General features: G+C 38.0%; 5 protein-coding genes across 6 annotated transcripts in view; 3 read left to right on the forward strand and 2 right to left on the reverse strand.

Moving 5' to 3' along the window:
* Positions 1-29,897, reverse strand: part of adck1 (aarF domain containing kinase 1) — a 140,106-nt gene extending 110,209 nt beyond the window's left edge. The window contains exons 1-4 of one of the 2 annotated variants that reach the window (XM_077239251.1): positions 29,814-29,897; positions 29,418-29,532; positions 28,994-29,133; positions 28,228-28,311 (exon numbers count right to left, since the gene is read on the reverse strand). In XM_077239251.1, coding sequence (XP_077095366.1) covers positions 28,228-28,311; positions 28,994-29,125 — 216 coding nt within the window. In that variant the 5' untranslated portion in view covers positions 29,126-29,133; positions 29,418-29,532; positions 29,814-29,897. The remainder of the gene's footprint in view (positions 1-28,227; positions 28,312-28,993; positions 29,134-29,417; positions 29,533-29,813) is intronic. The other variant, XM_077239253.1, reaches the window with a different exon arrangement.
* Positions 29,898-31,093: 1,196 nt separating this feature from the next.
* Positions 31,094-32,016, reverse strand: slirp (SRA stem-loop interacting RNA binding protein). Its single transcript, XM_077239219.1, has 4 exons — positions 31,910-32,016; positions 31,676-31,734; positions 31,485-31,592; positions 31,094-31,378 (listed from the first exon to the last, which is right to left on the reverse strand). The coding sequence occupies exons 1-4, from the start codon at positions 31,980-31,982 to the stop codon at positions 31,310-31,312; spliced, it is 309 nt and encodes a 102-aa protein (XP_077095334.1). The 5' UTR covers positions 31,983-32,016; the 3' UTR covers positions 31,094-31,309.
* Positions 32,017-32,202: 186 nt separating this feature from the next.
* Positions 32,203-40,372, forward strand: alkbh1 (alkB homolog 1, histone H2A dioxygenase). Its single transcript, XM_077239218.1, has 6 exons — positions 32,203-32,340; positions 32,831-32,939; positions 33,557-33,719; positions 34,122-34,212; positions 37,009-37,202; positions 39,295-40,372. Exons 1-6 carry the CDS (start codon positions 32,203-32,205, stop codon positions 39,716-39,718), a joined length of 1,119 nt encoding a protein of 372 aa, XP_077095333.1. The 3' UTR covers positions 39,719-40,372.
* A 16,480-nt stretch (positions 40,373-56,852) lies between these two features.
* Positions 56,853-82,474, forward strand: sptlc2a (serine palmitoyltransferase, long chain base subunit 2a). The gene is made up of 12 exons (XM_077239220.1): positions 56,853-57,113; positions 58,696-58,890; positions 59,678-59,832; positions 60,190-60,338; positions 62,437-62,561; positions 63,971-64,064; positions 66,589-66,694; positions 66,899-67,118; positions 68,399-68,525; positions 75,749-75,884; positions 76,845-76,974; positions 80,762-82,474. Exons 1-12 carry the CDS (start codon positions 57,000-57,002, stop codon positions 80,879-80,881), a joined length of 1,671 nt encoding a protein of 556 aa, XP_077095335.1. The 5' UTR covers positions 56,853-56,999; the 3' UTR covers positions 80,882-82,474.
* Positions 82,475-83,560: 1,086 nt separating this feature from the next.
* Positions 83,561-120,782, forward strand: ism2a (isthmin 2a). Its single transcript, XM_077239221.1, has 6 exons — positions 83,561-84,348; positions 92,092-92,334; positions 95,108-95,393; positions 102,164-102,301; positions 105,267-105,335; positions 117,343-120,782. Exons 1-6 carry the CDS (start codon positions 84,220-84,222, stop codon positions 117,858-117,860), a joined length of 1,383 nt encoding a protein of 460 aa, XP_077095336.1. The 5' UTR covers positions 83,561-84,219; the 3' UTR covers positions 117,861-120,782.
* Positions 120,783-124,455: the final 3,673 nt, after the last annotated feature.

Below are 124,455 nucleotides of genomic sequence, written 5' to 3' on the forward strand. Positions count from 1 at the left end.
CCAATATATCGGTTATCGGCTTTCAAATACAAAGAATTATCGGTTATCGTATCGGCCCAAAATGTTCATAACATCCCTGCAAAAAAAAAAGCACACACAAAAAAAAAAACTGTCAAACATTATAGGATCATTTGGTGGATTGGACTGATATTACAGCATTAAAAATGCCACCAAGAAATGTATCTGACCGAGACAAGTCAATTTATACAGGGATACCACATTTTGAACGGTTGTTCTGACTATCCCGAAGTGAAACATCACATTTCCCTTTTGCAGCACTTTTGGCGTGTGCAGTCTGTCATCGCCGTTCTGTGGAGGCAACGAGGCCCTGCACAATTAATACTAAACTAGAGCAATTCCCTCTACCTCCCCATCACCTCCTCTACTGTTCTCTTCTTCCTCCCCAAAAGCCACTCTCTCTCTCTCTCTCTCTCTCTCTCTCTCTCTCTCTCTCTCTCTCTCTCTCTCTCTCTCTCTCTCTCTCTCTCTCTCTCTCTCTCTCTCTGTCCTCTCTCTCCTCTCTCTCTCTCTCTCTCTCTCTCCTCTCTCTCTCTAACCCTTTCATCCGTGGACAGAGCGGCACAAAGCCGGAGCTCTGACAACTCTCGTAATTGCCACAGACATTAATGACATATTTCAGCAGCAGGCAGAAGCCATTAGATGGCCTTTGAAAAATGCTTTGTAGGACCATCATCAGAGCATGTTATTGCCAGGGGACTAATGGGGAGACAGCAGAGGTTCCTCTTATGCTGTTCCTGCTCTCACTGTGCACAAAACACCAAAGAATAATGATCAGTCTTACATCAAAGAAAACATGAATTAGCAATACTGTCAAAAACTTGACATGCTAAGACAAACTGTTAACCTCGGCGCATCAATACGGCAAAAGTGCCAGGTCACAAAAAATAAAAAATAAAAGATTACGATGCAATTTAAAATACTGAAAATCGAATAAAATGTTATGATACAAAGATGATCGCCCAGCATAAATAAATGAATAGACAAATAAATAAATACATAAAATAAATAAATAATCATATGCATGGTAAATAAGACACCATGCACTACAAATAATCTAAAGGCTATTAGTGTAAAACAAACACTGGCATAAATATTCCAGACACTCTAATTATAGACAGAACAATGTTTCTGGGTCTCAGGGTCTATAAAATTATCGTTATGGACATTCTGTCACTGAACTGAAATAATAAGACAATTTCTTTATTACTGAAAATATAGAATAAAAATGGCAGATAAAACTAGAAAATATTGCCCTATGTTGTTGTTTTTTCTCAATTCAAAAATCCATACATAACTCCAGTCTCACACTGAGAAGATACATTGGTGAACAATTAATTGACTCAAAGCCTGTTTGGCGCAGCGAAAGTATTTTCTAAAAGGAACTAGCTTAGTGTAAAACGTTCATCCTTGTAATCAATATTTACACTTCAAATATCTTATGACAATATATTCTTGTAGAGCTTTTCTTAAAAAGGTAGCACTATGCTAAACTAGTATGCCAAGTTGATAGCTTGCTAACTGAAAACACAAAAAAGGGAGAGTGTTCAGGTTTAAAACATACATTTTTGGCATTTTGTCCATTCAGAGAAAAATGCTTCACCAATAAAATGTTACACATAAGGCTCAATGCAAATCAATAATTGAGAAGAATTAAGATAACTTAAGCTCTTTACATCTAGTCAACCTTAGATTCTTGAGCGCTAGCAGATAGCTTCTTTAGATAACTACTTGAAAGTGAATAAAACATCCAGTCATGTAGTAATGCCACCTTAGAGAGAGCAGAACTGGTATGGGGTTACAGCTTGCTGAACCACTCATTTTAAGTGAGTGTCGCATTGACTTTTTTCTCATATGGCAAACATGTTTTGGGGGTAAAAGCACAAATCAATGACCTCTAAAATGCTAGAGTCATGTACAGTATTACAGCCCTATTGATCAAGTAACCAAAGAATCACACCTCCAGACAGAAAAGGTGTAAAAAAGTGATAATAATGGTCTGTCTAACCATTTCTCTCTCCCTTACTTGTTTAATAAAGTGATTTCATGTACATGAAAGATCTTTCATGTACTTTTCACGTACCTTGATTCACTAATCAAGGTCTTCACCTTTCTGTGAAGGAAAGCCGCAAAATGGCGGCTCGTTCTTCTGTGATCTCTTTCGTTTGAGGTGAAAAGATGCTCTGTGCACTTCCATCATTACATGGCGGCTTAGCCAGTCACTCCTTTTGTAAGAAAAGTGGAGCAACATGCGTTCATAGAAATTGTATCTATTATTGCCAGGCAATTATTGCTTTACATTGTGACTTCATGAATAACTCCGAGGGAGCGGGCAATTTAGCGGCTGCCCAATCACAGAAAATTCCCAGCAGTCAATAAATGCACACTAGACCATTAAAAAGCCCCTCTTATTCACCTCTCCCCCCACCTCTGCGAGCAGTACCTACTACCGCCCATCTCAGTTTGAAATTGCTTGGCCAGATGGAGGGCTGAGGGGTCTGTTTGGCTAGCTCCTGGCGCTAGCAACAAATTAACATACAGTAATGAATTGCCCGAGTAGAACAGAGATGCACTTAGCCCTTTAGAAGTGATGCCATCGAACAAATGGAAACATATCTCATTCGTGACTGACCTAAAGCAAACAAAGCCTTCATGAGACTTTTCCCTTACGATTTACACTTCTGCTTCGTACGGCGCCTCTGTCCAGTCTCAGTGCAAGTGCTACAAATACTGGCAGGTATTATTTAATAGTCTCTTAACTTTAGGAAGACAGGAAGGCATGCACTACCAAATTTACGGCCATGCTGTGAAACCGCTTTGTAACTTCTGAAATAAGTCTCATTCAGCCTGGTGGGTTTTCAATGGAATAAAATTAGCTTGCTGTTATTCCAGACAAGCAACAGTGATTCCTTAGTCATGATGTTAACTGGCCGATTTGCCCAAATCCACCAGAAGAAAGATTAGCCCTGATTAAAAGGATGAGATGAGGTTGGGTTAAAGAGTAACATCTGGAATAAATACAAAGCACCTGAAGCGTTTGCTTGCAGAGGGTTTCGTTTATGGCTGGTGACATAAACATTAACTCTTTCCCCGCCATTGACGGAAATTTCAGGATTTCCATTTTATCACTGTTATACGGTAGGTGGCGCTATTATGCAGAGTACTAAATTTCCAGATCTAAACACAGAAATAAGAAAATAAGCTAAATAAGCGTCATCATCAAAATAACGTGATCATCAACATTAACCAGCATATAAAACCAATGTTTTTAAATTAAAAACTAAATTAAAACCACCTAATGTTACTGAATGAAATGTAGACCCAGGATGAGCTATAAGACTGTGAAGCATTAGGGGTGTTAATGGACTCGCTCTACGATTTAATCATTATTCTAAATCCGATCTTGATGTAGTCTTTGAAAAAAACGTGATTATCTCAGCTTTATGTTAAAAAATGTTGCTTTTTTTTATGAAACTTGCCCACATTCAGGTGTTGATAAAAAAGGAATACATGAAGCTAGAATAAAACAGGTTTTTTTATGTTGTTTAAAAGCAGAGGATATGTTCTTTCTTTTGATATATTGCATATTCAGATCATACAACAAAATATTCTGGGGGCCATGAAAGTTTTCTGAAAATGATTAGAAAATGCTGGAAGTGGCTGGCAACTTTTTTCAAAAACACTGGTGGGGAAAGAGTTAAAAGTCCACTTTGTCCAACTTGTGCATTCAAAATATCCAAAAGTAAAACAGGGAAACACTTTATTATGTCCTTGTTACACGTTATTGCTAATAACTATAAATTATGCATATGTGCAACTAAACCAACCCCTAATCCTAACTCTACATGTAGTTATTTAATATTACTCAGTACTTAAATGTATAATTACACTGTAACAAGGACACCTTAAAACCAAAACGGATTTCAGACACTAAATCTTGGGTTTAATACTTTCAAATGGCATATTGGTTGCCAAGATAAATGATAACTATTAACAATAAAGTCATAGTAAACATTAGTTAATGCATTAACTAACAATAGCAATGAGTAATAGATTTGTTACAGTATTTATTGATCCTTGTACAACTATTTAACTGCACTTGTTGGCTCAGGTCAATTAAATAATTTTAACAGATACAACTTCTGATTTTAATGTATAGTAAATGTTGGAATTAAAATGAACGCTTTAGAATTATTTTTCATTGTTAGTTCATGTTAATGAATAGATAAAGATAAATTACTAGTTTGACAGGAAAGAAAATTACTTTTGAACCGACGGCTTGCATTATAAATTATGAAATTTATACTATAATCTTAATAATAATTCATTATATTTATAAAGCATTATTGATTAAAATTAGTACAATACATGTATTACATTTTATTGCATTTCCATCCAAAAAAAAAAAATCATAATGCACATGATACTTTAAATCAAATTCATGTTAGGCTATATTTTTGGTTAAAAATGTTACCTTGATACCCTTAAACAATCCCTTATTCTAAAGGTTCACTGTATTTACAATCAAAAGCATGGAGAAAACAATTAAAAAAAAAAACCTTAAAAGAGACATCAGAATCTGATAGCGGCTGAGAAATGTTCATAGCCTACAGCTCCCCCAGCCCTCAAGAATAATGTTCCATTTGCAGTAGCCGCATTACGTTCAATTAATAAAAGCAGACATCCCAGATTACATCTGCAGCATAGGGGTTGAATTATGCAATCCCACACTTCATTACTGAAAGCTCTGTGAGCCAAATCAATACACTTTCTGTCATATCAGCTTCCCTTTCCCTTACAGAGGCTGTGGAACTTAATGCTGAAGTTTTTGTTAATTCATTTATTTAAAAGGTGTGATCGGGCAAATGTAATGTTCAACATTGTTACTCCTCCTGTCACCTTACTACCCCACCATCCAAATTATGAACGAGCAAGCTATGTGGAAAGTTAGAAGACTTCAGCAAAGTGCACATTATTAATACTGTGATGCAATAAGCGATCAATCAGCCATAATCAGTGTGAAATACTACTGATCATTTTTGTCCATGTTCAGCTTTTCAGGGGCCCTTCATGCTCACTGAAGTTTTGATTGCATTAGTTTATGACACAACAGATGAGGCCCCATAGTATAGCTGACTATTGCTTTAAAAAAAGAGTGAGAGATAAGGTAAAGTTAATGTACTAATAAGTACTAATGCAAAAGTTTTAAATCTTTTTTTGAAATCTGAACCAATTTGACGCATCAGTCCATCGACCAACAGCACTCACTTTTTATGATGGCCAAAAAAATATATATTCTTCATAGAATTTTACAGAATTTCTTACTAAAGCCCCTTTTACACAGCCCGTTGATCCCGGGAAATTGCCAGCACACCTTCTGTGTGAATGCAAACACGACCCGGGATTGATGCCGGGATCGTTCCCGGGTTGGGGACCTAGTAACATTGCCGGGATCAGTCCCGGAACGCGCGCTGTGTGAACAAAAGCCGTAATCAATGCCGTGTCGTAATGATGAGGCTGAAGTGAAGTGAAAGCAGGCTAATGAAACGGTACGTAATGCGCTAGTTTATGATCGAATCAGAGAAAAAAATGCACAAGCATGGTTTCTCGAGAGAGAAATCGCAGCTCATAAGCAAACTAGACGCTGCTGAGACATTACATGTCACACCGATGTCACGTGTCTTTACGGGATTTTTACGGGTTGTGTGTGAACGTGCTCTCTGATTCCGGAAAATCACTGGCAGTGTGAATGAACCAAAATCAAACGAACCCGGGTCAAATACCGGATCACTTTATCCGTGTATTTTCCGGAATCTCCGTGTGAAAGGGGCTTTAGACTCTTTAAAGATGAAACATGTAATTCCTGACATGTGCATCATCAACTTAAACTGCAAAAATAATGAATGCATAAGTAAGTTTACAGAGAAAACTACCCAGTCTTAACATTGGTCAAACAAACAGGTAAGACAACAAACTCATGCTACTGGTTGAATCAAAAATGATAGACAACCAGACGTGGGTTTGAATCACAAACTAATGTCACTTATTAATCTCTTTAAATGAGCAAAAAGCTACAATTATGATCAAAACCACAATATCCAGGCACACATATCAGACAATCATTTTCAACACGAGTTTTTAGTGCTGGAGCTGGAAAAGTCCTCTGAAAACTTCATTTGGAGCTGTCTATTTCTTACTAGCTTTGCTGTGATAAAAATGCAATTTGCATTTTAGAATATGAGAGAGACGATTATCAGAAGTGAGAACTCAATAGAAGAATCGTGACAGAGGCTAAAGCATGCTAATGTTCTGGCCGCAAATTCATTACTGCAGCCATTTCATGCACTGGTGGAGCTCAAGCAGCGTCTGATTTACTGTTCTCCTCTCTCACAGGCGGCACACCATTCCGTATCTCTTCGAATCTCCAGTCCACTGCACGGAGGAGAGCTGAGACGCCATCTTTTTTTCCAATGCTAGATATAGTTCAATATCAGAACTGCAAGTAATCCCATCTTTAAGCAAGATGATGTTCATGTGATTATAGAAACAACTCACAATTGCATGTGTTAATGGATATTTCATTTGTAATTTGAAGTTTAAACAGTCCCAGTATCTATCCCAGCATATAAAAGTCAATGACCAGTGAACAAACAGGAATATAGAGAGTTCACCATTTGTGGAAGGAGACATCAGATTTCATTTCATTCCATATTTAAAAATAAAATAAAATAATAAAATAGGTTTATAAATAAATAATAATAATTATTTAAAAAAAAAACATTGGAGCCTAGCAAGAGTTAAAACTTAAAGTTAGTTTGGAGACATTTAAACCGTCTAAAAAAAGAGAAACAAATGAACAATAATAACAACAACAAAAAATGTGCTACAATATGGACTGTAACTAATTCTAATAAATGTTGTTCAATATATCGGAGTAAACACTGGTCTATTTTAGCTGTCAGCCTTAGGGTATAATCATCCGTACATTCACCAGAGGTGCTAAGGTTGCTAAATATGACATCCAAGCTGAAATACAATTTATTTTGTCCTAATAATGTCATTCTATGTTAATCAGCATGTCCTTCCCATTTAAAACACAAAGCACTCCAGAGATACAGACAGTAATCACAAACTTACAAAAGCACTGAAACACAGAAAATGAGTCTTGTCTTAGACAAATCAGTCTTGTCCAAGTATATCTGAAAGCAGAAATTACTCGGAAATTAATAGGTTTGAATATCCCACAAGAGGTGATTCATGAACTATCACCATTGGGCCCTTGACCAATCCACTTAACCCAAGGCTACTCCAGGTGGACCCTATAATAAACATAGTATAAACTAGACCAAAGCATCTGCTTAACAACTACTAAATAGCAATGCTGACAAAACATTTACACACCATGGAACTTGGTATTTTTGTTGGTAATTATTACACTTTAAAAAATAAAAACAAACTTTGATAACACTTTATTTTACAGTGTCCTTGTTACATATACTTACCATAGTAATAACAGTAAATGATGCATAATTACATGGAACTAATCCTCAAACAAATACTAATCCTACCCTAACTCTATACTAAGTACATGTATTTAATTATTATTACTCAGTACTTAAATATGTAATTACACTGTAACAATGACACCTTAAAATAAAGTGTAACCCAAACTTTGAGTTTCTACATTTCAAGTATGATAAATATTTGGGTGCACATTTTCAACTGTCACAACATCTCGCAAAATCTTTCCATAGTGCTCAAAAGCTACAAATTGAACCAAAAAAATGCAGACAGTCCAAATGAACATTTAGCCATCCATGCTTCTTCTGCTGGCCAGCGCAGATTGCCTGCCGCCAAGAAACAGTAATGGACCTTTACAGGACTTTTTCCCATCACGAGAGACCGCCATTAATTAATGTAGAGTGAAGCTAAAAGCCAGTAACTACAATGAGTGCTTTCTCCCTCCATTGCAGCTAATTATCTGCCTTTTATATAAAAGCTTTGAGATAATAAATTCCAAGAGTGTGTAGATGGATGTGCAGACCAGACCTTTCAATCGTTCACAGTCACTGTCAGCGTACAGACATACTCTACCACCATAAACCATAGAGCTTATATTACATGCGATTCACAGTGGACCACATATAGCAACCGGTTTCCTAATGCAAGGAGTAGATAAGGAACAGAGAGAGAGAGCTGGAACATAAGGCAATTTAGCTTTCAGCCAGGTATAATTTTCATGTACGGCCCCACCATGCCTCAGTAGTCCACAGCAGATTTGTGCAGTGAAACATTCTCTGCCACTATGTTGTGGTTTCAGTGACTTCCAAACCTGTCCAGGAGGGCCAGATCACATGACAAAGCATCTAAACGTCCATTAGGGCTGCAATAAAATTGTCAGGCAGGACTATTGATGGTACGCCATCCAAATTGTGATACAGATCTAAATGACCACGATATCATTATCCACCTAGAAAACTAAATTGCTATGCAGGCTTATCCTTACCTCTCACGTTTCAAGTTAATTTGTCACTCCAGACAGATACACGAATACAATGGAACAAAATAACATTCATTCATGTTCATGGTGCAGTTACAGAAAGGACATTTTATACAACAACAACAAAAAAAGTTACATGTGACTTCTTGTCAAGGTTGACTTCTTGCTTCAAAGTATGCAATGCTTCAAAACACTTCTATTCCTTTCACAGAAGTAATTCATGACAAAATGGCTGTTATTTTGTTTTTGGAGGTACTTTCCCATTATTTGATGCTATTACCAATTTGCTATCCTCTTAGTAATACTAACCATGTCTGGCAAAACTAATGGCTGCTGCTAAATTATACTTAAACGTGGCAACAAAACAAAAAAGTTGGCTCAGTTTCAAACACAAACTGAAGTGTTATACCCCACAGTTGAAACTGAGCTGCATAAATTTTATCCATCCGATGTCCATAAACCGAGCCGGGTTGCCCAAAAAACTACTGTTTTGAAAAGCTCTCAAAGCTAAAAGCTCAAAACAATGGCGTTGATTTGACATTGGTTGATTTGTTCATAGAGTGGTAAATTATTGGTCATTTTAACTGGTCTTCAGAAAATAACATCTGAGCCAAATTACTAAAATCCAGGAAATCAGAGTAGTTTAAACTCGACTACTCCCCTCTGGCAACAAAATTATTATGCTACTGTATATTATTAGTGTGCATGAGCAGTTATTCTACGCATCACTCTGAACAGGTAGTTAAAGGTGAAGTATGTAATTTCTGCGCTACTAGTGTCACCAAACGTGATTTCAAAAATAATGTTTTCTAACCATCTGCCATTGGTCAAGCAAATAGCTAGTCCCGCCTTAAACTCAAACCATTGTTTTTTGCTAGTCAATGTGATCAAACAAACAGATCAATAACAAACGCATATGATACATATTATTAAATTAGTATCATACAAAAATGACAGACTTTTAAAAATACTTGCTGGCTTTGTAAACAGAAATGGGCATCACCTGCCATCTGAGAGCAGTTTGTTGCTGAACAAGCACACAATGTGTTTGCCAACTGCATTGTTTAATACATCTGCATTTAAATACATCTACAAAGCGATTTATACAGATTGTCCACTTAGTTCTAATCAAAACAAAGTTATAATGGGTGTCAAATGTAAAGCAGGACAGGCTGGTGTGTGTGTGTGTGTGTGTGTGTGTGTGTGTGTGTGTGTGTGTGTGTGTGTGTGTGTGTGTGTGTGTGTGTGTGTGTGTGTGTGTGTGTGTGTGTGCGTGTGCGTGTGCGTGTGCGTGTGCGTGTGCGTGTGTGCGTGTGTGTGTGTGTGTGTGACTAGATGGCTCTCTAAAACCCCCTGAGAGCAGTGCCAATGTTAATAACGACAAACAGCAACAAAGCCCATTATGAAAATGGGATCACCCTCTGTGCGGTGAAGACTCCCTGCCAAGAGCCCATACAACAGGCCCCAGGCAGAGTCACACATAGACCCCGTCACCTCTTCCTCCTCACTGATATGCTTCCACAGATCAACGGCAGGGTTATTGGCCTACATACTTACTCAATACTAGAGCAATTAAAAGACAAATAAGAGCAGACATTACATTTCACTTGACAAGACTGTACTGTATTGTTTAAAAAAAAAAAAAAAGTTGGCCAAATGATCAACTTTCTGTCAACATCAGACTGGGTCAAATTTGCAGGGTCATCAAAAAGAAATAAGCTTCATTGTACTTAAAGACAAACAAAGCCTACGTCAATAGCCATTCATATTTTCATCAGTTCCACAATGCAGAAAATAAATAAATACATAAATCTTATTGCCATAAATGTATTGTGAAATAAAAAATAAAAATAAAATAAATAAAAAATTATATATATATATATATATAATAAATATATTAGTCATGTGCATGTCAATGCAATAAATCTTAATAGTCATAAAACGTCATATTTGTATGTGCGCAAAATGTGTATCACCTTAAATCCCCTTTTGAAAGTAACGCCGTTTCAAATAAATATTGTATTAGTTACATCATTACACAGTAGGTGCCGACAAGTGATTGTTAAAAATGTACTAGTCATTGAATCAATCATTCATTCATTCAAAAGATTTGTTCAAAAACGTTGATTTAACAATTAAATAAAACAGTGAAGTCTTAATGAGTGAGTCATCGAATCATTAATTCAAACTGTTTTTTTTTATATTATATAATTATTTGTAAATATTTTTGTTATTTTGTTTAGTTGTCTGGTTAGAATCGAGAGTCGTGAACTCGATTTTAAACAACAACAACAAAAATGGAATTCTCAATCTATTCAGGATTGTGCAGCCCTACAGGAAAGATTTTTACATTTTTACACTAACATTAAATTAAAATTAAAATCTATTCCACATAAATGCTGTTCTTTTGAACTTTAGTATGATTTCTGAAGGATCATGTCACACTAAAGACTGAAGTAATAATGATGCTGAAAATTCAGCTTTGCATCAGGAATAAATTACACTTCAAATGACTGAAAATACATTCAAATAGAAAACAATTACACATTGTAATATTTCACAATATTAATGTTTACTGTAGTGTTGATAAATCCAGCCTTTGTGAGCAAAACACTTTTTTCAAAAACATTAAAAATCTTAGACCCCAAGCTTTTGAAAGGTAGTGTAGATTTTATTTTTTCTCTACAGGATATGCTTTTGTGAGATTCACCCATATGTTCAATGCTTCTGCCAACACTTTACAACCCTACAGGACACGATCTTCAGCACACGCTCTAGAGCAGTGAACTGGCTTGAGGATCTCCAAAATCCAGGGCAGTATCAGGTGATAAGAGTGAGAGAGATTGAGTTGCTGAAGCAAGCCGCAGCAGATAGCAGGGCACTGAGCATCTGTGGGGTTCTCCAGGAGTCTTTCATCTCCATGAATACCCACCAGACCTTGAAATTTAACACCACACTTCCCGCGCACAAACACACATACACACCAACCATCAATCTTCTGTGTTTGTCACACACCATGCTAATGGTTCCCACAGTTAACAGTGATATTAGAGAAACACCACTGAACCATTTATAAGAATCTGAGTGAAACCAGTATGAGGTATAATAGTGTTGGTCACATTTCTGGACATTTTTCACTGACATGACAAGATGCTAGAAATGGATAGCAGCGTCCAGCTTGCTGTGTAAAAACTTTTACACAGCAAGCAACAAAGACAATAAACAGACATCAGAGTATGCCAGAGTAAGTCTTTGAGGGATGAAAATGTTGCAGAATTTATTCTAATAATCACAAAATATTTTCAATTACAGTTGATACAAATAATGTATGTATATTATGCATACTAATATATACATGTATATATATATATATATATATATATATATATATATATATATATATATATAAATAATGTGTGTGTGTGTGTGTGTGTGTGTGTGTGTGTGTGTGTGTGTGTGTGTGTGTGTGTGTGTTACATTAAACACTATTTTGGGAAAAAAATATTAAACATTACACTGTGAGAAATCTGTGAGAGGGCGGAACATTCGATTATTTCTATTTCTCCAAAATGCAAACTCAGAATCAGGGTTATTATCCATAACTAAAACTATTAAAGACATTTTTGTTCATTGAAATAACGCTAAAATAAAATACAAATATTTATATTTATATTAAATGAAAAACTTAAATTATATACGAAAAAGAGAAAAGTTGCCTTGGCAACTAATTGATATTAGTTTAAGCAGAAGTACTAAAACTACCAACTGGAAATATATGAATTAAAAACTAAAATTTCACTAAAACTAAAAATTAAATAAAAAAAATAAAATAAATTAAACATAAAAAGGAATATTTAAAAAGAAAATGACTAAAAAAGGACACCAAAATCTAAATGTAAACTAAATATATGAAAATAAAAGCAAGTTCATAATATTAATAAAACCATATTAGTACACAAATAATGCTAAAATAACACTGCTCAGAATGAGATAAAATTATATTAAAAGTTAAAAGTCTATAACATTTAATTTTCACATGAACAGCATGCGCACTTTAAAAGGTTATCGTGCTACAATAATAAAGAGAATCAGGAGGAATATAGTTGTGTGTTCATCCAGACATTGTTTAATCATCATAATTCCACTCATAAATGAAATTATTCATATTTATACAAAATGACAAACAAAAATTAGGTTGGACCAAAATACAATCAGTTTTAGGGGTCCATTTATTAAAAATGAACAGAATGTGTGTAAATTATTCATAAAAATATTTGTATGCAAACAGTGTACCCAAGAACGTTTTCACGTTCGATCTACAAAATGTGAACTAATAATAATAATAATAATAATAATAATATGTGAACTAATCGCCACGATAATTTGACATTGAACAGACTTTCTGTATTATTCAGATATTTCTATCCCAGCAGCCTCATTTTCATTCACACTAAATTAAATACGGTGCCTCTGCCTAGTCAATATCCCTTATAACCCTTATATACTGTCCTGAGACACACTCGACATCGTCCAGATAATATCCGTGCTTAAAATGCAAAAGGCACAGGAATGGAATTAGGGGAAATTAGAGTTAATATTAATTAATGCCTTTTTTTGCTAATTATTGAGTGAATGGAGGGTAATAAAAACAATTAGATATTTAATTTTGAGGTCCATTTTAAATCTTTATTACAGGAGGTCTTCAGCTTTTCTGTAGCAGTTGTGTTTCCACAGCACACTGCCAAACCTCAAGCTAAGACTGACAGCATAGTGAACATGACAGAAAAATTAAGTATTTATGTGGGCTGCTTGAATTGGGGCTGTCAGCATTCCTACAGACTCTGGCCGTGATTGAATGAAAATGTTAAACGCCTCAGTTTCTCCTATCATATTCCCAGAGGGATTCAAACTTTTTTTTTTTACCCAGAATGCCACTGTGAGAAAGCCTTGAAGGACTTAAGTTATGTATACCCATATTTACATATGCCCCTCAGAAGCGTTTGTTCTTTTCATACTTATAACATACTTGCATAGCAAAGACTAACTTCACTCGCCAATGAGACAGCAGAGGGCCTTTAGCCAGTGCTGCCATCTAGTGCATGCGATGATAATTACAACCCAAATTATACAACAACAAAAAGATCATTCCAAAAATACTTACTCATTCCAAAAAAAGGCTTAAAATAAATCATTCTAAACATAGATAAGCTATTTATAAACCACAATTACCACATAAAATAAACTGATGAAATAACAAGTTTAGCCTCACTAATTAGCTTCAGGAATAATCACAGTCTTACAACATCTACGCCTCGATAATGAAATTTTGCTCTCTATGCATTTATAAAATTATACTCTAAAAAAAAATTTTATGGTACATCCATAATGTGCATAATGTAATACCGGATTATACAACAAGTCTTGCACTATATTCTTTAAAGGAGAAACAAGGTTGACTCTTCATCTGCAGGTAAGAACTGGTTAGTTTGTCAACAAACTGCTCGATCTCATAACAAAAACCCAAAACTGATAATGTATAAATGACAGAAGAAAAGCATGCACTTAAACAGGTCCGAAAAACACAAAATACATTTACATATATTAAACTAATATATATATATATATATATATATATATATATATATGTTATTATGTATTATATGTATTATTATGTATTATATATGTTAAATCACTACCTTAAAATGCTCCTAAATCAACCGAATATGTGAATTAATGTCCAAGCAAGGACCCATTATACCATATTCTAGAATTTAATATTGTGTGTTTCTAGCATAATCTGTTTAATAATTAAAAATTCTTCGATGCTACTTCAAAGTAATGTTTCTGGAATGCTGTATGCATTTAGGAACCCTTTATTCCCCATATCCTCAGCGGACGCATCTGCGTGGCGCGTTCCAGATGTAACATGAATCAGACTATGTGAATACCGCCTTAAATGTGTTTACAATTCCTTCGTTCTTAATGGCACAGATGAGAAACTCCTAAAATCAACACGGTTTGTCCTCAATCCATGGACACATTCTCTTGCCGCCTGATATTTGGCTTCATTTTGAAAAGATGAGCACAATGCAACATCTGTGTGACTTTTGGCATGCTCTCCACCATTTCCTGACAGTGAATCAGCATCTGATCGTAATGAAATGCACCGCTCTCCCCCCGGCAGCAGCCATCAGCTCCCACATTATCTGATACTCGGCTAGATCATTTGTAGCACTATTGAACACATCATCTGCCTGAATCTCATGCTTGTCACAAAGTACAAGGACACCAATTTGTTACCATGTGCCCATAATGGTAATCTAGGCAGATCGTTCTACGCAGTTACTCCATCGCCCCAGGGAGAGTTCCTGACCAGCAAAACCCATCTGAAGTCTATGTATTTGTTAGAAAAAGCTGGCATAGTCAGTGTTGGGGAAGCTACTTTGAAGCTACTAATAATTTAAATGAATATGCAAGTAGTTATCTACTAACAAGCTACTAACAAAAACATTGAACGCATTTAATAGGGCAAGTATATACACATACTTATATATATATATATATATATATATATATATATATATATATATATATAGTCATTTTAGGTAGTTCTTATCACTCAGTACCGCACAGACTCTGGCTCCAAATTACGTAATAGCCAATAACCATTTCTGGGATATTTTGGCTTTATTTTTCTACAGTGGAAGGAAGGGGTGACAAGCTTTTTTTTTTACAATCTATGATTTGCATCAACCTTTGAGGTCACTTCGCTGAAATGATCAGCTGTGTCTGGCCGTTCCTCGATCTCGCCTGAAACGTACATTTTCGGTGGCAGCTCCTAGACTTTGGAATGAGCTTCCATTAATACCACAATAGGGGCATTTCAGGGGGCCTTAAAAACCAGTGATTTTCTTTAGCTTTCAAAAATGTATTATAAATTGTACTGTCATTTCGTTTTTCTGTCTTCGTTCTGTTTTAATTGTATGTTTGGCTCCATGTAAGATTACATTTATAACCTCTATGTACAGCTCTTTGTTACCCATTGTGGTTTTTTGAAAGCGCTTTAGAAATAAAGTTGAGTTGTGGAGTGTAAATGCAATAAAATAATGCAAAATATGGTGAAGTTGCATTCTGTAATGCAACAATGCTATTCTTTGAAAACCGTAGGTCATTACAGGGACTTTTTTTTTTGAAAATATCTGGACTACTATCAATGCTATTGAGATATGCAGTTGCTCCCCTGTAATGGACCCATTCAAAGAATACACTAATGGATCTTACTCAAGTGATAGACCCCAAAAGAAGGAAAACCTCCAGCAAACAAAAGCCAGAGGAATACCTCATTTCATTCATCAGAACAAGACGTCATGTTTAACATCCAATAAAAAGAGATTATAGAGTACAAAACTACTTGTATTGCTGTGCAGCAAAAACAGGAACTCGCACATCCTTCAGAAATTATCAGAACAGATTTAGATCATGTTGTTTACAACTAACAGCTAATTGGCTGCTGGAATGACACAAGGCCTACGTAAAACTGAATAAGCTCTTACCCCATGGCTGTACACAACAGGGTTAAGGTGAAATATACTTGTTCTGATTTCACCGGAACTGAGATGTTTTGAAAGGAAGAATTAAAATAGAAGGCATTCACTTGCAAGTGTTATATTGTTCTGCTCGTTACTTAGTCATGAGGTCGCCTGGGGGAAATAAACACGCACGAAATATGTGGGCCTCTGAAAATTCGGAGCAGGAACTTAAAAATAAATAAAACTCGTAGCACTTTGACTCAGTCTTACTTAAAGTGCAGCTATTTCCACATGAGTGTCCATCTGGTGTGCAATCCTTTTTATTGACGACACATTTGGTGCCCCATTACAACTCATTCTGCTTTTCCCAGCCTACATCTGGCTTTCTGGCTGTTGTTTTGTATTTTTCCCCACTTTGTCATTTTTGATGAAGCCGTTTCAGTTTGCAGTGTGATTCAGTCCACTTAGAGTTGAGTGACATTGCAGAAAAAAAAAGATAGAAATCAGCTTTTCTGTTGAAGTGCAAGATACCCAGTACGCAGCGCCCTGGAAAAACTCCCAAGTATAAACCCATTTAGCAAACACCTTTATCCAAAGTAACATCCCCCCTGGAGCAACTTATAGGATTAAGTGCCTTACTCAAGAAAGGAATGGTGATGGCTTACATAGGTTTCTATGATTTACGGAATCACAGTATACAGTCATAAATATGAAATTTACTGTATAACATGGAACGTCACGGAATTTGGCACAAATTTGAATTAATAAATCAAGAGTAGGGCTGCACACTTAATGATATCATGATGTGGACAAGTCTCTGTGAATTTTAAACCGCAAAAAGAATGCTATTGAAATCTGAGACTGAAGCCTTTAAGTTCTAGGCGTCTCAGTTTTGTCTACTACACATCATCAAGCGTGCGTGAGGCTCGTGGTGTTTTCAGCGTCTGCCATCTCACTACGACACTCCACATGAACTTCACCTCCAGAGCTGCTTTGAGTTTACTTTGAGCATTTCATTTGATAAAACTACTCAAAGGTCTTCACTACAACCCAGAAAATCCAATGTTTCTGAGTAAATTATGAGAGAAAATGTATCACTATTGCATACCATAATGAAATAATGAAACAACAGTAGTTTATTAAAACATTCATATATAAACATTATTACCACACAATTGTTTGTGGTTTAAATGCAACGGTTAAGCTCCGCTGTGCAGCTCTTTATTTGTCAAAAATTAAAAAATTTTAAAGTTTTATGCATTCTTTTTATTACCACTGTTTTTGATATCACATTCGTATTAAACCATAAAAACAAAAACGCTCAAAAACAGGATTTTGAAAAAAAGTAACATTTCATAGGGCACTATTATGGTAAAAATTTATTAAATTGTACAAGAAAACAGAATACAGAAATTAAAATGGAAAACAGAAAAAATATAAAGGAATTTGGCAAATAAATAAAACAAACTTGGCCTTACTTACATGGGTTCAAACCAGCAACTGTTTGGTTATCAGAGGATCTTAAACCACTCTGCTACACTATCCTCCAAATTTCCAAGTCATAAAGCCGTTGAAATTATTGGCTTCTCTTCTATTTCAGCAGTCTAAAAGATGTGGTCGTAAAAGCAGAATCGAATAGTTAACCAAGCCTTTCATTCAGTTCCTTTAGTCGTCCTCTCTGACATTGCAACCCCTCCCATGTCTCCTCCTATAACGCCTGCACTTGTCAGCATGTCCATGACGATCTGATATGCATTATTTATTAGGGTTAAGTAAGCTACATTTAATTTCCAAATCAGCTGCTCACATTCCCTTTAATGATATGCTAATAGCTAAGGAGACTCAATTCCCTTAGCAGCAGTCCCTCAGACTGGGAAAGTGTTTAGGATTGCATAATCACACCACGATAAGCGTTGCATTAGCCTTTATGTTTTCCTGTCTGTCGTGTCCTGTTCTATCTCAGTCAGCTGAGTTAGCAGAACAATTATCTCTTGGAAACATGAGGTGTGCTAACGCACATGCATATATGTGCAGAGCTAAGTGCTTTTTATTAGCTTATAGGTTTTAAGCTTCAGGAAAACAACTCTGTTCACCGAATATATCATACTTTAAAGCGAACGGGAACTTGTAAAGCACAGGTTAATTTACATTTCAAATAAAGTGGCTTTGATTTTAGCCGAGCATTGTTACACAACTTGAAAATGTTTGATCTTCTAAACAAGCCAGTTTCTACCACACCAAAGGTGTTCTGCACATATGACTTTCTTTCCTTCAACCGATCCTTTTCTTTGATATGCCTCTGGACAGCCGAGAGAGGGATACAAGTTTTGATAATGCAGTCTGTTCCATTTTCCGTGTGTGTGTGTGTGTGTGTGTGTGTGTGTGTGTGTGTGTGTGTGTGTGTGTGTGTGTGTGTGCACGTGTATTATATATATATATATATAGATAGATACACATACACACACACACACACATATATCTATAATTATCTACATCAATAATTTTTTTTGCTATTGTCATGGTAAATACACAATAGTAACATGAACTGTTAATAAAACATATGTAAACTAATCCTAAATAGAATGAACTTAATACCTGCATGCAAGTCCTTGCCAGCTAACAAACGACATACTAGTTACATAATTTATTGGTACTTTTTGGTAATTTCACAACTTACTTGTAACCTGCTTGCTCGCAGTTCTAACCGCAAAAACGTGTTTCTTTGTGAACCGGCCCTAACAACATATGAAAATAACTTGTTATATAGAAAAGAAAGACACCAACATCTAGCCTGATATCATCTCATCTGCCAGCAGATTCAAAGCCACTTGAAGACAAGCCTGCAACCTTAGCCGAAAAAAGTGTAACGCCTTACGCTGCTGTATGCAGGGAAGGAGACAAGAGGCCTTTTTTTTTTTAATGGATGTCAATGGAGGAGAGGATTCACTACACTAAATAAACTGCTTTTGTGAGGAAGTAGCTTATTTAAAGAATCAATGGCTAATCTTCAACATGTCTGCTCTAGCAACTGCCGTCGACGAGTCTGAAAACAAAACAGGGTTCACAATCTGCAATCTACAAAAACCTATAATCTATAAAATCGCATCTCATTAAGATATCACAATGTTTGAACTGCTTTAATGTTTTTTTGTATCATTTTCGTTAAATATTTGAGTAACCAATACTTACATTTCATTCAACTAATCCGGCAATTTCTCTCAAGAAAATCCAATTGTTAATGGCGCACAATGAATCTTGGTGTAGGTTAGGCTGCGAAGGGTCCATGGCCTGGGAAATGAAGGACGCATTTGCAGGCCGCATTCGAAAGAGCCTTCCAATTGGGACAGCGTTGGTCACACCGGTGTCACGCAATCGGCCTTGAATTGGGACACAGCTAGTGTCTTGCAAGAGAAACAATGATTTGGAATAGATGTGTTGTAGTTCGGTTTCCAAACATACTAGTCCTTCTAACTTTCATAAAGGCAAAAGTTCCTAAAAAAGGCAGCAGGGTTTTTCCCTCAGAGCTTGGGAAATTAATATATGGCTCATCCATATGTTCACTTTTCCAGGCTGCAGCAAAACCATGAACTGATGAGCACAGCATTGTTCCTCCATGTGTGCAATCCACTTCTGCGTCCTTCATTTTCTCTCTATTTCCCAAAAGTAATTTCATTAGTTCAGATCTAGAGATGATGAATGCCACCTGTTGCACTTTGAAATATACTTTCTGAAACTTTTTATAATTAACTGCCCACAAACCCTTGTTACTACCACCCGATGAGGATGTTTTCAACAAATGGAAGAAGATGCCGATTTATTACTTCAATGCGTCAAGCGCGGAAAGGGGTTTTCCTGTCCTCAAGCGAACTTTAATGACAACTAACCGAGTCGATGGAACTGCACGCCACAATTTCAAGCTAAATCATAAAGAAAATCAAGAGCAACGGTGTTCACAAAATCAATTTTATGCTAACTTCATTTGCATGTCCGCAGCAGCCCATCCTTCTGGCTGCGATTGAAAATACAGTATCAGTGCAACCTAAAAAACGATGATGAATTAGACGTCTAAGAGAACGCCTGAGCTAATGATAATCCGAAGGAGAAAATCTGAGATGACCTTCAGCGAGCACCTGCACATTAATCATCCAGTGATACGGCCAGCCTTTCATTATCAGCCCCCGTATGATGGTTGCTTTCCTAAACGCCTGTGATCTATTACATCATTGCAATTAAAACAGTGTGGGCTAGTGGAGAAGCAGTGAGACTTGTGGGCTAGAACGTGGCGTTACAGGTGGCCACGTCAATGAGGTTGAGGGTCTAAACACACATTGCATAAAAAAAAAAGTGTGCAAAGAATAACATTTATGGACTCAGTCAACAATACTCTCCTTCAGGAGAAGGAAAAAAACAGTATTACAAACCCTCGGCTGCATTCTGTTAGAGTGGCTGATTTTCTGATTTTGTTAAGGACTCTGCCAACCAACCCTACAGGCTTGATTTTCTCTCCAATGCTACAAGCCAAGATGCTGACTTACTTGGAACAACAACCTGTGCGAGGAACAGATTAATCATTTAGACAAGGAGGAAGAGAATGGTTGTAGATGAACGTGAAAAGAAGGGAAGTGGGAAAAGACTGCTTTCTCACATCAACAGTGTTTTCCCTTAAAAGAATGTCCCAAGCCAAACTCAATCCAAATTCCATTTTTCCCACAATCAGATTACTGTCAATCCTCTTTCTTGCTGCTCACCAGAATCAGGAAGTCTCGGCTACAGCGTCGCTACATCAATGGTGCCACTGCTTTGTTTTTTTTGAATGTTCAAGGAAAGAAAGTTTACAGTCCAACCCAAAGCAGACCACCAACATACTGGTTTTTGTGAGTAAATTGTTAAGTCATCAGCAAAGATAACATGATGACAATAAGAGAGCTAGGCTATAGCTGTTCTAACCCTGTAATCAGTCTCAGACCCCGGTACCGCTCTGCTTCAGCAGGAGGGTCATGAGAAGGACGTTGAGGCTTCTCTGGAGGAAGTCATGTGGAATAAGCCCTCGCTAAAGTCTAATCTGCTGTGCAAATGCCTGTGAGGGCTGTCAAGGACTTTGAGACCTCTGCAAACAATCACACTTGTACATACATAAACAAGATGTACAAGCCAAAAAAGCAAAGACGCAGCAATCTAGCATTCCAACAACAGCATAAAATGTACCTACAAACATATACAGTGCCTTCATATCATTGCTCAGTCAAACTCCCTGGGCAACAGGGGATGATGGAAAGTCATCCTTAAATAAATGGGGGGGAAATGAAAACAGCCTCGGATAAGATTACAGCAGGTTGAAGGACACCCTTTTGCTAAAACACATTTTGCTAAAGCAAAAAAAAAGTTTTTGAACAACTATGTAACTTTTTTCAACCTCAACCAAGGGGTCACTAGTGGGTCTCAGTAAACTAGCAAAAGGGCAGGAAAAAAAGTATTACAAAAAAATATATATTAATGAGCTGTATGCTCAAGCTATGTAGCAACAATGTCGATATAGCAAGTATTTTTACAGCTTGTTCAAATTACTTAATTGAATTTAGCTAAAGAAACACAATTGCTATACACTACAACTTAATCTAATTGTGTTCAATCCACTTAAATATTTAAAATTAAAGTATACTTTATCCATTTGTGTTGGGATTACATGAATGATTTTTGTGGCAACTGAAACTGAGCGGAGGATTTTTAGTTCCCAGCATTCTTTGCATATGGCTGGATCAGGAGAGTAAATGTGAAATGATTGTGTTATTTAATATGTTTTTGAGTGAAGGGAATACCTGTTAATGTCAGTAACGTTTGACATTTAAAAGAGTTTCCATTATGTTGAAACTGTTATGGTTACCACCGAAGAGTTGAGCTTATGGTTAGGTTGTGGATGGCTGCATGTAAGACTATAATGCTACGTCATCCAATGAGCAAAAGGTTTGCTAATGCCAGTGCAGTAACAAGTATCGGTTACACTTTATTTTAAGGTGATATATACATTGTACTATAACTCAAATAAGTACTGAGTAATATTGGGGATAGTGATAATTCACTTAAAAATCTAAATTCTGTCATCATTTACTCACAGTCAAGTTTTTTTGAACCTGTTTGAAATTCTTTATTTCTGCTGAACACAAAATAAGATATTTTTGAAGAGTTTGAAGAATGTCGGTAACCAAACAGTTGATGAGCCCCATTGACTTCCATAGTATTTTTTTCCTACTATAGATGTCAAGGGGTCCATCAACTGTCTGGTTACTGACATTCTTCAAAATATCTTCTTTTGTGTTCAGTAGAAGATAGAAGTTCATACATGTTTGAAACAACTTGAGGGCGAGTAAATAATGACAGAATATACATTTTTGGGTGAACTATTCCTTTAATTAACTTATTATACATGTTACGGTTAGTTTTTTAGGGTTAGTTACTTGTAATTATGCATAACTTACTGTTATTACTATATTAAATACATATAGTACAGTGTAATTTCGTCACCTTAAAATAAGGTGTTACCCAAATATCTTTCTGCTTGTGCAGTGTGAGCTGCAGACAGTCTTTTACTTGTACAACATAACTGAACGTCAAATACAAACAGGTCTTTTTCAAATACTCAAAATCACAGACTAGAATATATTTGAAATACTCATCATATTTGAACTTAAATAACATTAAGTTCAAATAAATGTTTAAAATTAAGATAAATAAATTGTGTAACCACTTGCCTTAAAAACTGAGTAAAATCAAAATGCCTTTTTTTTCAGAGCAGAAATAATTAATTTAAAAGTTACCTCATGTGAATCTACCCAAAATGCATTTCTAATGCTGGTTTAAAATATAAGGGGGGTTACAAACCACATTTTGTAAGCCTTGTTCATCATAATTTATATAAAAAAGTCAACTAAAATCAATTCAAACTTAAAATAAAAAAGAAACATCTTTAACTAACAAAGTTAATGTCTAAATATTTTGATACCTTTGATACCATTGATACCATGCTTTTAGCATGTTTCACCCCAAAATGCTTAACGACCCAACAGTTGAGAACCACTTGTTTTCAGTGCTGATTCTGACACTTTGACACTTTATCTGTGATATTCACGCAATGATTCACATCATCTCCTCAGATTGTTCGGAAGGTATTCTGTCAACCCCGATAAGACACATAACCTCTCCTCAACGAAGACCCCACACAGGGCAAGATATCATAGAGCAAGACTATTTTCTGAGCAGTGGGTAGAAAAAGTGCATTTTACAGCAGTGCATCTCAGCACCAGGGAAAACATATTACATCCGTTTGTGCTCCGATGCCCGCCTGACAGCAGCAGTGCCTGGTACACCTGCCCTCCAACTCTGAGTGCATGCATTATTCAGCATCGCTACAGCTCTGCATGCCACCGGTGTTGTCGTCTAAAACTGCAGGCGTCCATGTGCCGTAATCAAAGCAGGCCAGTGAGCAGCTTGTCTCGCTGCGATATCCTGCAGTTTCTACATGATAGATTTGGAGAGACTAGGAGGAGGAGGAGGGGGTGGCTCTAGTTTACAGATTCACCTTCATTTTTGTGATTTAGGTACTATAACTGCCACTGGTAGTTGTTTTAAAGTGCAAATAATAACAATAAAAAAATGAAACTTGATAACTTACTTTTTCCCCCAATATTTCACTTACTAATAGTAATACATAAATAAAATCACTGTTAATAATCACTATAAATAAATGATACATCATTTAAATATTTAGAAATTAAGAAATCATATACAATGTTGTCTGTCAATCTAGAAAATTGTGAAATAATGCAGAGTTCTTGTCAGCATGGAGTTATACATAATATTCACTAACTAAATGTATGTCCATCATTAAAAACATTAGTTAACTGAAACAAATGAACAAATGCTATTTAAATTAGTTTTACATTAAGTTTTAATGAACCATTTACAAGCGTCCAATCTTTAAATGGTTCTCTAATTCAAAAAGAAAGGAAATTATCATAGTATATATAGTATGTGTGTGTGTGTGTGTGTGTGTGTGTGTGTGTGTTCTTGTATAGATGGCTTATGAGGACACAAATGTGTATAATGGCACGGGTTACAACATAAATTTGTCCTTTCTGTGTCCATGTAAACCAAATGGCTTTAAAAAAAAAAAAGAAGAAGCCATTTTTAATTCAAAAACTGCCAAACGTTTTCTATGATGGGCAGATTTAGTAGTAGGGTTAGAGGGGGAAAGAATACCCAGTTTGTACATTATAAAAACCATTACCCCTATAGTCTCCGCAAACCACATATACGTGTATATACACACACATACACATATGTGTGTGTGTGTGTGTGTGTGTGTGTGTGTGTGTGTGTGTGTGTGTGTGTGTGTGTGTGTGTGTGTGTGTGTGTGTGTGTGTGTGTGTGTGTGTGTTTATATAAGGTGTTACTAATCAGGCAAGCCACTGCAGTCTTGAGTTTGGGTGTCACCAGTGTTCTCAGGTGGTCTTTCCACGGGTAGATAACAGACGTAATCTCTCTCTCATCTGGCTCTCACTGCTGGGCTCTTTTCTTTGGGGCCACCCTGACATTGCAGGAAAAAGTGTTTTTCCTTTCTATTCATAGAATACATTATCAGGAGACATCAGCTGTGGGTTAAAAGGGCCAAAAGCATCTATTTAAGAAATGCCAAACTGTGGACACAGTGATTTCTCACTCTCCAGGAATACTTTCTATAGTCCATTTTGCCACCTTTGACTGCAAATTATGTGCCAGAGCAGTGGGAGAAACTGTGGAAAATGCATGCACATTTATCATGCAATATCCAACAGCAAAAATTAAGTGACAGAAGCAGCAGAGGATCGCCAGAGCTATAGGTTTCAGACTGCATATAAAGCCAAATTGTGTTTGTGGTCAAAACTTCTGCAAACTGATTGCTGTGGACTATCAGCTATAATAGGCTTATGTTCAATGATGGGGGGGGGGGACAAATCAAACAAAACATTACATTTTAAAACCACTTTATCTACTCAATGGTTTACTGTCACAATAAATGTAATGTTTTAGGATATTGATCATATTTGAATGTACTATGTCGTTCGACTGATCAGTTCAAAGATCTAATCTGTTTAATGAGCTACAGCATGGAAACAAACTTGATTGATATGTAACAACCTCCTCAACCTCTGACATTACTTTCCTTCACAGCTGATGTCACAAAGCCCATTTTTTTTTAACCCCACTATTCACAATCCACTCACTTTTCTCAACAAGTACTCGCAAGTAACATCCTCAGTATAATACTATTGATTACAAAATAAAATAAAAATATCACTTAAATACACAACCCTTCAAACATTTGGGGTCTTTTTAAATGTTCTGCAATGCTGCATTTATTTAATCGGAATACAGTAAAAACAGTAATATTGTGAAATATAAATTGAAAAAAACTGTTTTCCTATTTTAATAAGACAAAAGTTGAATCTTAAGAAACCATTATCCCTTCTTCAGTGTCACATGATCCTTCAGAAATCATTCGGATTTGGCGCTCAAGAAACATTTATTATTATTATCAAGGTTGGAACGGTTGTGCTGCTTAACATTTTTGAGAAAACCGTGATACAAGATTCTTTGATTAAAGGGATAATTCACCCCAAAAATGAAAATTCTGTCATGTATTTGTTTCCCTCCATACTATAAAGTCAATCATTTGTTCTGTTAAACAGCATTTATCTGAAATAAAAATAGTTTGTCACTTCTGATCAGTTTAATGTGTCCTCCTTGCTGAATAAAAGTATTGATTTCTTTCCAAATAAAGAAAAAAGTACTGTCCCCAAACTTTTGAATGGAAGTCTAGGCCACATTCATGCTGACATGATTATTATAAAGCACAAAAAGTAAAACTGTCTAGTAATAATCATTACGTCACACAAAAGTGAGTAGTGATTTAATTGCTGAGATGGAAAGCACTTGGTAGGCATAAAGAGCAGGTGGTCTGGTCTGCAGAGAGCAGAGGCATGGTTAACTGTGTGGAACGCTCCTCATTACATGAGTCACACGCTGTGGCCATTACAGAGCCGCAACACCTGGGAGCTCCCCCATTACCCTTGCACTGTTCTCATGGAGCAATGAGACATGCTTGTCCTTCCGCAAATCATCTAGTGAGTGCTCCCCCAAAAACCATCCCCCTTAACAAATTTTAGAGCCGAAATATTACAATGCGGTGATACCAAACTAGGAGCACACCTCATTCATCTCTAGTTCCCTAGAATTTGAATCATGAAAATGCACTAGCCATGGACCATGATCAGCTAAAGAACACTGAAAAAAGGAACAAAAATTGTTTGAATAAATTCAAATCAGTTTGTTTCTATCACAAAAAAACAGACTCACAGCAGAAGGTATGGAAATCCATATCAGCTTTCATTGGCCACAGACCGCCCAGAGACCATCTGATTGATAGGTACAGTAAAGTAACCAATCACAGTTTGTTTTGTTTAGCATCATGTTTAGGGGCGTGAAAATGTAAAGGCAAGGTCCCTGCAATAACACACTGACATGTAAAATTCTTGGATGTTTGTTAAAGAGTCTATGCCGTGAACTTCACATAATCCAGCATTTAGTTGATCCTGATAAGTCACAGTAAACTCAATGGCTTTCTTCCAAGACTGGGTCTGGCATTTCAGCGTTTTTGTTTCCACGGACCGTTAAAGAACCCGACACACACGTCTCCTGGAAATACTGCAGAATTCAACCAATCCGATGACGACTTTTGTTTGCCTTATATATTAACCGTCTGTGGGCATGATATCTGAGGCTAAGACTAGTAAATTGCATACTCAAAAGTGATGTGTCCAATGGTAAAAATATCATTTAAAAAAATACCATGGTACTAAATGACTAGCATAATTCACTTACTATGGCATTTGCATATTCCTGCAAAAGATACAATGGTGCATGTCCAAAATACTGAGGTATTACTGTGGTAAATGTGCAGAACAACAGAATAACCATATTATCATGTCCAAAAAGCATGGTAGTATCACAGAAGATCAAACGCCCACTAAGACAATTATTTTTAGGTGTACACTATTTAAAAGACTTTAAACCTGTTCATTTGTACAACTGTCCACAATGCAGTAAAACATTAAATGAGAAAAATCTCAGCAAGAATGATCCGAAACAACCTACGACCAGTGAGCTGAATCACCTAGTGAGAGAATAATTAGAAGCCAAATCTCCCCTCTATATTAAATCAGGGGCCTGCATTAATTCTAATCAGCGTGTGTAGCCAGGCTTGACTGCGGGCCCCGAGGGGGAAGGAAAACGGCACCCTATCCTCCGTACCCGGGCCTGGCAGAGAGTGCATCTGGCTCGGACCCTGCTCTTCAGGGTTCAGCGCTTCCCTCCAGCGACTGCCATCAGCGCTCAGACTCACACACACACAGGTGAGAGACTGCAACCTTTCCCTGCACCAGCTGTTTAACTGTACCTGACGGAGCTGTTCAAATGGCCTTTATACACAGAGGTGGAAATGGCACAAGAATTATTGCCTGGCATTTTGAAAGTTTGATCAATGCATCAATAATGAGATTGCATGTTGGTTATTGACTTCAAGTCATATTGGTTTGAGTAATGGATGACATTTAATAAAATATGATTGCTTATTATACTACATGTAATTTGAGATTACATGAACACAAACACGGCATAAAAGAGTAAAAATTGTTGTGTATGTGCAAGGACATCGTTAAAAGTCATGGAGCCTGATAAAAAAATATATTGCACACTGCTTATTTCACTATATAACCATACAACACAGTGGCTCCTGAAACAGGGTACAGTAGGTTAAGATTGTTCAGGCCTTATCTGGATCTCTTTGTAGTAATAGTAAATTATGCAGTTCATAGAATGAGCACATATTTAGTGCACTTTTAAAAGCAAAAGCACAACATGACATGCCCATTCATCTCTAGGACCGTTTTTATACAAAAGGACCACATCATTTCTTTCTTAAAATGAGGATATTCAAGAAATAGTCAGACCGGGACATACTCAAGGGGACCCAGACTTTCCAGTCTACACTTTCCTATCAAATTAAGCCCAAAAGAAATAAAATAAAATGTCCACACAGCAGAAATTCCTGGATATATATCCAGTCACCACCAAGACAAAGAGTTTTACCTTTGATTTGACAGCCCAGTACTCCTCCGTCCCATACTGTACGTCTCTGAGAGTGGTGAGGTAGTCATAACTGATGACAGCTGTCTGAAAACATTCATTCCAGAGACAAAGATGAAAACTGCGAATAAAAACTGCACACTAGACAGAAAAATTTATTAAAAATACACTGTATTTGCACTATTTTTAGTAATTCACTTACTGCAACTCAAAAGCAAAAAGTAAATGTATTTAATATAAAATAAATATTGAACATGAAAGTAATTTTTAGTCTGTTAACTGTCAGGCCCAGTTTACACCTGGCATTAAGATGCATTTTGGTTTATCGGCAGTTTCACGGTAGCTTGGCATGCTTTTTTATTTGCCTTTTTCTCCATCACATATTTTAGTAATCACCATAAATTAGGTATCATATTCATCCTGTGAAACCATTTTGAAATCGAACATTGCATTATCATGGAAACGGTACTTTAAAACCTATTAACAGGCTCAATTTGTATGATATCAAATTGGAACACAACATGGTTAAACGTGTGACTGATTTTCAAGCAATTGTTTTGTAAAATACTTTTTTTGTATATATATTTTTTTTTTGTTCAGAATACATTTGAATTAAAGTAAACAAACTTAATCACCTTTCTATACTTTCATTTTTGAAGCGGCTTTAACATTGATGTCTTTGAAAGGAGACAATCCTTAAGTTTGTAGTATTCAGAATTATTAAAAGTTTAATGAATTAAAAGTGCGAAAAATATTTATACATGTTTACCGTTGCAGCTGCCCTCCCAAATCTGACAATGCTGAGATCATTGAAGTCCACATTTTTGCTGTACAGGTAAAATCCTGATGATGCGATCACTGCAGTGGCAACAGATGATACCTTCAGTAGCCGAACAGCCATGTGAGGAACTGCAAAAAGACAGAGAAACATTATCCATCACCATTAAGCAGCTGTCCTTGTAGTAAGCATACTCAAAACATCAGCAGATTTAAAAACAAACAGTAAATCCCACACAAATCAATATTAGATTCTGATTTGAACAACGGATTAACTGATATTTAATTTATCATACTGTCTCGTCATGTGTGTCTTCCCAAACAGAGTTTGTATATAAAATTAAAAGTATCATTAATGAGATACTAATACAATTATAGAAATAATACATACTAATAAACTTTGATTGATTATTTACTTTGATGAAATTTGCTGCAGATAAACTTTGGGGGCGTGGCCGTTAAGTTGTGACGTCATTGGTTTCTTCAAGATCAGCTTGGGCTCATCATGATGCTTTTTTGGTAAATGCAGCCCTGGTTTACACAAATTTATAAATGAGGTAAACGAAACACCACAGCAGCACAGTTTAAGCAAAGCATATCGAAGCACAAGTAAACCACTTTCATTCATAATGTCAGTCGGTGTATTGAAAGACGAGGTCAGCTGATCACAAATATTGCTTGTTATACAAGCGCTTGCGTAACACATACAGAGAATATAACTAAATAACCGACACCATTTTATCGCATGGTGTCAGAGTTAATAACTATGATTATGAATTTTTAGAGAATCATAATACAGCAGATTGATTTACCTTCATTGACTCACGCTGTCATCCACTAACCGGTGTTGCTCTATGACCTTTCAACTCTGGCGTCTCCGTTGACGTTTGTGGCGCAAAGCATTATGGTCATTGTAGTCTATAAATAAGCAGTCATTGGTGAATCGAAACGAAAAAAGAACCCCATCTTTGCCATTTGACAGTTAAATAAACGTTAAATTAGTTATTAAATATTATAAACTATTGATCCATTTTAATGCATGTCTTCAAGAAAATCTGAGAAGCCAAAACAGTTCTGATTTGATTTCTTACACATCAACATTTTCAGATAAGTGCCATAACATTAAATTATGGTTTGTAAGTAGATGCAAGTACAAAATGTAATAACCACAACCCTTTTTTTTCTATTAAGCGATATGATTGAGCAGATGTTCACAGCAATAAAAATTATTACAATCACATTCTTTTTATAGAAAGAACCTCAGTCAAAAAGATTTAAAATGTATTCCGTAAACACATTATACTATTTTTCTTTGAGGTGAAGAGGACAAGGTAGTGATGGAGCGTGACCAGATTTAACATGACATGAGCTCGGACGGATAATGTGACCGGAACATTGGCAGAGTCATTTTAGATGCAGCCTTGATTAACCTCTAAATAAATTATCCACACTGATGAAATATTTCATGCATCTGCATACCTCAAGTTATACATAAAACTCTCAAGTTATTACTCAACTGTTACATGTAAAAGTAATAAGGAATTAAGTCAATTTTGCTCAAGCATCACTAATTATAATATATTTTTAAGTTATATACCTTCTAAAATTAAACTTGTGTGTGTGTGTGTGTGTGTATATATAGCAGTGCTGTCAAATCAATTATATATATTAATCACAACTAACATAAAAGTGTGTGGGTGTAAAGTATATATACATATATAAAGTATATATATATATATATATATATATATATATATATATATATGTAAAGTATATATATATATATATATATATATATGTAAAGTATATATATATATATATATATATATATATATATACACACACACAAACTCGCACATATATATATATATAATTTAAAAAAAGGAACATTATATAAACAAGAATGTTAATGTTAGATGTGATTAATCGATTTGACAGCACTAATATATCTAAAAAAAAAATAGATTTTTATTTAGCTTTTTTGTAAAAGGCAAATTCCCAAACATATTTCGAATTATAATGGATAAAATAATACTAAATAGTACACTGACAAAGAAAATAATAATAATCATTTATAGCCAGCACAACAAAAGAATTCAAAACATCCCAATTTATTTGACTCACATTTCTTTAAATTTCATTGGACATTTTATAAGGAAAAAAAAAAACTAGACAAGCAGTCAATACAACAATAATCAAAACTCATTAAAGTTTGGCTTCTTGAAAACAAGTGTGCGAGTGAAGAAACAATAAATAAGAGTTTTCTGTTACTGAAGACACAACACTTGAGACATGAAATCAGAACTCTTCAGACATCCTCTGCTTCTTTGTTTGATTTTCTTCCAGAAAATGGCTTTCTGTTTTTTTGCACCTGGAGCTACATTAAAAGAAAATAGAAAATTACATTTTGATACAGATGTTCAAAATACAACATTTACCCGAGACATAGGGCAGGTTCATCCAGTTCCCAACTAGAGGCTCACCTTTGCTCCTTCGATTAAATGAGGATCCTTTTGTAATGCATTCTGCAGTCCTTCCTCTGAAGTGAACCCTATCCAGCAAAACCCCCGATGAAAACCTGTCTCTTTATCCTGCAAAACAAGAGAAAACGCATCTCAGCATGACGGGCATATTAAGAAAAATATGAAACACAACATTGTATTTGTATTCTTACAAATGGCAAGAGACACTTCTTCACTTGGCCAAACTGGCCAAAGTATTCTCTAATCTCCTCTGAAACACAGAACAATAACATGCATTAGACAATTATCTGCTACGTAAGCATCACTGTAGTTAGCCTACTATTACAGATATACTTATGATGCGTTATGGATAATGAATGCATTCATACACGTATTATTTAACAAATTGATGTAAAGTTATTGATCCAATGGCATCCTTTACTCACTCGTTGCGATGGTCCATGGCACTTTTGACACAAATACTTCAAACACCTTCTTCCCAGTAGCTGTCGCTGCCATGTTTCGTCCTTGCCGAATGGAGCTTACGGTGACCCTGACCACGTGACCAGAAGAAAAAATATGTATTACCTTAAACTATACAATTTTGTAACGTTAAATTTTGCTTTGCGATACCTTTTATGTTATTGGTTGTTATTTTATTTGCATTGAGTAATAAAAAAAAATAAAAAATCAAATCGAAGCTTTGTATCATTGGCGTAAGAAATGGAAAGGTCACATGATGACGACAAAGATGGCAGCCTCCATAATGGAGCATGGAGAAGATGCTTTTAGAAAATGTTTTAAGTTTTACAGGAGGAGAAATCCTCCTCCAGACTTCAGTGAGGTCATTAATTTCTCCAAACCTTGTAATGACAAGGTGAGGCATTCAGACTTGAGAAATATTGCGTGTTCATTAACATTATGACGCTATAAGTGTTTCCTAAACAGTTTTTTAAATATTATTAGAAATCAGTTATTATAATATTTATGTTCTATATTTATTAAATAATCTGACTATAAAAAAATGTTTATTAAACCGAACCTTGTAATGACAACAAGATGACCCATTCAGACTTGAGGAACATTGCCGTATTTATGTTTATGATTATAATCTTTCCTAAACCGTGCATATTAATATTATTAGTATGACTATTAACCCGTTATAATAACATTTGTATGATTTGTGGTTTATTAAAAAATAACTTGGCTATGAACTATGTTTATTATTAATCTACAACTACTATTATTAACAGTATAATACGTCATGCTTACAGAACATGCACAGCTTTTTGTCATAGTAATTTTCTATGCCGTTATACATTATTCAGTTTTGTGCTTCTAGTAATAAAAATGGTCTCATTGTCTAGGTTTTTACCTGTGAACTTAACTCCACTCCTATAAGTATGGAAGATGTTTCTAAAGCTGGTCTTCGGCCAGTAACAGACTGGAAAGCTTTTGGTTTGCATGGATATCCAGGTATGGTTTAGATTGGCTGGTGGCAGTTTTAAATAATTGCCATACTGTATGTTCTGTAGAATCTAAAGGATTTTATGGGTTTGATGATATAGTGACAGAAGCCTATCATTAAATAAATTTTATGTAAGAAACGATTGTCAAAATCTCCTGCATTGCATAATCCCAATTTTAATTTATTATTATTGCCACTTTGATGCTATATATCCAAATAGGCCACGTTGAATATATGGTAGCCCATTAATAACCAAAGTGAACCAAAGACATTCTCAAAAACACGGTTCGAACAAATTCCGTCTGCATGTGATCATCAAAGAGTGGATCTCTGAGTTGGTGCGAGTGAGTGGAGGCGGGGACAATTTGTATATTCATAGAACCGTGTATACTAAATGAGGCAAGGGTGTAGATTTACATTAAAGCTATTTAAAGCATGAAGATTTTTTTTCATGGAAAAAACTTTTAAGATTTATAATATTGATAATCAAAGATGAGTTTTTAGGGATACAATTATTGACTACAGGGGGACTTTAAATCTTGCTCTTTAGCATACTGTTATGGAAAACTTCCATGTTTACTTTTAATGAGATTAAATTAAATATATCATCACTGTTGGAACGTAGGGTTTATCTTTATATCCAACCCATTCCTGCCGGGTTCTCAGCAGTACTGGGTAAAGCAGTGTCTGAAGATCTATCCACAGAAGCCCAACGTGTGTAACCTGGATATGCATATGTCATCTGTGGAGACTGAAAACATCTGGGAAAGAAGCATAGATGTTATTCGGTAAGTCAAAGATCCTGACATGCATTGGCAGCTTAGTAGAATCTTATTTTATTGTATTATTTTGGTGCATTTAGACTTTCTTTTTTTTTTTTTTTTATAAAAGAAATGCTATATTTGTATATTTTGAAGGATTTGTGGCAATTATTTGAGTATAGATATAATATAGGTGTGCTGGCTAACTCCACCTTCTGATACTGAGTATATAGCAGCCTCATAGATGCTTTCTTTGTAGCTAGGTTTGTTCTGGTAATTTTACTGTGACCTAGATGGTAGATTTGAGGTATTGCAGTTTGTTAGGCCCCCTTTATCACACAACATTTGTGTGAATGGTTTGTGCTACTGCACCACACCTAATCTATCTCACGCTCTTCCTTATCTAAACGGGTCTGTGTATTATTGCAGGAGGAAAGGCTCTGGGAAAAGAGAGGCCAAAACTCTGCTAGAAAAACTGCGCTGGGTGACTCTTGGTTACCACTATGATTGGAACTCCAAGGTACTACGGTCACTCTCTAATGTACTTTGTGTGCTTTAGCAGTGTGTCTAACACAAAATGTTATTATAATGCTGGAGCCGCCACCCTCGTGGGCAGCGCTCCAACATTTAGTGCAGTTGTGCTTCAGGTGACCCGAGTTCAAGTCCCGAATTGGGGTCCCTTCCCGATCCTGCCCCACTCTCTTCCACTTTGTTTCCTGTATACTCTATACCAGTGTTATTGAAATGGCGAACTGCGGGACATAATTGCACCATTTTACCGTTTTAAGTGAGCAACGCGTCAAAACAACGGTTTAGTTCACACCACAAGCACTAATTGTTGTTTATGGTAATGATCTTTCGGAGCTATATCTATAATATTTTAATCTAGAGCCAAAAGTGCTTCATTCAAGCCCTTTAAGCTCTGTGAGCGTTGCTTCTCTCTCTCCCTTGCTAAAAACGTAAAACGCCACATTAAAGGGATAGTTCACCCAAAAATTAGAAATTAGCCTATGGTTTACTCACCCTCAAGTCATCCTAGGTGTATATGACATTCTTCTTTCAGATGAATACAAATCGGAGTTACATTAAAAAATGTCCTGGCTCTTCCAAGCTTTATAATGGCAGTGAATGGCCGTTTCTGTTTTGAAGACCATGAAAGTTCTCCATGCAGCTATTTTACTTTATGAAGTTTTAAATATGGATTTTTTTTTTTTACACCAACGCCTCCGGCCAAAAATGAACCTAAGGCTAAATAACACATGGGTACCGAGTCGATCGTTCTCCAAACCACGAACGCCGTGCTACGTGAGCTAACCTGTGACTATCGACCAGCACATAGCACGGCCTTCGTGGTTCGGCTGGTCGAGACTGTTTTCCAAAGATGGCTCCTGCTTGTATACGCGAAGTGTACTGTCTTTTATAAAGTATCTTATTATTAAACTGTCTGTACACTTACAAAGTTCTCAATGCTTCGGTTTGCAGGTAGGGACCCTCATTTATGCTACATTGTTAGTGTGGGGCTATTTTGAGCCTTGTTTGTTGTATTAACTAGCGATTCTTATTTTTACTTATTCTATGCCCTATACACTAGCGTTATAAGCTATTCTGTTGTCAAACTAAAACTATTGCTAAAACTGGGTACATTCGATTATCATGAAAACGCATCCCAGAGAACGGTCGACTCAGTAGCCTACCCATGTGTTATTTAGCCCTAGGTTCATTTTTGGCCGGAATTGTCCTTTAATAACCAGTTGGGAAAAATATTTACAAATGCATATATTTTTTGGATGCATTTGTGTTAAAAAAATTCTTAGACATCACTGTTTGGCTCTCCAGGTCCAAGATTCTCATCTTTGATTACTATTTTTGAGTGTTTATTTTATTTTTTTATTTTTTTTACAAAGTATTATGGCTGCCTCGATGGAAATGTATAACTGTTTCAAAAAAGTATTGTCCGGACCTCCTCTGGGAAGGAAATATAGAGACCGGACCTCTTGGAACTTTAGTTGACTTTAACTTTAGTTACTCTATACTATCCTATTGCAATAAAAGCAAAAACATGTTTTAAATGTTATGTCATTTTAACAATAAGTTCGACCATGCAACAAAGAGATTTTTTTTATTATTATTTAATTAAATGAATGTTTACTCTCTACTGTTCAAAAGTTTGAGGTCAGTATGTTTTTTGTTTTTTTGGTGAAGGAAATTAATACTTTTATTCAGCAGCAATAGTATGCAATAAATTTATCAAAAAATGACAGTAATGACTTTTACATTGTTACTAAAATTCTAATAAATACTGTTCTTTTAAACTTTGTATTCATCAAAGAAACCTGAAAAAAAAATATTTTTTTTTTTTTTTTTTTTTTTTTAAATGTTTCTTGAGCAGCAAATCAGCATATTAGAATGATTTCTGAAGGATCATTTGACACTGAAGCCTGGAGAAATGATGCTGAAAATTCAGCTTTGTGGCATTGTTTTTCCTGGAGGGAGAGGAAGGTAGAAAACATCACCAAGGATCTTATTAGCATTATTTGCTCCTTTCAGGACATTTCATCTCTAATTGTACAGGCCTGATGTCTGCCTGTCTCGTTTTTATGCTAATTACATAAAAGTGTTTAGTCTTCTGTCCTATTAAATCAGTCAGGAGGTGCACACCGGATTCATTAGCTCTGATGTTACTTTGACACCGCCAAACGTCTGACGGCAATCAGTGAATTTTAAGCAGAGACTCTTTCCACCTCGCTTTAAGTAGAACTGAAGGCTGAGGCATTACATTTCGCACGGATCAGACGTGTAAGCCGCTAATTCAGCCCTTTGGAGAGGCTGTGCTTATATGATTGCTCATTGATTACACTTTCATGTATAACTGCTGACAATGACCCACTGTGAAAGCCACAGAGCAGAAAGAACGCTGCAAATGCTCTTTTATTAGTTATGTCAATCATTATGTTAAAGTCGGCATGAAACAGAAGTTGCGATAGTCTTTTCTTCCTGTAGTGACGTATATATGAGTGAAACGGCTATTAGAACAAGAAAAATGTAGGGTGGGACTTGATTTTGTCCATCGGAAATTGATTGGATCGTCTGATAATTGTGGTTTGCTATTGCTGTGATCTAATGTGAGTGACAGGTTGTCCCGCCCTCAGACCTGTAAACATGTCATCAGAGAAGAGAAGAGATGTCACTTTGAATAAAAGCATTTGCTAAGTGACTGCCTGCTTACCTCCTTTAATGAGAGGTAGTTTTACTCTATAATACTCTATGATGAGGCATGTAAGCTGCCATACTATTCTGATATACTTTTATTCCGTAGACGTACTCCCCAGATCACTACACTCCTTTCCCGGAGGAACTTCACTCACTTTCTCACAGAGTGGCGGCAGCCTGTGGCTTTCCTGGTTTTAATGCAGAGGCGGGCATTCTCAACTACTATCGATCTGATTCGTCGCTTGGAATCCATGTTGACGAATCAGAGCTCGACCATACCCGACCTTTGTTGTCTTTAAGGTGAGGATTTATATGAACTACTTATAGACAGCCTAATTTCCTCTCCTTCCGGTGGACCACCATGGGACCTTATTTCGGAAAAATATTGTATGGTAGTCAATGACAAATATTTGCATCCCGTTTGAATTGTGCCCTGAATTACACACATGATGTTTGTCAATGTAAAAGATACATTTTAAAGTCAAGAAAGTCGCAGTTTGATGTAAAACTGTTGAGGTATAAGACTGTGAAAATACGTAATTACAAAGACTACAAACCCAAAAGGCGCATGTGACGTCATACCTTTTCTCTCAATGAATGAAGCTAACTTTACTGAAGCTAACGTCTGTCATTTTTTCTATAGTCTAACGTTATAATCGTAACGTTACGCCGTCATGCCTGTGTGTTTTGTACCAGACTGCACACATACGAGCTTGGTGACGTACATAGTGCGAGACGAGAGATGTAGTTCATTGAGCGATTTTCACATAAAACTAAATGTTACTCTTCTGTTTTATGACAACCTGTGACTTTCTTGACTTAATTATATCATAATTATCTTTTAAATTGACAAACATTGACCATTGACTACCATACATATTTTTTCCGAAATTAGGTCCCATGAGCCGGAAGCGGAGGGGAGGGACTTAGGCTCTCTATACTGATTAAGTTTGCCCTGAGCATTCCTAGAAAATATGGTCAATATTACATGATGGTGTTGTTCATGTGCGTTCATCTACTAAATACGATCATTCCGATTTTGATTGGAGATACAGTTGTTGTCAGTAGTTATGTTTCCATCCAAAGTTGCAAATATAATAAATTATGCACAAAACAAGAATAGCCTATACTATCGCATAAAACATTTGCGAATAAAGCACTGTTTTCATCCAGTGAGTCGAAGACAACGAGATATCACTAAGAAAAGTAAGAGAAGCCACTGTATATAATAACTTTTGTATATAATGAATTACTTGCGTCTCAGAGCACGCAGATGAAACATAATAAACGTGTTATCTTGCTTTCGGAGGCAGATGCTGCTGTTTGGGAACGCAGTTATGTAAGTTCTGGGTGGTAACTATACAAAACCACTTTGACGACAGACTTTGCTCAGGGGTTTCAAAATAGAGTGGTGCATATATAACATAGCAAATAATAGCAACTATTCTATTTAACAACACTAAGTGAAAATAGCATATTTTCTTAGCGATAGATTCTATTTACACTAAGTACAAATATTTATAGCTGCTATTTACACGGTTTATAAAGCAATAGATTCTATTTACACTAAGTGAAAATAACAGAATTTTCTTAGCGAATGCTAATTACATTAAGTAAAAATAGCGGTAAATTCTATTTACACTTTGTAGCAGTATTTTCTTTGACATAAGTGTAAAAAGTAGTTATGCTATTTATACTTATAAATAGTGGAAGATACTATTTGCACCTCAGTGTTGTTGTACATTAAACGGTATGCAATAATAACATACAGTGTAAATACTATATTTATTAAAATTATGAAATGGATGCCGCCTTATTCGGACAATAAAGCCCTTCCTGACCCTGACCCTAACCCTAACTGATTAAAACTGTATTATTAAACACACGTTAGACACTTTATTTCCACTTTTTGAATATTTTCTTATATCGCCTTTCCGGTCTGATATGTGATGGGAAAAGAGGAATTCGAACTTGGGTTGGTTTGCGTCAAAACTTTCTGCCACGCGCCTTACCCTTTAAACTATTGCTACTTTTGACAATTCAGCGTCTTCCTTGTCTGACCCAACCAGACGTCAGTGGGCGGAGTTAGTGTAAATAGGCTCTGCCAACAAGGCTAATAATTTGTGCTATGCATTGAAGATGAAGATTTGTGCTATCATGTGAAGAATGATGGTAAAAATAACCACAATTCTTAGCAAATAATGAAAAGTGCATGTAAATGGGACTAAAGAGGTTTGCTCATATAATGTAAACACGATGTATTGGTGCACATGTAAGCATTGTCATTGTCAAATATTACTTGGGTATTTTAGAAAAAAAATATGTTCATGTAGCATTTTATCCATACAGCATAAGAAATGCATTCATAAAAACGTTTGTCCTTTGATGTCAGTTTTGGGCAGACTTCCGTTTTCCTGTTGGGCGGGACTAAGAGAGAAGACCGTCCCACAGCCATGTTCATGCACAGCGGAGACATAATGGTGATGTCAGGACCCAGTCGCCTACTCTATCACGCAGTACCCTGCATTGTCCCCGCCCCTGCTGGAAATGTCCTGCCAACCTGCCTGGGCCAGAGACCAGAGGCAGAGGCGCAGGATGATGACATCATCCAAACCGTGTCAGAGGAGGATTGGGAGGTTTGCTCCTGGTACCTGCAGACGTCTCGGGTAAATGTGACAGTCCGACAAGTACTCGGTTCCGGTCAGGACTTCCTGAGTGCACAGGCGTCACATTTATCAAGCTGTGAGAAATCAGAGGAAGAAACTCAAAAAAATAAGAAGAGGAAAAGCAAATCAGGCTATGAGCGTGACACTTAATGTGTCTGTCTTGGATGGGATCGATGTTTGATTTATTTAAAATGCACCCGGTATTAAAAACTGTACATATGACTGCAAATAAATGCATTATTGTGATCTCTTCCCAGGTAATGACTGTTCGTTCCAGAGCAGGTGTTGGAAATACGCAACTGCTTATGTGCCACGTCAAGTCAGGCTGGCTTAAAGCATAAACTTAATTTTACCCTGTCATGACCAACTTCACAAACAATGCTTCTCAGTCTGTAGAACAGCAGTGACATTCAGTCCAGTCTGTTGTGAGTCGTGACAATTTGCCAGGCGCAGGTCTGTTTATTTAAGGCTGGTTGCCATGTTTGCTCACCCTGGGCTGTAAGACTAAACAGACCTGACCTTCAGAGGAAAACCAGGGAGACGGCGTATAATCTTTTTAATCTGGTCAAGCGGTGTCACGACACGTCAAAGCCAGTGTGAGATTGCCTATGACAAGTTCCCTGAGGGACCCAGGTTGACACTGCCATTGTGACTGAAAACACTGGGGGCCTGCGTTACCATGGCGATAAAACACTTCTGCCTCTAGTGAAACACTATCAGAAGTTCACGTCTGCATGTGAGATGTGTTAGATTAATGTTTCTGGTCTTTTACATGCTGTAAAAACATAAATGCTCGCCAGTGTTTATCGGTCTGTCTTTTGTTGTCATTGTAGTTTCAGAGTTGATGTGAAATGTCACCTGGTTTGCCAAATCCAGAGGCTTCCATGGAATCCCCAATCCCCCATAAAAAAAAAATCATGTCATGGTATTTTTATTCATATCGAAAGTGTACTGTTGCGATACGATTACATAACAATATGGTACTGAAATTCAGCTTTGCCATCACAGGAAAATATATTCAAATAGAAAGGTTATTTGTAATAATATGTAGTAGAGATGATAGTAGAGGGGTATATCGACTTAAAGAACCATGGTCACTTTGTAACACTCCAGTTTGTTCAATAATCCCTAAAAGTACATCAGTGTTTACAATTCCTGCTGTATTTCCCTGCATGCCTTGTAAAGCGATAAACGATATTCCTTTGTTATTAATCCAGCTGTCCTTCTGAGACGCCAAAGCTGTTTTGCGAATGTGCTGGATTAATTACCTCCTGTTTTTGCTTATTGTATGACTGTGGGAGGTAACTTAGAATATTGTATGACTGTGGGAGGTAGAAGGAAAACGTAATTGGTTTTCGCTAAAGGCCTTTTCTGCCGGCCCTTTAAGAAAGCCACACAAACACCGCTCCATTATCCAAAGCAATTGTCACTTACGCAAAGACATTCCGCTGAGATGGTTCCACCAATTGCGCAATGGTGATCATCCTATTTTTGGGTTCACGCAAGTTCCTGTATAATCACATCAAATGAGAATGTATTTCAATTCAATTGTCTGAAACCGAATGATTCCCTTGCTCCGTAAAGAATTATAGCTGCCTGTTCTATAAGTGCCCAGAAAGCGAAATTCTCATGTTTCCTACTAAAGTCAAAAGGTCATTGAACATAGCATTATGTAAAATGCTATTAAACACCCACAGCCCCCGGAGAAACATCAAGTATGTATAAGAGCTATCGTCGAGTGAAGATGAGGAGGCTTTCCTCTTCTAGCACCTCCACGCACGCCAGACCGGTTAGGTACCACATCCATTTCTAAGCAAGGAGAAAGGCCCTGCCCTCTCAGATAAAATTATACACTGACAGGATGATGTATGTAGTCATATAATTTTTATTGCTGCCACTTTATCTGCTCTTCCTGCTGGCACCGTGTTTCTGCCCTGTTGCCCTCCCGTTTTCCCGCGTCCCTCCCATTACTCTGTCATTACCAGTCACTGGCAGGAACCAGCGGCAGGTGCAGGAGCGCGAGACCCGCTCGGCCCTCTACCGCTCTGCCTTAAATCAGCAGAAAGAACGATCACGTTGTGCATTGAACCAACGCAACACAAAATGTACAGCAAAGTCAGTCACACATCCATCACAGAGGGAGATGGAGCATTGCATTAGATTACAATGTAGGCCATTTGCATGAAACCTTTTAAATATCCTGAGGGATTTTCCTTTAGTGTTTATCTTACAAGGTGAACTATGACAGAAATATGAAGCTTGAAGTACATTCTTGCATTCAGTAGCTACAGTTGTTTGAGTGTGGTAGATTTATTTGCAGATATTTGCGTTATATATAAAATTATATTTATATATAAATGTTTTAATTTATTTAATATTATTTTAATATACTAAAATGAAATATTTGTCTTAAAATGTTATATAATTATAATATTATATATTTACTGCACAGACATACCTGCACATTCTTTTTAAACAGTTACCATACTGAATGTAAGAATTCACTTCAAGCTTCATATAACAATTATATAAAATAATAGTATTTTGTATAATAAATAATATAATATGAATACTATAAACATTCACAGTAATTTCTGTTTCTATTTTGTATTTTTATATTTAGTTTGAATAACATGTTTTAGATTGAATACATTTTTATATGATATATAAAATTGTTACTGTACACATATACATGCAGAAATATGCAAACAATTATATACCAAATATGCAAACAGTTATATACAAACATACTAAATGTAAGAATTTATTTCAAGCTTCATATTCCTATTCCGCACAAATAAATAGTTCAATAAATAGTATTTTAATAAACGATGTGAACACATAGGAGAAATCAGAATAGCATCTACACTTAACATAAACAATACCAGATGAAGAACTGAGGAAACAGGGCTTATGAAGAAACATAATCAGGATGAAACAGAACAGGTGTGTGGGACTAACAAACGAGGAAACAAACTAGCAAATCAGGCAAACAGCAACAAATCAAACAGTGTGAAAATGAGACTATAACAGGACATAACTGAGCATAATCGTTATTGTAATATTGTATAAATATATATATATATATATATATATATATATATATATATATATATATATATATATACACACACACACACACACACACACATAAAAGAACTTAAGACGAATTGGTTTGGTACATTTATTATTTCATGTTGATAAATTAGAAATGGAAAAATTGATAGATAGATAGAAGTACAGTGATGTTCTCAGAAGCTAATCATTTACAACCATGGTAAATGTCTAAAGAAAGTTCATGGAAGGATATGTTTTGTATCCATATTAGATTTACCATAGTATATATAAAAAACACCATGGTATTACTGACTGATAGCATCACTAGTACCATAGTCCTTTCTGAGGGAGGGAGCAACACTATCACATTCACGTCTGTGCACTTATAGGTAAATGCGCTTGAGTACAATGATTTATCCTCAAGACAAAGAGAAAATGTGTTTTTACCTTCAAAAGCCCCCACTTTGGGAGCTAATTAAAGAACATTTGCATTTGCAAATTGGGGCAAAATTGCGTTTGCTGTGTCATTTTTATAATCACTGCCATTACCAATAATTACTGCAGCAGTGGCATTGAGATGCAGGACAGTGGCTCATGGGAACAGGCCTGTACCCTCATTCCCTTAGCAAAACACTCCCCCTAGTGCCTCCAAACATGATCATTTAACCAAAATCAACACTTTTCCTAAACATTGAGCACAGCTTTCAGACCAGTACTCCTTTCTTACTTGATTTCATTTTAGGCTTCCATCTGGATTAAGTTGCTGAGCTTCCCATTGACTGCAGTGTGAGTCATCTTGTCTACCTTTACTGACTGATGGAGTGGGGTTTCCACACCATTAGCATGCTTAGCTTTTGGCCTTTCTTTGTGGTTTAAAGAGCACCCAGAGCTTGTCAGAACAGCTGCTTAGAGTCCTGTGAGCTGATCAGAGACAACATTTCCGTGGATAGTCCGGATAGTCCACCGTGGATAGTCCGGAATGACAGCGCCGGAATACCAAGTGTCTGACAAAATGAAAGATGTTCCATTCCACAAAGTGAAATGCTGTGCAGACAATTTATTTATTAGCTATTCATTAGAAGCAAAATGTGATGCTGAATGCACAATTCATCCAATCTTAAAAGAAAATTAAGAGGGCAATGAAATTTAAATGCTTCTGTCACTTTGTGTGATGTTCCATAGTTTTATGGGAGCAAATGTGTGCTAAATTTTCCAAGTAACATCTTTGTGACAAGTAGTCATACTGTATATTAAGAGTGAAAAATCATTTAGTATTGACAATGCAGCATTGTTTTTTCAGCATTGGCTAATTACTTTTAGAAATCCCCAGTGTTAAATGAACTCTCCTGGTGTACATATAGGTCCACGTGGATCTATATGTACACCAGGAGAGTTCATTTAACACTGGGGATTTGTTAGATCTTTATTATTTGTATATTTGTGGTTTAGGGATAACATTATGACTGTATATACACACTTTTTTGAAATAATGATATATTAAATATTTATGTATTATGTATTGTATATATTTATGTATCATGCCATGTAGAAAACAGTAAATGTGTGAACAAATGACCAATTTTAGCCGCAGATTCAGCTTCTATTATAATGTAGGGGGCGGGCCTTTAGATTCTAGAGTGCATTTGATTGGACAGAAAATTTGATTGGACAGAAGGTGAAGTGCAGAGTGATGTCATCAGAATTGATGACATCACTATATTACATTGATCCATATTGGCAGAAGTGAGAGACTGTAAGTTTTGAAAGCTTATATCGTCTAAATGCGAATTTTGTCATTGTTTTGATGCACACTAGCTTATAGATAACAGTAAGGCTAACATATTAATACTAAAAGTAAAAAAATATATATATTCATGGGGACTTTAAATATGTTTTGAAATACCATAAAAAATATATTCAGTTTTTATTCAGTGTTAATTTTAGAATAATACATTGAGAGACCATAATGTATTTTGCTTTTTCCAACCTGTTTCTTTTTCTCAACTCTGTTTTTAAATGCATGTCTCTCTTTGTTCAACTACTATAGTGTATAGCTCTACTTTGTAGTTTAAGCTTTCAGACACTTCATACGCAACCAAGTGTTTGAAATGTCACTGAGTGCTATACTTTCCAACACAATTTAAGCCTTTCAAAGGTCACTCTATTCAATGGCCTGTGCATTCTGTGAATTTGTTTCTTTTCTTTTTCTTTTTCTTTTTCTTTTTTTTCTTTCGCTTTGGATGTGAAGGATGACAGATGAGTTGTAGCACGGTTTGTCTCATCACACAAACTCTTCTCCCGTTGTGCCAGAGTAACTCGGTGAGCTCCGCACTTGTGTTCTCTCATGAACGACGCTGATGGCTGTAGCTTGGAGACATGTTTCTCTTTTTTATTTCCTGCCTTCCCAAGCAGCACAACAAATAAAGTACAAAGTAGAATATAGCCGAACTCTCGAGTGTTGAGATAGGAGAGGCCATAAATACTGTTTTGTTTGCTAATGCATAAATCACAGCTCACCTCTAGAGTAAACAGAGTTATTTTGTGAAACTCATCTGTAAAGATATTGGATAGTCGGCGATGTGGCACAGTGGTTTATCTGTCAACATATAAGCAGTTGTGCTCACGGGGGAGCTGGTTTGTATCTGACCTTTTTTCACCTTTCTTGCAACCACTGCTGTCAACAGGTAACCAATAGACCCCTTTTCAGTTGGTAAACATGGTGACGTTTTTTTGTGGGCGGAGCTTAGGTGGTTGCAGAACGATCACTCTGGCCGCTTCCCTAACGTTAGTTTGCAAGTTTTGTTAGCTTGTTTTTTAACAATGACTGGAGAAAATCCGATTTTATCTTAATGTGCAAGGTCACTCACTGTCCAGGACCGCAATTGTTATTTGCAAAAGTTAATTTTACGGACGGAACCAGATTGGCCGACCCGTACACACTCACTCAATGGATGGACGATCTGACAGGATTAACGTTAACGCCTGACTTATACACCTATCTGATAGAGAAACCGAGCGTAAAGAGTAACTGAGGGCATATAAATCTTTAGATCCCTATAACTATGTGATGAATGGTCATGTACAAGACTTGTGTGGTACGATCCACAGTTCTGCCTAGTCAGTGCCAAGAAGACGATAATGTAAAGAGTGACATTACGGTGAAATTTTAATTATGTGAATATTTTCTAGAAATAAAAATTCCAGATACAGCATATTCATTTTTCATTGATTCTTGCACCCAACAACACAACAAGAAGACATTTAATAATAATAATAATCATCATTTAAGCTCCTTGTTATGTAGCCGAATCTGTGCTGGATTGTATTGGCCGCCTGCAGTTTTCTCTTTGTTTTGCCTCCAGCTAGCGCCGTGACGTAACTGTGACGTCGGCTCGAAATTGGTCTATTAACACGTTTAAGGTCTGCATTCAGGTGGAACATGGTTCGTGGAGCATTATTTAACACCAAGTCAAAAATAACTAAATACTCTGGACTAGAATAACACGAACCGAACAACCAACAATATCTGACGAGAACAGGCAATGAACACCAATCAACGAAATGAATAACAGGTGCACATGATAATAAAATCAACAAGAAACCAAAGAAAATAACTGAGACACAGGAAACTGAACTGAAACATGTGTCAAACCAACGGAAAACAGAAACAAACACGGAATTCATGTAAAATAGTTTTACGAATAGTTTTACGTAAAGTTTTACGAATCACCACAACATGATTTTGTTTTATTTGAAAAAGATTCAGAATAATACAAAGACAAAAAATTCCAAAGGCAAAAAATAACATAAACATGTACTGTATAAGTCCTCACCCGAATTGCGGCCCGAAAAACCTCTCCAAGGCTTTTTATACTAACCCTGTTCTAGGCCGCCTTCTATGGACTGTCATTATAGTACAGCCAATTCCCTTATAAGGTAAATAATTTGACTTATCCTAGTCCTTTATTAACATAAGCTTGCATAAGCACATATTCAAAATATCTATTTCCTTTACACACCTATTTTATGCAGCACATACACAAAAAGCTTAATTTGGTAAGTTTTTCTATCGCAGGCCTTTTGACCTTTCTCTAGTTTTACACATTTTCTATGTCTGAGGCAAACGATGTTCACTCACAGTTCCCTTTAAAAATACATGTGGTCCTAACAACCTAAACATGTTGCATCCACATACACTCACACACATAACATATCTAACAATGACCTTAAGTTCGCAAGTCAAGCTCAAATTATGCTTTAAGTAATTTGAGCTTGTCCTGCAAATTCAACACATCCTCATTTGAGCAGTCCATTTCATTTTCAACCATAAATCCATTTACAATGTGTATTATTTTCCGATTTAATCGTTCGACTCATCTTATCATTTTTATTAACTGCTGTGGACGATGAATCAGACCATTCCGAGGGAGTTGAGCCTTAGTGGAAGATCTTCGCCAGAACCTTTCTCTCCTACTTATCCATCTTGCGAGTTCTCTTTGCGTTGTCCCTCCGGAGGATGGGCTTTTATTCGTCCATAAAAATCTCAACCTTGTCTGTTACATTAACATTTCTTATTTCTGGGTCATCTCCATCCGTTACATTCAAAGCATGCAGATAGTCTTTAATATATAACATTTCTGGGGGTTTATCAGAAGAAGATGATTTATCAGAAGAATTCATAATCATTTGTTCTCCATTTCCAATATTTATTACAACATAAAAAATTACAAATAGTCCAGGAGGATGTGAGAGGGCTTAAGTGGGGGATGCAGAGCAGGCATAAGGGATGACCACTGGAGCCAGGGAGGAGCAGACAACATGAAGAGCCATGAGAAGACGACAGAAGCAGAAGCGAGGGAGTTATCAGTAGAAGGAGCCAGGGTGGATCTCCCAGAATGAATCCCAGGACGTAAGCCCACAGCGGAGTCGATAGAGAGAAGATCCATGGTGGAGGCTTGGCAGGTAGAAGCAGAGGGACGACTGACTGAAACAAGGCTGATAGTGATGGAGATCCAGACACAGAAGTTCCTGGAGACCAAGGCGGAGCTGCGGGGACAAGCCCCTGGGCCCAAAGACTCAAATGGAGCTGGAGTGAATGCGGGGCCCGACAGAGCCAAAGGGGTGGAGGGACAAGTCACAGATGAAGGGGCGTAAGTCCATGGCAATGGCAGAGTCACGACTGACCGAGATTGAGATGAAGAGCCACGGTAGAGCTGACTGGTCAATGGCTGAGGTGGAGTGAAGGGCTTGGAGGTTCTTGGCGGAGCAAACAGGTCGACAGTCCAGGGTCAAGCTGATGAACAAACAGTCCAAGGCGGATTCACAATGTACAGAGCAGACAGTGTATGAAAAGACGAAGGGCTGATAAAAGACAGTGAGGGCAGTGCAGCAGGGGATTTATAAACGGCCCTTCTGCCCAATACAGAACAGGAAGACTGAGGAACGGCCCTCATGGTCAACGTCGAACAAACAGACATCTCAGGAATGGCCTCCTTGGCCGATGCGGAACAGTACTTTCTGTCTCTCTCTGTGTCTTTCTTTCTCTGTCCCTCTCTTTTCATATCTCTCCTTCTTTCTGTCATAAAATCACAGATTAGGTGAGCAAATGTTCAGACACACTGAGGAGTACCAGCTGCTGTTGTTATGGTGATGTGCGCTTTCAGCAGGCAGAGCCCCTGGCTTCCCGGTGTGTTGATTATGGCCCATTATGTTATTTGCGCAGACATTGTTTTTAATCGGCCTGCACACGTTGCCCCAGCAACGTGGATGGGGCAATGATTTTGAGGGGCTGGGGTCTTACAGCTTGCTGCTGTTTTATACGCTGTTCTTTTACTGGTCACATATTTCAATGTTGTGGTTAGAGGTGAGATATGAGGTGTCTCTGGCTTGCACCCTGAGATGATGTGTGTGTGTGTGTGTGTGTGTGTGTGTGTGTGTGTGTGTGTGTGTGTGTGTGTGTGTGTGTGTGTGTGTGTGTGTGTGTGTGTGTGTGTGTGTGTGTGTGTGTGTGTGTGTGTGTGTGTGTGTGTGTGTGTGCATGGCGCTTGCCTGCTGTTGCTCTCAGTACAACCCATTAACACCAAAGCCTGCATTAGTCAAATGTACTACATTCTATTAATGTTCAAGCACAGCGATCTTAACCAACCTCAAAATTTCAGTTCCCTCAGATTCAAGTCAGAAATTTCACTTTTCACAATATTCCATAATAATCCTCAGTATCTTGAAGTACTATAGTACAGAATATGAATATGGTAATACATGCTAATCATTCTTTTAGTATATAGTAATCATTCAGTATCATAGATTACTGTCACTTTCAAAAAAGTTCCATGGTACTACCTTGACTTTTAGACATGTACTATAAAAGTACTATGGTATAAGTACACTCTTAAAAATAAGGGGTTCAAAAAAAGGTTTTCAAAGTAATGTCATGAAAGAAACATTTTTTAGTTCCCCAAAGAACCGTTTAGTGAAAAGTTCTTAAAAGAACAATTTTTCTTAGTGAAAATCATTAAAAAAATCTAAAGAACCTTTTTAGAACCGTTTTTGCAATGAAATGATTATGTTGAAGGTTCTTCTTGGAACCATTGATGTCAATAAAGTACCTTTGTTTTTAAAAACGTGCATTTACTTGGAAATCTATATTCTACAATATTTACATAGTAAAAATATGTCCAAAGAGTACTATGGTATTAACATTTTTTTTAACCATTATATCACGTAGTAATACCATGGCACTTTAAAAAATAAAGTTTGATTGAAATTCATGGACCATGGTATTTACATGGTACTCCAATGTACTTCCAAAATACTATAGTACTACAATGGTAAATGTCCAAAAATATGGTAAACAGTACATGTTCAAAAGGTGAAGGTTAGAAAAATGTCAAATAAAAAGTTATACCTTTTTTAATTTATTCAACTGTCAAATAAAATATTTTCTCTATCGATATAAATAATATAAACTAGATTTTGGACAAAAAACTATTTATAGTCACTGTAAAAAATAAGTTGCTGCCTTAAATTTTTAAGTAAAATCAACTTGGATGTTTAAGTCATTTCAACTTAAATTACATTAAACTGACTTTAAACTAAAAAAATGAGTTGAATCTTGTATAACTTATAAAAAAGTTGAAAATTGCTTAACTTATTTTGATGAATTAAAGCAATGTAAAAACATGATGTCATAACTTATTGATCATATGATTTTTTACAGTGTTCAATATCATTATGCAACTATTTTGCACCATTTGTTATTTTTAACATTTTCACTGCATGAAGGAATTAATGAATGTACAAACAAATGAAGGCTCCATAATTCCATGACTTCGCATGTCTGTGTCTGAAAATCATTGTGAGTCTTAGGAATTGGATTGTTTGGGCATTAATGTGATATTTCTAAATGTGAAAAGACAATTGTTTACATTGGATCTAATATCTTGCATGTTGTGGAGAGCAAAATGGTCTTTATTTTCTCTGTCTCTGTCTCTCTCTTTCCCTTTTGGCAGCCTGTAATTTTTCTTTTTCAATCACACTGGCTCCCATGGCAACTCTATCTGCTGAGTAGCCACACAAGCTCTGTGAAATTGTTCCAGGGCCCCTGTAATTGGGTCCAGGTTAGATGCAGAGAGTAATGTAGTGCGCCAGGAGCATTATAGACACAACAGTTCTTTTGATAAAAGGCTCTAAAATAAAGAAGAAAAGATTTGCATAGCTCCTATGTATGTTATGAAAAATATGCATCTATTATTATGATATGATGGTGAAGAAAAGATAAGATTTTTTGGCTTCACAAAATGTTTTAGTTGATTGAGTCAAACTGAATTATTTTGCACTTCAACAAAATACATTTAGATATTATGAAACACATTTTCAAGGTTACTTGACAAAATTTTAACTTTATATCGTACCTTTTGCTTCATTGTAAATCTGTAATGAGACTTATATTGTAGAAGTTGTGGGGGAAAAGCGTTTAAACTTGTTTGGATTTACAGCAAATCCTCTCATTTGCAGTTTCCTTATGTTTTGAACTCTCATTTGCGAAATGCATTTAATTTTATAAATGGCAAGAAAATGATCTGCCATGCTGACTGCACTCATATTTGTGTGTGCTGAGTGCTGTGGTCCATCAGCGCCCCCTAAAGGACATTTAAAGCAAAATCTTAACAGGTGCTCTTATTAGACGTCTGAGCTTTATTGTGCACCGAGAACATGCAGTTTAAGCAAAACATGCTGACACGCATGTTTGAGACAACGCTGTTAAAGAATGAAAATAATAATAATAATAATAATTTAGATAAGATACTTTAAAGATTCTAATTCTCAGCTCTAATGGAAATGTTTCCTCCTATACCGTTCAGCCTAAACATCATTCATCCCCTTAACTTGGGCATACATCATTTCTTATAAATCAATATTGTCTTGTTTTCCTGTCCTGAAAATAATATAAACTTACTGGAAAAGGCTCATTTAGAATAAAAAAAAAAATTCTTAACCAATATTATACAATTATTTGTCCTTTTTTTAAGGATAAACTTCACAAAATTTTGAAGGATAAAAAAAAATGCTGTAACCTTTCTTTGTCTGAATGTATAATTTAAATAAAAATACTGTAATCTTGTAATTTAACAAAACAAAACCACTAACTCCTTTTTTTATTTTTATTTTTGTATAGGCTCGGAGGCTCACAGTCGTCTGCATTGTTTTTCCAAGGCCCTGTGTGTCATCATCTGATAAAGGGAGCCAGGAAGAGAAAAGTTCCCTTCCAAATGTTCTAAAGCAAACAGGAAAGCCAGAGGAAAGGAAAGCTGGAAAATATGTATTGGGGAATCCAAAACACTTCCAGTAGTTCAGCAGGATCTCCAATGTTGTGCTGGGAAAATCTGTTCCAGCTCTTTCTTCCTGTAACAAGAAAAGAAGGATCTGGAGGTTGGAAGAGAGGAGAATCCAATTGGATGAGCTCGACTGTTGACGATCCTTCATTTTTTCCTATTCAGTTCAGTGAATTCTCTGTTTGTTGTAATAGGTTTCGGAACGTGGTTTGTAATGTAGTCCTTTTTTTCTGGCGTCACGTGTGCTATCCCGAGAGCAGCAGTGAGGGGGCTGATAACGGGGGTTTTCCACGTGTTCGGAATACTCATCATCCATATGACATGTTTCTGGCATTCGACATCATCGCTTGGAACAGTCTATCTCCATGTTTATGTAACAGGGGTGTGAAACTACACACAACATAAATCAACAGAACATCAAACATCACTATTATAATTGCTCATACTTAAGATTAGGGATTTAAACAAACCCTGCCCTATGTCTACAAACTACAAACATGAAAAATACCTCAAATTGTGCAGCTGATTGAGAATAGTGTGCTGCTATTATTCTATTATTCTCATTGTATATATATATATATATATATATATATATATATATATATACACAATTATATTAATGTTATTTATATATATATATATATATATATATATATATATATATATTTGAAAATATATTTCCTTGTTTATTTCTGGGCCATTTTTAAAAAATATATATTTAGAATATATATATTTGACATTTACCCAATTGAAGATTTAAATGAAATGTTTTGATATTTTTAATTTGAAAATTTTTCTTAAGCTTTGCTGTTTATGGCATTATAAGATGGAGGCGGGAACCGACGAACATTCAACAAACTTTAATTCCAAAATGAACATACAACAAAACGAAAGTAAAGCGGCAGCCCCTTACGGACGACTGCCACATATAAATATAATAAAAACGACATAAATGTCCCGGGCCTGATCCTCTCTCATCCTCACTCCTTTTATCCTTCCAGAGCTCCTCCGTGGGACTCGAGACCGGTGTGGCGCACGTGACGCTCATTAACAATCGAGCCACCGGCCTCGCTCCGTTCCTGCGCCCTGTTCGCCACAGGCATATTTTTAGCATTCATTTGAAATATATTTTGGCCAGAACAATTTTTTTGGCATGTGGGAACATTGATGTCTATTCTAACACATTTAACAGTCAAGAACATCTTCCTGGTACACAAAATGAGCCTGCACTCTTAGTATTTTTTTTAGCTGGGTTCTATAGAACCCTATGGGTTCTTGACTCATATAATATCTTAAATGATTGCATACTTTTATGTTTAACAGGTTGTTTTTTTTTCTAATTATGTTAAAGAGCTGTCCCACATGAAAAATGGCGATTTCTATGGTCGTGTCTCCTAAACGGTGGTTCTGCGTCATACAGTGAGAGAGGCTCAAAGATGGCCATTGTCACGGCTTGCGACCACTGAGAGCCTGCCACCATTTTCTGACAGTGTCAGAAATGTAGCGTGAACATCTTGCTATATTTACCACTAGCGCATACTGATGAAGTTTTATTCTAATCTATAGGCTACTAACTTGCGTCCTACGATTTAATAGATCACCATCGTACAGTCTACATACATGTTGTAGTGTATTCGTTTATTAGTTCATGCCGAAGTTTATTAGATCCATGTCGTACAGTGTGAATTGCAACGATCTTATAGGATTGCCGAAAAACGCACAGTGTATAACAGTGTGACATGAAGGGTTTTTATTGCTTCAGAACATGAGATGAGCATTTTGAAGGGTGACCTCAGTAACTCAGTCCAGCTGATAAACATGAAGTAGGCCTAGTTCATATACTGTAAACACATCTCATTTTGATCTCCTCATCTGCTCTGCGACTTAAGAAAATGGCTACCTTTACTCAGTTTCCCTCTCTCTCCTTCCCTCCTTTTCTCTCTCCCACTCACTTTCCAACTCCAATGCATTTGGAGCCAGTAGCAAACATGAATCTAAGCAGGCGGAGAGAGATATAGAGGGAGCGCAGAACGTTGTGGTACCCCTGCAACCCCCCTCCTCAGAAACGCTTTATTCCCATCAGCTGCATTCCTCTTATCACTGCTTTCCAGATGCACGTCGGGCAAGAGGCTCCATAATTAGGTGGCGAGATCTCGGTCTCCGATCACTTTGGTACGTTATCAGCGCTGACACCAATCTCCTTGAGTGACATTCTACCCAAACGGTTATATAAACCACAGTCCAGGATCAGTGTGTGAAAAGTCAATGCAGCAAGAAGATGAAGGGGGGCTCGGGGCAAATGCTTTCCTACACTTCTTTCCCTTATTGTTTCTTTTTTCTTAATTGAACACAGAGAGGTTTCCGTGGAAAAGAAGGGAGAGCGGAGATAAAGGGCTTGTGTATAATGTTTTTGGCAAAGAATTCTTGGTGGAGCTGAAAAAAATTCCAAGTCTGCCTGGAAGGGGAGAGTCAAGATAGTGTACTGAAACATAAGAACATAACAGAGTATTTGTAGAATTGATTTGCAGAATGCTGGTTTGACAGCTTCTGGGTAACAAAAACAACTCTCTTTATGCATTGGATCTTTTCCCCCTAAAATAATTTTTTGTTTGTGTGTGTTATTTCTCTCTTTCTTTCTTTCTTTCTTTCTTTCTTTCTTTCTTTCTTTCTTTCTTTCTTTCTTTCTTTCTTTCTTTCTTTCTTTCTTTCTTTCTTTAACAGGTTTGACTCATTACTTTACAAAAAGTCATGATTTTAAGAAATAAATTAGAATTTTAGATATTTAACATCCCATTGTGATTTATTGGGTTATCATTATTCTTTATTCATTATTATAATTTAAGAGCAGTAGCATCAGTGCCACTAAGTTCTACAAATGGTGGTCTTTTGGTAGCGCTTTCATAAGTGCAATAACTAATAATATCAAGTTTATTTCAAAGCGCTGAGATGCAGATAAAATAAACTTTTATTAAAAACCCTTATTTGCAAAAACCTCATTTATATAGTGAACATTTTATATTTTCTACTCCTAAAGGAGCGCTCTTTGCTTTCTTTCTGTATAATTCAGTCGCAATTTGAAGAAAAGTTTGTTTTCCATTAGAGACTTTGTGACTTTTCCTACTTCATATTACAATTCAATAAAGTGCCAAACTTTGACTAAAAAAATTTCTTGATGATTTTATGTTTTATAATAGTGATTTAATAATGTTTCAATGCAAATTAAAAAGTATCAGGGAGTGGAAAGGCTAATAAGCCAATATGTGCTCCTCTGCCACCATCTATTGGTTATAGAGGTAAAAAATTAGTTTGCCACCAAGTGTTAGTTTTCCTACATCTTGAAACCTTTAGTTTTACAAATGGAGACAATCTTCGAAGGAAATAATGCAAATAATGTTTTTGGTCATCACATAATGGATAATATTTAGGGCTTTGAAGTGCTGGAAAAATTGTGAAGCACTTGAAAGTGCTTGAATTTCTCTCTTTTACAAACTCTGAATAATGTAAAAACATCCGACTATTTATGCTACAATATTATGGTAACACTTAGAGTTACTACATCAAATCCATGGTGAATGCTGGTGATTTGTGGACTGAAAAGCCTTCTAACATGTTTGTTCAATGCACAATCTTTCTCCTGGTTGAGATGTAATTGAAGTTTGATCTGTTATCTATTTGAATATACAGTATTTAAATATTTATGGTTCAATACAGATAAAATAGGCCCTAAACTTTGTTTATGCAAATGCCGTAACTGTATGTAACTGTACATCAAGGGATAGGGGCACCAATGTAATATAACATATATGTACTGTACATATCTGTTAAAACTAATGTGAATATTTGAGGCAATGTCCCGCTCAATGTCAATGGTGATTACAGCCCTGCCTGCTGTTCATTGAATCTCACAGATGTTTTATCGCAGAGTAATGACTCCAGTCCATGATCCAGTTAGACTACCCCTGAGGCTTTACTGAAAATGTGCACACATTTTTTATCTGATATTTCACCTATGTATCACTCTCATGCAGGGGGTTAATGTCTTTTACAATCTTGTTTTTGAACAGAAACAGAAAGTGTCCGCTATTGTTTAATGTGTGCTAAATGAACAGTACAGTCTTATCTTGCTTGGGCAGCATGAGATTGTGTGTTTTTATTCATTCATTTATATGTTTATTTATTTACAGGCTTTTCAAGACTCAAGCATTTTCAAGGCGATAATGATGTAATTGTGTTGAAAACCGAGGGAAGGTCCTTCTTGGCCTGGTACATTTAAAGAATTGTTTATGTCTCAGCTGTGGTTGAGAAAGGGCGTTCACAAGCTTTTCTCTCAGCAGAAGACACAGGGTGTAGTCTGAGCTGTGCAATGTGCTGATTCGGGCAAAATCTCATAGTTTCTAGACAACCTAGCCTGGTGATGTAAGAGAGACACCAACAGGCCCGAAGCGTTGACTCCAGTCTCAGGTACAATAAGTCGAGTCTCTAAGTAAAATTTAAGTATCATCATATTTTTATTAATAGTTGTTGGTTAAACAAGAAAACACAATAAAATAAATGTGAGCATCTTATCTGTTACATGGTCGCTGTTTCATTAATTCTTTTGTTCATATTTTTTCTGACATATTACATTTAGCTAAAAAGCCTATAATAATGGCTGGTTACAACGTGACAACTTAACTCGTCTCATATAATGTCTCATCAAAGGTGCTCATTTAACTGTCCTTTTTCTCCTTGGTAAATAACAATTTAAATGTTTCCCAGATTTTAACATATACAGAGCAAATAACTTAAAAAAATAAACCTTCAATGGAGTAAAAAGTGTGACAGCTATAGCAACAGTCTCCCCTATACACATTGGCTAACTTCTATTGGATTAATCTTTAGGTTTTAACTTGTACATCATAATTTATTACTATAATTTGTATTCAAATTACTATAATATTTGGCTACATGTATAGCCTATAAATCTATATTGTATACACATTCTAAAATGCTTAAATGTATCTAGCTTATATTGTTAAAATACACAGTATAAAATATATTAAAAAACACATACACGTTCATCTATTCACCTTAATGGAACTCATATTGGCAATATTTGTAAAAGTGTATCTGAATAGAGCATTTCACTCGGGAAATACAATCTTGTCATTTTGCTTCCTCCTGCGCGTGTTTGCCGAGCCCAAACATATTACAAGATTGTTCACATTTTATAGTTGATCTGATTTCATTAGCAACCGCAAGCATCATACAAGTATTTGAGTTATGAAGGGACACACAGGTGAAACACACAGAGGTTACTCGAGTTCATTCCTGAAGGGACACGCCCTTTACAACACAACCCACGCCCAATATCTCAACCCTGCGTCCTGATTGGCTGGGGCGACTAACGGGGTGTTGATTTCCGGTATGCGGAGGCTGGAATTTCAGGTTTCCCTCTTGTGGGTCTCGGGGAAGTAGCGGGGACGCGCGTCTCCCTGATCACCGAGACATTACCATCTTCCGTTTTCATGCATTTGATCGTATGTGTTTAGTCTTGGATAAGGATGACTGATAGCGCGGTGAATAAAAAAGAGGATTGTCATGCATCGAATGGTGTGAAACCAGGAAGAAATGGCATGGTGAAGAACCATCATCATCAGTATCAAAAGCAGGAGAAGGTGAGGCCACATCATGCATTGAGAGCCTCGAATCATGCATGTCAAATATTTCATATCTACAAGTGCATTTTGTTGCTATTATAATGATGATGCATGGCAACACACTAGCTCTTCTCAATTCCGTGGCTGCCTGGGTTTAGTTAGTGCATGACGTGCAGTTTCACTGTTTATGACATGATCACATGTGGAAAAGTAAAGTTTGACAGCCAGATGAGATGTAGACTTTCTCCTCATAATACCTTTTTAAGAGCCCTGGGCATCTTAATATCTGAAACATGATGATCTATGTGATACTGCAATAAGTGAAAACTTTTGAACCAGAAAGTTAATATTCAACCTCATGCTGTTTTTGTATTTGTAAGTCAAATGCACTGAGAGAGACAAGCCAATATATGTATGTCTTTTTTGTACCTAAGACTTCAGGGACTTTTAATTTAAATCTAAACCAGCTTTGCGAATTATTCACTGGATAAAATGTGTTTCCATGATAACACTGTAGGTTTTAGTAATATACTTTAGAATTCTAATGCGTATGTAGTTTTTGTGAATATTTCCATTTATGTTTCATATAGGTTTATAGAAAATAGATAAGTTTCTCAAAAAGACCTAAATGGGTAATACAATTCTGCTTCTATATTTGATTAGTCCTTGCATTAAATATATTGTGGGTTTTAGTAACTATTTCAATATTAATAGGCAAATCTTATTATTATAATTATTTACATCTATATGCTGTATTTCATTTAAGTTTATTGATAATAAATCAATCAATGGATCTAATAGCTAAATGGCCAAATGCATTTAGGAAGGCAAGTCTTGATCTTGGTGTCATACCAGTGTTTGGAAGCATCTCATGATTCAAGTTAAAGTTCTAGGAATTTCCGTCATGTGCCTCCTATAAGTGTTTTGAGTGGGAGATTGGTCAGCTTAATCTATTCAAAGATATTCCCTACTTTGTTATTGTCACATCTCGCTTGTTTAGCCAACTAAAACTGTCTTATAAAGTCTTTTGACTTTTGCTCGGATTCACTCTGCATTGTGATGTTTCAGCATTAGCCTTTAAAGGTATATCACACAGATCTAACTTTTGTAAGTCTGTTATCGCTCACTTTTTCCTGGACACCACTTTCAGCCTTGCGGTTGAATACAAAGTTGTGCTGCTGTCTTGGAGCTGGCAGCGGCTCACGTGGATGTCACTGTTGCTAGACTCCATGGTATTTGTTAGTGGGGCATGACTAGTCACATGTGCCTGCAAATCACAGGGTTTTGAATGAACTGTTTGGTCTGTTTGCTCCAAAACTTTTATGTGATCATTTGGTCACCATGAGTAATCGAGCTCTTGACAATGGGAGACCAAATTTTGAAACTTTAAGTTAATTTGCAAATTTTACATTAATAAAGCATGCAATCGTACAAATGCATGTTGCTGTTTCTGTACTAAACTGTTAAATTAATCAAAAGGGGTCTGTATCTGTTGTTCTGCAAACATTTGCATTGCACAGGCAATTTACACAACTTATAATCAGTAACTACAATGTGATGGTTCCATGACTACAGTGTTTTGATGGGTTTTGCTTTACAGGTTTACCATGCTGCATGCAATGGAGAACTTTACAGCAGGCCGTTCATTGAGTCCTTCGAGGAAACTCCCATGCTGGTTGCTGTGCTCACGTACATGGGCTACGGCATCCTTACGATCTTTGGATATCTCCGGGATTTCATGAGGGAGTGGAAAATAGAAAAATGCCACATAGCCAGAGAAAGGGAGGAGCAGAAGGTAAACATTGTCATGTGTGCTTGGTGGAAAAAGTATATATACACTACTGTTCAAAAGTTGTTATTGTTTTTTATTAAAATAAATTATCCAGCAAATATGCATTAAATTGATAAAAAGTGACAGTAAAAACATAATAAATGTTTGAGCAGCAAATCATGTTTGAATGATTTCTGAAGGATAATGTGACACTGCAGACTGGAAAAAATTCAGCCTATATTTTAAAATTTATTTAAATAGATGTTGTTTTTTTAATTGTAATATTTCGCAATATTATTTATTTTACTATATTTTCTGACCCCAAACTTTTGAAAAGTAGTTTTAATAATGTACAAGTTTTAATGTAAAGATGGAAACTCTTTATTATCAGCCAAGTGGCTTATTTGATGTTTCACGTTTAAGGAAAATTGTTAAAGAGTAAATTGCAATCCTAAAAAAATATTATTTTATCTTAAATAATTACTTTGAAATTTCATATGCCAGAAAATATTTTGAGAGAAATTTACTGTACAACATTTTTTTAACTTAATTTGTTGGTGTAAGTTTGAGAGGAAGGGGTCATTTTGTCAGAGGAAGGATATTGTGCAGTTTACCGTTACTGTAAAGTACTTTAGGGGACTGAAAGGTTGCGCTTTGTTTTGCTACATACTTTTAATGGATGTTGTTCTTCCTAAAATATTGTATCTATGACAACTTAGTCACCAAAATGTAATGAATTGTTTTCTGTTGGTGAAACAAAAATGTCAAGTAAATAACTGTTCCTGTTACCTCCCCCCCCCCCTCCCCCAAGGACTTTGTTCCACTTTATCAAGACTTTGAGAATTTCTACACAAGGAATTTATACATGAGGATTCGGGACAGCTGGAACAGGCCCATTTGCAGTGTTCCTGGGGCCAAGTTTGACCTTGTTGAGCGGAGTTCCAATGATTACAACTGGACCTTTGAGTAAGTAGGCTGTCTTGAACCTGAACACACACACACACACACACACACACACACACACACACACACACACACACACACACACACACACACACACACACACACACACACACACACACACACACACACACACACACACACACACACACACACTGTTTTACCTCCCAAGATGAGAGCTTTATTAATCTAATGATGCTAATATCAAGGTCACTTACAAGCCCATGTACAATACACTTTCGAAAGTAAGGCTACTTTTAAAGTATAATCTGAAATATGAGGTGACTGAGGTTGAATGAAACTTACAAAGGACTAGCGTTCACTCAAAAGAAATCTTAACACAATTGAATTGTGCTCTTTCAGATACACTGGGCGAATGGTGAAGAATGTGATAAACCTGGGCTCGTATAATTATCTGGGGTTTGCAGAGAACAGGGGCTCCTGTGCCACAGCTGCTGGAGATGTGACGGTGAAATTTGGGGTGGGTGTGGCCAGCACCAGACAGGAAATGGGTGAGTGCTCTTTGGTTACTTTTTAGGCAATTTAGGGACATACTTAATGCCCTTACTGTGCATTTTTTTATTGGTGCTTGCACACAACCTTTAAACCCTTTACTGGCATTAATGAAAGCTCAAATTATGTAGATTACAGAAAAAAATGTGCTTTTAATTTGTTTGACTTTGGCCAGTAAGCAACCACCTAAAATCCACCCAAAACACACTGGAGGACTAAAGGACCATTTACACAGAATGTGTCTATTTTTAAAAAACCCATACATTTTCATTCCATTTTCAATGCAACACTTGATCCATTAATACTAACAATTTCTTTTATCTTCTATTCTCTTCTATATCTGTTTAATAAAATAAAAAAGGTGCGTTAGACTAAACTGAGAAGGGTCATAGCACTTACATATTGTTGTCCTATTGTTAGTTTAACTGCTTTTATGGCTTTGAATAAAATAACCGTTCAGAAACTTCCTGGTTCATTCTCAAAGTCCTTCATCAGTGTCTGACTCTGGTTCATACATATACGGCTGAACACCAGTATTTTAGATGACAGTCATATTGATTTATCCTGATTTCTTAAAGGGGTCCTATTATGCGTCTCCACTTTTTCATTTTGAGTTAGTGTGTAATGTTCCTGTTTGAGCATAAAAAAGATCTGTTACAATGCTCAAAAGTCTACAAAAGGTATTTTATTTAACAGAATTCACTTTTCAAGAACCACAACGAAATAATTCATTTTGACTACAACACGATTTTTCCAGATCTAATGAAGTCCTAATGTTACTCATGTAAATAATCTCCGCCCACAGAATACACAAAAAAGGGGACAAGGTCTGGTTGAGCTGCATTAGAGAAGATTGTGTTGTCTTGTCGCTATGTAAAAGAGACATTTTTCCACAACGTTTCCAAACCTTATGATTAAATGGTGGATAATATCTTATAATGTATGAAAACATTTTACAAAAAACCTACCACTCTGAAACGTCCTGTGACATCCGTGCTTGCAAAGTCTGTGCATGAAATCTGTTCAGCACAGTCCTCCCTTTTGATAACATTGTCAGGGTCTGAATCAGGCTTGAATTGGTTTGAAATTGACGCCATCTTTAATATTTATACTAGAGAAGATCTTGCAGTTATGGAGGGTCGTGACATTTCCCAAACATGCGCTAAGAAGAGCCAATCGCAAAACAATGGGTCAGCTAACCAATTACAGCACATTTTGTATTTCAGAAGGAAGGGCTTCATCGAAATCTGCATGTTCGAGCCAGACTGGGGAGAGAGGTCCTGTAAAAATGTGAATTATGTGAAAAATATTGTGTTTTTGGAACAATCAAGAATTAAAACGTATTCTAGTACACCCCAAAAACAAAATCAAGGCTTCATAAAAGGGCATAATAGGACCCCTTTAATGTAGTTATCTGAATCAGGGCTATAAAGGCTCAGCCCTATTCTGGAAATGGGGTGGGGAGCAGCAGCTCATTTGCATTTAAAAAAGCACTTTTTTCCAACCCAAAAATGGGCCTTTTCAACATGATATAATAAATGATCTGTAAAAAGGGGCATAATAGGTCCCCTTTAAAATGTTCTTAATAAAGTATACGTCGCAATGAAACTGAAGTAGCGACTGATCTTTTCTTCTGTATTGTGGTGTACGTCTAAGTATAACGGATTTTTGAAAAATTGTAGTCGGAGACTTGGTTCTGTTCACCGGTCGTTGATCGGACGGAGTCTGAATGACTGAATGTGAGCTTGCAGTCGCTGTTTTAATCTGACCAAATGATCAAAGTTCTGCATACATCAACAGAGAGAATGTCTTTATTTTTTACTGCAAGATGCAGTTTTGACATTTTGATAAAGAAATTACAAGGTCATTTTTTTTTTTAAATATATGAAACCCCGATGTTCGCAGAGAGATCAATATCACATATTTAGAAAATAGGGTAAATTTTGTAAATCTAGTTAGTTATTATATAGTGTTATGTAGGAGCTTACTAGGATGACTTTGCTTTCGAAATATACACAGGTGTTGGTTCTCTAGCTACTGTTTATAATAAGTGAGTGTTTGCTTGCATTAGCTGATTTATTTGTGTGATTTGCTTAGGCAACTTCGACAGGCATGAAGAGTTGGAGAAACTAGTGGCGTCATTCCTGGGAGTGGAGTCAGCTATGGCTTTCGCCATGGGCTTTGCAACCAATTCTATGAACATTCCTGCGATAGCTGGCAAGGTCTGAAGCTCTAGACTGTTTACTTTCCTCACCCTCTATTTTCCGGTTTGCCAACTCCTCTCTTCCTATCTCTTTCTGTGATGATCTATCCAGGCAACTCCTAAAAATCGTTGGAGTGTCAGCACAGGCGGATCCCACCTTGGCCTGTCAGTGCTTGTTTAAATGATACATGCACTTCTAGTGTGAATGTTTTCCTTTGTTGGTTTAATTGTGTATATAAGGTTTTATCACTAGTGCAGTAGGAGGAGATCTGTACTGTAATAGTACAGATAGACCAACTGTTCCAACTCAATCAGTTTGTGTAGCTCACGCAATGGAATGCACTTGATAAGGCACAAAATGGCCACAGGAAACGTGCTTAGCTGCAAGTGAACCAGAGAGATTTCCCAACCTCACTTCCTGTTACAGGCCAGTAGAGGTCTAGTGATTTAGCACTGAAACGCCATTCAACAATTTCAACATGTCACTGAAACAACAAGACAAAAGAAGCAACAGAAACAGTTCTTAAAGGCTTTAAGACACATCTTAAAAAGTATCTAAAGACATTTCAAAAGCTAACTTTAAAAATAATTTAATCAAAAAATATATTTTCATATACACTACTGTTCAAAAATTTGTAGTCAGTAAGTTTTGTTTTTATTTTTGAAAGAAATTAGCTTTTATTGAGCAAGGTGATCAAAAGTGATTTGTAAAGACTCGCACTGTTACAAAAGATTTTTATTTCAAATAAATGCTGTTCTTTTGAATTTACCGTTCATCAAAGAATTCTGAATCTGACAAAAATGATCACGGTTTCCACAAAAAAATTAAACGGCACAACTGTTTACCATTGATAATAATTAGAAATGTTTCATGAGCGGCAGATTTCCTGAGGGAGTGGAAAATAGAGAAATACCACATAGCCAGAGAAAGGGAGGAGCAGAAGGTAAACATCGTCATGTGTGCTCGGTGGAAAAATGTTATATATACACTATAGTTCAAAATATATATATTTTTGGAAAGAAATTAATACTTTCATTGAGAAAGGATGCATTAAATTGACCAAAAGTGACAGTAAAAACAAATGTACAAAAAACATTTATTTTAAACTCTTAAAATATTTCACAATATTTCTGTATTTCTATATTTTTAATCGAATATATGCAGCCTTGGTGAGCATAAGCGAACATTTAAATATCTTACTGGCCCAAACTTCTGAACAGTTGTGCGTGATCCTCATTTCCATATCTTTTATTTTTTGACGTTATACCTTTTCTACTGCTTTTTATGTGTGAAATGTGTTATACAAATAGTACAACATTTTTTACTGTCTTTAAATATATACACGGCATTTATATATTACTACAAAGTAAGTATTTACTCAATGACCATTTTCTTTCAGTGACCTGACCTGTTTTTCTTGTTTGTAGGGATGTCTGATTCTAAGTGACGAGTTGAACCACGCCTCTCTGGTACTGGGAGCCCGGCTGTCCGGCTCCACCATCCGGGTCTTTAAACACAATAGTGAGTTTACACTCACAGGCACATCTCTTATCTTACCATATCTACACAAACATACACACTCACTCAGTGTTTACAGCTGTTAACCCTCTGGGGTCCTTCATTTCAGGGTCACACTCAGGGTCTTCGGGACCAAATGGTCCTGAAGGGTTTGATTCATATTTATTAAAAGAAAATCATATTTTTTTTTTTTTACTTGTTTTTTATAATATTTTTTCTTTTCTTTTTTGGTGTTTTGAGATAATTTAAGATTTATAATTAATATTTATGCAATAAATATGACCCATTTTCCCCCCATTTTCCCCCCATTGAATATAATAGAAAATAAAAAAATTTAAAAATATTTTTTTTTATTTTTTTTAAAGCTGTATTTCATTTTAGAGTCAAGCCTAGACCTCATAAAAGCAATTTTTGAAATTAGATGGATGCCATCTGGTGGACAAACTGAGCATTTTAAAAATGCAAAGCCCATATGTAATCTGAATTTATTCGTTTGTTTATGTATAAAAGTGTGTGTGTGTGTGTGTGTGTGTGTGTGTGTGTGTGTGTGTGTGTGTGTGTGTGTGTGTGTGTGTGTGTGTGTGTGTGTGTGTGTGTGTGTGTGTGTGTGTGTGTGTGGATGTGTCTGTTTTGCACTCTTGATGTTTTATAGATTCACCCCTTCACTGTTGTGTGCTTTTTTTCTGGATCGTGGCTGATTTGTAGATTGTACGCACAAAAAAACTCTGTATTGTCACATTTTTGCCAATTTCCCATTCATTTCCTATGGCGGGACCATTTGGTCCCGAAGGCCCTGAGTGTGACCATTTTTTTTACAACCACTTAGACTATTCAAATCCTGTCCCCAATTTTTTGGGGTGTTCATATACCAAGTACCAACAAAGTAACCAAATTTCGGACCATTCCGATGAAGCTATGATTTTACACTATTTTTTATTTAAATTCTTCGGGACCATTTGGTCCGAAGAACCCAGCAAAAGGTAAAGAATGAACTTTTGGTGACGCTCCAATGCACACAGACCCCGACCCACGACGCTGCATCTGTTTGAGTGGAAGATTAACAGACCTTGACCCATGTTAAAATCTTGAAGGTCTTAAAGTTTAATGAGGTTCCTTATTTCTAGTCTGGATGGTTTTTGGAATTCTTTTTGAATGCCAATTTGGTTAATGTCCAGTCAAACACTATGAATACAAATATTATTACTGGAAAGGTCAGCTCTCAATCGTAGTTTAGCTGTGTTATTTTGAATAAATCATTTAAATAGGCAATTTGGAAAGATGACTGTCTGTCAGTGATTAATAAATGAGCTTCTAAACTGATAAAGTAACTTGAGGTGTGTATGTAATGATCCTTGAAACCCTTGAGTCAGATTGTAGAGGCTTGGGGAAACTTCAGCAGTACTCTGATCACTTATTACTAAAGTGCTCAGAACAGTTATCTCACTGACAGTTTGTAGTGAATCTATGTGCTGTGGTTTCTTAAATTATGACCAAGGACACGGTCACAGACAACATTTTAGTACACTATGACCCCAGAAAACCACAAAGTGACATAAGCTACCGATAGAGTGGGTTTTGTTCATTTAATCTTTATATGTTATGAAGACACACCTTGCTCAAATTTAAGCGGTATTTAAGTAGTTATTTTACTGTAGTATGATCTTATGTGTGATCTCATTGTTATATTTTTTGAACCATGGATAGGCTATCTATAGTTAAAAAAATCTCTCTCTCTCTCTCTCTCTCTCTCTCTCTCTCTCTCTCTCTCTCTCTCTCTCTCTCTCTCTCTCTCTCTCTCTCTCTCTTCAGTTAAATTCAAATTGCTTTATTGGAATGACTGTACATATTACACTATTGCCAAAGCATGGAGTACATAGAATAATTTTAAAGACATCAAAATAATAAATATTATAACTTAAATTTAAATGTACAAATTAAATTAATTTTACAAATTAACAGTGTAACATATTAGAATACCTGTGAACATTCAATACCACAGTGTTTTCACACACACACACACACACACACACACACACACACACACACACACACACAGTGTTTTAACACACACACGCACAAACATTTTTGCTTTCTGTTCATCGAAGAATCCTGAAAAGGGTATCAATTTCTAGATAAATATTAAGCAGCACAACTGTGTTTAACATTGATAATAATGAGAAATATTTCCTGAGCACCAAATCTCCATATTAGATGTGTATATATATATATATATATATATATATATATATATATATATATATAGAATGATTTCTGAAGGATTATGTGACACTGAAGACTGGAGCAATGATGATGAAGATTCAGCTTTCCATCACAAGAATTAATTACATTTTGAAAAAAAGAAAATGGTTATTTTAATTTGTAATAATATTTTGCAACATTACTGTTTGTACTGTATTTTTGATCAAATAAATGCAGCCTGGTTGAGCATAAGATGCTACTTTCAAAAACACTCAAAAATCTTACAGACGAACTGTAGTGTATTTATCATTAAATTGTTTCACACCAGATATGCAGAGCCTTGAGAAGTTGCTCAGAGATGCTATCGTTCATGGCCAGCCCAGAACACATCGACCCTGGAAGAAAATCCTCATTCTTGTTGAGGGCATCTACAGGTGATTAAACACTCTCACTTTCCTGGAATTCATCTCATTCACCAAAATGTGCAATTCTATACTCCTGTGGTTTTCTCAGGTATGGAACATCATACCTGATGTATATAGTGTACATGTTATCACATGCGCTTTTTACAGTTTAACCATCGAATGAATTGCCACGCATTTCAAAGTTTAATCTACTCTAACCGGTCCTTTACTTAGTATGGAGGGCTCCATCATACGACTGCCAGAAGTTATAGCCCTGAAAAAGAAGTACAAGGCGTACCTTTACCTGGATGAGGCTCATAGTATTGGGGCATTAGGACCGAGTGGTCGAGGGGTGGTGGAGTATTTTGGACTGGACCCCAAAGATGTAGACATCATGATGGGCACCTTCACAAAGAGCTTCGGTGCATCTGGTGGATACATAGGAGGGAGGAAGGTATGAAGTTCAAGTGCCAATTTGTAATTGCAAGAAATTTCTGACCAATAGCAGAAGCCCAAACAACAACTTGTATATATCTTTATATTTTATATATTAAAAAGGTTTAGCAAATATACACTACCGTTCAGAAGATTGTGGCTTCTTTTATATCCTCAGTTACAGTTAACCTACAGTATATACAAAGCCTACAAAATATTTAGGCATTTTGAAACTGTAAGGGTTGTTTGGTTTCATTGTATTTTTGGGTACGTTTACATGTCGACGATATACTAAAAATGTTTCGTGTACAGACGACAACATCGTCAAAATGATCCTCATTTCAAAAATTCAGTTTTCAGGCCCCCAAAAATTAGCCTGGCAAGCCAGACCTATCTAGATGTTAAGGTCTGGGAACTCCCAATTGGCATACCTCAATCCGAGGGGCGGGATAAACTGTTGTCTTTCAAATTCCCTCTGCACGCAATAGGACAGCGCTATAACCAACCAGAGCAACGGACAGCTGTGGCTGAGTGAGTCCCATGCGTTTTCCCACCAGCGGAGCTAGTTGATATATTAAACTTTTGCCGTATACGGTCGTCAAGACTCCGAACACATCTTCCTTTTTTAAGAATGACTTAAGTGACGTTCTCTTAACTCCAAATCATCCAAAGTTGCGGCCAAAGCCGATTCGAAAGACCGCTGTTTGCCAGCAGCATCATCTTTGTTTTCAAGTAGCAGGGAAATCACCTAGTGGAAATCACGCGCAACTCTGCCGTCATTATGTTAAGCCCGCCCACCAACTGAATACACGATTTGATTGGCCTGACCAGAGTTTGGTTTTTCCAGCTCGAATGCCAACGGAGAGTTGCTAGACCACACTTTGCTGCAAAATAATTTTTGCTGTCGCTAGGGTGCGTCTAGATTTCTAGGCTACCCAAAAATCTGTTGTCAAGTAAATGAACAGGCAAAATGCATAAATAGTTTTCTGTCCTCTGTATCTGTTTCTCTGATCTGTCTGTTTGTATTCCTAATTGGTTACTCTGGTTACTTATGAGTTACACACCTGTTCTTTATTCTGTTGATTAGCCCTGCACATATTTAAGTCCTTAGTTTCCCTCAGGTCTTTGTTCGGTGTCGTCTATGTTTATCGTGGTTCTGTTTCTACTTTATTCCTGTGATTCCTTTATGCCTGTGTGTTCCTTGTTGAATTTATTAGTAAAGACTGTTTTCGTTTTCTACTCATTTGTCATGCGCTTCATTACAGACACACCCTGACAGAAACGTCTTTTCATCCTTAGGATTTGATAGACTACCTGCGAACTCACTCTCACAGTGCAATTTACGCCACCTCCATGTCCCCTCCTGTCTTGGAGCAAATCATCACTTCTATGAAGTGCATTATGGGAGAGGATGGAATGACAATAGGTGAGCTTTACTAATTTTTCTTAACTTTGGTCATGCTTTCTTTTAAGAATCTGAGGCACCCTAAAATAAATACTGTCATTATTTACTCACCCTAATGCCTTTCCAAACCATATGATTTTATTTCTTCCATGGAACATTAAGGTAGAAATGTTGAGTATAATAATGGCCTCTTTTTACCATATTAATGTTAATGTTAATGAATGTAAAATTAAGCTTCCTAGTTTTAAAAAGGAGAAACAGCATAAACGTTACATAAAAGTGGTCCATATTAAGATAGCTTTATTTGAGAAACAGACTGAAATTTAAGTAAAAAAAAAATAAAAAAATAGAATCACACAGGTTTGGACATTGTATTAATAAGTATATAATGACAGACTTTTCATTTTTGGATCATCTCTTGAAGTTCTGTACTTGCCAACCGTGTTGTTGGGTGCGCCACAAGGTGGCAGGATTGACCCAAACATAGATAATCAGCTTGCTTGGATGTACTATGGATAGTCATTTATCTGTGTACATTTATTTACCTGGTAGATTTTTTTTGTTGTTGTTTATTTTATTTTTTTTAACTTATTTGCTATACTAGAACTTGCAAAATTGTAACAGTTAATTCAAGTAGCACTGATACAAATCAAAATGCCAGATATGACATCACATGAATGTTATATCACTACAGATCAAGAGTCATTTGTTCTGTTCACAAGATGAAGGTGTTATAGGCTTAGCAAAATCAGCCCAGCCTGCAATCACCAATATGCTTTTTTTTTTTTTTGGTCTAGCAATCAGTCGTTTAGTAATCACATAACCCTGTCGTCCTCCTTATGTAATTTCCTGTTCTCATATATAGTACATCTGCACACCATTGACTGAAAAGCATCCCTTTACTTTGTCAACTCCATTGTTCTTGTCTTTGCTTTATCGACTGTTTTATTTCACTGTGAAAATACAATCTTTAGGTTTGTTTGCTCTGTGTGCTCTGGATAAACTTGGCCCAGAAATTGAAATAAGTGTTTCTCGAGGATCACTTTGAAGTGGGGGGGGGATCTGTCGATGTGAGATTTTTCTTCATACAATTTCCCAGTGCTCATAAAATGAGACTGATTAGTTCAACAGCTGTACACAAACTCCGTCCAGGTAAAATATTTAGCTCAAAGTTTAAACCTCAGAAATGTGTTAACAATTACCCATGTAACTAGTGTGATCTGGCCCTATGGTTAGACCCACCAAACTGCCTCTTTTCCTCTCTGCCACTCAATCAACTCCGGCAGCTACAACAAACAGGCTTGGGCCCAGGTGAAGTGCTCAATATGACTAATATGAGTATAACTTTGCTTGGCTGAGGGCTATTTTCATCTCCCTACAAAGACGTATTGTTCCCATCATCCTTAAAGATGTCTCCTGAGAATATCTTGCTGTCTCCCAGTGACTTTTCTCATTCACCTGCTGATGGACTTCCTGACTTTCACCATCATACCACATTGATGCGAAAAACTCTAGACTGTTGATTTGAGATTGTCCTGCTCTTTCTGGGATTAGTAAGGTGTTTCCTTTATATAATTATTTAAATGTGTTATTTATTTTAGCGTTATTCATTTTTGCGGATTTTTTTTCACTTGGAAAAGAAAACCAATCATTCTTTTTACATTCTGTATACACCCTTCTGTTAAATAAATTCTGGGTTCATCCAGAAGTTCAAAGAATTGCTTTGCAACATTATTTGAATGCAATTGGGGCTTTGTAGGTGCACTCAGTAATAACAGGTTACCGATTCACCGATGACATTTATTGTAGATTAACTGATATTGGAGCATGCGAGAGTGAGAACAAAGGTAGACCCAAACAATCAGAGTGTTTGTGTGGGTTTGTTGGGGGTTGATGCACAAAGAAAACTAATCAAGCAAAGGTCAACTGGGAGACATCCTGTGTATCCTCATGGGAACTGAAACCTTTTCGTTCCCTCTTTCTATGGTCCTTTCATTCTGTGGCCCACTCTGGCCACACTTGTTCTGTTCTGTTTTACCCATAAGTCAGTGGCAGTCATGTTTGATTTGAAGCCTGCAACACTGTATTGATCTGACAAGGGACTTCAGTGTGAACAAATTGCCTCCAGCACTCATTTACTGCCAAGCTGCCAATTTATATTCTTTCATCACATGCCATTTAATTCCTATTATACTATTTTACTATTAAAACAAAGATTATGCAATATTAAATAGTTTCAATAGTTCTTGAAGACAATTTGACACCTACTTAATTCATATGCCCAGTTTGTTTTGGATGTCATACTTGGAGGTTCACTGTTCACTCTGATTTTAGTCAATGTGGTGATTTCCTCATCAGGATGACTGTTATATAGAGTTGCTGTTCCTTTGTTCTAGTTATTCATTTGCATTTGTCCTTTCCTCTATGCAAAATGCAAAAATCCTATTCTCAAGGAGTATTGTCTTATTTTCCGGTTAAAATATTGAATAATCTTTAAAAAAGGAGACAGTTTAGCTGTGAAGCGACACTGTGTACAGTGTTAAGACTTTAAGATTTAGACCGCATATCTTTTATTTTCAATGTAATTGTATTTTATCTAATTAATTTCCCCCCCACTTGTTTTAAGTATAAACTTTTTAAAAACAAGTGAAATTCAGTGCCGTAAGAGAAAAAAACACTTATTTTCAAGATATTGAAAGCAAGTCTTAAAATCTTATGCATCGTTGCTTCTCAAATAATTAGATCTTGTTTTAACGATTTTTAAATATTTTTACCAGAAAACAAGTTAATTAAACTTTTTTGCTTTTTAATGAGGCAGTTTGTCCTTGGCTGGCCTAAATTTTCAATGCATTTATTGTTTCTGAATATAGATGCAGATGCTTTCATGGTCTAGTGGTTTCACAGTCCGACGTGTCCCTGGCCCGAGGGGAAATACAGTTTTCTTTCGATCAGATCTGGCTTTCAAACCATCCAAAACTCCTGGCGTCCCCACACAAACATATGCAGTTGAGAAATATGCATTTCCTTGTTTGTTATCAGGATAAAATGAGCTAAAAGAGAGAATCCAGATTCTGCCTCGTAAATCACAGTAGTTACCTAAGTTGGCATTTTTATCTTGCCGTGGTATGTGTGTTGACTGGCATACCTGATCTCATTGTTAAACCTGATTACTTCTCTGTACACGCAGGCGGACTCGACAAACACTGGACATTCATCTTTGTCTTGAGGTGTTGACTTGCTCTGCGAGAGAGGGCAGATACACATGTTTTAGGTGTAAGAATGTGTTTACCCCCCTTAGAGTAGGGTAATGGATTGTTATTCCAGATGTTATGATGCTTCTGTTTCTTTGACACTTCCATTGTTGTGCAAGTATTTCAGACCAACAAACCAACCAGCATCCAACCTGCAACATCTAATTGAATAATGCAAATAATTGACAACAGACTTCATTAATTTATAATAGGGTATTTATATGGCGCACACAGAAACTGTCAGTACACTCTTACAAATAAATGTTTATTGGTATTGATGAGTCCACAAAGAACCTTTAACATCCATGGAACTTCTCTATTCCACAAAAGTTTCTTTATAGTGGAAAAGGGTTATTTAGATTATTAAAATGTTCTTTACACAAAAGAAAAAACATGTTCCTTTTGTACTAAGTATACCAAGTGTATTGTCTCTATGGAAAAACACTTTCGGAAAATAGATGTTAAAAATTAAATTAAATTTTAGCAAAAAGGCTTATCCTTGGCAGCAATTGCGCATCAAATGCAGTGCAGCGGAAAAAAAGGTACAATAATGTTGACAATTTGTTGTTGAACATTAAATTTAGCTTTTAAATCGACAACATGTTATTGAAATCCTGCATGTAAAGCAAATAATAGTATTTTATGAATATAATAACTTGAGTGAATGTGGATGGCTGTGAAAAGAATCAACCTGTATATGCGTGTAAAATCCCCATTCACTTTCCGGTGACTTGGATGGCAACATCAGGATCGGGGACAGCTGCTAGCTAGTGTGCACCATCATAGACCCATGAATGATTGAGGTCACAGATTTGAGCCTGGAAGGATCTGCTGTGCTTCCTGTTGCCCTTCTCCTGAGAGGTCCGAGGAGGCTTTCGGCACGTCAGCCGCCTCTCAACTCCATACTGGTGCTTTTACTTATCTCCTCCCTTCAGATGAAAAGGAAGTGAGAAGGAACTGGCGTTTCAAAAAAGGGAAACAGTCCCCACATCTGGAAGCTCTTTTGGTCCCTTTCGCTGCCTCTTTCGCTTCAGATCCTCCAGCTCTTGGTCTGGAAGAAGTTAGCGGGGGTGTGCGTTGTGAAACTAGCTGTTGAAAAGGTACCCCAGAAAGATTTACTTTGGAGACTCGTGCTCCACCTCGGTGCACTCGCCCTCCCCCAACGCCCTACGGCCTTTGCTTGCTATCTCAATGGCCCAATGTTGGGCAGCTTGAACTTCCATTAATGGCTATTGCTTTCAGATGCTCATTTTCATGGAGTTGTTCACCTGAGCTTTTTGCGTATAATTCTCTTTAGCCATTCATTAGAACCTCAACAGCATCCTCAATTGTTAGGGCTGTCAAACATAATGGCCACGATTTAACTCTGTCTTCCTGATTGTTATGTCTCCAACCTTGGTTGATTTATTCTCATCAGGTTCCTGATTCAGCTTCTTCTTACTACTTACACTGTTAAGAAATAAAAAAATATAAATTTCATTTAAAATATTGTTTTATTTTGGTTTGTTTTGAATATTTGTTTACATTTTTTAAATGATTAGTTCACCTCAAATTGAAAATTCTGTCATTTACTCATCCTCATTACTCAATTTGTTTCAAAACTGTATGAATTTCCTTCTTCTGCTGAACACACAAACAGTAGATGGACCCCATTATTATTTTTTCCTACTATGGAAGTCAGTGGGGCCCATCAACTGTCTGTTTCCAACATTCTTCAAAATATATTCCTTTGTGTTCAGCAGAAGAAAGAAATGCATACAGGTTTGAAACAACTCGAGGATGAGTAAATGATGACAGAATTTTCATTTTGAAGTGAACTATTCCCTTTAATGCTCAGTTTGAGCATCATTTCAAAAATGAAACCAGAGAAGTTCAAGAGCTTCTAAGAAAGACTATGGTTTAATGTTTATTAAATTGCTCCAAATTTATAAATGCACTCTACCGTTCAAAAGTTTGGAGTCGGTGAGATTAAAAAAAGAAAAAAAGAAGTCACTTGTGTTCTCCTAGGCTGCATTTCAAAAATACAGTAAAAACACTTTACAATAAGGTCTCATTTGTTAACATTAATGTATTAACTAACATCAACTAACAATGAGCAATACATTTGTTACAGTACTTATTAATCTTTGTTAATGCTAGATAATAAAAATCCAGCTGTTCATTGTTTGTTCATGTTCGTTCACAGTGCATTAACTAATTTTTACAAATACAACATTTGATTTCTATAATGTATTAGTAAATGTTGAAATGAACATTGACTAGGATTAATAAATGCTGTAGAAGTTCATTGTTCATTGTTAGTTCATGTTAACTGAAGTAGTTAACAAATGTTAACTAATGAATCCTTATTGTGAAGTGTTACTGAAATATTAATTCAATTTGACTCTATTGCAATGTGTCTTAAAATATAATTTATTCCTGTGATGGCGAAGCTGAATTCTCAGCATCATTACTCCAGTCTTCAGTGTCACATGATCCTTCAGAAATTATTCTAATATGCATTTCTTAATGTTCTTTATTATCATTGTTAAAAACAGTTGTGCTGCTTGATTTTGTTTGTAGATTTTTTTGGATTTTTTGAACAGAAAATAAAAAAAACAGCATTTTATTTTTTAAATCATTTGACTTTATAAATGTATTTACTGCAACTTTTGATCAATTTAACACATCCTTTCCGTTTAAACTCTTACAGAAAGCAACTTACCCTAAACTTTTGAACAGTCCTGTATGTTTTTATTCGTTGAATATGCATTTAATTTAAACTGGAACTACAGAAATATTGATATGAATGAAAATATGATATTAATTAAATTAACTATCTGTGAAACACAAAAGAAGGTATTTAGAAAAATCATCGGGAACGAAATTGGGCTTCCAGTGTGTTTAAAACTACACATTGGCCTGGCTTAATTTCCTTACCACAGAGTGGCTGACCCCGTCATGACTCGTGGGACCTTGCTTTATCTGTCACTGGCCAATTTGCATTGGGGGATTGAGGAAGGAGTCCAGTTTCACAGTCAGTCAAGTCTCCTTTCACAAGGGCTCATCAGATAGAACCTCAATAGCCCTGTCATATTATAGACCGGGCCCAATTGTTCAACTGTTTTTTTCCTTTATGACCCTTGTTTTGCAAACCCACTAAAAAGCTGAATTTTACAAGGCCAGACAGAATGTAAAGTCATAACAGCAACCTTGTAGTTGTGTCACCCTACATGCAAGGCAAGAGTGACAATTGCTAGATTTTTGGCGTCTGGATGACACTGGGGTGAGACATTGTCACAGAACAGGAAATTCCTCTGTTCAAGCTTTCAGCACGCGTGGAATGTTTGACGAAGCAGAACCAAGGCTTTCAGAAACGTAAGACCTTTTACCATGGCTCTCAGAACACTGCGATGGACTAAGTGTTTTAAGAGCTCCATTGATGTGGATCACTAAGCAATCCTCCCCCAGGGAACATGCGTTCCACTTCAAGTGGGAGCTGTTGAAAAATCAAGATGCTAATTTTCCTCTTTTCGTCAGGATTATTGGAACAATTGCGGAAGATTGTTTGCAGTATAATTCTTCCACACCGATCACGCACTGCAGACTCTTGTAACCTGTTTAGCTAGCTGATTTAAATCAAGTTTTGATGGATCTGAATTGTGATAATCACTTTAGAAACATACGTAGATAGTAAACATCTGATACTTTTTCTGTGTGCAAAGAGCATGTGCCTTGATATCGCGGGGGGGAAGTTAAAATGTGATATAAAATCAGCAGGTTGTAAATATTTTTTCTTGAATAGTTTCAGATCTAAAGATCATGGAGGCTTAAGTATAAAGTTTATAGCTCAGGTGGTCGACTTTCCTAGCATCTGAAGTAATGAGTTTTGTGGCTTGGTGAATTTTAATTGTCTGATCGCATGAAAGGCTGTGGAAAAAGATGTGGAGTGCCAGATGACAGAATCTCACTTTCTTTTTTTCCCTATGTTTTGGGTGCGTTTCTTGACTTCAGGTCGTTCTCGTATCCAGCGGTTGGCTGAAAACACAGTCTATTTCCGTAGGAGACTGCGGGAGATGGGATTCATCATCTATGGCAACAATGACTCACCTGTGGTACCCATGATGCTCTACATGCCAGCCAAAATCGGGTTAGTCTTTTCCTCTCAGTCTTTCTCCAATCTCTCAGTATAATCCCACATACTATTAAAGGAATAGTTCAAAAAACAATTCTTCACACTAATGTCGTTCCAAACCCATATGTTGGTATTTTGTTCAAAGGAACCCAAAAGGAGAAATTTTGACTGCCAGTACATATTACATAGCTTTTAAAAACATCATAAAATATACAATACAATTTATAAAACGTATGCACTGTAATCCAAGTCTTTTAAAACCTTATGATAGCTTTGTGCGATGAACAAGCCAAAAGTGAAATATTATTAAAAGTGAAAGTCAATTATTTGAATTTCAGTCTGTTCCTCAGTCTTCCAAAGTATGGAAGACTGAGTATATAGTGTATAGTTCTATAGTGTATGTTGTTCATCCTGTTCAGCATTCATCCTTTTAGTGTTAATGTTATTTTAATATTATATACTATTATAGTATTTATTAATATTTTGAGTTGGCTTTAATTTTTATACTTTTCAGTTTTTCATTTGTTTTAGTAATTTTGTAATGTGCTTTTGTCAGTTTTATACATTATATAATTTTAGTACTTCAACTTTATTTATTTCAGTCGGTTTCCAAGGCAAATTTTCTAATTTAAGTTTTTATTTATTTATATTTTTCATCTAATATTTATATTTTGTTTTACCTTCATTTGCATTTCAAAAAAAACTTTTTTAACAGTCTACTGGTTTAAAATGACGTGAGAATGAGTAAATAATGACAGAAATTTGTGGGGGAACTATCTCTTTAAAGTAAAATCATTGATGACAAATTTTGTTTAGCGAGATTTCAGGTCTATAACTGTCCAAATGAATCCAAATGTATATGTATTACACTCGTAATCGATTCATAATAGTTCCTTATAATAGAACAAAAACAGGGGAAAGCTTAGTTTGGAAAGAACTTCTCGAAAATTGATGATGCCGTGTGTGTGTTTCCAGGGCTTTTGGTCGGGAGATGTTGAAGAGAAACATTGGAGTAGTGGTGGTGGGCTTCCCAGCCACGCCGATCATAGAGTCCAGAGCCCGCTTCTGTATCTCTGCGGCCCACTCCAAGGAAATGCTGGACAGGGTAACTATTCATTTTCTTGCCACAGTGAATATATCCAACAATTTAGTTTACTTGAAAGCAGCATTGTACCCTTTTTTTACTGGCCTTTGTTTCCCATGCCATACATTTTGGTTTTTACAATGGAATATGTTGATTTAATGGAAAAAAAAACCCAAAAAACTATGAGCTTTTGATGACATACTGATGTTAAAGTCAAAGTACAGAGCCCCATACGGTGAGTTTGGTTGAAATGTGCTTTGCATTTCAAAAAAGATGGATGAAAGGATGACTTTCAACAAGAATTAGACCAGAAGAGTCTGTAGACTCTGTATGTCAAGTTCAAACCCCTGTCCATCAATCTTCTGAAATGTAGTATCTCAAACTTGATACACCCTTTATGTTTGAAAATAATCACTGTCGAAAGAATTCCAAGCTCCTCCTCAAACTGTCCTGTGCTATAAATTAATGCAGGTCTCGACTGAGGCCGTTTACATAAGCAGCGCCTGCCACAGGGGTCTGCACTGGCAGGAGATCAAAGAGCATCTTAATCTGCCTCCCCAAGGACACATTGATTTAACTATGTTGAAAAGCACACAGGCCGTCGGCCCCCTTCCCCGTGCTTAAGAAAACACTATGTACTTTGATGTGACCGGTTATCACGTCAACACATTTTTAAATGTCCTTCTGACATGTTTTCTTGCATTTCTTCCATTGCTGAATAACTAAGATTGTATGAAGTGCATAACAAAAGTTTGAAGGTTTTAGGGATGTTCAATCTCCTTATTAAATTTTGAACATGAAATACGAACAAACAAAATTCCCCTTCACATACACAAATACAAAAAACATAAAAACAAAGAATCAACAAAAAAATAAAAAATGACAACGACAAATAATATATTAATAATGATGAGAAGAGCAAACAAACATTAACTACTAACTGTGAGTGACAGTCATTCGCAGCAATAATGTGGGACAATAAGTCTACTCAGGATTGTCTGTGAAGGACAGCTTCCAAACGTAACCAAAAAAGGGGTCCCACGTCTTTGAAAATTTAGCCTGGGAGCCTCTTGACAAATGCCTAATTTTTTCCAGTTTGGCAAAGTAAAGGGCATCCCTAATCCAGTGAATGTACAATAGAGGGGTAGGAGACTTCCAGTTCAAAAGTATCAAATGCCTTGCTAACAAACTAACAAAGGCTATGAACATCTTGAGCTCTGCAGACAACGACATTGTGACAGGAATTACCCTGAAAAGTGCAGTGACATGATCAGGCACTATTCTCTTCCCTGTGACCTCACTCAAGGAATCAAAAATATTTTGCCAATAAGTTATTAGAGCACAGGGCAAGACCAAAACATATGTATATGTTACTGCTGCCTGGTGACAACGGTCACAAGATCAATGTATTTAAACATCTTAGAGAGCCTGGTCTTAGTCAAATGACTACGGTGTAAAATTTTACATTGGAGCAATCCATGTTTGGCACAAATTGAAGCGTGGTGTACTTGTCAAGAACATTCCCCCACATATCGTCAGTGAACGCAATCCCCAGATCTTCCTCCCATAACGCTTTAATGACAAAGAAACCAACCGGAGTGAGTGGATCTGAGCATAAATAAGTGCAATCATACCCTTCAAAGCAGGAGCTGGTTTTAGGAAAGTATCAAGGGGTGTGTCAGAGGGTATAGAAGGAAACTGAGGGACTCTATGAGAAACAAAATTACGGATCTGCAAGTACCTAAAAAAGTCTGATTTGAAAGGGAGATTTTTTTTGGACAACTGTTCAAATGAGCAAATGAGGCGAAAGTATTGTCAATGTAGAGATCCTTAAATGATTTAATACCTTTACTGGACCAAACCTCAAATGCACGATCAATTAACGATGGAGGAAAAGAGTGATTAGCTGTTATTGGGGCCAAAATAGAATGTTAGGGATGGGCATTTTTAATGGAAAAATTGTGATAAAATATTTTGTAGCCTTTTGGTGATATTTAGTATATATCTTGATTTATGTATTATATGTAAATATCTTATATTTTCTACTTTTTTATAAGAGGAACCAATATTTCAAGCAAACAGACATTTTTGGCAACTATTTTAACATTTTTAATGCAAGTATTAAAATATTGTATAAAATAAAATTAGTTATCTAGATGAAAAATATGTACACAGTTTTTGACTTTTTGACACAGAAGAATATTTCAGTTAAAAAATGTAAATATTAGTATTCATTTGTTTTATTAATATCCACCAAAAATAAGTTTATCATCAATTTTGTTGAGGTAACGCGAGTCTCAGATTACTTAGCCTGTGCTGTTGCCTGCCGTACTGAAAGACGTACCAATGTTCGACGTAGGCGACCGGGTGAACTTCTCCAAACATTAGGAGCGTTCCTAATGTTTGGGGAAGTCAACCCGGTCGCCTACGTCGAACATTGGTTCATCACATTGGTGACGGTTCCATTTCCTCCCTTCTACATGAATGGAACCTCACCATCGGTCATGGTCATTCGTCTCACATGTTGAGATCGGCACTATGAGCCACGGCTGCTCAGGCGACTTGATGGATGGATGTTGAGAGAAATCGGGAGTAAGGTGCAGAGGCGTTGTGTGGACTGTGTGAACATGATTGTTATTGTAGTTCTAGGCTAATGCATTTACTCATCTCACTTGCACAAAAACATTCAGTATTTCTCAAAATGAATAAAAACAGTGAAATGCAAACTCAGAATATTACGCAAACCTGTAATTAAATGTTCAATTACACAAATATACTTTATATTTAAACTCACTTTATTACCCAGTGTCTTTGCTGCTTACCTTCGATGATCCAGTTCAACCATACTAAGCAAAAATGACTTTAGATAAACCTCATATTTGTGTTTTTATTGCTGAAGTAAGACTGTTGACCTTTCTTCTCCTGTATCTTATTCTTCTGTAATCCAGAATGGCAGAACAGCTGAAAGGTTTGTTTGAGCTGCGCCCTCTACTGTACCGACGTGAATTTGCATTTCCTTCAGCTTGAGGCTTATTCATTTTTGAATTCACACTTTTGGTGTGAAATGGCCTTTACATTGCCAAGAATATAACTATTGTAATTTTGTTATTAAAAAACAAACAAGCCTGGCACAGATGAGAAAAGTAACGCAAAAATAACGTAACGCGTTACTTTCCATAAAAAGTAACTAACACAATAAGTTACTTTTTAAGGAGTAACACAAAATTGTAATGCATTACTTTTAAAAGTAACTTTCCCCAACACTGGCAATATGTGACAGATGTCAAGCAGAGGCTTTTATAAACATTTTTGATGATGCAAACGAATCATTAAATCAAAGTTTCGAATCAGTTCATTGAAAGTTTATCCTGAATCAAACCCACCTTATGTGGTTTTTGCAACAGAAGTTTAAATCAAAGACCCTATTAATGTGTAAAATGCTCTCATATTTGTATAACAAGACAAATTAGTCTAAATTAGCCTAAAAAGCACTTTAAAATCATTTTAGTTTTCACAGTGTTGCTCACTTAAATTGCGAATATAGAAAATGTTGACGCCCATCCCCCCCCCCACCCCCACTGCATATTGTCTTATATTTTTTTGAAAATGAACAGGTTTCCTTAATAATTGCCTTTTATGATGTTTCATAGTAACTTGAACTAGAGATAATGCAACTAGCATCTCCATGACTATATTATAACAAACGTTTAAAGTACTGCATGGTAGGTGGCAGCCGTTTCTCAGCATTAGCATGTTATGACTTACACATGTAACCATGAAAGTAATGGGGCATGTTGATTGTTTTCAGGCGCTGGATGTGATCAGTGAAGTAGGAGATCTGCTGCAGCTGAAGTATTCACGGCACACAGTTCTTCCCTCATTGGACCGGCCCTTTGATGAGACCACATACGAGGAGAACGAAGAGTGACATACTTCCTATCTGAACCAAATATGCACTGCTCATCTTCTGCTCTTCGAACGGAGGCAGTGAACCACTTAATAAATATAACCTTTTTTAAACTTAGGTATATCATCTTTATTTTAAAACTCTGAACAACTACAACACACACTGATGCTTTTAGAAAAAGAAATGCACCTCAGTATCATTTTGATGTGAGGTTTTCTGTCTGTTTTTTAACTCATTGTGGCATTCGTTTAGAGAAATAAATACTTACATTTTTTCAGGCCAGCCACACTGAAGCCATATATCACTGCAGCCCTCAAACCCATTTTTGTGTACAAAACCATTCAGACAATTTTTTTCCCTCCAGTAAGTGAGAACAGACAGGCAGCGAACCCATAATTCCGAGGATCTTGACCTATCAAAGGAATTACAGGTTCTTCTCATTGCATTGTCAGTACATTCACTGGGTTACCTTAATCAAACTCCAAAAGCTCCACAACCTGGCTCTCGAGATGTTGTTTTTTCCACAGATTTTGACTTACGGCCAGCTCCGGTGTCTTGCTTCAATCTGGCTATCGTTTTTCTTGTGTTACCGGGATATTTATTTTTTCATCAAGATACAAATCGCGGAGGGCGATGTTGGTTATGTCTGAGGGAAGATTAGGTAGAAACCTGCATATTTATCAAATTTTCACCTCTGAGGAAACTTGGATGCTGATTGTATGCATTATCGCCAAAGTTGCAGCACAAGTTGTGCGGTAGGATTCCAAAATAGAAAGTATAAGTTCAATGCCATGAATAACTAATAATATTGCTCTCTATCAAGAGAGTTTACTCTAGTTTTATAAGCTTCCCTCAGTATTGACTGAAGTTCATTGTCTTATGATTTCCGAAGTCTTAACACTTTTCAGTTTATGTTGTATGTGTTTCTCTAATGTACATATTTATTTATTATTCATGCTTCATATCTTTTATTGTTGTAGAAGTGTACTTTAATCATCAACGGCTGCTCCAGATGTCTCTCATTTGCACATGCTTGATGTGCATGCTCTCAGTGCACATACTACTGATGAGTATTTTTATATCATTTTGTTGTTTCCAGCAAAGCATGTGGGATGTAATCACCGAATCGGCTGTTTTATGAAACTTTAAAGGTGCTGAACTGTTCTGTTTTGTGGCTTCTGTTGCTTTGGTCTTGTGAGTTCGTATTCTCCCATGTTTAGCACAAGCCTTTTATGACATCAAAATCCAGGGATTTCTTTTTATCAAAGCCTTTTTTTTCTTTTTTCTTTTTTTTTTTTTTTTTTTTTTTACATTGAGAGATGTTTAAAAAAGCAAAGGATGGGAACAATCCTTTTTTCTTTCTATTTTCTTGATATTATAAACACTGGCATTTAAGAAAGTAATGATTGATCCAACTGATCCAAAGACTTCTAGTTCTGATAAAACACATGATTTACTAGTACATTCAATGTATGTGTTCTAATAGACTACACTTTGGATTTTACTGCCTGTAGTATAAACTGTTTTTAAGACCTACTTTTTAATCAAAGTACACTGTGGGCTTCATCAGTTCAGGAGTTGTTTTACTAAGGAAATTAAATTACAATGACTAAATGTATTGTTAAGGTCTTTTGTTTCTTTTTCTCACTTTGCAATTTTTTACATTTCCTGACTCACTTCAGAATTAAATTATATCGGTAATGCAGTGGCTTCTGGATTACAGGTGTGATAGTTTTGAATTATCAACTCCTGAGGTTTTCATATAAATGACCACAAGACCACATTAGAGAAAACATTCTGTAAGATTCTTAGAATGGAAGGTTTAACACATCTCTGCTTTACATTAATTTAAACAACTCACAAAAATGTTACATAATATTGAGACGTGAGTTTTATAATTATAATTATATTTGCAAAAATGAAAAAAAAATTGAAATGCAATTTTTAATAAATGTATACTTTATAATTATATTTAATGTATTAATATATATATATATATATATATACTATTATATTATACAATATTTATATATATATATATATATATAATATTATATTATAAAATGTATATACATATGCTACAGTTCAAAAGTTTGTGGTTTGTATGATTTTTTTAAACATTTTTGAAAGTATCTTATGCTCAGCAAGGATACATCGATTTGATCACAAAATCAGCAATTTAGAATAACTATTTTAATATGTTTGAACATGTAATGTATTTTCAGCATTATTACTGCAGTCCAGAAAGTTTGATTTGATTTGATTTTGGTTTCAATTTGAGTCCCTTTAACACATTTTGGTCCCTTAAACAAATTCTGTTGACTATAAATACGGTGCACGTACATGTCGACTTAACTCTCATTAGAGTGTTAGTAGAGTATTAGTAGACTGGTAGGGTTAGAATAAGTTGACGTAGTTGCAAAGTTACGTAGAATGTATGTTGGAGGAGCATCACAACAAAGCATTTGCAGATAGTAAGCAGACCATCTACCAATACTCTAATGAGTTAGTTGCATGTAGTTGCAATTTGTAAGTTACTTATAGTCAAAAGAATGTTAAATAAATTAAAAAAATTCTTATACTTTTTAATTATATATAATATGAACCGAACATGATGTCTTAGATAGGGTACGCCAAAACATTTTTCTTCTCTGGATCTCATGAGGATTTTATACCCCACGCAGCTTCAGTCATTCATTCATGCATTCAGTCAGTCGGTCACAGTGGGGTTATATGAACCCCTCCTCCAGAGACGTCACACAAGCGGAGGTAGATGAATGTCTCATCCAGCCAGTGAATTATTGAAGGTCCTTTACCACAGTACCTGCATGAGGTGTAGACTTCTGTGTGCACCATAGAGCATCATAGACCTGCATTCACGGGTAGCGAGGATTGATGTTCTTTGCGCCTTGGAGCTTCAGTTGTTCAGTGCGCTCCGCGAGACGCGTGATTGAGGAGCTATCCACCGCAGAATCACAATTAAAGAAGACTGTTCTTCATACATACACTGGATAGAGACGAAGTCACTACACATGGAATATAATCCGAAGAACTCGAGAGGAATGTTGAAGTTTGGGAACTGCTGAAATGCGTTTGGAAACCAAGAACCTCTCAGAGTCAGAGGATCTGAGGAACACACGGACATGACTCTTGAAGGCTGTTCTGTTGCTCATTGAGAATCTCCCCAGCATGTTTAATGTCTTTCTGACGTTTTAAATGGATTGGTTTTATATGAGGGATGGAAGGAGACACACATGCACATTGGAACTGAAGAGGATTGAGTGCAGTTCATAGTAACATATCAAAAGTGGTGCATAATTGAAAAACATTGCAAAAACTATTATTATTTTTATGAAGTCATGCTGATTCGAAGCCAAGCTCTACGGTGGGCAGTTTTTTTGACACTTTGTCTTCTGTTGGCGAAGGGGTTTCCTGCAAAAAGACGCAAAGCAAATCACATCAAGACCAAGAGTGGTACATCTATAGAGGTATGGTTTCAATGATTGACACTTACAATTCTTTTTGTTATTAGTCAAGTTTTTAAGATTTTTTTGAACATTTCATTTCACAGTAATAGCAGAGTTGATCCATGTTTAAATTAATTGCTTTATCTCATCTCACAACTTCCAAATTAGTTAGTCAGAGAATCCTAAATAATAATAATAATATATAACTATAGCTATCTATAACTATATGTATATTATTACTATTATATTATATTATACTATTAATTAGACCATAGATCCAGGATCAAATTGGCTTCATGGCACCCTTAAAGGGATACTTCAGCTCTGGGAAGATGAATGTGTATTTAATAGTGATCAGAGAAATCCTGAAGTATCCCTTTAAGCACCCTTATTTATTTTTTTATCCCATTAGCACTTATTGTGCATTTTAAAAGAAGCTATACTGAAATAACAGAAGATCAAATTAACTTGAATGACATTTGAATCTTTTTCAACATATCATAGTTTAAAGATCTAAAACTAGATCTGTAGTCACATGGAATAATTATTACCCCCGGTTTCACAGCAAGGCTTAAGTCTAGTCCCATGTTTGAGCAGGTTTAACTGAAAGCAACTTGCACTGACATATCTTTAAATATGTCAGTGCCACTGTTTTATCACTGTCTCAAGATGCAAACCAGTAATGTTTTTAAGGCATGTTTATAAAAGCTACTTAAATGTCCTAATTGAACTAAGGCATAATCCTGGCTTAATCTAAGCCCTGTCTGTCGAACCAGGTTTTAATGTTCCAGATTATGGTCATCTTGGTCAGAGATGTTCTGAAAATCAAATCAAATCAAATTACAATAACAGTCTGTGAAATCTTTTGTCACCCGATTAGGTCTTTCAACCACTAAGGAATACCTAGTTGTCAAACAGGGTAAAATGTCACATGGGCTACAGTATATTCCAGTAACTATACCATCCAGTTAAACATATGTGTTTTTATATATTTTAACTGAAAGTATGAACTGTGTTTTCAAGACAAGGGTGTCTGTCATAAATGTCTGGTCATGGGAAAATGTCACATGTTGTCTTTTTAAAGGGATACATTTATGAATTGCAATATTAGTAGGCCAGAACAGTGATTTTACATTTAATTTTTTTGTCATTTTTACATTTAGCTTACGCTTTTATCCAAAGCGAATTACAATTGCTATATATGTCAGAGGTCGCATGCCTCTGGAGCAACTAGGGGTTAAGTGTCTTGCTCAGGGACACATTGGTGTCTCACAGTGGATTCGAACCCGGGTCTCTCACACCAAAGGCATGTGTCTTATCCACTGCGCCATCACCACCCATATTTGCTGTGACAACTAGCCCCGGTCTCTTCCACTATGCTTCAAAACTCAATTAATTTAAAGGAGTTTTCATAGAGCATCAGTTGTCAAACGGGTATGAATCTTTTTATTACATCCTATCATATCATATCATATCATATCATATCATATCATATCATATCATATCATATCATATCATATATCCAGAAATAACCAGAATAAAGTTTATTAGAGGTCAAACCACACTGAAAATACAGTTTCCATAGTTAATGTGTGCTTATAATGCCTGGAATGGCGGGGTGGTTAATTTTCTCCATCTGTTAAATGATAAACCACAGTTCATAGGTTGTTTTGGGTATTTTTATTCATTAATTTCTCCTTCAGCAGCAAAGTGAGGTCATACTGAATCCTGGGTTATGCTGTGACTTTTTTTCATGGATCAGCTTTATGGAGTGTTAACGCAGAGAGGAAATGCAAACCCACCCCAGGCTGCCTTTCAATAGCCATTTCCCCTCTGAAAAGAATTTTGAACATAAGTTCACTATCCTAGATGTAAAACTAAGGCCCCTCTTACATGTGCATGTGAATCAATCAATATAGCAGATACTCGACTTACTACGCACAACCTGAGCGGGGGATTAAGAACACATCTTGCTTAAGGGTGCGAAGATCTGACAGAAAGCAGAACAGTATGCGGCGATACTCGGGTGATACAAGACTGTCTTTGTGCACTGTCTGAAAACGTCACGTCTCCCCCACCTTTTAAGCCAACTGGGAAAGATGTTTTTATTAAAGTAGCCACCGGGGTTCAGGCAGACATGGGAGGGCCATTGTTTCCCCTGCGCAACAGGAAGTCTTTGCTTCACACAAAAATGGACACTTACTAATCAAAACAGCTAGCTGGATCCAATACACAACGCTCTTATAAAATCGCATAGGGTCAGGTAGGACTTCAGCGGCCTTGGTGCTACAATTGATAAGCTCAATAATCACAGGGCTGTTCTTCTCCTCGACCCAAGCAGACACCAATTCCACAAATGGCGCCAAATTCTTCAGCCCCGCTCTGAAGTTCATGTTGCCGTTTCTTAGCATTGCGGAAACCTCTCAAATGTCCAGTGCTCTAATTGAGGTTAAGCTGAAACTGTAAACCATAATCTGTTTGAAAGTATATAGCGAATGCCCTGGTATAGATGCTGTGAAAGCTATATTCAGGATTTAATGAAGAAATACCAGATAATATTTCACAAAAACCACCAGAACACACACATCACCTTGAATGTAGAAATAGATTTAATAACGTGCCTGCATGTTGCTGAGTACAACTATTTTTTAGATCTTGGCCCTACAAAACATGTTGTGCAGCACCGAGATCTGATTATAAACATCTGAAGCTCGTAAAAGAGCAGATATGCATCCAATTTACCTCTTTTTTTTTCAATTTATAACATTAATAGAGTTGATATCAATGTGGACAGTACCGCTGGTATATTTGGTACCAGCTGTTAGTCGAGTGTCAACAGGAATTCTCCAAATGGAATGCGATTTCTGAAGGATAGATGATATTAATGAGCAGTTTTTGACACAAGCCATCTGAGAGAAGCCAGACATGGATCTGTGTGGGATATATCCATCAGTGCATTATATTCTTGAGTTTCACTTGCTGCACACAAAGAGGGGTTGTGTGGAATCCTATTTCCGCCATTGTATAAAACAATCCAGGTAAATGAAAAAAAAATAAAGCAACAAGAAATAATACCACAATCGTATAAAGCATAACATTGAAATTGTAAGACATTCAGTCTAAACTGTTGCGATTACAAGAAATTAACTCAAAAATGGGAGATATGAAGTCGCAATTATGAGAAAAAAGTTGCAATAAAAAAAGTTCCAATTGTGACCTATAAAGTCACAATAAAAAAAAAAGATACAATATGAGATGCAAAGTTGCAATTTTGAGATATAAATTGGCAACTTAAGAAATAAAGAATTAATGAGAAATTAATTAGTGCCACAGTTACCTTTTTATTTTTTCACACTGAGGCAGAAATGAGCTTCCATAGTTTTAACTGCATGACATGTCGGCAAGGAATAAGGACTTCTGACAATGTGATTAATCCTTGACTCAAAGAAAAACATTGCTTTACTTCTTTTTTGGAAGAGAATAATCAAATCCATCCATTTTATTGAATTATGAACAAGCCGCTCAGTTTTCCGTCACTAATGCGTCCCATTTGCTCTCTTTCTAGGCGGTCAGAGGTAATGCTTTGTGAGAGTGTTGGGGAAATCAGACTCTAAATGTTTCATGTGCTTTGGGACTCTGTTGCCTCTCCAGCTTCGGTGCCCTGATAGCCTGCCCTTGTTGTAGTGGCACCTCGGCTCCAGCATATTCAGCTCAAAGTAGCCCGAGACCATGTGTGTGTGGTATTTATTTTGGCAGGGGCGTATTCGTTTATTCTTTTAGGTCCCAGCGCCCGTCCAGATGGCACGTCCTATAAAACACAATAACTGTTTGTGAGAGGAGATAACACATGGTACACTGATGCTGTCGAGGCATGCCAAGAGAATCAGATTGTAACATGGCGGAATGCTGGAAGAAAAAAATAGAGAGAAAGAACAACATAAAGGCATGAGGACAAGGATGGTCTCTGCTAGGATCTGGGCAGGATTCCATCCTTACCATGTCACTCTGCTCGCGAGTGGCCTTGCAGTCTTGCCTCCTCTGTTTCTGTTGGCCCACTTTGTGAAGAGTCAGGAATTCTGTCTTCAGGGACTTCTGTTCAAGTCAGTTGTTGTGAGCCGAGGAAAGTATTCTTTAAAGTTCCTTTTCTCGTATTAACCTGTAGTACTCATGTGAAATCTTAGCCATCCCTTTCGTCTCAGCTGGTGGGTAAGCAGTTTCACCCATGTGAAGAAAGAAACTAATACAAACGGCAATGCTGAGTGAGGAGCTTATCTTGGCGTGACTTTTTCTCAGAGGTTTGATTATAGAATGATTGAAGGGAAAGGTATGAAAGATCTCTGAAAGGCCCACAAAGTGAGGAAACACTTGAGATCCTTCATTGGACTCACTACAGGCAGGCAGAGAAAACTTTGTGGATGGTAACAACCCATTGGTTTTCACATAACTGTAAAAAATGGACAGTAGTTCCCTTCTGCACTCCAACTGTGTGCACTTCCTAGAGGTTCATTTAGCTGACACATTTACTCTGCTAAAATCCTAGTGAGCCGCATTGCTGTCTTTTAAATGCCCTTTATGTCATACATGAAAATGCTGCACAAACGAGATTTAAATAGAAACAATAGATTCCTGGCTATGGAATATTCATGCAGATGAACATATATACTAACTGTTTTTTTGTCGTTCATTGATGCAAATGTGCCAACCAAAAAGATTTGAGTTTTGGATCACTTATCCGACGCTCCTGCAGTTATATATATAAGTATATATTATATATCATTATGAAAATCAGCCAGTCGATGCAAAATAATTTTAAATGGCACTTTTTCTTTTTAGAATTTTCTGTTTGAATACACTACTCGCACTTTTTATACTTAAAAATGTAATAGAATAGAGCATAAGTACGCGAATTGGGATGCACCCCTTGTTTTGGGTTGGCGCATAGATCGTCTCTTCTTTTTCTGCTTTTTTTCCTGTTGTGGTGGTTAGCAAACAGCATTACATTACTGCACGCGTCCCCTTCTGGATTGGAGTGTGGATCGCCTGTGACTGACTGAATTCGTCGTCTGACTTTATGCACCGAAATGTGACTTCCGTACGTACCGTGCCGTTTCTGGACAAACACATGTACCGCTACACCCCTACTGAATACACTATGCACTATCTCAACCGTTTAGTACATGGATTTTAGAAGGTATTGTCATCCAGCATTGGAGTCTGAAGCTCAAACAGTTGAGTGCATGACATTTCCAACATTCCACACTTCATCTTTTTGCTTACAAAAACTGCATCATATGGGTATTTGAAGCCCATGTTGCCTTTTTGAATTTTCAACACACTATTCACACTATTTATACTACAAAACGGCATAGAATCATGCAAACGTTTGTGAACTGGGAGGAAGCTATAGTTCGTGAAGTGAATTTTGAAAAGAAACTCATTAAAAAGAATAATTTCGTACTAGGAGCCATTTGTTTGCATCCGACATCACGACTCACGCTGTGTGTGTTTGTTGTTTCAAACAGGAAGTGTAACCACTCACGCGCACAAGTCGATGACAACATTACATAAATGCATACAAAGCTTTCTCGACTAGATTTTAAAGTATTGTCACACATTTTATTTTATTATTGAAGCATTTTGACCACTTTATCAAGCCTTGACGGTCAGTAATCCAATTTATCTAACTTAATCTGTGCAGAACAAATCTCAATAAAATCATAAAATACTGAATTTAGATAGAAATGTTGTTGCTTGTATGTCAATAATTGTGTAAAAATAATTAAAAGAGCTTCCTTTCCTCCCCACCTCCTGTGATGATGAACTTCAGTAGAGCGCCAGGGTGGAGTTTATCGTCTGGGAGAGAGGACATCTGTTTTGCGTGTGGGAGAGACACAGGCAGTGAAGTGAGACAAGGCAGGCCACGCATGATCAGTAGAGAGAGGCTTTGATCAGACAGACCCCAACTCCCCACCTCTCTCCTCTGCTGCATCAGAAGGGAACATTTGGACCACCAAACCAAGTCTGTAGATGAGGAAGAGCAGGGATAACACACTAAGGATATCTTCTGAATCTGTGAGGATTTGAGATGGAGATTTGAAAGAGTAGGCTTGCAGTATGATGTGGTCATGATGAGGACATGTGTGTCTCTTTCTTTCTGAGTTATGCTTGTGTATGTTGCTGTTCTTTTTGAAGTCTGTGGTTGCTTATAGACAGGGCCTCCACAAAAAGTCTTTGAAGCGCAGCATGGCCCAAAATGTAAAGTCTAAACTGAGTTTCATCTGGTGTTTATTGCATGTTGGAGAATGCATGCAGTTAAAGACAACATGAACATAGACCCCATTTACTTACAACACTTAAATGCTCCTGATCTTATTCTGCACAACTCCGTGTATGCAGGATGTGTGGGTGGGAGAAAATAATATTAGCAATAATTTTGTATCTTACTTTTATTGATCCATGACCAAGAGTTATATATTCTGTTCAATCAATTCTGTTCACTGGTCCAAACCATTTTCTTCAACATACAAATGTAATCAATTAAGCAACATAGAAATCACAGATAATTCATTATATATATATATATACATATATATGAATGACATATCTGTGATTTCTATGTCTATATATATATATCACACACACACTTAGTTATTATTTGATCATTTTTACATTTATTAATAAATTAAGTAGAGGTCAATTTTGATTTCATGCTTAATTTATGAATAATAATTAGTTGATTTATGATTTCATATTTACTTTATGAATAATAATTAGAAAATTACAGGAACTGATGCAGCTTGAAGAAACAGTAATAAATCATTTTAGATATTTAAATAATTATATTAATGTAATATTTAAATGCATTATCATCTTTAATAAACAAAATAAGAGTTTAAGCACTTTATGGCTTAATATTTTAAAATCACCTGCCTCATTCTTGAGGCTTGAGACTTTAGTTTGAAATGATTAGTATCAAGCAGCTAAGTGCATTGGAGGACTCTCATGGTTTGAGGACAACTGGAAAGACTTTTTTTGTACCGCTACAGACTTTATGTCTCCATATTAAAGTAAACCAGATGAAAGAGATACATATCCCTTAATGTGTAATCATTTACCTGCATGCACTGTCCCGACTCCTGAGTCTTCGTCCAGGAATTCACAGTCCCTCTCCATCCGCTGAGCGCAGCATTACCCGTAATGTCAAACAGCTGTCAAGAGAGTGAGCCATGACTGTCTCAGACTTGTGAGAAAGAATGAGCAAGCGTGCAATTCCTCTTCCTTGTTGATGTTTCTCTGCTGTCTGTTTTGTTATGTTACTAATGGTAACCCAATTGACCATCGATTGACAGATATGCAGCATAGAACTCGAAGAGTGCTCTTATATACGAAAACCCAAAAAGACACTGAAGGAGTCTTCCAAAGGTCTGGGAAACTGGCTTTTCCTGGATCATTAAAGCCGAAGAAAGGTCTTAAATTATTTCCATGATTTCTACTATTCTTGTTCCAAAATCCACCTGATATGCTGTCATGTGTTAGACATTTCACTCCAGATGGGTTTATTTGAAACTCAGACATCTTTTTCATATGGGCTATAAGGTCACAGCTGTATAGATTTGATATGGTGTTGAACTAAAACAGATCCTCTAACCATCTTTACGTGCATGACGAAACTTCATGACGAAGAAATGATGTGCTTTCATCTAAATAAAGATTATCCGATCACCAGATGTTATTTTAATTGGATACTATGTGTGCTCTTCCCAGGTCAGAGGTCACGGTGGCTCCAAAGATGTCAGACAGATGACTCTACAGGACATTCAGCGGCGGAACCAACTTAGGAGTGCGCCGCCTTCACCTCAACGTCATAAGAGAAGATGGTCGCAGATTCGTTCAGAGGAAGTCCTACTCAAGCCTGCTCCACAGGAAGATGAACCCTTCATTTTAGACCTGAAGAACTTTCCCGACCTTGCCAACGCAGACCTGGGCTCCCAAAACCCCAACATTCAAGTAAGAACAGGCCCAATCACACCTTATTGTCATTTTGATTGCCTCAGAGTCAAGTTTCTTCCTGTGTATACATGCTTTTAAAGAAAAAATACAGTGTTTATAGACTGTAGGACCACAAGAAAATGAGGTAAATGAACTGAATCAGTCATTTCGTGTCTTGGGGGTCTTGGGTTTCTTTTGTTGTATGTCTATAATCTTGGCATTAGTTCTTTTAAAGACAGTTGTTAATATTATGGCGGTAGTTTGTTATTCCAAATATGTTTAACATCTCACCGTTCCCAAAACCTTGTCATTTCTTTCCTTAGGGTGAACTAAATCATTGTATAATGAGTTGGGTAATGGATTGATTTTACTTGGCAACAGTTTGTGGTGTATGTAATTAACCTATGCACTCATTGTTTCACTGTTATTGCTGCTGTGATTGCAGTAGGGACTTCGGGTTTCTGCGCTGTTGCTGGTCATGTCACAGCTGCTCCTTAACCGGAAAGGCCTCTTAAATTACCCCAAGCGAGACCTTTATACCGGTGTAGCTCATTTCAGCTATTCCGCTCAAACTTCTGCACAGTGTACCAAAAAGAAAATCCAAAAGGTGAAAGGCCATAGTATTATTTTAACAGCCACTTTTAATGCTCCCTCCAAGAGCAGATCCCAATCTTTAAATGCTTTTACAACACCGGTAAAGAAGGGATTTTTATATTTTTAGGACTGTTATGAAGTTTATGTGTGTAAGTGGTCTTGAGAGGAAACGAAGTTAGACTTCAGGGAAAAAATACACAGGAGATCCCTGGTAAGCAAATTGACTTTTATAATAGGGAAAATTCCAGAGTCTTCCAAGTGGGACGGGTCCATCTCTACTTTTTTAGAAAAAAGCTATTTTGTTTTTTATGTGTCTTTAATATGGCGGCAGCCAATGTAAATGTATGTACTGAACACTTTCTTATGTTTTGAGAAATTTCCTATCTTGATTTCATCTTTTTTAAAACAAATTTCTCAATGAGTCCCCATTCATAATGGTAACAAATTTGATACGAACTTTATAAAGTAATACAATAGAGATTCCTTTTGCTTTTTGGTCACTTTTGACCAAAAAAAATTACTTGCGTTTTTTTAGAATTGTTTACTTCATCGGAATGGTACAGAACTTGGTAAAGGTTTTGGCACTTTCTACTGTACGTGAACATAAAAAAAAGTAATGGGCATGATTCGAAAAGGTTAAATTGTCCTGGAAAAAAAAAGTCACACTTGTGTTTCTGCGTCAAAAAATTACCGCATTGGAAATGAATGGGAAACTAATTTTTATCTATTGAAAACTTTTGGTAGGTACTGCGGCCAAACAAAATCTTACTGAAAGCTAACTTTTTTGAGATATCAACCTCAATTTTGGAACACAACAATTTTTTTGCAGTTTTAGAGTAAAACATGTTTTTGAAATTATATATTTCATATAAAAATATAAAGTAGTATTTTTGCCAGTAAAGTAGTATCTTTGTTGCCATTGAACTTAAATTTTCAGTTTAATGGACCTCCAATGATCTAAACCTTGGATCTTTTTGTCCTTAAAAGCGATGTGTTGTGTTTTTTGGAAGTATGAGAGTAGAATACAGTCATGATTAGTTGATTAGAGGAGGTGGAGGCCGACTGTTGTAAACAGGGCAGTTACAGTAGCGTAATCACCCGTTCTAAACTGCTCTGTGCCTTTATAAACAGCTGCTGCAGCCATCAGATTGTTACGCTGTAGGGGAAATAAACAACCAGTCCTTTGTCTCGGCCTGCTGGAACACTTGCTATCGTTTTCCCGGTCTGCCTGGCTCGGGCACTACGAGCCCAAGCATGCAGAGAGCAAATCTGTCACCTCAAAACATCTTTCAAAATAAACAAACAGGAGAAAAGGGAAAACTTTAACTTAACAGTACTCAAGGGGGCGATAGAGTTACCTTTGTCTGTGCCATTAAACCAAATATGCTGTCATTCAGGTAAACAATTATTCATTATAGAATACTGAAAAAAATTAAAGAGCATAATTTATTTTAAATAGAATACAGAGTGCTCGACTCTTGCATTGTCAATACAAGATCCTGACCAAACAATTTGGGAAATAACATAACACCATTTATTTCCATCTAGAGGTGCATCAATAATTTGTCAGGATCTTCTTGACAATGCAAGAGTCAAGCACTCTGTAAAGTCTATTACAGCACATCCCAAGAGCTTTCAATGAATTTAAGGTCTGGACTCAGAGGTGCCAATTCATGTGTGAAAATGATTCTTCATGCTCCCTCCCTCATTCTTCCACAATTGAGCCTGATGAATCTTGACATTGTCATCCTGGGATATATGGCCATGATGTGTCTTCCTACATGCTTAAGAAATTAAAAGCTACACACTCCATCAATTGGGGTTAGAAGAGCTGTTGCCAAACATATAACATGCTAGAAACATAATCACTACAATAATGATCCAATCTTAAGTATTTTCCTATTTCATTTCAAACAGCGACTTTTTTTGGCAGGGCAGTATTTTACATTGAATTGAACTAACTTGCTAACTTAAATGTTTCTCCACTATGCCAATAGTTCACCTGGAGAGAAAAAACAGGATATAAAGGAAGACTTAGAGCTTATGGAAGGTTGTTTGTTGATCTGACACTGGACCTGGTCGAGCTGGACCTGGTTCCAAAAATTAGCTTGACCCCCTTAAGCTGGGTTTTGTAGAGCAACGACTTTCTCATATCCATTTTTTGCGGATCAACATATAACTTTTATCTCTCCAATAGGTTACCATTGAGGTTGTGGACAACCCACAGATGGAGATTGAGATGGATCTGGCCAAGGAGAGCAGGAATGACTGGTCTTTGAGCTCAGAAGAGTGGCTGGGCCATAAAAAGCTCTTCTGGCCACTGTTCTGGGAATACCATGACTCCAGTCAAGAAGGTCCCGGGCAAGGCAGTCTGGAGGAAAACGAGGGAGACCTCAGCTACGAGGGAGAAGATTCCCTTTTGAGTGGTGTGGGCACAGACTGGAACAGACGATGGAAGGGCTGGGACTCCATGGACAATTATGGTAAGCACAGGATGTTGTTGCCAGAGAGAGTTTGGAAGCACATCCTTGTTGCTGTGCAAAAATGAAGAAAAATCTTAATAATTGACCTGAATAAATATCTTTTCATGTTTTTCCAACTGTGTAATCAGAAACCATGAGTTTTTTAGTTTTTGTTTTTCTTCAGCCTTGTTATCGGAAGTATCAGCGCTTATGCTGTGGCTTCTTGGAACGTATGCTGAGCTGATTTCCTCAGTAATGCGGGCCCCAGCCTCCTCTTTTAGTCTTGACATTATGATTTATGCTTTGAGAGTTGTACTCAAGAACTGCTACATAAACATGTCATTCCTGTCGCCACTTCTAGAGACTTTCTCTCGATGCCTATCAACGGTAAACAGTGAAAGGCGACCCAGTGCTTTGTGTCCTAATACATTATCACAATATTAGTTGTGGTACGTATGTTATCTGGCCACTCAACTGCTTCTTTGTCGGTTAGGCAGATCATTACCTCAAAATGTTTACATATGGGGCAAACCGTAGTGCTGAAATACCATTTTAATGGGATTTTTATCCTTAAAAAGCTGAACACAACCTATCATCAAGTGCTCCAAACCTTTTCGTGGTGAAGAAAAGTTTATGCAGTGAAAGTATTGAATAAGGGATTGCAGGAGGAAACTCAACGCTACGTCTGGTTCACGTTAGTGACAGTGGGCTTAGGCATCAGCTTTGTGTTTCGTCTTTGAAGTTGACACTAGTGCTTGGAAAATGTAGCTGTTTGAAACCTGGGTCCCGACGCATAGGGCCTCTTCACTCTCTAAACAACCAATATTTGTGTTCAATTAGACTGCAGATTGTAAGAAGGCCCAGCATGCTTGGGCTGACAAAGAAAGCGTCTGCTGTGTTTTCATCCCACGACTGACGGGTCGCAGCGATTCACACGGTCTAGCCCTTTGAGTTCTCCCAAGAATTTGTGGCAGTTCTCGGGCCTTGGAATGAAAGTTTCCTTTTTTTCACACCAAAGTTATATTCATTGCCTGAGTATATTGTTAAAGCATTCAGTCACTGTGCTTTTATGTGTGAGACGTTTTAAAAATTGGCAAACAATATCAACTGCTGGGAAGTATAATATTGTACTCAAAGGTTTTTTTGCATATTTTTAGTGCCTTTAGGTGGCAGCATTAATGATTGAAAAAAATATTTCCAAACAGGTAATGCTTAGCTGCAAACTCACAAGATATACTAACATTCCCAAGTTTGGGGTTACTTGATTTCTATTTCAAGTAAATGCTGTTCTTTTGAACCATCTTTTCATTGAGAATCCTGAAAAAGTACCATGATTCCCACTATTACTTTACATTGAGTACCACAACTGTTTTCAAAATTGATAATAAAACGATTTGAGCAGCGAATCAGCATATTGGTCATGATTTATCTAGGATCATGTGACACTGAAGTCTGGAGTAATGACGCTGAAAATGATGCTTTACCATAACAGGAATAAGTTACATTTTAAAATACATTAAAAATAGAAGGTCACACTTTAGATTGGGATCCAATTCTCACTATTAACTAACCATAAACTACAATTTTTTCCTCAATAAACTCCTAGTTACTACTTATTTATAGCTAGTAAGGTAGATGTTTAGTTTAGGTATAGGGTAGGATTAAGGGATGAAGAATTTGGTCATGCAGAATAAGGCATTAATATGTGGTTTATAAGTACTAATAAACAGCCAATATCCTAGTAATATGCATGCTAATAAGCAGCTAGTTAATAGTGAGAATTACTGCTTTGCTGTATTTTTTATCAAATAAATGCAACTTTGGTAAGCTTTTGGAATACTTCCAAAAACATTTAAAAAAAATGTTTACCCAACCCATAACTTTTGTATGGTTGTGTGTTGTGTACAATTATTTATTTATTTTTAGTGATGAAGTTAAGCAACAATGTGTTTTATTAGCACCTCTTTAATATTTGGCACCAATACATGTGTTGTTTTTAAGTTTATATTAAATATATTATCAGGGAAAACGAAGTCTTAATAGAAAACTTCAATAACATAGGCCTGGTTTCATAGAAAGGGCTTAGATTAAGCCAGGATTAGGCCTTAGTCAAATTAGGACATTAAAGTATATTTTAAAAACAACATAAGTATCTTTTATTTTAAAAAAAATCATTACTGGTGTGCATCTTGAGACAAAACAACGGCACTGACATATTTTAAGATATGTCACTGCAAGTTGCTTTCAGTTAAAACAGCTCAAACATGCATTTAGTATGAGACTTAATCTTAAGTCTTGTCTGTGAAACCGGGGGATAAGATCTTATTTGGATTATTAAACTATAACTTGCTGCAGTGTCCGACTCCTCCACAATCTACATATATCCTTTTACCATCTTTATTTCAATAGGGCATTTTTCAACTCCATCTGTCATTGACTTTCAGGGTGATCCTCCATTAAGGTTGTGTTGCTCCATGTTCTGTCAGCATCATTAGAGGGAAGGTGCATTGGTGGTGTGTGGTCAAATCCAACACCCAGCAAAAAAAGAAGCAATTGCAGCATGCTTGCTGCGGTCATGTCAGCAGTAGAGCCTCTGAGGATGTGGGTACGAAACCGAAACGGCATCTCTCTGTTGCCCCAGTGGATCTAAAATAGACCTAATGAGTGTACTTGGAGTAGGAGTGTGTTGTGTACAAACAAGCTTGAATGGGAAACCGAGAAGGGCAAATGAGCCACATTATTAATGATGTGGTCTACGCAAGAGGCGTACAGTAATGAAGCACTTTTCTGCAATTATGGTGAGCCACTGAATTACAGACAATCCATGTTCGGCAACAGCTCGGTCGAATGTAGGTCGTTTTTTCCTCTCCACTGCCCTTATGAAAATGATTTACCACGGTTTTACTATAGTAACTTATTACAGTGCCTTTGGTATTTTAGTTGAAACAAAGTTCTCTGATAGTAAATGTATGTCTATTTAAATGTTGCGGTCTCAAACTCTTGTGTTGCTAGAATTGGCCAGCTGTCATTGTAAATTAATGATGTCTGGTCACTTTGTCACTGCAAACCAGTGCCATTGTGTGACACAACACAATAACAAAACATATATGGTAGGCTGCTAGGTTTCAGACCAATCGGATTTTACACCAGATGGGGCTACGGATGTCAACTCTGCTTAAAGAGAAATTAAGCAAAACAAAAATGTCCTGATATTCGTGTTGCAGTAACAGCTTATTAGAACAGAAACTCAGATTTACATAGAAAAGTTTGCTTTTAACAATTGTTGTTTTATTATGCCTGGCTTGGTGGCATATCTACTTTTTTTAGTTGTTGTCATATATGGTCATTTCTAAATATACACTTTACCTTTTAAAAGTTTGGAATGCTAAGATTTTTAAAAATGTATTTGAAAGAAGTCTTGTATGCTCACCAAGGCTGCATTTATTTGAGCAAAAATACAGTAAAAACACAAATTGTCATGAATGGCTGTAGTACATTTACATTTATCTGACGCTTTTATCCAAAGCGACTTACAATTGCTATATATGTCAGAGGTCGCACGCCTCTGGAGCAACTAGGGGTGAAGTGTCTTGCTCAGGGACACATAGGTGTGTCACAGTGAATTCAAACCCAGGTCTCTCACACAAAAGGCATGTGTCTTATCCACTGCGCCATCACCACCCTAGTATAGTACACAAAGGCGAATGGCTCAAACGGAAACAGTCTTTAATATCATAATCCACATAGACAAGACAGGACAATAAATTTACATAGACAAGACAGGACAATGAATGCAACAAAACAGAGAGTATTTATACTTGAACTAATGAGATAGATGAACACCAGGTTAACTTAATGACTAATGAAACACAACAGGGAACTAGGTCAAACTAGCAGACAATGAAGGCAAAGTAAATACACAAAGAAATATGGAAAAACAGAGCAAAACTCTGACACTAATATGGTGAAATATTATTATCAATTAAAATAAAAGTTTTCTATTTTATTAAAATGTAATTTATTCCTGTGATGGCAAAGCTGAATTTTCAGCATCATTACTCAAGTCTTCAGTGTCACATGACATGGTCCTTCAGAAATCATTCAAATATGCTGCTTTGGTGCTTAAAAATATTTCTTATTGTTAACAATGTGCTGCTTAATATTTTTGTTCAAACTGTTAGAAGAAAAAATAGTCTAAATTGCTCTTACCTCATTGGAAAGTTTATTTCTTATATTATTCATAAATCGAATAAAATCGAATAAAGTTTATGCTTAAACCGATAAAAAAAGTATCTTATTATCTTACTCAGTTCCCTTTCAGTTGCTCAGGTTCAACGTAGTCGACGTGTCGACTGATTGGGGATCGCGTCAGTGAGCCTGTCATCTTCGAGTACTCTTTAAAACGAACCAATGGAGATTAGCATGCGTGAAACGCATCACACGCTCCGCCCTCGCGTGGGTATAAATACGGAAGTGGATGCACGCACCAGTTGTCTTTCGCTTAGGAGCCGATCGTTTCGGATGTCTTTGAAGAGTGCTATTGGTTTACAACGTGTGTGTCAATGTTCTTCTGGGAAGACTCTCCTGGTGCAGGAGTTCTAGTGCAGTGCAGCGGTGATTGTGAGCTTAGAAGCTCTCAAATGCTGTTTTTACAGCAAAGCAATTTCTGTGTTTGTTTGTCTTGACGGTTGGTTGAGGGCGGAAAAGTGAGTGCTTAACTATTTCAGTTCGCTGATTTAGTGTTGCCATGGTCATTCCCTGTGTGCTCCGGCACTGGTGACGGGTCCCATTTCTAGAAGAGCTACACAGGTGTGTTTGCATCTTTTTCAAGATGCCATTCCATCTGTGTGTTTCTGGGTGCGGAAGGGCTCTGTCCCCCTCTGACGGTCACAAGAGTTGCATCACGTGTCTGGGTTTAAAGCACGCTGAGCCAGCTCTTGTGGATGAGTCATTTTCTCATTGCGGGAACATGACCCTCTCGATGTTAAGGTCAAGATTCGCCTCCATTCGCGAGGGTGGAGTCCCCATCCCCAGACCCCGCTCCAGTGTACCCTCTGGGTTAATTTCCCAGAGGAGGCCTGGAATGCCGTCTGTGCTGGGTGACCTGAGGATCACAGTGACGGGTAATCCGCCCGGCAAAGCCCCGTGGATCCCTCACTCCTCTCTGACACCGCAACCGGTGGAGCTCCCCGATGAGCGCGCTGGTCCCTCTGTAGTGGACCGACCAGCCGTTTCATTCAGGTCCCCTCCAGAGGACAGGGTGTCCATCGCAGCATCGGAAGGGGAGCTGGGCTCTGGAGATGACGACTTGGTTGCGCTGCCTCCCTCTGGGAAACCAGCGTTGCCCGAGCCAGATTCAGAGATGACAGCTATGCTAAAAAAGCCCGCCGAGACGGTAGGGCTTGAGTGGAACCCTCCACCGTGTCCCGAACCGTCTCGGTTGGATGATTGGTTTCTCGGAGCGGGCCGGTCTGGTTCTCAGCTCGCCGCTCCGGTACCATTCTTTCTTGAAGTGCATGAGTAGTTGACGAGGGCATGGACGGCACCTTTCTCTGCCAGAAACCACCTGAGTAGCTCCTCCCCCCTCACTACCCTTGACGGGGGAGCGGCGAAGGATTACAAGGCTATATATCCAGTGGAGCGGTCTGTTGCGATGCAGTTGTGTCCGGCGACCGCTACCTCATGGAAGGGTGACCCTCGTCTCCCCTCTAAGGCCTGTAAGTTCTCGTCCGTCCTTACGGGCAAGGCTTACAAAGCCTGTGGGCAAGCCGCTTCCTCTCTGCATGCCATGGCGTTGCTTCAGGTCCACCACTTCCGTATTTATACCCGCGTGCACGGGCGGAGCATGTGATGCGTTTAAAACAGGTAAACGTCGACTACGTCTCCGTTACCTCCATCAGGGAACGATGGTTACACAAGTAACCGAGACGTTTTTTCTAAATGATCTACAATTTAATAAAATTTAGGATATTTGGATTTCTTTATGGGAAAACGCCCAATTAATACCAGTTAAATAAAATTATTTAAGAACCATGTTTGTTTGTTTTTTAACAGTGAAGCTTTTTATTATTATAATTTTTTTTAAATTATAATTCTCTGAGAGTTGTTCGAACGATTTGCAATAGTCCATCTGTCATCAGTGTTTTTTTTTTTTTTTTTGGCCGTGACAGTACAAGTGGACATCTTCACAATGTAGGCCTTCAATTAGCAACAACACCTGGTAACAAGCAGCAACGCAGCCAAAATGCATTAGCGAGGAAACAGTGCACTTATTTCTCTTTCATCACTACCGCCATGAGTGCTCTGAAATTTTAATCTCTTTAGCATGGTGGTGGAAAGAGAGCATTGTTGGAAAGCGTCTAAGCTATTAGGCCTTGCCTTCCTGCTGAAGTGTTTGTATTGGCTCAGTTCTCACAGCTGTAAGCGGCTGACTTTACCTCTGACATATTTATTACAAAAAAAAGCATGCCTGGCCTGCCAGGAGGGCCACATTTTGTTCATTAGAGAGATTAAATTTTACAGAGAAATACGCAATATTAATTTAGTTGCGCATCATTAGCTTCCTTATGCAAACAACAGAGTGATGCACTTACCATCTTGGCTGTCTTTGGATTTTTTTTCTTTTTCAATCCCAGTATGTCAGACATTTCAAATGCAAACAGGTACTTAAATAGTGAAGTTAAAGGTGTAACCTCAGTACAAGGACTGAGCTAAAGTATTTTTAAGATTTCACATGTAAAAAAAAAAGAAAAAAACTCATTTGTGGTTATCATGTATTTTTTCATCTACAGAATATGAGGAAGAAGAATGGAGCGACTGGTCACCATGCAGTGTCACCTGTGGACACGGGAATCAGAAGAGGATTCGTTCATGTGGCTACGCCTGCACTGCCACAGAGTCACGGACATGTGACTTAGAGCGTTGTCCTGGTGAGACTGTCAATACTGTCACTTATACTAAGGCCTTTTCAACCCCACAATGCACTTCACTGCATAAATTTAGCAGTTAGCACACTGTTTATCGATACTCTTCCCCAAAACGTCTTGATCTTAATTCCATCCGGCTCCTAATTATGCTGATAGTGATGGAAAACTCCACTAATGCTTCTCATTCATCTCTGTCAGGCATGCAGAAGTCGAACAAACACCAGGGGCACCAGACTCATGTTAGAAAAGGAGTAGTCTGGCCTTCTGTGTGTGTACTGTATACACTATGAAACTGCTCTTTGAGAGCAGCAGGCATTTACTTGGCTTCAGTATGACAGCTCAATGAGGGCTTTCATTTTAAAAGCCCCTGATACAGGGCGGTCCACAAACCTGCCGTGCACAAATGCACATACACAAAATTAGTTCTCTTACAAACTCAAATACACTAAGTGAGGCTCTGCAGTGCTGAATCTACATAAACACCATATAACTTTATTTTAACATTTTGAGCTGCTGAAAACAACTGCTATTAGATAATAAGAGAAAGTTAGCATTCCTGGAAAAAGTCTTCAAAAATAAATTGATTGATGAAAAAAACATCTACTATGCTATAATGAAATATTTGTAATGTACGGAGCCCCTAAAGGGACGTGCTAATGGAAAAAATGTGGGATGGGAGAATTTTTTTCCCAAATCTTTTGCGTTCCCTCGCAAAACTTTTGCGTTCCCCCGAGAAACTTTGTGTTCCTACGCAAAACTTTTGCGTTCCCTCGCAGAGATATTTGCGTTCCCACGCAAAACCCGTTGTGTGCTCGGACAGACACCTCCTGTTTAATATCCCGCTGGCAGTGTTTCAGAGCTCCGTATGTTAATGGAGCATTTCATAGTGTTTAAACTTGGACTCAAATGCAAAGAAATGCGGTCTCTTTTTTGACTCTTGGTTGCAGAGAGATTTATCCATTTATGGTCGTGTCTTATTGTCTAAATCTGAAGGTTTGTCAAGTTCTGCGTATATCTCCCAAGCTCTATTTGTACCCAAGACATTTACCAAAGAGTTTGACAAGTTTTTATTTGATTTTGTTTGGAAAAACAAACCTCATCATTTAATGAAAAAAATAGTATGCAATCCATATGAGCAGGGTGATTTGAATGTTGTTGATCTTACATCTTCGAATAGCACTTTTAAAATAAATTGGCTAAAATGTTTTATAAAAAATAATTGCTCTATGTGGAAATTTTTTCCTAACCATTTAATTAATCAACTTGGTGGTTTAAAATTTTCCCTAGATGCAGTTTTGACATTAACAAAATACCTCTTTGTGACATGGTGTTTGGCTTTTAAACATAACTTCTCTCCTCACTCCTTTTTTATTTGGAATAATAAGTATATTACACAACAAAGAAAAACTTTATTTTTTAGACATTGGTTGGAGTCTGATATACTATTATTTGGTCAGTTGTTGAATTCTGATGGTCAGTTTTTGAGTATTACTTTACTACGTCTGAAATTTAAGTGTCATATTTCTATTAAAGAATATTGTATTCTCATGAATTCTATTTCTGCCAAAATTGTATCTCTATTCAGAAATCAGGGCACTTGGTGTAACACTGTAGGAAGTAAAGTCTCCAAACATTTGTTTTTAGATAAACTTGGTGATAAATGCAGTAACCAATCGATTAGATCTCTTTTTATTAATATCTCTTCTCCTCCATCTAAATTTGTTTGGGTTAATATGTTTCCCTCATTTGAGTGGGAACATTTTTGGGGAATTCTTAGTCAGTATTGTGTAACAAATAAAACCAAAGATGTGTAATTTAAAATTGCTTACAGAATATATCCTGTGAAAGACACATTAGAGCGTTTTCATCTGGATATTGATTACAACTGCTCTTTTTGTAATTGTGAAAGAGAGTTATTGTGCTCTTATTTTTTGAATGCCCCTGTTCATCAATCTTTTGGTATGAGATGTCTCAATTTCTAGGTGTTAAAATGAACCTAGAACAACCTAGTTTTAAATTTGTCATCGGTCTTACTCTTTTACAAATGAATATAACTTTTCCAAAAGAAACATATGTTATCGATTGAAAATTTTATATTCATCGAACAAAATGGAGTAACTCAAAACCCAAGTGTAGCGAGCATGACGAGGGCGAGGGACGTGAGAGAACGGCGCAAGGCCGGTGGCTTGAGTGATAATGAATGACACCTGCGAGACGCACCGGTCTCGCATCTCTCATGGAGGAGCAGAAGCATAAAAGGAGGAGCGACGACGCTGAAGATTGAGATAGGAACAGGCCTGATTAGAGTCGCTAAAGTTTTTTTAAAAATTGAAAAGCCCAAAGATCTGCACAAAGAATGTTTGTGATGCACTTTATTTTAAAGTTACTTTTTTTTTATTTAAATTATTGTTTCAAATTATACTTACCAAATGTGAGAATGTGTAAAAAAATATATGTCAAGAATTTGATATGGAATTCTGTAATTTTGAAAATTCAATAAAAAAAAGAAAAAAAAAAGAAAGAAATTGAAGCCCAAAAGTGGGCGGAGCCAGCTATCGCCATCTTGGCAACGCGTCACCGTGCGTCACTCCTGGATAACCGATAATGGGGAAAGAGATGGGATTAGCTGAGGTGATGTGACGACTAACAGACAGCAGACAAACGGCTAGTAGTGACAGCAGCGGCAATCAGCCTTTCACTCAAGTGGCCACGCCCGTAATATAATTTAAATGGATGAGCTATAAAATAAAATCACCCCCGGTGTTATGTTAATTTGATTCAAATTCCAACTTTTGAAACTTAAAAATTTAACTAAAATAGTTCTTCAATTCTGCATTTTCAAGTTACCACTAATTGTAAGTGTAAATCAGTTGTTGTTTTTTCAACACAATTGTTGAGCTCATATTGTGTGTTTTGTTTCAAATTCCATGTTGATTTTAAATATCTTCTATCTCTCTTACATCTATAGATGACATAGTTCCTGTGACAGAACTGACTCCTCATGAAGTGGCAAACAGCACAGAGCTTTTTGACACAGGTTGGTAATTTTTGTTTGTGTACAATATGGTGTGGCATTCAACAATTCAGTATTCAGGTAGAAGCGTATTTCTTTTTTTTGTGCCATGGTACAGAATGATTACCATATTTATTCAATGTGGTATTTAAGGTATATGCCCACATTTCCATTCCAGTATAAATGTTTTATACATTTTTTTGCCATTTACACAACTTATTTTTAAGATATAGGCAACATTACCCTGCACTATTGAATCTGTTAATGGAAGTTTCAGCAAATTGCCTTTCAAGCTTCTAGTGTGCTCTTTTATTAGTTTAATTGTTTAATTATTGATTGTGATGTAATCTGGGACTGGGAAAACACCTCACATGGTGAAATTTTACCTATTACAGTTTTGATACCATATTGGTTTCAAGCCCTTTCCAAATATGTATTTTTTTATTTTTTTTTTATCCTTTGTCGGTAACTATTCAGTTACTATCGTAACCTCAGTTCCCTGAGAGAGGGAACGAGTATTGCGTAGCTATACGCAGTGGGGAAACTCATTTTCCTCGATTTACTGAAGCCTATATGTAAAACGCATTTGCAGCTGCACAGCTAGCACACTGAGCGTCTGGCACTCTCATAGGCTGTGCTGCAGCAACTGCACATCCAATGGCGCGGGCGACTCTCATTGCGACCAATGAGCTAGCCCAACGTCAGAGCCCACCGAGGGGGCGTGGCCTACCCTATATAGACCCCCGAATTAGCCATTATAGCAGGTTTATACGACTGAAGCGACAACTTCACCAGTTCCTACAATGCGGCCGGCTACACAATACTCGTTCCCTCTCTCAGGGAACTGAGGTTACCATAGTAACCGAGTAGTTCCCTTTCGAACGGTCACTTCGTATTGGGTAGCTATACGCAGTGGGGACGCCATGCAAAACGCCGCACCCTAAGTAACTGGTTGCCCTGCAACTCAGGACCCCTGAGCTAACAGAACAAGCCAGAACCCAACAAATATATTTATACACACAACAGACCAGACACTGTCGGGCCTGAAAAATATATATGAGTCAGTACAACTGACAGAATATACTAACAAAACCAGACACTGTCGGGATTATTAGCACAATTTTATAACCGGCCTAAGCGGGTTTTATATATATATATATATATATATTTATGTATATGATTATGCACAGTAATCTTTGTAGACAAGACCAGACACCGTCGGGTCTTAATCATACAGAAAGTACCTTCGCCTGCAGGGAAGGCACCTCCATATTATAGAACTTCATAAATGTGGAAGGTGAGGACCAGCCGGCCGCCTCACAAATATCTTGAATGGGAAACTCACAGAGAGAGCCTGCAGATCTCCCACTCGCTTGATAGACGCCAATGCCAACAGGAGAGCAGTCTTTAGCGAGAGTGGTTTTAGATCAACCGACTGGAGCGACTCGAAAGGCGGTCCCTTCAGGGCCCTAAGGACCGTGGAGAGGTCCCAAGGCGGCATCGAAGGGGGCCTGGAGGGGTTAATCCTCCTAGCGCCTTTCAGAAACCTTACCACCAGGTCATTTCTTCCCAGTGAGTGGCCAGCCACCAAAGCATGATGCGCTGCGATGGCTGCCACATAAACTTTGAGCGTGGACGGGGTGCGGCCCACGTCCAGTAGCTCCTGCAGAAAGGAGAGTACCACAGATACCTCACATGACTCTGGGTCAACTTGATTTTTCGAGCACCAGCTGGAAAAACCCGACCACTTCAAAGCATACAGGCGCCGAGTAGACGGGGCCCTTGCTTCAGATATAGTGCTCAAGATTCTGTCAGGAAGGACCCCGGGTACCCGTTTAGGGGCCACACATGGAGGGCCCATAAATCGGGTCGGGGATGCCATATCGTTCCGTTGGCCTGTGTGAGGAGATCCTTCCTCATTGGAACAGGCCAGGGGATCGTGTCTGACAACTGAACCAGCTCCGGAAACCACGGTCTGGATTTCCAGAGAGGAGCCACCAGAAGGACTGGGCATCCGCTCTCCCTGACCCGTTCGATGACCTGTGGGATCATCGAAACAGGGGGAAAAGCATAAAGGGGGGGCTGGGCCAGGGATGAGCCAGTGCGTCCCTTTTCTTCGAGAAGAACACCCTGCAGGGGGTGTTTGCTCTCGAGGCGAAAAGGTCGACTTCGACCTCGCCAAACATCTCCCATATTAGACTGACCGTCTGAGGGTTCAGGGACCACTCGCTTAGGGGAGCGTTGCCCCGTGAGAGCATATCTGCGCCCAGATTTTGGACGCCCGGGATGTGCGCTGCTCTCAGAGAGCTCAGACTGGCTTGTGCCCACAGGAGGAGTTCCCTCGCCATAGCATGCAGGTTGCCTGACCTGATGCCACCCTGGCGATTTATGTAGGCCACCACTGACATGTTGTCCGTGCGGACTAGGACGTGGTGACCCCTGAGGTTTGACAGAAAAGCTTTCAGGGGCAAACCAACTGCTTTCATTTCCAGACAATTGATATGTAAGCTCTGCTCCGTGCTCGACCAGAGGCCGGAGGCAGGCTTGCCCTCGTGCAGCGCTCCCCAACCTAGGTTGGACGCGTCTGTAAAAACCACCTTCCTCCTGGAAACTACCCCCATGGTCACCCCCATGTGGTACCAGTCCTGAGTCCGCCAGGGAATCAGTGTTCTTAAACACCCCTGATTCACCATAATGCGCAGGCTGTTTGACTGCCATGCATGGGTTGGCACACGGTGTTTCAGCCAGTGCTGCAGCGGGCGCATGCGCAGTAATCCCAAGTGGAGTACTGACGATGCAGCTGCGATTAGACCAAGCTGTTTCTGAAATTTCTTCCTGAATGCAGCCGCCAGTGTCTGTATAGAGAGCGCGCGCTCTTGAGTGAGCCGTGCGTTCATTGTCACTGAGTCTAAAACTGTACCCAGAAAGACAACAGTCTGGCTGGGGTCAGTTTGCTCTTGGTCACATTGATTGTGAGCCCCAGGTATTTTAGATGGCTGAGAATCAAATCCCTGTGAACTATCAGTTCGTCTCTCGACTGCGCCAGCACCAGCCAGTCGTCGAGATAATTCAGCACGCGCACTCCCTGACTTTTCAGTGGGGAGAGCGCTCTATCCATACATTTTGTGAATGTGCGGGGTGCCAGGGACAGACCGAACGGCAGAACGGTGTATTGATATACCCTCCCCTCGAAGGCGAATCTCAAGAATCGCCTGTGACGAGGGTCGATCTGAATATGACAATATGCATCTTTCAGATCCATTGTAAAAAACCAATCGCCCAGGCGAACTTGCGCGAGAATTTGTTTGAGTGTTAACATTTTGAAAGGCCGTCTCGTGAGAACCTTGTTCAAATGTCTCAGATCTAGTATGGGTCTGAGTCCGCCGTCTTTCTTTGGAATTAGAAAATAGCGGCTGTAAAACCCCGAATACATTAGCGCGGGAGGGACTGACTCTATCGCTCCTTTTGCTAATAAATTCTGAACTTCGGTGCGTAGCACGTGACCCACGCTGCTTCTTACCGACGTCTCGATAACCGCCTGGAATTTCGGGGGTCTGCGAGCGAATTGGAGCGAGTAGCCTCACTTTATAGTGTTTATAACCCAACTCGACACACCGGGGATGGCTTGCCAGGCCATGTGTGGCTAGGGCATGACACACTGAATGGGACGGGCCGCCTAACATAGGGGGACCTGATACCCTTATAATGTGATTTGTGCACATACTTTGTGTTTGACTGTCTATACAGGGTTTTGCCCGGGGGGAAGTCAGTGTTACAACAGGGACGGGGCCACCTAGTGAAGGGGGACTGTGAACCCGTGTGTTGTGATTGTGAAACATGCTCTTTTTGTGCTTTATTTTGGTCGCCGCGAAAACGGCGTTTGTTTGCAAAGACGCACTCACTGCTGCGGGCCTGTTTACAATAATAAAATCCCCAGCCGCCTGAACTGAAAAGGGAGCTGTGGGACGTTTTGCTGGTTTTTTCGAGGGTGGTCCGGCTAGCGCGAGACACGAGCCCTCTCTCTTTCCTCCTTGTGCTAGGACGACTTTGGAGGTACCTGGTCAATCACGGCGCTGGGCCGCGGGCCTTGACATCAGGGGAGCGGGTAGCGCTTCGCGGGCCTTGACTGGCGGTGGCTATTAGCGGCCGCGGGGCGGGGCTGAGAGGCCTGCTTCACCGGTTTGGCTGGATGAGGCGAAGGCGGTGTCTTGGGCTTGCTGGTCGTGGAGCTCTAGCGTTTCGGCAAGAAGTGTCGCATAGCCTGGGACGCTTTCTGTGCCTCTGTGTACCTCTCCGAGAATCCCTTCACGGCCGGGCCGAAGAGACCGGAGCTGGAAACCGGGGCGTCGAGAAATCTAGTCCTGTCGGCTTCTTTGATCTCGGTGAGGTTAAGCCAAAGATGGCGCTTGAACACGACCAAGCTCACCATGTTCCTTCCGATGGCCTGTGCTGTAGCCTTAGTAGCACGCAGCGCTAGGTCTGTAGCACTTCTCAGGTCTCGAAAGGCCTCCGGGTCCGGGCCAGCCTCGTCCATAGACTGGAGGAGTTTGGCCTGGTAGACCTGCAACACGGCCATCGTGTGCAGGGCCGATGCAGCCTGACCAGAGGCGGAATACGCGCGTCCAGCGAGGGCTGAGGTGTTTCGGCAGGGTTTGTTGGGATGAGAGACTCTAGCTCTAGCTCGGGCAAAGATGAGCAGCCACGGCCTCTTCGAGGGGCGTCAAAGACTCATAACCCTTTTCCACTGCACCATCCACAGAGGAGAGGGTCGCGGAAACTGCAGATCCCACACGTGCTGAGTTCGGAGCGCGCCAGGACTTAGTGAGCTCCTCGTGGACCTCGGAGAAAAATGGCGCTGGTTTGTGACGAGGGGCCTGCTGGCGCCCCAACAGGAACCATCCATCCAGCGGACTACGCAGCGGCTCCTCGGGCGTGGTCCACTCTAGCTCGAGGTCCGCGACGGCCTTCGTCAGGATCCGAAGCATTTCGGCGTCGGAGTTTGTCCTGGTCTCTGAACCACTAGCCACAGACTGAGAAGCGGTGACAGGGTCGAGAGAGCCCGGCCACTCATCCTCCGAAGCGGCGATGGACAAGCTGTCGTCGCGCTCGAGAGATCCGCCGAAGGAGACGAGGCCCTCCATGTGGGGGGGAGGGCGCTGGTCTCCCACAAACAGGACCGGTGATGTCGTCCGAGTAGGAGAAAGTGAAGCACGCGGGGACGCGGCCGGCGTGCGTTCACCAACTTCCATACCCTCCGGTTGCCGTTGGCTGCAACGCTTCTTCTTCCTTGGAATGGACAGTGTGGCTGAAGCGGTATCGCCGTCTCGAGAGAGAGCTAGCCGACTGCGCAGCACGGAGATAGGCATGCTTTCGCAGGCCGCACATCCGCCGGCGGAGAGTGCATTCTCCGCGTGGTTATCCCCAGGCAGGAAATGCAGCTCGAGTGTTGGTCTGCCTCGTGCACACGGCCTCCACACGTGGCGCAGGCTGAACGAGGCATCTGAAATAAAACACAAAGCTTTCGAACAAAGGATATAGGCTGTCGCCGGATAGCCACAGGTGAGACGGCGTCAGGAGACAACGGCAGCGAATAACAGTAGAAAGCTCAGGGATATGTGTACTGTCGCTGAAGGAGTAAAAATCTGCTATAATGACTAATTCGGGGGTCTATATAGGCTAGGCCACGCCCCCTCGGTGGGCTCTGACGTTGGGCTAGCTCATTATAGTCGCCCGCGCCATTGGATGTGCAGTTGCTGCAGCACAGCCTATGAGAGTGCCAGACGCTCAGTGTGCTAGCTGTGCAGCTGCAAATGCGTTTTACATATAGGATTCAGTAAATCGGGGAAAAGGAGTTTCCCCACTGCGTATAGCTACGCAATACGAAGTGACCGTTCGAACGGAAACAAAAGTTATGGTTATCTGAAGTCGGCTGATCGCTATGATTTTCAGGAACAGAATTTTGAGAAAACAGGTTTAATTAACTATCACGTCCTCCTAGTGGGACAATTGGCGGTCTTTTTTTATTGCCTTTTTTTCATATCAAATATTTTAGTAGTCATCATAGATTAGGTATCATTCGAAAGCTTACAAACTCAAAATTCATTCTGTGAAAACCGTTTTGAGAGGCAAGCAATATCTTTTAAGTGAGCATTGTTCTCTTGTGCTCCGCTCCGCATCTCACGATAATGTTCTGGATAATTTTTTTTATAAACTTACGTGCAGTTGTAGTTTACACAGGACTGGCACGAAATGTGCATTGATATACCTTTATTCTAGATATTATGTGGTTTATTTTGATAGGTGAACTGTCTTTGAAGTGTTAAGAGAAGGAGAGCTGTGTGCGATTTTTTCTTTTTTTTTGCACCTCCGCCGTACGTGTTCTTAAAGATAAAGACTCAGTCGTTTCAGCTTGCCACTATAAATCGCAATTTTTCTGCACTAAACTAGTGAATTTTGCCAAGATATATTCAAAGATGATAGACAAGATGTTATAGAATAATAATTGACTGAAAACCCAATTTTGACAACATTTTTTAGACTTTACTGAAAAAGTACCAGCGTGACCTCTGACGGGTTTTCCCAGATTGCATCACGATTTGTCTTAGCTTTAATTTAACTTAATGTCTAGTTCAAAACCCGTTTAATCAGCATCATTCTAGAAACGTCTCGGTTACGTATGGTAACCCTCGTTCCCCGAGGAGGGAACGGAGATGTGAGTCAGAAGTGATTCTGACAAATGGGGATCGCTTGCAAGAGCCTATCTACTTTGAGTGTAACTAAATGAGCCAATGCACATTGGCATGCGATAATTGCACCAGCTGCTGTGCATCGCGGCACGAGCATATAATGAGCAGCAGGTGCCTCACATCCTTGTTTTTCCGCTGAGGAGCCGGACCTGTGACTGGGCCGTACAGCAGAAGCTCAGCAACTGTGGCGAGGGGACTCAAGTCTCCGTTCCCTCCTCGGGGAACAAGGGTTACCATACGTAGCCAAGATGTTCCCCTTCGTCAGCTCACCATGAGCAATTCTGTGAGTGATTCTGACAAATGGAGATATCTAACAAAACACCACGGGGTCGTGGAGGTCGGGAGTGGCGTTGCAAGCCGACACTAAGAACGGGTCCCCCATGCTACTGGCCACTGGGGGCAAGTATACGGAAAGATACCGGCTCTACACGGAGGCTATAGAATCTAGCGAATGTGTTAGGTGTCGACCACCCCGCAGCTCTACATATATCTGTCAGCGAGGCGCCTTGAGCCAATGCCCAGGAGAAAGCAACACTTCTAATTGAGTGTGCTCGCAACACGAATAGGCAAGGCACACCTTGGGCTTTGTAAGCCAAGGCAATGGTATCCACTGTCCAGTGGGCCATCCTCTGCTTGGAGACAGCCTTTCCCTTCTGCTGGCCTCAGAAACAGATGAAGAGCTGATCTGAGGTCCTAAAGCTTTGCGTTCTGTCCATATATATAACCAGAGACAGGGGTCCTAAAGAGGGGGTGTGAGGCAGATTTAGTCTCCTCGCTCCTCTCAGGAACCTGACGATCAGGTCATACTTTCCTAATGACTTACCTTCAACTGTATCGTGATGTGCGGCGATAGCGACAACATACACTTTGAGGGTGGAGGGAGACAACCTTCACTCCAACCCACCTTGTTGGAAAGAAAGCACGACTCTGATCGGACATCTTCAGGGGTCTTCCTGGTGGTAAGAGCACCATTCAATGAACAGTTTCCAATTCAGTTGAGGGGGCTCTAGCAGAAGGGATAGTGTCTACCACTGCCTGGGGTAGGTCACCTAGAACCTCCGCGTCCCATCCAGGGACCAGACATGGAGTTTCCAGAGGTCTGGATGCGGATACCATAGATTGCCCAGTCTCTGAGAAAGCAGGTCCTTCCTCGGTGGAATGGGCCAAGGAGGTGCTGTCGCGAGGAGCATGAGTTCTGGTAACCAGATCCAGTTGGGCCACAATGACGCAACTAACAAGACCTGCTCCTCATTCTCCCTGACTTTGCCTGACAGGTGACGTGCATCTTCGGACTCGGCCGTGAAGCCAGTGCTGAAGCGGTCTCATATGAAGCAATCCAAGTGGCGTTACTGCGGCTGCGGATGCCACATGCCCCAGGAGCCTCTGGAAAAGTTTCAGTTGGACCGCTGTCAACACTGACTGGACGCGCTCCTCTGCTAGTCGCGCTGTCTGGTTGACCGAGTCCAACTCCATACCGAGATAAGATATCCTCTGCACAGGGAGAGTTTGCTCTTGTCCCAGTTGACCCGAAGCCCCAACAGGCTGAGGTGACGGAGCCCCATTCAAGGTTTGCAGGTCCAAGATCGGACGTAACCCACCACCTTTCTTGGGTACAATGAAGTAGGGGCTGTAGAACCCTATCTTCATATCGGCTGGAGGGACCGGCTCGATCACGTCCTTCACCAGTAGGACAGATCTCTGCCCATAAGGCAGATGCATCGCTGCTCCACATGAATGTGAAGTGGATGCCCCTGAACTTGGGAGGGCGCTCGGGCGAACTGAATCGCATAGCCGAGTCTGATGGTACGGATGAGCCAGCGAGATGGGCTGGGGGCGCTAACCAGACTCCAGACACCGTGCAAGCGAGACCAACGGGACCACGAACATGGGGTGGAGCAGCGAGGTGGAACACAGGGACTCGACTCGGTAGGCACTGAGGCGGCCCGAAGTGGGGTCTGAGTGTGCTGTGCAACACTACCTGGTTCCAGGGTGGGGCAGAGTGTGCGTGGGAAGGCCTGGTAGCATCCGCGAACCGCACCCGCTGGCGATAGTGGGGGACGCTAGTGGCAAGGCATGGAAGTGTCACTCACTGCCATCCACGCCCTCTTGAGACCCAGAGAAAGAGAATCTGCTCTTACTGAGAATTTGGGTACCACTTACTGAGACTCCAGCGGCAGAACAGAATTTGAATTAACAAAAGATTCTCCGCGCGGCCCTCCACCAGAGAAAAGTAGCTGACCCTGGGTCACCCGTCTCAGGGCTGCTGAGACAGGTGGCGCAGTCTTCCTGCGAAAATTTGATGTCACAGTAGAGCTGGCTGCAACAGAGTTTTTTGTTTTGTTTTGTTTTTCGCAGGGGACTGACACCCTTGGCGACAAACAGACTGAGGGGTAGCCCATGAGTGACTTTGGTAGCTGATCGGGACAAGCTCTTGGTTACTTCAGCCTGCTTCTGAACAGTGGAGAACCGCTGGGCACAGTCTCCAACAGTGTCGCTGAAAAAGGCCACCTCGTGAGATTGTAGCATCGAGAAAGCGAGCTCTGGCGATGTCCCGCACCTCTGCAAGGTTTAGCCCTGGGGTGCTTCTGGACCACCAGCGTGGACATTGTCTGACCGAGGGCCAGGGCTGTAACTTAAACCACGGTCAGTCACTATGCACAGCTCAACCCCGACTCAGAACTACCCTTGTGCATTGCGTGTTTTGGCCTTCAACAGATTTGTAGGCTGGCGATCACATGCAGGGAAGAGGTGGTCTGCCATTAGCAAAGCCACCCCACCACCAAGGGTAGTGAGAGAGGAAAAACTTTTTCTGCAGATTTTGGCTTGCCATATTGGCACCAATATGCTTCCATACTGCCAAAGATTTTCATACACATCCGGGCAGGCACGGGGGTGGAGCAAAAACATTACGCTTTGCACTGCGCCACCACAGTAGCCTGGGAAAGTGTGGCTGTCAAGTCTGAATCTGATTCAGTATGAGCAAACACACCATTACAATGGGAACTCAGCATCATCTTCATTTCCATGGTGTAACAGCCCGATGCAGCGATCAACGTCTGATCCTCCCCTGGAGCCCCGAATGAAATGCTTGGTTCCTCTTGAGAAGGACACCTATCCCATCCGAAAGCTGCCAGGCATGCGAGGAGTGAGGGGCCCGAGGAGGTGGTCTCGTGGGGGGACGCTCACTGTAATCCTCAGATCACCAGTGCTATTAGCCAAAGAAGCCCTTTTCTGGTGGCCACCAGGAGAGGAACTAGATCGGGGAATAGGCAAAGGAACTCCACCTCGTTTGAGGCACTTGTGTCTCGACCGCGCATCTAGAGCGCCGAATGATGCGCACTGGGTTGCCGTGACAACCCACGCTGTCAGCCGGCAACTCGATGGTACACAGCACGCTGAACGGCTCAAGCCTTTACGAGAAAGGGGAGACGAACAATGTGCTGACGTGGTCATGCTCTCATGAAAGAACATGAACCACCCACGAACGCAGTCTCAACATGCTTTAGCCTAGGCATGTGAAACAGTGATCGTGGCCGTCAAATGAGGACTGGAAACAACCGCATCCAGAAACACACGGTTTGAATGACATCTTCAAACTGTGTATGCTCTTTCAGGAAACTGCTCTCTCTGGCGCTGAAGCACACAGGGATGACCGCGGCTACACAAACAAGCCTGCTGTGAAGCACTCACATTCTCATTGAAGTCGCAACATTCTGAACTGTGAAAACAGCTGTTTTGCTCTTTGTGAGATTGCGGCCAGCGCTGTCTGCACTGTAACACCAACACCAGCTTTAAGAGGCATCTCCTGAAGAAGCAGACTCATCTTTTGAAGTTAAAACACTCTCAGATAAGATTGCAGAGCAGGAACAGCATTCACCGTCTGGCTCCGAAGCGAAAGACAAGGATGCGATACACCTACTCTTCATTATATGCTAGCGCCGCGATGCACAGCAGCTGGTGCAATTATCGCATCCCAATGTGCATTGGCTCGTTTAGTTACACTCGAAGTAAATATGCTCTCGCAAGCGATCCCCATTCGTCAGAATCACTTCTGACTCAGGTCATAGTGAGCTGACGAAGGGGAACTGCTCCTTTGAGACTTCAGTGGGAGGAACTTTGAGGGAGTCCTGTTAGACTATAAAATATCTGATGTTCACATGTTTTCACAAATACCCCACAGAGAGTGTTACTGAGACCACAAAGTAAAGAGTCCTCTTCCAAAACCCTCACTATTTGCTTTGGAGTTTTTTCTTGGACTCTCATTTTTGGCATTTAACATTGAACGTAATATCTCTTTTCATTTAACCGTAATAAAACTGAAAGTAGTTTAAAAACATAACAGAATAAAGTGTTTGTTTAATCTCTTCACAATGGAACATAAATGTTAATAACAACTTTGTTTCAGCATGACCGCTGCCTGCAGCACATATTTTATGTACAGTATCTTTAAATTTTGGCAGCCAACAGAGACAACCCCCATTACGTGTTAGGCCATGAATCTCAATAATTTGTTTGGCATAGTATATGAGACTTGAGTATATAAGACATAATATATTAAATAAATATTTGTAGTTTTAAGGAAGTTGAGATATTTTTACTAATTTATTTAATATATTAGTATTAAATACATTGTTTACTAATATATACAAATCTATGTAATTTAATCAAATATATTGAAAACAATTATTATATTATTATATATCTTAACATACTTCTACTGTTTACTTCTACTTCTAATAGTTTTTTAGTGAACTCTACTAAATTTATGTGAGATTTATCTTGAAAAAAAAAGATCTGGAAATGTTTTATGTTTTAAAGCTGCAGTCGGCAAGTCTGGCAGATTGAGGGGACTTTTGAAAATGTTGAATCTTACAACTCTAATGCACCTCTCCCACTACCACCGAGCACCCTCACATCGAGTTTGTGCTCGTCAGTGCGTGTAAATTGTAACGTGCGCGAGGAGGGAGGGGGGATCTGTGGCATGAGCACAAACTGTGATTGACAGTCAGATCTCACACAGCCCTGCGCTGATTGGATCAGAAGCTGATTGGACCAGAAGTTTTTGCAAAACAAATAACAGGCTGTAGGTGGAGGTTGAAACGCAGGTTTTTTTCTAAAACCGGCTAATTTATGTTGTTCTGTCGGAGCATAGTGTCGGTTTCAGTGAATATGATTATGAAAAAATTGCCGACTGCAGCTTTAAGGATTTTTAAATATTTATACTGGGGGGGGAGAGAGAATATTATTTCTGCCACCCTTATTAAATTGATCTAATTACCCCATAGATGTTGACAGCTGTGAGAAGTGGCTTAATTGCAAGAACGACTTCCTCCAGAAATACCTACACCAGGTCCTGACTGAATTGCCTAACTGCCCTTGCATCTACCCATCCGAGGTGGTCTACAGTGCTGTCAACATTTTCGATAGGAAGTTACAAAAGACCTATCGCTGGCGAGATGCCAGCGGCCCCAAAGAGAGACTGGACATCTACAAGCCCTCTGCGAGGTTCTGCGTTCGCTCAATGCTCTCTTTCGACAGCACCACATTGGCTGCACAGCACTGCTGCTACGACGATCACATGAAGCTCATCACTCGAGGCAAAGGGGCCGGAGCACCCAACCTCATCAGCACAGAGTTCTCCCCGGAACTTCATTACAAAGTGGACGTGCTTCCGTGGATCCTGTGTAAAGGAGACTGGAGCCGCTTTCATTCGGTTCGGCCTCCCAATAACGGTCTACAGTGTGTCGAGAACCCGCAGGAAGACGTCTACATGAATGAACTGGAAGAGGCCAGAGAGTACTGATTCAGGGAATACTGGATTTCAAATCGAATCAACCAGCGTTCATTTGATTCCATGGTATAGTAATGGTGCTCCACCAGTCTTGAAGGCAATAAAAGCCTCCTACTTTCTGATTGGGCGACAGTTTTAACGATATTGACTCTCATTGGTCAAACTATTTAGCTGATACGAAATGGAACTGTAAAGAGTGATTCGTCTGGAGGCTAAAGCTTAGATACTGTCACAAACTGTTGTGTACAGCTCCACTGCAACAACACTGGTTGAACATGTTGACCCAAAGCCCAGACTGGAAGACCATGATGCAATTTTTTGTGTTCTTTCTTCTTTGGCGTTACGTACGTGCTCCAAACAAAGTTCAGCGACAGTTCTTTAATGGCATTCTCTGGAACAAGTTCACTGTATTTTCATTGGATGCATGTTTGTTTTCTTTCAGTGTCTTCAAAGACTCGGATCCCCCATTTAAGGAATTCCAGTAAAGCTGCTAGAATTTCGAGATATTCAAAACTGCAACAGAATGCCGATTTTGTTGTCTTTAGGCTTGAAGCTCACTCCTGGCTTCGCTTCAACCCGTGCAAGATCAGACCAAAAAAATCAAACACAAGCCACACCATTCGCAAAACAATTCAACTCTTTAGAGCTTGTATATTGTTACTCCAAATATGAACAGACCATGTGTCATTGGACAGATATTTATGCAGGATCATTTGACCTATCTTTTAGCACATAACTGTCGCGGAACGAAATTGGGGAGTCTGAGAAACGTTAGGAAACCATTTTTCAAACTTGCCTGTGAGAAGATGTCCCTCAGCAATGGGAGGCTTGTTTTTTAAAATCTGAAGTATAATTGGATCCCATTCTGTTTTTTTTCTTGCCTTTCAACAACTCTTTGTACTGTATGCAATATGAGACAGCCGCCTGACACCAGTGTTGGGGGCTGTCAGAGCTCAGTTGATGGATTGAAGTCTTTCTCTAAAGGTGAAGTGAAGGTGACACTTGTTGTAAACGAACTTCTCTTTAAATACAATGACTCTTTCAGTGTCTCTGTTCATCCTTGAGTCCCAATTAAAGCCTGGAGGCTTCCAAGGGATGTAGTTTGAAGGACCTAAGCCGCCCTTTTCAGCACAAGTGTTATCATGATCTCTTTGTTAGATGTTGACATGGAATGCTGGTGATTTGATTCCTAAATTCCCACTGACAGATGACTGTTCCATGTAGCAATGATCACACCCACCTTGTGGTTTTAAGCACAGTATAGTTCTATCAAATCTGCTTTGTACTTTTTTACTAGAAAAATTAATAAGAATACAGTTTTTGCATGGATTACTGTTGGAGACGCTCAGAGTGATGTTGAACCCGTTACTAAAAGGTGCATAGTTCAAATCCCAGGATAGAGACGGCAAGGTAGACTTCTACAGGTTTTCAATGCTGTTGTCATTCTAAGCAAGGGACTTTGATACAAAACCACTATGTAATTGCCGTTTTCATTGTGAATTGGATCAGGCAATATTTTTGTGATTTAAAACTCCAATTATTAGTGCACTCGTCCAGAAGCTTGCACATGGTTTATACTTGGTTCACCTGGAGATCTACATTCCTGTAAAGTTTAGTTATAACCTCAAACTTCTAAACTGAAAAAGATTATCTTCTGAAAAAGATAATCATGGTATTTGCATTCGCTTGAAAAATACAGATAGGTTGTAGCTAACACTAAACTCTGCAGAAAAAGATATCCAAGTGTAGGACTAAGCCAAGCACATAAGCATCGCTTATGATCCCTGTCAGACCTGAGCAAAACCGTAAAGATATTTTCATTGAGATAACAGTAAATGTCAGGCATGAAAACATCATTCAGTCCAGCTGTAAGAACGTTGGACGCATTCACATATCCTGCTCTTTGTGATGGAATATTTTCTTTAAATATTACAGACATGGATTTTATTGCATTTGTAGTATTTGGTATAATTACATTTTACCTAAAGTCAAAAAACATAGCTATGCATACAATTCACTATAGTTTCCAGATGAAATGAACACTAGAGAGCATAAAATACCAACAACCTTCATTCCCTTTAACTCAAATTATGATTACGGGGGCAGATTATGATTATGATGACAATAATGACTTAGCATTGCACAGCTGTGCTTTGATTCATAAAACAAAGAGCATAATAAAACATTGCCATATTCACATTCATGAAAGTGTAATGAAATGCGCAAGAAGCAACGCAATAGTACATATTTCAGTTGCGTATTTCCAATTAGCCTGGGTTCTGACAAGTAATAAAGTAAATTGCAATGTCTACCTGCCCGAGTAGACTTTGGCTTTGTGTCACAACATTTTCAGAAAATAAACTGATGAATGAGGGTATTTTGATTGGAAAGGGAAACTTTGTACCATTTTCTAATTTGCAATACTGTCTATTGAAGTTTACGTACAATACACTATTTTCTAGGTACATTTGATAGTAAGAGTTCACCTTTCAGAGCTTCAAAAAGAAAGGCACTTTATTTAAATAGCGATAATGGAATATATGTACTATATGTGTATATAATCGTATATTGAATTAAACTTGTATAATTTACTGATTAAAACAATGTTATTGTAAAAGGATGAATAACAAATGCTATATTTTTAAAGAATATTGTATTTAATGTAAAATTTTGGCATGTCATTTTTAACTTCAGATTTATCATTGTACAGTATTTATTGTCTCTGATTTTGTAACGCATTGCTATGAAGTGGATAATCAAAATAATTCTATGCACTATATAAATCTGAGTTATTTTGGATTTCTGGTCTGTGAAAAGGAAAGTGCCATACCACACACCGTTCTACTTCAGTAATGTTTCTAAAGTCATCTTTCGTTTAAACGTTTTCGTATTAAACTTTGACCAGATATAATAAATGTAACTTTGATAATGTCATGTGTGTTTTAATTATGTTATGTAAATAATTATGTGTAGTTTAGTTGAAGAGGTTTAATTTGCTGAAATTGAGAAATTGAGTTTTTTTTTTTTAGTAAAATGTTTTTTAAAAGTATTTTAAGGCTGCATTTATTTGATTCAAAATTATAAATAAATATTATCACAATTTAAAATAACTTTTTTTTTAATGAATATATTTTAAAATGTAATCTATTCCTGTGATGGCAAAGCTGAATTTTCAACATTTCAATATTCAACATTAAATGCTGTTCTTTTGAATTTTCTTTTCATCAAAGAAAAAAAAAATTGTACACAACTGTTTTCAATATTGATAATAATAATATGTTTCCTGAGCATCAAATCAGCATATTATAATGATTTCTGTGGGATCATGTGACACTGAAGACTGGAGTAATGATGCTGAAAATTCAGCTTTGCCATCACAGGAATATTTTACATTTTATAATATATTAAAATATAAAACTGTTATTTTAAATTGTGATAATACTTTACAATATTACTGTTTTTATTAATCAAATAAATGCAGCCTTGGTGAGTATAGAGACTTTTAAAAAGGTTTTAAAAAAGTCTTACCGATTCCAAACTTTTGAATAGCAGTGTATACATTTCTTTTAACTGTTTTAAAGTTTTAATAGGCTACAGAACATAATGTTAATGGGAACTGCAGAACTACCGTCTCATTTGTGGTCCACCCACACCCTTCTTACAGCCACAAGTTGTCTTATTTGTATTAATAACCTCAAAAACGATGTGTAAAATGGCTGCACATCTCATGAAGTTTTTAAATAGCTTAAAAACATGAAGTGTGGACAGCTGTCACAGCAAACGGACACCAGCAGTCGTTTTTAATTTGAGCAAGATGGAGTTAACAGTAGATTTGTGTTCGCATTTTCCGCTGAAGATTAGGTTGCCTTGAACACATGTGCTGCCTCCTTTTCTCAATTAACAATTAAGAGGAAGAACTTTTTTTTTGGACGAAAAGAAGCATTAGCTTTAAGTCTAGCTAATGCAAAATGAATTGGACAACTGGCTTTGTATCATGTCTTAATTAGAACTTTGCTTAATGTTACGTATTAGGTAACAAAGCTGAGAAAAGATTGAAGCCCTGAAGGGTTTTTGCAGTGCTTATCATTGAATAGCAATCTTGCTATGTAACTGCCATCTGCTGCTCTAATAATCTAATTACCTTCATATTATGTATCGCTTGAATGCCTCAGCCAGGACACAACCTGAACCAAGTCCAAGTCAGGTGCTGCAATGGAGGTCAGTAACCTTTTCCCCTCCCCTTCTGTTCTTTGGGAGCCCACTTAGTGGATTTCCTCAGCGGTTTTGTCAGATCTGCCTCAGATGCATTTTACTCTGACATTGTTGCCTGATGCCCTTTTCCTCTTCCGTCATAAATGAGTGTAGATAACGATGTTCAGGTTGTCTGTCAAAAGCCTATGTAAAAATGTGCAACAATTGCTATTACTTTTCTAAGTAATTGGAGGATTTTCGCCAGGTGGATGATAAAACGAACCATATCTAATCATATTTTATAACCACATAACCATCCAGAACAACCTAGCAACTGCAAAGCAACATCGATTCCTGTTAAGATCCTTATATGATTTTCATTCTTTAACCATTATAGATTCATTTAGTATTAAGGAAATATTTGGAAAAAAGAAACACAATTCCATTGTTAAATGATAAGATAATGTCAATAATAAGTAAATTCAGAACGATTCTTACTAAAGGAGTGTATACACTTTTTACAGGTGGCTTCACCAAAAAGGACCGACTTATTATAGTCATTCAGACCAACAAACCTGGTTGAGCTGAATGTTTTTAATTCACTTACAAAACTGGCTAATGTGAGTCATTCGTAAACAGATTAAGTTGCAGTGTTTGCGGCGCATTTTATAGTAAGACAAGAAACTCTGTCAGAGTTTAGCCTATACAATATTCCGTCCACATCAGCGGAAGAATGTACGTGTGAGAACCGAACGTCATACGGTTTTGGCAATGTTTGTAATCTGAAATTTGTTTCTGAATGATATCCTACCAACAACACATTAGCATTCACCCACATCATCTTTGATATTGTATTCTTGAGGTACCAGGGGTAACTTTGGTTCAGATACTTTAAAACATTTACAAAAAGCATTAAACCATTAGATAGAGTTTGTGGAAATAGTGAACGTTTTATTGTAGGTATAAAACTTTCAATTAAATACCAAAAAGTCGTTTGAAGCCCTTTGAAGTGAACATGGCACCCTCTGGATCTCCCGCAGCTCTCGTGGTAATGTTTCTTTTCTATCAGTGAAAATAACAAGCAGAAATTACACTCACTGCAGACAGAGTTAAAACAGAATATTTATTAGAGGTCAGCCCTTCAGTGAGCTCAAAGCTTGGCGGCTTGGAGCTGGGTGCAGGGAGTCAGGCAAAGATACTGTACCTGTATTTCGGGCTGTTTGCAAAGAAAACACCCCCCTCCCGGAGAACCCCAGGAGGCCAGAGGGACGCCTGCTCTTTGTCCCTCACAACGAGAGGAAACAAAAATAAATAGAGGAGTGAATGGTCACAGGACATTGCTTAAACATAAAGACCCGGCTCTACAGACAGACAACCAAATTGGGTTATTCCGTGTACGACTGTGGCCTTTGCTCTTGCTCGTATATTATGAATAATCAGGAAGTCTATTTCCGAGCATATATCTTCTCAATGTACTGCAAACCATTAATGCTTTAGGAGGCATAATTACTGTTGAACACGTAATGGGGAAATGGTTTAGGGGCTCATGAAACAGGTCCGTTGAAGTGTGCTTAAGCTGGGGGTTTTTTCCACATATTTAATCTTTAAAAATAACTAGACTTACCTTTCATTTGATTTATTTAGTCACTGAACCTCAACAGACCAAATCTAGGGCTTACAGACAATTTTTTTGCATATTTTATTTGTGATGAATATAGCTAAATTAAGGTGACGTTTTGGGGTTTATGGTGACGTTCCTGTCCCTGAAAACTGTAGTAAATACTGCTGAATGGCAGGGCAAAAGTATCACTGTGAGCATTGGTGAATGAGAGCAACATTTGAGAGGGGCTTGTTTTACAACCACTCTTGGGGCTATAAATAAGGGAGAGAGAGATCCAAAACAGACCTGAGAAAAGTGAGTCCATATGGGTGCTGGTGGAATGGTCCGTGATGAGCCAAGATCAAAGCCTTCTGCTCTGACAGCTCCCAGCACAAACTCCACTGCACCAGTCTCCTTTTGCTAAAAACGGATCATACCAAATAGAGAAGTCTGTGTTATGCTATTGCTTGATTCTGTATCGCTTCATTATATTAACTTCATATTTCTATCTTTTAAGACTTACAATTGTGGACAGAATTATTGGCACCCCTGGTAAATATGAATATAAAAATGAATCTGAATTGTTTATTCTTTTTATCTTTCATTCAAAAAATTCACAGAAATCTAACCTTTCATTGAATTAAAAGAATTGAAAGTGGGGGGTTAATCACATTATGAAATGCTTTTCTTCAAAACACGTTGAGTTGTCTCCTATAAAGTGTTTGTAGAACATGCCTGACAAAGATCAGAGACCATTCCTCCATACAGAATCTCTCAGATGCTTCAGATTCCCAGCTTCATTTTGGCACTTCTTCA

Source organism: Siphateles boraxobius, unplaced genomic scaffold (assembly GCF_051911475.1).
Source record: "Siphateles boraxobius isolate OS27281-9 unplaced genomic scaffold, OSU_SipBor_1 22, whole genome shotgun sequence".
Lineage (NCBI taxonomy): Eukaryota > Metazoa > Chordata > Actinopteri > Cypriniformes > Leuciscidae > Siphateles > Siphateles boraxobius.

Excerpts from the sequence above, each read along its gene's own strand:
- ism2a (XM_077239221.1), top strand. The coding sequence starts at position 84,220 with ATGCTGATTCGAAGCCAAGCTCTACGGTGGGCAGTTTTTTTGACACTT. Across the intron at positions 102,302-105,266 it reads TGACTTAGAGCGTTGTCCTG|ATGACATAGTTCCTGTGACA; the intron begins GTGAGACTGTCA and ends TTACATCTATAG. Across the intron at positions 105,336-117,342 it reads CACAGAGCTTTTTGACACAG|ATGTTGACAGCTGTGAGAAG; the intron begins GTTGGTAATTTT and ends ATTACCCCATAG.
- slirp (XM_077239219.1), bottom strand. The coding sequence starts at position 31,982 with ATGGCAGCGACAGCTACTGGGAAGAAGGTGTTTGAAGTATTTGTGTCA. Across the intron at positions 31,593-31,675 it reads AGAAGTGTCTCTTGCCATTT|GATAAAGAGACAGGTTTTCA; the intron begins GTAAGAATACAA and ends CTTGTTTTGCAG. Across the intron at positions 31,379-31,484 it reads ATTTAATCGAAGGAGCAAAG|CTCCAGGTGCAAAAAAACAG; the intron begins GTGAGCCTCTAG and ends CTTTTAATGTAG.
- sptlc2a (XM_077239220.1), top strand. The coding sequence starts at position 57,000 with ATGACTGATAGCGCGGTGAATAAAAAAGAGGATTGTCATGCATCGAAT. Across the intron at positions 60,339-62,436 it reads CAGCACCAGACAGGAAATGG|GCAACTTCGACAGGCATGAA; the intron begins GTGAGTGCTCTT and ends TGATTTGCTTAG. Across the intron at positions 76,975-80,761 it reads CCAAGGAAATGCTGGACAGG|GCGCTGGATGTGATCAGTGA; the intron begins GTAACTATTCAT and ends GATTGTTTTCAG.
- alkbh1 (XM_077239218.1), top strand. The coding sequence starts at position 32,203 with ATGACGACAAAGATGGCAGCCTCCATAATGGAGCATGGAGAAGATGCT. Across the intron at positions 32,940-33,556 it reads TGGTTTGCATGGATATCCAG|GGTTTATCTTTATATCCAAC; the intron begins GTATGGTTTAGA and ends GTTGGAACGTAG. Across the intron at positions 34,213-37,008 it reads ACTATGATTGGAACTCCAAG|ACGTACTCCCCAGATCACTA; the intron begins GTACTACGGTCA and ends TTTATTCCGTAG.